Here is a 123,347-nt window from a genome sequence, read left to right as displayed (position 1 = left end):
TGATTTGCCTTGTAGTCAATACTTACTATTAGGTAAACTACTTAGTCATACTGTAAATAATGTATGTAGTTAGGTATTATGTAAATATATAATTAGCTTAATTAAGTAATTACATGTAAACTATAGCCATAGTCTATTGAATGTAATATTACATAACTATTTAAAGTCTGTATTATAGTTTTTGTACCTAAAACTACCGGCAATAGTCCATGAAATAGACATTCTGATTGAATCAAAAACGACCATTTTCAATTTCATTTCGTTTTTATTATTTTTTCAATAAACCAAAACGTGGGAACCACTATGTTTGAGCTCTCATAGTTCTATCTACCTATGTCTTAAAGTAGTACCTACTAATCTTGTATGTACGAATTTATTTTGTTGACTGCACCTCAGTTTTGTTGGCTTTACCGTCATAGAACAACGCGGACTCGGGTAACCATTCATACTTAATATGTACCGTGGACCCAAGAGGTGATACAAAAGCTATAAGTAATATGTTTGAATTTAGCCTTAGTCCACCAACCCGCACTAGGCCATGGTGGTAGACAAGGACTAAAACACCTTCTTCATTGGAAGGAGACCCGTGCCCCAGCAGTGGAGACGTGATGGGTTGTGCCTTAGTATGATTACCACAACTGTTATTATGGTAGGTAGGTACATATCCTGGATAATTATAAGAAAAAGACCAAGAGCTGAATCGAAAATAATATGGTTCATAAGCTCTCAAGTATGTAGCTCATGAACCATATTATTTAAACATTATGGGCTTTATAAAAAGAGTTATTATAATACGGTACATACCTGGATTGAAGAGAGTTCAAAAACTACATATAGTGTAATGGCGAGGAAATAATTATCAGACTGGTTGATTAAAATTTTCGGTCTTTAAATATTTCGTGTATCTTTGAAACACACTTCCGCCACTTTTTCCATACAAAAGAGTTCAACGCGTGAGTTGAAAATTCAAGTTTTATGAATATTTTCACAGTAAAGCTAAGTGTACATATAGGATAGGTACAAACAAATTAATAGGATATCACACCTTTATACCATAATAGACGTAAACCAACGTAAACATACGTTTTATTCTACGTTCTTACATAAAATTAAAGATATAAGGATGAAACTATGCAGTTGGTCAATCAATTTAAAGTAAACAATAAAATTAACTTGATGTTAGTATTTATTGTTATTTATCAATGTAATTTGACTCAAATCGATGGTAAATTATATAAAATTACCTACCATCGTAATATTTATGCGCACTTTGATGTATAGGTTACTAGTGAGCTATAGTACCTACCAAAGTTATTAAGCTCTTTTAGGTACCTACTGAGTATAGCATTTTATCATTGAAGAAACCGAACTCTGGTCAATGTATCTATATATCTATCTTATTACTTATATACTATTACACTAGTGTTACTGTTATACTCCTATTACAAAAACGACATAGTTTTTTATCATCGATCTACACTGGTAACATTATTGTCTACTGGAATCATCAAAACTATGGCTATTTTAATAATCCTCGTGGTATTATTAATTTATATAAGGTAGGTAGTACGATAGTAGGTAACGTAGGTATACCTCCTAACTATAATAATTACATTAGTGGTCCATTGTTTTGTCGACTTCCTTACTATGCATGATTTATATATTTAATGTGACTTCATACCTAGATCTCTGCTGCAGTAAACTTAATTATCAACATAAATGATATCAGTCGAGCAGTCGTACAGAGATAGTTAAAACAGTAAAAATACTTAGATATAAAGAGTACTTACTAAATTGTTTAAATTGTTTTGTTTCCTGCGAGCATAACTTATTTTGTCACGTCTTATGTAATTGCGCCCCGTGCTAGCCCTCCTGAATCCGGTAAGAAGCATATAAGTAATAATTTTAGCATCAAATATATAAGGTACCCTAAAATACCCTATTCAATTTATGAAGTCCTAACATGTAGGGACATTATAAACGTAACGAGATATTTGTATAGTCCGTCAGAGGCTTTATAAAACACAAAACCGGAACCGGAACTGTTTTCTAAACACAAATTCTTGGAAACTATACCACATACAATGTCACAGGGAATGAGAATGCATAAAAACCAGTGATTCAGTGCTAGAACGTTCGTTATTGATTTGACAAATAGTTGTGTTTGATTTTGTCATGGTGACGTACATAATACGTACAGTGAACAAAGGAGATAAGTATGCACCCCCAGCGCAAACACTTTCATTTATGATCTGCTAGCGAGTGATAGAAGCTACTTAGAATACTCAACGAGTAGACCTTAAGTACATTCTATATCGTTTAAATAAATTCTATCACTCATCTACCTATTTCATTCTGCTTGCTTGGCAGTCTTGATAATTATATTCATAATTATAAACTAAGTACTCTAAAAGTTACTAATGACGTCATTCACACGTAGAAACCTACAAAAAGGCGCAAAAAGGTCAGAACACCGACCTCGCTTACCGTTTTTTTCTCCGAAACACAGACCATTCCGAATCTGTGGTTTAATGTCTATGGAAATTAAAGCGGGAACTTACCGGAAGTAGACCAAGATGGCGGGAAACGACGCTTGTCTCATGTCTTAAATATTGTCAAGGATATAAAACTGATCTATAAATATAGTAAAGTAAAAGTAAAAATTGTTTATTTGCACATAAAACACATAATACCTAAGTAAAATTTAAATCAAATTTTACAAAACAAAAAGTATTCTTGCGCACATCTTACATTTAAAATCACAAAATGAACAGGGGCCCCCGAACTAGGCTTTGCCCGTATCTCGGGGTACCATTAAAATCAAAATCTTATTGAAAGTAACATCAGTAATATAACATAAAATGTAATTATTCTAATTTATTAATTATTAATTATTTATTAATTATTCTAATATACTTACATACTTTTGTACTTGATCGATTACTCAACAGGATTTGGATCTGTTTCCGATGAAATGGTAAATATTATGAATGTCTTGAGAATTATGTGCTAGTACAGGATCCAGGATATGTGTGACATACATGATTTTTTTGCAATATCTGGCAGTGCAAATCATTTTCATATTACGATTTTCTTATGTTAAACAGTGAACTTAGGCACCACTTCCTGCCACAAACCTAAATAGTAAAATCACTAGTACCTACATAAGTATTACCGACCGAATTTAATTTTATTTATATCACTCGATTCGATTCAACCTTCAAATCGGACCGGACACCGGTTTCCCGACCGGTGCGGCCGTGATCGCATTGAGATGTCGCTTTTACATAATACACCTATTTACCGAAGAGTACATGTACATAATCACTAGATGCGTACAATGACTCAATTTACCTTCAATTTGTAAAATGCCGTTAATTGTTCAACACAGTCATATTATGGTTCAGTGATGTGTTACGTGCAATGAACCGATAAGCATAAGGTGGCTACTCAGAACTACCGAACTGCACAGCACATACACTGCATCGTTTCATACTGTGCCATAATTTTAAACCATAATTAAATATGACTAGGGGTGAAAGTTGGTAAATCCGAAGACCACTAAAGTGCATCTTGCACCATAATTACAATATTTATAGCTAAGGGAAATCCTCGATGGGATGAATCAATGTAATATGAAGGGTATATGAAAGCACTATATTTGTAGGACAAGGATAGCTATTGCATATGGTAATTTAATACGGATTATGTATGACCAATCAATCGATCACATTTAATTTCGAGAATGTTTGAGAAGTGTTTTAAAATAAAATTTCATTTGAAGAAGTTTACGTGTAGTTTTTATAAATTTTAAAAGAGCGACTAAAATAATTTTTTTTTGGAAATTGGTGCATATTAGGTAAGTAGATCAATTTCGACCAACCTTCCAGATAAAATCTAAATGACAAAATTTCCAAACATAATTGTATTTGTGTTGTAACAACGTATAATTGATGTTCAGATAACCCAATTTCACTGCATACTACTTTCAATTTTAATAGCAGTTCTAATATATATTTTTCATGGGTAACACGCTGTAACATAAAAAGTGTTTCGAACTATCTCAAGCAAAAAGAAAAAAAACGTGAAAAGTGAACCAAAATGACAATAAGCGGTGATACAGTATGCTCCATAATCCAGGCCTTTCCTGTCCTTTTAATCCTGGCTCAGAGCCATCACAGATGTCTCCACACCCCCCTTATATACAAGCCCCCCACCCCGACCCATCCCCCTGAGTTCTACGAAGCCTACGCAACGCTGCTTGAACATCTATATGGCCATGACCATGGCAGCGATCACCACGGCCACAATCCTGGCTATGGCCACGAGCACTCTTACGGGCACGGCCATACACCAGACTACAGCTATGGCTATGGCCATGACTGCCATGACCACGCTTACGGGCACAACTATGGCCATAACTACAAGAAGATGCCTTCCCACCATCAAAACCCTTGCCATTATCACCCGGTACATAAGCCTACATACGTGGTGACTCATGGCTACCCGAATTATAAGAAGCTGAATGTCTACAACGTGACGGTAGGAAAGAAAGGCTACGCTCCCGGCCAGGCGTATGGGACTGTCAATAATAAGTACAAGATTGTGACGAAGATAAAGAAGAATAGGGGGAAGCGACCACGACCGCAGAAGATTGTAGAAGGGCAGGAGGGAATACAAGGTAAGGGTTGCGTTCCTAGTAGGTAAACTGTTCACAGTCAACCAATGTAGCGTATCGGTTTAGTATGCAACTTATTCACAGTTTGCTAGTTTTGCGCTCACTCTATACACTCGGCTAGAACGGGCTAACAGTTAGCCTACTGGAAACGCAGCCTTAAGAATAATTAAATTAGTGTTTGGAATTTATAAAATGCGTTTAGCGATATGAATTCTCAAAATCAATGAATTTGGCAATCACAATGCTATTTAAAAAATAAGTTTTCTAAAAGCATCATAGCTACTGTACCAGATTCCCTTAATATCCATAAGGTTCATAGCAATAATAAAATAATGTACATGGTTTTACCACACTACTTAACATTGTTCCGGTTTGATAATGAAAGGTTCTTCAATGGAACAAATATCTCATTATCTGAGTGCTGAGTTGCTGACAAACAAATAATCATTTCCAACATACAAGGGAATTCCTCTTTCCATGCATTAGAAATAAATCATAATTATTTGTTAGTACTTAAGTACTTATTTGTTTACAATAAACTTTACATAATAATTATTATCTAATTGGCTACAGCGAAGATATTATCAAATTACCTATAAGACAACTCAGACTTAGAATAAGGTTTGTTTTTACTTTTTGTTCATGGAACTCTGATCCTATATTTTATTACCTACCATAAAAAACTATATGTTCAGTAACGGAATCACCAACATATTTCTGAGGCTTTTTAACGTTCCTGTTGTTAATTAAATACGTAAATGAGACTCATGTACCCACCATATTAGATCGATGCATACAAGCAAAAAATATAGCTACTTACATGAGTGAATCCTAGGTAATAATAAATAAATAAATAAATAAATAAATAAATAAATTTATTTATTTCAAAGCCAAAAACATAAGAAAAGGAACAATCTTACAAAGGTTCATAAAATAAGTATAGGCTGTACAGAATATGCTTAAATCGTGTCCCCTGATTCCCAAACTAGGTAAAAACCTGTACGATGAGGATCAGCGGTCACTCACCGTGCTAACAAAGATACAACCTAAAAGTATATCAAAAGTTATGCAAGAAAGTTATGACAAACAAGGTTAAGAAATAATTAAGAGTAGGAACAATAGCTGTAGGGTACAAGTAATATATAACTAAGTGTGTGTGTGTGTGTGTGAGTGTGTGTGTGTGTGTATGTGTGTGTGTGTAAATAAATAACGCTAATTAGTAAATAAAACACACGCTCGTGTACCTATTACATCATTTATGTAATTAAGTAGTTAGGTACCTAGTACCTATATACCTATATGATTTATATTCAAAATATGCATTAGTAAAGGTATCGTACAGAGTACGTTATGTTTTCAGTTTATGTATTGGCTCCCACTATGTATCAGATAAACTTAATTGCATTAGATTCATCCGTAACCTAATAAATAGGGTAAGTAATAATTATAATATAAAATACCAATTTCAATTTGTGAATCTCTGCATCACTCGAATATTGCATGCAAGCTTAGCTTACTAAATGACGTCACCAAAAAACTGAATTATCTTCCCTTAAAGTACCGCATTGATTCACAGACGATCTTCGAATCGTATGACGATATCGACCAGATAAAGTGTACCCTCGGCTAAGGTCAGATAGTTCTTGACCGAGTGGCTGGTCAATATGACGCGTTAGCCTCGCTCGCTAAACTCATATCTTCATATACCCACCCGCGGCGTCTAGCCGGCCAGTACCTACACCACCAGCGACCAAAGAGTTTCCAACTTTTTTGACACTTCACAAAAAAAGATAACAACCTCCTTCGAAACCTGTTTGCTAATAAACAGTGTAGGAACAGTGCTGGCTGGCGAGAGACGTTTAGTTTTTTGTAACATGGCGGATTTTTGGTGTTTGTTTTTGAGTGTGTGTCTGTGTTTTAGTGTTGTGTTTTGTCAGTTCGGTGAGTGAAGTGTATTCAAGTTGTTATTAAAATATCATCATATAATGTGACTTCATCTGCTTAATAACAGTGTAGATAGTAAAACCATTCAACATAGGGAAATCCTATCTACTGAAACTCTTAAACCTGATTCGTATTAGACAGGTACTTTAGCATTTAAGCTTCTCCTCTTAACTTTTTGCCGGTTTTAGCGTTCACAGTTTACACAGCGCGACAGAGCGCTTATAATTTGTTTACACCGCTTAGGCACTTCACCAATTTTAAATTAAGTTTTAAATCTCTAGTATTTTGATTGTCCGTAAATTCAGTAAGGGTTGCGTTAGTATGCGTACATGAACGGCTTTATCACCGTGCTGAAAGAATGAACTAAGAATTGTAGACATCTCGCGGACTGCACAGATTATATTATGCTAGAATATACATGATGTCCAAGAAAATATTGGATCAAACGGATCGAGGTGATAGAGGATATATATAATTTTCAGCGATTAGATCTACTGTACGAACCTTCTTCACAAATTTTCATACACTTAATAAAATATTTTAAAGAAATCTTTAATAAAACAATCAATGCCAATAAAAATGTAAACACGAGGCAGATCTCAGTGGGTCAATGCTGGACCGCGATAACCTTACACACATTCCATTGATCCCGGCCATTCCCTAAACTAAAAACCGGAAAGTTACTAAGTAGGTAGATAAGTTACAGTACAACTATAAAGTTCTGAAAATGGAAGTGGATCCTAGCTAATTGTTAAAGACCAAATGCAATCATCTAGTATAATTATTTAAGGACAAATCCGTTAAAAATATGTTATCAATCGTTTTTTTTTAAATAATGTAAGTAAGTAACTGGCAATTATAAAAAGTCTTCGCAAAATCGCACTCATTATTGTCAGGACTTTATAGTTGGACTGCACAGGCAGCAAAAGAGATCCCTAGTGCTTCCTCTAAATATCTTTAACTCATAATTAGGCATGTACCTACTGTAAAATTTATACCTGCGAACTTCAAATTAAGCGATTGGCGTTATTGGTAGTAGGTTCATTGTTGTTGTTAGGGTGCTTCATAAAGAATCGGGTTCCCTGTATCTACCCGTACTGGTAACTACCTAATCAGGGTATGCGAAAGCGCTCACTGAGAGATTTAAAACCGGAAAATGCTCTAGCAGAAAGATAAACTGCAGGTTACCGGTACGGGGAGATACAGGGAACCCAGTCTCTCTATGTAAGCACCCTAAGACTTTTTAACTTCATGCATTCAAGTGATAAAACGGTTTCATTTTCCAAACGTTAAAATAAATTTCAAACCCACTGTGGAATTTTGAAATGAAGAATAAATGTGATTTGTGAGTACTATATTTCTTAGGGAAGGTGGTTTGGTTTGAAGAACATGTAGTTAAGCTAATAGCTGTTCGGTTCTCATCTGTACCCTATATAATATGTACTACATACGCGAGACAAAATCATCTGACGACGGGAAAAATCAGATAAAATTCCACATTTTCATAAGTAGTAAGTAACTACTCATAATATAACCTCTGGTTATAAATAATAATGGATCTGGCACATTGTGATTCTAAAATTATATTTTTAAATTACCTTTCGGTCAATGGGGCTTCCCCTTCATTAGCAATTATTTGAACGTACCTACCTAATTTCATACACGACTGCTAATAATACATCAAATATAAAAAAGGATCTGGACTGATTTTGTTGATTTGCCACTAAAAATGTAAAAAAAACATACGTTTATAGGTTTTATATAACTACTTATGAATGAGACTGCACAGTACAATAGTTGCGACCGATCTTTCAGATTTCCATCTTATTCTGAAGAACTTCATTCGTTATTTTACATTTCCTGTTACAAAATTTATTTGCTCGCAAAAAATCGCTTATGCGCAAACGCTTAGTACTTACTTATGCATGTACCTACCTATAAATGCATATAATATCTTTACAAAATATTTATAAAAGTACCTATGATTGATACTTAATTATGTTATTGAGAACTCATGTTATATTTAACAATGCAGTTTTAACTACATAACAATGATTCCATTATACATTAGTGGTACATGGTACATTATATGTTTTTTATAGATTTTGCACAAATATCATAGAAGTATGTAGTTATGCTCGTACTTACATAAAATTTTCCTCAATGTATTCACATTCTTAACAATAGCTCCATTATTGAATGTTGGCACTTATAGTATTGTGTATGGAATTTTACTGTACCTAAATGTATTTAATTTACGAATACCTCTTGAATATCGAAATACAACAAATGGTAGTTCAAAGTATCCATTCGAAATTTTTACTAACATAACTGTAGGTTGAGAAAGAAAAGCAGTAACCACCCATTTCATAATCCAAAACAAACTAAGTAATATAATAATATCTTCAAAACCAATCTAATAAGAAATTTAATATACTCTAGGATTCTTTAACCAAAGAAGAGCAGAAGACGGGAGAAGATATACGAGTAACAATGACCAGAGTGTCTCAAACTTTGTGCCGGACACAGTGAGACGACTGTCCACCATTCTACACTTAGACCAATACGAGCCAAAGAGAAGCCAATATGTATTCCCCTTCAGTAACAGAAGACCAGTGCAAGACAACCCTTATTACAACCAATACGATGCTTACGGAAGACCAAATAACAACGGATTCAACCAATACAGACCTGAATACGATCCTAACTATCAACCACCTGGAAATTATGGCTATCAAAGTAATAACCAATATGGCTACCAAAATGTTCCAAATGTACCACAGAACTATCCCAATGCAAATCCAGATGGCTATACCTATGGAATCATGCAAAACTCCCAAGAAAACAGTGGTTTTGGTAACAATAATCAATACAGACCAAACAAAGAAATAGTCGATGAAATACCAAAGTTCGAAGACAGACATGGGGAACTTATTCTTCCTAATGGCCAAACTAACACAGGACTAGCTGAGCTGACTCCAGTGCCTGATATTGCCAATTCTTTCGGTGTCTCACCAGTAACTCCTAACAACACCAACCAAATATACTCAACGACAGCTTTACCAGAACTCACACCAGTGCCTAAAGAAGATGGGGCAGTAGGGTTCCCAGCTTTCGACAAACCTGCTGAGTCACCGGCCTTTACCTTCGCTCCTCTAGCCACCAGTGGTCCCCAAGAGTTAACCCCTGTTGCGGATACCAATGCCTTCCCAACATTCAGTCCTCTGTCAACTACTCCATATATGCCAGATTTCACTCCAGATGGATTCCAATCGTTCACTGAAGCACCGAAAATCACACCTGGTCTTCAAGAACTGACACCGGTCCCTCAAGATAATGACGCGATAGGGTTCCCTGCCTTCGAACCACTACCGGGAGTCAAACCTGCGACTTCCAGGCCAAAGACCACCACTGGTCTACCGGAACTGACTCCAGCGCCAAAGAGTGCAGTGAATTTCAATCATTTCCGTAAATATTTTGAATTTGTTTTTTTTTTGTTTTTGGGCTATGGGTGTCTTTAAAACTTGCATTCATCATACATTTTAATAACTACTATAGATATATGTTTAGCTGGAATGCATGAATAACATTTCTGTAGGATCCATAATTAGACAAGTATACTTATTGTACAATCGAGAATCTACTAAGTAGGTATATGAAATGGAAAAGTTTTTTACTTACTATTAAAAGCTAACTTCTCTTATTTTATTAAAGTATCTCAGTATAATTTGTCTCTCCCAGAAAGGAAAATCAAGAGTAGTTACTTAAATAATTTAAGACGCTGCATCCCACGAATATAACCAATAATTATTTAAATTATGATTTTCTCATAGGTATACTTAGGTATATTTCACCCATGTAACACAAGTACACAACGTCAAAAAACTACTTCCACACATAAGTATGATAATAAAAAACCTGAACACATTACTGGCTTACAAGAATCTAAAATGACTTCAACTCAAGGATAAATTCGAACCTAAAAAGTGTTTACAAAGACGGCAGCGGCATTTGCAGTGCAACAAAAACACTTTATTCAGAAATTATCAATAAAACAGTTTTTACACCGTGCTTATAGGTAGGCAAATAGTTAGTAGACCCCAGACTGAATAGCATGGGAAATCGTTGATGATGATGATATTATATGGAAACAAATGTAAAAAAGCGGAATCTTCTTATTGATCAGTAAGGTGACGATGACTACGAGTATAACATTACTATTCAGATAGCGGTGTCTACTGACCTTTAACTAGAATACGTGATGGTCATCAAGGTCTTAGACCTGGACCGAACTGACTCTTGCCCTGAAAGTAATCAATATGAATTGGTTGATTAGCAAATCGGTAAAAATAGGAACTTATACACTATATAGTTACTAAGGGCGTAATCGCGTAAAGTTATCAAATTAGAATTCTTAGTTTCTACCTCTACGTTCTTACAGCTTCTAGTCACATCATCATTTAATAAACATTGATTCATGAAGTGCTAACAACTACACACATACATACTTATTAACAGAAACAACATGGTAAGTAAGTTGTATGCTTACCTTTTAAACGTAAGTACTTACTTAATGCATCTACACCATACCATAAAATAATACAATCATGTCGTCTCAGCGGGTCTAAATTTTAACAAAATGAAAAACTTAGATAAATATTTACTATGTACTTTTTTATGGCAAACACTTGCGATTTCGCTATTACTGGCTCACTTCCAGTGCATTAATGAAGAAGAAGCCGGTAGTGGCTGGACGAGGAAAGCCAGGGACAGTGTTTTATGAGGCATTTTGGGAAAAGCCTATGTAGAACATCAACTTCTATTGGCTCATGATAATGCCGTTTCAGGTAACTTAATTGCCCATTTCTAATGATTACCCGTTCTTTCCTTACAGCCGACTCGTGCACGACAGTAGACGGGGGCTTCGGGACTTGCACAGCCATCTCCAACTGCTGGCAGTACGTGTCTCTGCTGAAGGAAGCTCAGACCAACCCGGCTGCTGTACAGCTGTTAAGACGAGCCCATTGCGGCTTCCAGGGAAGCAATCCTAAGGTGGGTTGAGGAGTTTGGTTAAAATAGTAGTAAAAGCTATGTTTAAATTAATGTTGTTCAGCATAATTATGAATATCAGTGGTGAAAGTAAGCGGCACCTGGGGTAGTGCACATTTAATTTTAAGCTAAATATTAGCTTTTTTAGTAGATAGGACTCCTATTCATTACCACTTTCGCAATTAAAAATTATCAGACTTAGGAGATATATGAGTAGACAGTGTTTTTATTCAATTCAAATTGTGATGGTTAGAGCTTTACAAAAACGTTATTAACTTACCATCAATGGCTATTTGATTACATCAACAAGGTAATTAAAGCACTAAACTTGGAAAAGTCCATATAAATCTCATATTATTCTCAGTAAGGTCTATACAAACGGAAGCAGTTGACCTCTCTGAAGTTATTGACCCGAGTTAGTAGACTCGGCAGGCGCTAAACGACCTTACGTTATTTAACTGGGTTTTCCTTAGCTACCTTGCGTTCTCTCAGTGACCATAAGATGCAAATATTTTTACAAATTTTAATTAAGTACTTATTTAGTACAGTACTTTCATTATTATACTTACAAATAGATAAGTACGGTACTAACTACATGCTACTACTATCTATCAGTTTATCTCTGTTTCTTCTCTCATCAAATAATTTAAAATTAGCGTCATTATTATAATTATTATTAAATTCTTCATTGCACAAAATCTCTGGCTACCCCGCAAGGGAGTACATTAGTACAAAGTGTTTTGTTGTTTTGTTTCATTGCACAAAATTAATTTGTGACAACAAAGGCGAACTTAATGCTAGTAGCATTCTCTACCAGTTATCCTTTGCTGATGTTGAGAAAGTGATTGATAGTTCGATAGGCTATTAGAGGATTGTCTATATTGAGAAACTGAAATACTTATACCTATCTACATAACAAAATTATTAATTAATTCAGTAATATTTACATTAATGCCTACGTCTGCAGGTATGCTGTCCAGCATCAGCGATCCCCGACGCGCCGCCGTCGTCCCCCGCGCCCCCGGTGACCCCCGCGACCCCCGACACGCCCCCCGAGCCCGAGCAGCCGTTCGAAGGGTTCCCGGACCCTCCTGTCTGTGGGTCTTCTGATGCTTCTCTGGGTAGAGTGGTGGGAGGGAAACCGGCTAAACTTGGTGAGGGAAATTAAATAAATCAGTACTTATTCATGTATCATGGTCATCTGCTGCTCATAGGTCTATCCGAAACAGCATGACAGAACTCTGTCCTCGGCCTTCCTAATCCAACTTTCTAAGTAAGTACCTATCTATGTTCGCCGGTCCGATCCCAGGATAATTTTGTGGACTGGATAAAAATTGCATATTCATCATAAAATATAAGCCTAGCTTGGTATAGTAAGTAAGCAGCAGCTAATGCTGGACATCACATTGCGTAACCAAACAAATAAATGGTCAAGTTTTTGTAACCACTAAAATACTTACGACGCGTAGTGGTTTAAACATAAACCTTCACTTTAAAGTCTTTAAACATAAGTATTCATCAACAAAGTACTGTGTACTGCATTGCACAGTTGCACACTACACGCTAATTCTACATTATTACCTCCTTCAACACCTAATCTCCTGGTACACAGGTGACTTCCCCTGGATGGCGCTACTCGGGTACCGCCAGCGCCGCAGCCCGGAGCCCCGCTGGCTGTGTGGCGGCTCCCTCATCACCTCCAAGCACGTGCTGACGGCCGCCCACTGCATACATGGACGGGAGAAAGACCTGTAAGTGGGTTATGGTTGCCTGGTACTTTTTGCTTTCTTTCTCCGAGAGTGCATGTACTGACTGTGGCCTGTTGCATACTTGGCAGGGAGAAACACCTGTATGGGATATGGTAACCTGGTAATTTTAATTTTCTCTTCTTCGCAGTTACTGTGTTGAATGCGGATCACTAACTGTTGATCAGGGAGAAAGACCTGTATGTTTTATGGTAGCCTGGTAATTTAAATTTTCTCTTCTTTGCACGTCCATGAAGAAAAACCTGTATGTGGCTTATGATTGCCTGATACTTTTCATTTAGCTGTCGTTGATGATTTAACCCGAATATGTACTACCAGAAGTCGAAAAATACAAAAAAAGGCAGATGATCACCAATCTAACCAGTCATGTTAGTTAATAGTTATGCAAATACAATCTTTATGTTATCAACAAGGAACCGGTTATAGTCCGGTGATTCTACGTCACTTTTTACACTTTATTTATACGTACATAGCCTTCTGCTATACAGTTGATAACATAGCACATAGTTTATTGTATTGTTGACCATCCTCTTATGAATTTGTATCTAGTTTTTCCTGTATTACTATATGATTATAATAATTATCGAACCAGTCGGAATAAAATATGATATGCCAAAACACGAGTAACCGTTGGCTTGCGTAAATACATTTTTACATAGGACTCTCCAAAAAAGTGCCATACCCATATTACCCATATAAATAACACTTCTTCCTTGGCAATTATTTACTCATTATTCACTCAACTACATACAAATATCTCGTCTAAGGTCGCCGTTTTAGCGAGATGGAGGGCATGCATTATGCAGATTTACATACATAGATTATAGTAATACTATAATCTAGTGTGCCTATAAAGTTTTATCATAAACTATTCTACATCCGCATTAGTTCCGGGGCTGTATAATTTTACGGACATCAACGTTGTTGAAATGTCGATAATTATGAGGCATTATGGGGTTATAAAAATAGATATAATAATATAATTATGTATGATAAATACCAAAGTGTGCTTCTGATAATATACGAGTTGTGACTTTGATTTTTATAGACCAACATTATGTACTGTACACCTATAGCCTTTCACATATAAATTATGACTTAAAAGGTAGCTAATAATAATATTATGAACCGTTATTCTTCAACTTTTACATTTCCTGTTACTTTGTCATTTCGTTCTACCCAGCAGCCATTTCTGTAAATATTTTCCAAAACTGAATTTACCGGTGGTCTAAGCTGCTACTTACCACCACCGACACATTATCAATATGCGATGCAGATGCAGAATCGCCTAAAATTGTTAGTTTAAGTTGCTATTACGTTAGACGTTACGTTGACGTTAGCAGATGGACCATTAATTATTCATGAAAACCCTTCTATTATAATTATGTCAAAATTGTCTCTTCCATCCAAAGGTTGTCTGGCAGAGTTAGCTTTAACCAATAAGGCCGCTGTATTATTTTGTATTTATAGTACAATCTTTTATTCTTTTTTCTATTTAATTCTTCCAGCTACCAAGTGCGCCTCGGTGAGCTGGACCTCTCCCGAGAGGACGACGGCGCTACCCCAATAGACATCCCCATCAAGAAGCTGATCAAGCACGATGAGTACAGTCCCACTGGGTTCACCAACGACATCGGGGTTCTGCTGCTGGAGCGACAGGTCGCTTTTACACGTGAGTTGGAAGATGAACCTCATCATCATTGTTATCAGTCAACCTGCATTGCTGGCCTTTGCCATTGCCAAAACATTGCTAAAGCAGCAAGAGACGCGGCTAGTGAAGGTAAAACCTATGTTAAGCAACGATGTCGGAGGTCCAAAGGAGCTACGCATGGAGTGACAAGTGTAGAGGCCACTCCCATAGACATCCCAATCAAGAAGCTGATTAAACACGACGAGTATAGTCCTACTGGGTTCACCAACGACATAGGGGTTCTGCTGCTGGAGCGACAGGTCGCTTTTACACGTGAGTTCATCATCATCATTGTTTCTTTGACGGTGAATTCTATAAAGGAGCGCCATAATACTCTGGCCTTGATGGTATTCAAGATCCAACTACTAGCTACTTGTACGTCAGCCCGGTAGCCAGACATTTGTAGAAGTTAATTGAGTGTCGTTTGTGTTTCAGCGCTGATCAAGCCGATCTGCATCCCTACTGATAGTGAGCTGAGAGCCAGGAGCTTCGAGAACTACACGCCCATCATCGCGGGCTGGGGGGACACTGAGTTCCGTAAGTATAGCACTGTGGGGTTACCACCACCGAACATTCGTAAGCAACGTCATCGCCTGTCAAATATGACATAACTTGTATGAAATCGACAGATGTTTGACAGGCGAATGGATTGTTAATTGCCAATGTATCGGTGGTGGTACGGTAGCTGTTATACTTTGAATAACTTGATGTAAACGGTTCTGTTGTTGTTGGTATTAGTTTGAAACGAATTTCTCCCGTTGGAAACAACATGACTTTATTATGACACCACCACCACCTCATTTCTGAAATAGGAGATAATGCATGTAAATGAATCATTACAGTGATTCCAGTCAGGACAACACTGCACTGAACATTATATCGCTGCCGAACATAGAACAACGCGGACTCGGGTGTACCCTCGGGAAGCGCCTTAGCGATCTTTCTTGATACAAAAAAGTCTGCCAATTTTTGCGGGGGGAAATTTTACCGTTTACCATGATTATGTCTCATGGGACATATCATTATGAGTTTTAATTCCCAGCAATAAGGGTTACGTGAAGTGACATTTAATAATGAACACAGTGTCTTCATTTTTCTTGCCAATGGATGTAACAATTATCGATAAGTGTTATCGATGAATTCGAGAACATGGGTTAGGAATACTAATTTCAAATTTATTAGGTATAGTTAAATTTAATTAGGAATGACTAATAAACGAAGTCACCCGCTTTTCGCTGTACATTTATACTCACGTGATAGGTCGCGAGCCGTATCGCCGTTTTTGAATGAGTACCTACAATGCACTGAAGTTGTCGAGTAAGTGGGCAACCCGACGGTCAGATGCTTTCAAGCCGCCCCTTCGGGCGGCCTCTGACTGGGCTTAACGACTGCTGCCGAAGCAGCAACCGGGACCCACGGCTTAACGTCCTGTCCGAAGCACGGAAGCGTCCAGAAAAGAACCATTTGAAATCGGTAACTCATGCTGTACCTACCAATGGCTGACCGTGTCAGTTGTTGCTTAACCTCAGTGATCAGTTACGATTACTGAAGCCAATTCGACTACGGACGCTTCCCAACTATGACCTTTTTTGTCGATTAATACATATCTACATACCGGTACATCACTATTGCATTTTTTTGACATTGGTTGCTAGGAAACAGCTAATAACAATAAACCATGACCAAATCTGTGATGAAATCCGGAATCCGGATATTCTATGAATTGAAGCTGTCATTTTAGTATGTAAACAAATCATTTTCTATGAAACGAACGCTTTGCCAAGTAGATTGAGTCTAGTGAAAATTGAGACTGCAACTAGTTTTTATAAATCGGTGGGCCTTTCTGGCCTACCACCCCGCCAGAGGGGAACGTCTGCCTATTTCGTCTCCAGACCATTCATACTCAATGCGCATCACGGGCTATTGGTTCCAATTATCAATGCCATGTGTGCACGTTATGTGTTCCGCATCTATTGTTCTGTATAGTACTTACCTATATTTTGTGTTGATTTACGAGTACCTACAGTAAATGTCTATAGGAAACATCTATTCTGCCTCATCTACTTAGCACATTTTAAAAACTTTTCATAAATATTCACGTGACAACTGAATTGTGTAGTGGCTTGTGATCCTGACTGCTATGTCGAAGGTCCCGGGTTCGATTCACGGCCAGGACAGTTATTTGTTTAAAGACAGATAGATCAGTTGTCTGACATCAATAATATTACAGGCTCTGTCTCGTTTTGGGTCGGATGGCCGTGTGTGAGATGTCCCCACATATGACATATTATTATACCTTCCATTCACCCTGCAGGAGGCACATCAGCATCGCACCTCCAAGCTCTCCAACTGCCCGTGGTCAGCAACGAGTTCTGTCGCTCGGCGTACGTGAAGTACAAGGCGCAGACCATCGACGACCGCGTGCTGTGCGCCGGCTACAAGATGGGCGGGAAGGACGCGTGTCAAGGCGACAGTGGGGGGCCGCTGATGCAGCCTATTGTGAGTTTGCCCTCTTTGTATTGATGTTAGGGAGTCAACTAACACGTAGAAAGCTGAAAGCCGCACCGATCTGCTGTCGAGACAGCTTATGTACGTAAACACGAGAACAACTACAAAAATCCCATTGCCTGACTAAGCGTGGTCCAGTTCAAATCCAAACGGCGCTAGCAACCATTCTTATTTAACCGACTTCAAAAAAAGTAGGAGGTTCTCAATTCGTCGGAATCTTTTTTTTTCATGACGTTATTTGTGGTCTTTTAGTCCGAAATTAGGATAAGGATGTTTTTCTACTTCTATCTGTCAATGGAGAGCAATTTTTTCCATATAACTAAGACATTGTACTTCCTTAGACATTAGACAAGGAGCCGATAGAGGTTGTATGAGGAAGGTCAACGATGTGGTGGATGCTTGTGGGCTGATTTCCCGTTTATAAGTTACTCTATGAGGCTGATGATATAACGATTATGTTGATGCTTTAAACACCTATCTAACCCTCCTCCATCTCTTTCCAGTGGAACAAATCAACGTACAAGACGCACTTCTACCAGATCGGCGTGGTCTCCTTCGGCAAGAAGTGCGCGGAGCCCGGCTTCCCCGGGGTCTACTCGCGGGTCACACACTTCGTGCCGTGGCTGCAGAAGGTGGTTAGGGAGACTGCGTGATGATGTGGGGTTCTAGGGGGGGGGGGGGGGGAGGTTTAGGGGGCTTGATGGAATATGGAGGGTATTTTAGTGGGGGAGCTAGGAGTCTTAAGCTGCGTACAGACCGGCCCAACGAACGCCCAACGCACGCAGCTTTAGGTGGAATTTCACCAAACGCTAAACGTCTTTAGTCGCGCGTCAAACGTCTGTCAGTTAGCACAAAAGTGTTTAAATTTTTTAATTAAAATACAATTTTAAATACGTTTAGCTTTTGGTAAAAGTGACCCTTAGTTTCATTAACTTGTAATTTTGAGTTCAATAAAGAAAATGTAATCGGTACGGTTAATAACATGAGTCGTGGTTAGTTTAGTAAGCTCAGCAGTACCAGAAACTTCGTATTTCGTCAAGTTAAATTACAATAGCCCCTGACTGGAGCTTGTGTGAATGTGGTAGTGTTATGGCTGTAGTCTATGGATTAACTTATGTGAAGTTAATATTTGTACAAACAAATTCCTGCATATTTCACACGTTATAGATCCTAGAATAATCTTTTATTTGTTATATATTACTTATTACCCAGTTCTAAATGGGGAATTTGTATTTATTTAAATAATAGTTGTAAGGAGTAACAGACACAAAAAATATTAAGCAAGTACCTTTACATCCAAAAATAGGGAAAGGAAATGAAGAGAAACCTGACCCCTCTCAGTAGCACAGTCAATCCTGACAGTGGTCAGGTCTCTCTGTCCCATACTGTACTGTGTATGGTGAACAAAGTCGAGTAAGATAAATAAGTTAAGTTAATAATGAATTTAATAAAATATAATAATATGTAATTATTGTACATGACGTGAATATGCAGATAACTGTGATCTAAAATGGGCCCCGAAAGCCTATAAAGTTTTTTTTACTAAGTAATTTAATATATTTTGTGACACAAAGTTTTATTTTAAGATAAGCACTGTACTCACTTTTAATAAATTTAATTATCGTCTGCGATTTTATAATAGAGACATTTTATAAATTATATTACGGTTTTACTTCCCTATTATGTTTTCATTTTTGTAAAGCTGAAATATCGAGACCTAGAAATTACCTTCTAGGTGACTAACAGTGATAACTACAATATTCCCACATACAATATACATATGAGAGAGAAGGATAAACAAACAAACTTTAACATTTATCATATTGGATTATGCATTGATAAAGCACTATCGAAACGTTATCTATATAAAACTAAATCACCGTCAATATTTTATTGCATTCATCAAACCTTTTGACGACACATCAAATTTAATGAAAAAGTATTTTAATTAATTAGGTATCTAAGAGCTGATTTTTCAATGGCCAGATAAATGTTATCTGAGGAATAAAATTGTGGCTGTCACTGTCTAATACACACATTCAGATGCGACAACATCAGAATTAGTCCTCAGAAAACTTTTATCTGACTATTGAAAAATCAGCCCTATGTAATAAAGTATCTAATAAAACTACAAACTTTAAGTAGTATCTAATAGATAGGTATACAGCATAGGTGCTTTATAAGAGATAGATTGTCCATAGTAATAGAAATAATAAATTGATCGATATAGTTAGGATAAAATTAATCATAAGTGGATTAAATGCAGATAATTTTGTCAATTAGCTCAGTGTGCTATCTAAATTCATTGCGTGAGGTGGAAATGGACTGATAAAGGAAATAAAAAAAACATGTTGTCGCTAAAAGGAGATACAGGTAAGTTTGTAACAAATTATATATTTTTTGCTTAACTCAATGCTAATAAATACTGGCTCCCAATGAATCACAATAAAAGAAAAGCTGTAAGAGTCGTGAGTAATTCTGACTTCGTCTTCTTGTTATCGTGTCGGTGACAAACACAACACCTAGACTAGGATTTGTCACAATGATGAAAGGATTGGCCAGAATAGCGTCAGTTATTAACTAGTGATACGTCCATCGAACTCGGCTCCTTTCGTACTACCCGAAATTCAGACTTGAACTAACTACCTACTTACTTACACAGTTACAATAAGTAGTATTGCGTTATATTGTAAATGGTTATTTGTGTAAATTGTTTTTTAAGTCAATAAAGTAGTATTCTATTCTATTCTATTCTATTCTATTCTATGAGACGAAGCAGGTATCTTTTTACTCTAACCAATTTTAACATCTCTCTCTCTCTCTCTCTCTCTCTCTCTCTCTATCACTACTTCTCTAACACCTTGCAGCCTGGCAGAAGCTCCGGTCCCTCATCAGCTGGCTACTCCCGCTGCCTCGCTTCGACCTGTTCCTGCAGGGTACCCTTCTGATCCTCACTCTTTATGATGGGTTCGCGTATCTGCTGCTGAAGAGGAGTGCTGCCGCTGGGGAGGTCAGCGGGAATGTTGAGGGTAAGGCTAAATGGTTGGCTTTAGTATTCATAAGGTAGGGTAACTGCCATAGCAATCTAGTAAATCCTCAAAGTTCATTCATTTTGATATAAGTATATCAAGGAAATAAAACCTCTGTTGCCATCCTATCGTTGCTTTGGGCCATAAAACGTATTTATTTTCTACCCACGAGGAATTATTTATCCCAAATCATCAATAGTGCCTAATTTAAGATACACACACAAGTACACATCTCATATATGTATATTTTTTTATTTAATTCCTAACTCGGATGAGGACGAAGCGTTTTCTTGGAAGCGTTAGATGCACATCAGTAGACGATCATGACCTGGGTAACCTCTTCATCCTCTTCAGACCTAGTCTACATCGGCGCGGGCTGCTGCGAGCTGCTCCTAGCGCCGGTGCTGGCGTGGTGGGGCCGCCGCCGCCGCCCCGCCGCGCTGGCGGGCTGGCTCCTAGCCGCTGCCGTCTCAGGGCTCCTGGTACTCGGCTTCGAGCAGCCGGAGGTGGAGGCTGCTGGTGTGCGTGAGTTTATGGTCTTGATCATCGAAGTAGAAATAAAAGCGGAAGAAATCTCGCTAACTAAAAACTGAAGCACCCTAAGTAAGCCGACGAAGAGCCCGACAAACACACATTCACATTCACATTCAAAGTAAGTCAGTTCGCCGCCGCGCGCCAATCCCGTCGCACCTACGCACCCACACCCTCTCATATCGCCGCCATTGTTGTGCCTCAGTGTTTAGTAAGCGAGATTCCTTCCTCCTTTTTTTCTACTTCGATGCGTGATCGTATCGTATGAATCGCACTGCTGGTCTACATCGGCGCAGGCTGCGAGCTTCTCCTAGCGCTGGTGCTGGCGTGGTGGGGCCGCCGCCGCCGCCCCGCCGCGCTGGCTGGCTGGCTGCTAGCCGCCGCCGTCTCAGGGCTCCTGGTACTCAGCTTTGAGCAGCCGGAGGTGGAGGCTGCTGGTGTGCGTGAGTTTTTGGGCTTGGTTCTATTGTTTAATAGTTCAAAATAGAGAAGAAGTTAATAATATAAGCTAAAAGTAATAAATTTGATAAGGATAATGGTGCCATGAGAATATAATTATGCATAGTTACTCAGTATTTGTTGGTTGTTCTGAATATTTAAAAACAAGTATACAAGTAATTAAATAATATACTGCAGCATATGGCCTACCTCTAAGGGAGGGTTTTTACGTACTACGTACCTCCTTAGCCTTAGCTCCTTAGCGCAAAATGGAACACGAATGGTATGATGCGGCCGGCCTGAGAGACAACAGAAACTGGTCAGTTTAACCTGATTATCTTATCTTCTCTTGTCCCCAATTCCAGAGCTCTGCGGCGCACCCCCGCTGCCCTCACCCCCGCAGCAACCAGGCTCCTCCATCCGAGGCTCCCTGGTCATCATCACCGTGCTGCTCTGCACCCTCGCCAGGGTCAGCGTGTTCGCGCACGGAGTCACGTATCTGGATGATCACCATCCGACTAATGCTGCTTATTATTATGGTAAGTGCCTAGTACCTAATGCTAGCTTCATTGAAAGCAAAAAAAACCTTAGGTATTCGTGTAGCAGTACAATTTTCTACCTTGTCAAACCAACAAACTGTCAATACAAAGAATGAATAGGTGTCCATAATATAACTACGTATGAAGCATCCCTTTCATCAATAAATGGATGAGCGACGTTGGCTTTTATCCAGAGCACTCTGCCTCTATAATAATCGAGCCGTAACGTAGAGTTCTCTCTCTTATCTCTGAGTATATACCTGTGACTACACTTAAATATACTTACCATTATCAACACCCTTTATCACCAATTCCATTTCCAACTGCCTTACAAACTCTTCCCCAGGTATCCTAGTCTCAATCCGCGTATCCACCCTCATCAACGCGCGCTCCTGGTTCGCGGCGCACGCGCAGGGCCCGGACTGGTGGAAGGGGCAGCTCTCCCTGGCGATGCTGACCCTGATGTTCGGAGTGCTGTTCCTGCTGTTCCCGAGGAGGATGCCGGGCTGGGCTGTGGAGGAGACTGTGGAGGATAAGTCTAGTGGTAGGTATTAATTGAAGGGTGAGTCTGTACAAATTGTACTCCTGGTGACAGCAAAAACCAAAGATTATAGCATCACTATCACTACGACCGATGATGGACTACTTGTACTCATTCAACCGACGCAAGATTTCACTCCCATCTTCGCTTTCATCTAGGGCGACAATTTTACTGTATGCATACCTAGGTGTTTCCTATGTGCAGTAGTTTATCTGATATTGAAATTACACCCTTTTTTCAACTAGTTATCTCAATCTTCACCTAAACATCCAGGTCTCCGGAGCACTCTGGCTCGTCTGCTGCGCTCCCCCGTGTTCGTGGTGCAGACGCTGGGGCTGGCGACGCTCAACGCCGGCCTGTGGGGGTTCGTGTTCCAGGAGGAGGTGTTTGCTAGGGTAAGGCATTTTAGCTTCTAATACATAAGTGTAGGGAATATTAAAGAAAAAGGGACGACCTGATGGTCTAATGTAGGTTTATCTTAATCGATCGAGTAAAAATCTACGCTATTTTGTAGGTATGAAGCGGAGCTAGAGCAGTGGGTACCGCTACAAATTCGCGTTTACTCGATGCTACTCGACCAGAATCAGAATAAATACTCGCATTTCATACATTAAAAGCTGTTTATAGGAACTTAAGTAAATGATAAGGCCATTGTCCGGGATAGTTGGAAGACCCAGGGAGGGAGCCCTTTGACCGGCAGTGGGAACTACGGGGTTAATCACTTACGCTTTCAACGACACGGCCAGGGTCCCGATCGCTAAAGACGCGTATGAAACAGTACCTACGTCATTCGGGAAGCCTCCTAGCACCCCACCCCACTAACACAGTAGGTAATGATAACCTTGTCTCTGCACAGGCCCGTTACCACATCGCGGAGGCGCCGGGCTGGTCGGACGGGCGCACGTCGCGGCTCGTCAGCAACACGCTCCGGACCTTTGTCGTCGTGTTCTTTGTTGCGGTAAGTGCTTCGTAACCTTCTTTGTGAAATATCTGTAGGTATACCTACATGGAATGGGTGGAATGGTAGCAGGGATATGGTAAGTGAACACAGGATGTCACTACTCACTAGCAATCTGCAATAAAATACAGGACGGAAACAGAAATGAGGCAGGAATGCTAGGGGTGAATTTCCCGCGGCCAAAAATTGCGTGGCATCAATGAAATCGGTACTAAAAAACCAAGTTATAATTTTCTAATATTTTTTTCCGGTTAAGTGAAATAGTTATCTATGTGTAGCACTAAATATTTTATTAATAGGATTAATGGATATTTTTAAAAAAAATATTAAACCCCCAAATCTTTCATTGCCGTGTCTGTCCCCACGTTACCACGTTTTGTATTATTCTCCATTGATGAAAAAATATTGAGTATTGATAGTTAAACTTAGTTTCATTTGATACATTAATAGTTAAAGTAATGTCACGGAATACATTTATTGAAATATATAAAGAATATAACGAACGGTAAGTGAAAATTCATGTGTCCCAGAACTTCTGTTCATTGCCGTGTCCTAAACATGATCAAGGCTATTGTTTTACCTATGAACTTGGGTGCCCCCCTCAGTGCGCTAATCGTTTCTTACAAGTGTCGCCTAACTGCTCGACGTGGAAGGAGGTACATCGGTGCCCGCATTTTTGCGCTATAGTGAAAATCAGTAAAAATTTTGGGGACTGGACATTTTTTCTTTCATTGCCGTGGATAGATATAACTTCTATAAAATTAAGTTTGTCTTCTAGAGTAAGAATTCAAAAGAAAGCTTTTTGAAAATATTTACCTTATAAAGTGTTTATTTCTTCGAATAGTTAATACTTTTTTAGTTATTTATATTTAATGCCTTGATTTTCATCGCCATGCTTTCATTTCCGTGGCTTCCGTGGCCAATATTTGCTATGGCAATGAAAAAAAAGCCACGGCAATGAAAAAAATTTCATTGCCATGTCTTGTAAAATAATTTGTATTCATTGCCGTGGTTATGTTATTCATTTCCGTGGCCAGGTTATTCATTTCCGTGACTTATGTTTTCATCGCCGTGGTATGTATGATTAGGCAAAGTAACATATCTTTTACCTGTAATACAGGTAATACCGATCACTGACATTACCTACAGAACTAGTCAAATTACCTGTTTTTGCAGTGCGTTAAAACGGGTGCGTATCGCGATGTATAAAAACGAAATATATAATATTACATTAATAATAACAATTACAACATAATTATAATGAACGTTATGTATAAATAAGACCGAAGGTAGCTCAGTCGGGTAAGCGCCCGCTTCCCACTCCAATAATGCGGGTGCGAATTCCGGCGCTGACATGTACCAATGTATTCCTTTGAATTAAATACAATGTATACCATCGCTCTTACGGTGAAGGAAAACATCGTGAAGAACCCTGCATATCTACCTATAGATTTAGCACATCTAGATAATATGTGAACCCACCAACTCGCTGTGGACCAGCGTGGTGGGAAATGGTCCAAGCTTAGAAAGGCAGCAGCTTAGACCTTGGGGATATGCACATTGCACAAAGGTCCTATTCGAGAGAGCCAGGTGCAGGTACTTACACCTCCCACAGATAGTAGAATAGAATATAATAGAACATACATCTCTGCAGGAACTCATCTGGATGCTAAGTGGCCTTAATGCTGCTTGCAACGTGTAGACCTCCGTATGAACTTGGGCAAGACAAAAGTCATGTAGAATGTTCACATAAAACCGGAGCCGGTGATCGTTCGTGAGACAACTATCGAAGTTGTGCAATAATATGACTACCTGAGGCAGACTATTCGGCTAGGCAGAAGCAACTTCGACAAGGAGGCTGAATGAAAGGCGCATCCAACAGTCTTCAACCATTGCGCCCTGCCAGTTATGACATATGGTGCAGAGAGTTCTACCTTTTTTGGCCTAAGATTTATTTGCCTAATCTCGTATTACATAGTAACGTTTGGTCAAAGTCTCGTTTCGCCGAAAATTGTATGGCATAAATCTCGTTTAGTAAAAAGTTATTTCGCATAATCTTATTTAGCCTAATAACGGTATGGTCAAATCTCAAATAGCCTAACAATACTATGGCATAGCTTATAAAAACTACTAATATTCTTTTGGCTTTAACTTTGACGAAGCGTCTCCCTATATAGCGCAAACTGGTGCCTTGCATTAGGTATTTAATTTTCCGCTATGTGGGTAACGTTTCGCTGCGCTCCGCTTTGCTTTCGACGAACATGTGCACCTAACATGCTCCTCCTCGCTTTGCTCGTCGTCGCACCTACCTTTAGGTTTCGATCCCATGGGGTTTAATGGCGATTGTAATAATTATAATGGTAATTCACTTTCGATATTTTGATCATTCAATATCGTGATTTTCGGGATGTAGGAGAAAAATACCACAATTTGTACATTTAAAACATACTGAATATAGTATTTATTAAGATAATATTAGGAGAAACAAGATTATACCAATACGAACAATTTGAGCAAACGAGATTTAGATGTTTCAAGTTTGTGCCAAAAGAGTTTTAGACGAAACGAGTCTTATGCCACATAAGTCTTGGCAAAATGATGATTCTACCAAAAAACTTTAGACCTTACGAGTTATGCGAAATGAGTTTAGGATAATAAAGATTAGGCGAGATGAGGGGAACCCGGTACAGAGACCTGGACACTGATGGTGGGACTGGTCCACCGATTTAAAGTCACTCAGCGTGCTATGGAGAGAGCTATGCTTGGGGTTTCTCTAATGGATGGTATCAGAAAAGAAGTTATACGTCAGAGGACTAAGGTTACCAACATAGCTGTCAAAATATGCAAGTATAGGCAGGTAGCCGGTAGTGGCTGGGTTCGGAAGACCGAGGACCGAGTGTTGTGGTGCTTCTTGGGAGAGGCCTATGTCCAGCATTGGATGATTATAGGCTGATCATGACAACATGTACATTTCGTATTATTATACCAATTAAAATATACTATGATTTAGCATAAAGTTCATAAAATATTGTATCATATCACATAATGTGTGTTAAATTACACAACACCATCAAAACCTCTAGCACCACAACCTAAAGATAGGTGCGATGACGAGAAAAGCGAGGAGGAGCGGTTAAGTGCACATGTTCAGCAAAAGCGAAGCGGGGCTACATGGGGAGACGCTCTATGTTTAGGTTTTGGTGCAAGGAGTTTTGACTGAGTTATTATTATTAGCGCTATGTAGGGAGACGCTTAGCTGACCAACATGTGCACCTAACCGCACATGCCTATGTTTATATTTTGGTACTAGGTGTTTTGCCGGTGTTGTGTAATTCAGCACAGAGAATATATGCCATATTATAGTATATTTTATGAATTTTACATAAAATGAACAGTATACATATTGGGTATTATACCTTATAAAAATATAGATGTTATAGGTAAGGTTTATTATATGTTGTGAACGTTATTAGTGTGAAATGAAACATTTTGTTTTATACGTCGCAATACGGACCCCACAATGCTACTTAGAGAATTCCATACTATATTCTTATTTTTTTATACATACTGTCGTTCTTTCTTTCGTTCCAATATCTATCCAAATATTTCTGCCATACATGCCTGTCTAAGTTTGCGTTTCCCTCACAGTCTTTTTTAAAAATTGCAGTGGATTGATTCTTTCATTTCCATTTATACAGTTCTTTCATTGCCGTGGAAGTTTGTTTCATTGCCGTGGGCCTTTGTTTCATTGCCGTGGACGCTTGTTTCATTGCCGTGAACGCATGTTTCATCGCCGTGGCACGAAATTTTTAATCATCCGTATCTTGTTAAGATTTTAACTTATCTGCTACCCATTTAGTAAGAACACTAACATTAACAAAAACTTTAATAAAAGCGTTTTTCTAATATAAAAAACCTTAAGATAAAAAAGTCCACGGAAATGAAGATTTTTTAGGACTTGTTGAAATCCACCCCTAGCTATAATCTCCGTTGCCAATGCTGGCTACGGGAAAACTGTATATAGCCAGTCAATATTTTTAGATCACGGATCAATCCTATACTGATAATAGTCTTGTGTAATATTTAGCTCCAAAACTTATCTATCAATTTAGCTACAAACGATGTAAACACAAGACCAACCTTATTCCTCCCTTCAGATATTCCGCATGCGTTTTTCCGGTCGCTTCCCGGACGGTATCAAGGCGACCACCGCGTCCAAGGTGGCTGCGGTGTTAGCTCTACTCACTGCGGCTCTGTTCACCGTCATAGCCGTCCTGGACTGTGAGACCTCGGCCGTGGCTGGCCTGGAAACGGAGTATGAACAGCCTGAGTGCAGCCAGCAGTGCGAGTGAGTGAATAGCCGCGTATACACCCTGTCGCATGCCTCGCCGAGGCGTGCATCGCGAGGCGAGGCGTCACTGATCCTAACTAATATTATAAATGCGAAAGTAACTGTGTCTGTCTGTCTATCTGTTACTCTTTCGCGCCAAAAGTACCGAACGGATTTCAATGAAATTTGGTGTACATACGGTCTAGACCCTGGGAAAGAACATAGGCTACTTTTTATCCCGGTATTCCCACGGGAAAACTTTTTAAGGCGAAGCGATGCGCGCGGGAACAGCTAGTAGCTTATAAGAAGAAAAATACACAAATAATAAGTAAACAGGTTGAGGCCGGAAGATGAATAATGACTATCGAGGATAAATAACATTGTGTAGGTACCTAAAGTCAAAGTCAATTTTTTTTATTCATCGTATAAATAAAAATTCTCTGATGAACCACAATTTTTACAAACTACTCTCCGTTCGGATAACGGAGTTAGTTGGGGTTTCCTAGAGGCTTTTGTAAAGCACCTTCACACGCTTTATGACAATGATGATGTGGTTCTGTTCCAGGTGTGACTCGGGCCGGTACGGCTTCGCGCCGGTGTGTGACGTCAGCACTCAGACCACGTACTTCTCCCCGTGCCACGCCGGCTGCAGCCAAGCGGAAGACCTGAATGGGTTCTTGTGAGTGTCCTCCGCACGTAGGTTTTATTATTTTTAACCGACTTCAAAAAAAGGAGGAAGTTCTCAATTCGTCGGGATATTTTTTTTAGCTTCAAGAAGTTGATGTTGCCATTGACTTGACAATAAGAAGAAGATACAAGTTAATTCCAAGTTGATCTAATTAGTTAAAGCATACAGTAAAATTCATAGGTAAATACACATGTTTCTTAATTCGATATTGTGATGCTCAGTTTGCAGTATATAAGTACCTAACTTATGTACCTACCTACCTACCTACCTACCTATAGGTACATTAGCAGATCTCAAAAATAAGGGTCGAAGTGTCGATCGTATACAAGATAATATATGAAGACAGAGTATTGTGGCGATCCTTGGCTGCTATATCCAGCAGTGAATCATTACATACTAATGAATCTAATGGTGATGAAGCTGATTTCCTCATCTACCCCCAGACTGCTATCATCCTGCGCGTGCGGCGGCGGGCGCGCGGTGCGCGGCGCGTGCTCCCTGCGCGCCTGCGCGACCAGCTGGGCGCTCTACCAGATACTGTATGTCAATGCTGTGGCTCTAGCTGGTACGTTTGCAGTTATAATGGAGCATTTTGGTCACTTTTAACTGAAGTAGGTACCTACCTAATCAAAGATTCCTATTCCTGTATACCAGTGGCAGTGGCCTCCCATCCCGCATCGCCCATCCCACATTTCCTTCCAACAGCTAGTAGTAGGTAAGTTTACTAAGACACGAAGCGTCTCCTGTTCTAGCGACATTTCTCCTCATCAGATTCCTGCTTCTCAGCCAGCTTTTATCAAAGTCAAAGTCAAATGCTTTTATTCATCTTATAAATATTTTTAAAAAACTAATGAACTTTTTTATGTACAACCTACTTTCCATCGCACTAGGTAATAAGATCCCTCTTCGTCACGCTACTGGTACCTCCTCAAATCTCTTATCACCCTATCACTAAACCCAGACATTTCTCTTCTCCCAGCGGCCTCCCTCCTAATGCAAGGGCTAGCGACGCTCCGCGCGGTGCGACACAGCGACAAGGCGGCGGCGGTCGGCTTGTCGCTCGGCGTCGTCGGGTTTGTGACGCAGGCGCCTGCGCATGTGCTGTATATGGGGATTAGTGGTGAGTTGTGTGGGTTGTTGTATGTTGATCTGAAAGCCTAACACGGGGCGCAAGATACGCACGTCATGATGTGACAAAAGTTTTCCGTCGCACTCGCTCTCGAAGACGCGCGATGTGAGTGAGCGCGACGGAAATCTTTGGTCACGTCTTGGAGTGCGCGCCTTGAGCCCCGTGCTAGGCCTTCTGTAGTAGCTTAGCACACGATATCCAAATTTAAACCAAGTGTATTGGATTACAAACAGACTCAAAAGCCTCCTAACGTAACGTAAAAATACTTGGGTGCCAAGCCGGTAAACCTGACAGCTTTTAAATGTTGCATCATCTGAGAAGTCGGTCTGCGGCGGTTTGTGCTGCGACGTAGGGAGGCTAAGAGTTGATAGGCATGGCCTAGTGATTCTATCCTGACCCCAGCCTTCTTACTTCTCTCGATAATCGAGTAGTAGTAATGTCTATCTAAGTACAATGTTCTCCATCCCTTCAGCCAGCCAGTGCCTCTACTCCTCGGCCCCCTGCCTGCTGCACTCACAGGCACTCCCGGCGTACCTGGCAGCCTCCACGGCAGCCCTGGCGGCGCTGTCAGCGGGGCTGTGTGTGGGAGCGTGGGTGCTGCGACGGAGGGAGGCTAAGAGTTGACGGGGGAGCTTGAAGCGCATCTATTCTGATACCAGGCTGCTATTGAAGCGAATACGCGATACGAGTAGTAATAATAGCTATGTATACTTACAGCCAGTTTCAATAACTCTATCTACCAATGACTGGTAGTTACTTTCATACGATTTTGACAGGTAACTTTGTAACTTTGTGTCAAAATAGTATGAAACTACCAGTCATCGGTAGATAGTTATTGAATCTGGCAGTTAGTAAGTACCTCATTTTATCGTTTGCAAAAACGAAAAAAAAAAATCTCCTGCTATTGTATAAGTTCCTGGTAAGAGCACTGACTTATTTATAGACCATAGTACTTACATAATAAACTATTTATGTAAAGCGATTGATGGATACCTAATGAAAGTAATTAATTAATAAGGTAAGACAATATTTTATAATCTCTTTAACTTAATATGATCAAAATAAAACCATTAAAATTGAGCTAACAACTTTTATTTTTTAAATAAAAAACCTTTCCACTTAATGGCACTTAAAAAATCACTGCTTTAAAATCTTATTACAAATTCAAAACTATTCTTAATCTAATTCTTAGACCTATCCTATTATTCCATAATAAATAACATAAAATGTATAAAAATATAGAAAATAATGACCTTTTCATTGTAATTTCACATAAAATGTAGTATAAATAATTGCATAATTATTATATATGTTACTGTAAAAGCCCGAACAACGGTAAATCCTAAGATTTACGCGTAAAACCTAAGATTTACCAACTCTTAATGGTAAAAGCCCGAAAGATTTTGCGATTCGCACTTTTACCACTATTCACTTGGTAAATCTTAGGATTTACATTAAGGCACGGTAAATGTTGAAGAAGCCAGGTTATAACTTATAACCTCCGTAGTCGAACAAAGCGTCCGTAGTCGAGCGGGCTTCAGTGATCGTAACTGATCACTGAGGTTTAGCAACAACCAGCATGGTCAGCCATTGGATGGGTGACCGATTTCAAGTGGTTCTTTTCTGGATGCTTTCGTGCTTCGGACGGCACGTTAAGCCGTGGGTCCCGGTTGCTGCTTCGGCAGCAGTCGTTAAGCCTAGTCAGAGGCCTTCGGGCGGCTTGAAAACGTCTGACAGTCGGGTTGCCCACTTACCCGACAACTCGCTCAGCACAAGCTTGCTTGTGTTTTGGTCCACCAACCCGCACTAGGCCAGCGTGGTGGACTAGATCGAAACCCTTCCTTCATTGGAAGGAGACCCGTGCCCCAGCAGTGGGGACGTAATGAGTCGTGATGATGATGATAACTTATAACCAGGGGCGTATTTAAAGATTGCGCGCCCTGGGCTCCTGTAGTTTTCCGCCCCATCAACATAGAGAAAAAATTACGCCCATCAAAAAATTAAAAAAAAAATACAAAAAAAAGATTTTTTTTTTCTTTGTACAAAACTCGTAACAAACTTGTATATTAAGTGCCTACATCATAGTACTTAATCAATTTTATTAGTTAAATCAGCTTCAATGTTCAATATGATCCGGACGGAGATAGAGATAGGTATTTAGTTAGTTAGGTAGGTTTTTTGGTGTGCAATAAAGAATATTTGAATTTTATTGTATTGTATAAAACTGAACTAAAAGATAAAATTTTACAAATTCAAAGTATTCGCCTTAAGCTTAGTCTAACTAGTCAAAGATGCCGCCTCGTATCGTTCCTGGCTCGAAAGTGCCCAACAAGCCAGCCGCATTACCGCGCTGTATCGCCAACGAAATGCGCTGAACCAGGAACGACCCAGAGCGAGCATCATGACCTTTTTCCTTCAGGCGCTTGCCAAGCTCTCTGATGAAGCATAAAGCCTCTGTTCCCCAGGAACCTGCTGCTTCGACAGCTGTAAGAGGCTTTCAAATTAGAATACTTTAAATGTTTTGCCCCTGCAGCTGTCTCGGCAGCAGCTCCTCCAGCACGAATTGTGTTGCCGAGATGAGCGGCGGCATAGGTACTTACACATGTAGCGTCCCAAACCAGACATTGGCCCCTCTTCCAAGGAATTAGTGTGAGGCCATCAGGGCGCTTCTCGTCGGTCCGAAAAAAAACCAGGAGGTTCAAGGACGCACGGGATATTAGCTGACACCAAAGCTCTGCGTATTATATCGTTGAGGGCACTATGACGGGGCAACCTCCCGGCACACCTCGTGCAGCTGAGAGCATGGTGGCCGTCGTTGTATTGTACTGTAGGTACTATATAGTGTATATAGTTCCAAGACATACACCTCGAACGCTCTGCGCCACGTTAACCGGAAAAATGAATCCTATTCCGACTTCTGTTCCACTACTTCGCCGCCCCAGAGCCTGCCTATAGCAGTCAGCGTAGAGTACCTACCTAGGCTAGGCTAGGCTAGGCCTACATGGGATGGGGCAAATGTGCAAACGCACGTCGCATCCCATAACACGGACCGGCCCCTCTCCCACGGAATCAAAGTGAGACCGTCCGGGCGCTTCCCGTCACTACGGCATAAACCGCTGGAACGCCAGCCCTGACGAGAGCTCTACGGACGATGTCATTAATTGCTTGATGCCGGGAGAGCCTCCCCGCGCTGCGAACACAATGGAGGCCATGCCGGCCTAGCTTATCCACCGTCACTCCACTGTGGCTCACAAATCGCAGCCCAGGCGCAGCGCCACCGCCACGCGCAGATAATCGTCATCCAGCAACGTCCCATTTGCGGCGATGGCAATACAAACACCCGGCTCCGGCTGCGACACCGCGCCTCCGCGCCTGTAGTCTGTGCCAGAAGCGCATATACCGTGACCCGTCACATCTCCTCATCCCAATCCCGTTGGCGCTTTTCATTTTCATTCATTCATTTCATTTCATTTTCGGCACCCCTCTGGCAACACAGGTGCACCCAAAAGGGTAAAATGTGCCTCGTCCAGTTGCATAAAAGGTGGTGATAGATTTGTATAGATAATGATATCATCCTTACAAAAAAAAAACTGGATGGACGAGTACATTTTAGAACGTTTAAAAATAAACTTGTGCAGGGCGACTGAGTAAGGCAAAAAAAAATCTTTAGATTTCCATCAAAAAAATACCGAGGCGGAAAAAAATTAAACTATTCCACCGGTTCAGAAAAGAACAAAGGCCGCCTTTCATACTTCAAATCAATTTGCTTAAGACATGAAATTAACATGTGGAAATATGGCTCAGGGCAGTTCTAGGTTTACGTCCTAAAATATTGTTCTGTACTTTTTAAATCCTCCAACGAAAACCCCAAGGGCGGCCTGCCGGCCGCCCCTGGGCCGCCCTTCGCCGCCTGCCGCCCCGGGCTGTAGCCCTTTTAGCCCTAGGGTAAATACGCCCCTGCTTATAACTAACCGAACTTAAGAAATATTTATTATTGCAGTCTACTTTACTCGACGTCAACAATAATAATACGTGAAAATTATTTTACTTCCGGTTTCCGTGTTTAAATTATCGTTCAGTGAATGAGTTATGTTTTTGAGAAGACATTTTAATAGTTTTAATTTTAACTATTTAAGAAATAATTTAGAGGTGGATAATAATTACAAAATGAAAAAATATATGATTATTACACATTGTTAAAATAATTATGTTGATTTAAAGGTTTTAAAATGACTGTTCATAAAAAATAATATAAATTCTGAAAGAAAATAATTTAAGTTTTTGATTGAAATAAATGAATAGGTAATAATTAATCTTTGTTTTATTCCCAAAACCAACTTTTACTAGGTGTCAGTGGTAAAACCTAGCATTTACCAAATTCTAATGGTAAAGGCCCGAAAAAAATGACCCATTTTCACAAATCCTTACATTTACCAACTCATGTTGGTAAATCCTAAGATTTACTGGTAAATCCTAGGATTTACCGTTGTTCGGGCTTTTACAGTAACATATATATAATATATTTTTGTTTTAAAATAAATTATAAAATAATCTTTGTATGTATCTTATAAGATAATTTCAGGCTAAGTTCATGTTCATACCAATTTACATATTACAACATTGTTCTAGATTGGAACATAGTTTTATAAATTATTTATTCTTCCAAATAGCTACAATAAGACTCAGTAAACTGTGATGTGCAAAATTTCCACTCAAAGCACCTATAGCTATCTCATTTCCGTGTAAGTTAATTAAGTAATTTGACTATCCATTGCTGCTTTAATGCGAAATTCATCTTATAATTCAGTGCTTATCCATCAATGTAAATTTTCTTTCGCGTTTGTGCCGTTTTTTTTCCATTGCACTGACAACTGTTATGTATGGAGTTCCATCTAATGGTCCAAGATGCGTAGGTTCCCTGACACGATCTTGTTCTCTAGAACGGCGCCTGAAGGGATGTCTATTCTGTCTCCGTGGTTGGCTATGATGATCACGGTACCCTGGAAAAGAGTGAAAAAATATTTTAAAAACTGATTTTATATATGTCTTTTAGGGGTTTACATGTGGTAAGTAATTAAGATGTTATCATTACGAACCAAGACGTCCACTACTGGCTATAGGAAGAAGTTGGCGTATGACGTTGCTTACTCTTGAGTAAATAAATGACATTATCGGAATAGCCATTAGGTATACTTCTATGGAATCGCCTTATTCTTCAATGGCGAAATCGGGCCTCAGTGTCTTCAGAATTCATCATTCCGCTATCACTTCAAATAAGTACTTATTTAACTAAATAATATACCAAACAACGAACCTTCAAAGAAACCCCTCTTCCAAACGTGACATCTCCAGACACCGTCAAGTGATCCAACTCGATGAGATCAGGAATAGTCGCGAATCTATTCAGAAACTCCTTCACTTTCGCGAAATGATTGTCACCCAACTTCACTAGGGGTGTACTGGGAAACATCCTCTGTTCGGACATCACTAGTGACCCATGAGACAGGCTGTACAAGTTGGACATCACTAGCAACAGATCCGATGTCTTTTTCACGGGCAAGAATCTGCTTCGCGGCACATTCACTCCTATACCTCCCTCAAAACACTTCATAGCCGCTCCCACAGCTGTTTCTAACTGAATTACATTCAAACCGTCCGACAAATGCTTGTTGTTGACAATTATCTCCATATTCAGAGAGCCTTGGTTGACAACTCGTTGAATCGCATCCAGTTTGGCCCACAAATTGTTTGTGTTGAAGAACTTAAACTGACTGACTGACTTAAAGTCATCCACATGTTCTTTCGGGACCTGGGCTATTTCCAGCAATCTTAGCTTGTCTTCGTACTGGATTAGAGTCCCTCCTTTGACATCAGCCCTAGTCTTATCTGTGACTTCCATGACGAATTCTGAGACAGGTTTCTTGAGGTCAGGGTTGAGGAGAAGGCTCATGATGTTGAGGTCGACGGTGGCCCCGAGGTTGTCGATGTTGCTGATGAAGCAGTAAGTCCGCCCTTCTTTGATGAATTTGTCTAGAAGGCCGGAGTTGGTGAAGGATTCGTAGAAGTCTCCGTGGCCAGGGGGGTACCAACTGGGGGAAAAAATTACGGGTTCATTTATGAAAATACTCATATTATCAAAAAGTTCCAAACACTACAGGTTTGGTAGAAAAAGAGTGGAAAGTTAGGTGTGTACTGTGTACCTGGCTGCGGAAGCTACAGGAGTTGGACTTATTTAAATTCGTATTTTGTTGCTTTTATTTGAAAATTCATTCGTCCGTTTCGGCATTCAATAAAGATTTAGGATTGATCTTTTACTATCACATTTACTTTCATTCAAGCCGGCACGTGTGTCGCTATCTATAACAACCTCTTATTAAACTCTTCATAAAATCAATGTTTATCTTCGTTCCCATTCAATAACATTATCATTAAACTAACCGACACTAGTGCGTTTAGTTTGCTTTAAACTGTTTGTACGATTATGTACCAGATTTATGTATGTTTTTACAAACCTACCCATGTGTATGTGATGACGATATTTAGAAGAAGTAAATAAGGAAAATGAATTAAGTATTTAATCAATGCACTTAGATTTAAGCGGATATGTATTTACGTTCATGTATATTTAAAATACATCGACGACCGAATGGCGTAGTGGTTAGTGACCTTGACTACTGAGCCGATGGTCCCGGGTTCGATTCCCGGCTGGGGCAGATATTTGTTTAAACACAGATATTTGTTCTCGGGTCTTGGATGTGCCCGTAAAATGGCAATAGGCCCGCCCCCTATTACATTGGGACTAACATAACACTCTGGCGAAAAGTGGGTGCAGCAATGCACCTCTGCCTACCCCGCAAGGGAGTACATTAGTACAAGGCGTGAGTGCGTGTGTGTGTGTGTTTTAAAATAGGAAAGATATATAATTAGAACAATGTTTTTCATTATTTGTTTTATTTTCTGTTTGTTACGGCGCTACGCTACAAGGCAAGTTATTCGTAGAATCAATTTATCTATGACATCGGTACCTACAGCAGTACGGGTTTTGATAAGTTATCGTCATCATTCAACACTTATCATCGTGAGTATAAATATTGAAAATTTTAGGAACACGATAGATTTCAATCGGTTACCTAATAATCTAAGATATAAAATAAACACCTAATAACACAAAATTGTTATGAAATATTTATCATGAACGATAAAATGAACGAATGGAAATAAGGACTCCCTGTTAATCCTCGGATGGCAGGACTGTTTTAAAGATTTACGATTAGGTACACTATGGAACGAACGATTGAACTAACGATTGAATGAATGGATAGTACTCACGCCTCAATATCATCCATGACAATAGCGTCCTTAGCCACCGGCAATAAAGACTCTCTATTAGGTAATCCTATGATGGCAAACTGACCGAAGTTATTGAATCAAACATCTGAACGAACGATTGAACGAAAGGTAACAACATAGGTACTCACGCCTCAATATCATCCATAACATTAGCGTCCTTGGCCACCGGCAGTAAAGACTCCCTGTTAATCCTGGGATGACATGACTGGTTGAAGGTGTGAATCTCCAGCTTGAGGCCCTTGTACTTGCGAATGATCTTCTGGGTGTCTTCATCAGTGTTGAACGAGTTCATGAGGACTAGCGGCACGTTGCATTTGTAGGTCTTGTTGAGGTGCTGCAAATCGAGTTTAAATTTACGTTAGTTAATCATCACGACCCATCACGTCCCCACTGCTGGGGCGCGCGGGTATCCTTTCTATTAAGGAAGAGTTTATGCCTAGCTTTTGCTAATTGAATTGATCAATAATATTTTTCACGAAGATGTTAGCCTAAGTGTGAAGTCATGGTGAAACTCGAGTATTTTCAGTTCATTCATCAATCACTGCAACTTATCGTCATCCATCTTATAATTGTAACAGAACACTAATCTTATCACATCAACGGCTACCGAATACTTACTTAATAGGAGACTCCTTGTATTTGATAACCTACCGTGGCTAAAGAAATTAATATGTATTTTGTATTTGTAATAAAAAAAAAAACTCCTCACCTCAATCTGCTGCACAGTCAAATCCAAGAACGTCAGTTCATTTCGCACTTGGATCACGGACTTCGGCCCCTTACACCCCATGGAGGTGCCCAGTCCTCCGTTGAGCTTCACCACGACGAGTTTATCCAGCATGTGGTGGACATTATCAGTGGTCGGGGTGGGGAGGGTGGCGTAGTCAATGACCGCGCCCTCGGGTAAGCGCTGGATCTTGTCCCAGTCCACTGATGGACCCTCTGTGGGATGAGATTGGTTGTTAGGTTTCATGTGATGGAAGGTTAAAGTTTAGCAGTGACAGATGGATAATCAGCTCATTCATTTAAAATGTTAACACGAGGCTGCGAATCAATGGCTTGTTTTGATAATTATACGTTACACAAATTAAACAATTCATATTTTAATACGAATGATATTCAGACATCATTCACCACATCAACCGATGAGAAACAGCCTATTGTGGGTCTCAAAACAATAGTAAAGGGTAAGTAAACCCCAGTAAACTAGAGAATCAAAGCTGTGATCTGTCCTCTACACCATCTATGTAGGTATACAATGTTAGCACGCAACATAAAATAAGTATTTTCTTTCTTTCATACACTCAACAACAACATAATCAACTTCTTTGACCGTTTGTCGACGACACGATAAAAAGAGTAGAACAACAACTTACGCTCAGCCAAGAACCGGGCAAACAGATTCTTGAACCCGCGATACTCCTTCTCCACGAGTGGCCGCCTGGTGTCGGGCACCCCGGACACCAGCTTCTCCAGTTCCACCTCGAGCCGGGCGAGGGCATCCCGCTTGGTGGCTTCTTTGAAGTCGCGGGAGCCCGAGGGGGCGCGCTGGTGGCTGCGGATCTGAGGGTTAGAGGGGGATGGTTTTGAGGGGAAATTTGGAGTAGGTACCTAAGGGCCTTACGATACCACGTCACGGCGTACAACTTACTCGCTGCCTCCCATTGAATGCTTGCGAGTGGGAAGACGTTTTGAGGACGCGACGTCGTATCGTTTTTATGTGTAGGCGCCCTAATAAAACGCGGTTTACAGGATAAGAATAGGTATGGCCTAATCCGCTAGATACAATATAAATAACTGTCGAAAATGTACCTTTGTATAAACATAATATTCATGAATATAGGTACTATTTGTTTTTTAGTCTATTATTTAACTTCAGTGTTTGTTTACAAACATGCAATGTTATTGTCCAAGTTTAACAGGAAACCGTCCTATTACTGCTGTTTACCGACAACACTGGCATTGACCTTCAGTCAGCTATGTTTGACTCAGTATTGATCAAAGTTTAACTGATGATGGTGGTACAACATAGTTAATTTAATATCTACTAACAGTCATACATGTTGTAAAAAAAGTCTTTGTAGCCGAAAGAAGCTTATTCAGAGGGTTCATTCTGAACAACTGTTTTTCTACGACTATTGGAAAATTCATTAAGCTTTAATTTTTACAACACCCTTAAGGCTGTTATGTAAGTAGTGGTGTCGGAAAGCATTATTAAAAGATGAGTTATAATTTCGTGACGGTGCTAAACGAAACAGTTAATTATACCTACGAGTAGGTTTATGTGGTTTATTCTGATGCGATGCGTAGCTTCAGATTAGCAATGATTAATTTAAATAATAGGTATGAGATATACACATAAATAACAAAGTAACTCACCCAGTGTTTAACGAAATAGTCACCTCCTGACGGCATTATTACAATAGCTAGATATGTTTACACGAAAAGCACTATATTTACCAAAATAAATAAGGTATCTACATATAACACTTGATTTATGAGTTACTACGCTAGATATTTCAACAAAAAGGCTATTAAATAATCGATAAATACACGAAAACTAATGGTTTAACTTGCAGACAAGTTTTATGCGAGGTGCGAGTGTGTTGACTGAACGAATGAATCGTGACGGAAAATAAAATAATTATCGAGTTACCTACCTGCCGGCCTTATAAAAATGAATAGGTCGTATGAAGCTGCCCATTGATTTGTTTTCAATATATAATGTCATCGTATGAGCCAGTCAGTGTAGTGACTTTAGGGTCAAACTATTTGCGCTTGGATAGGGGTATAAATATATTTATTGTCGATTATACTTGTAATAATAAACTGCTAAAATTAAAGACCTATAAATTACAGACGGTCGAATCTTGTAGTGGTAAGTGAGCCTGACTGCTATGCCGAAGGTCCCGGGTTCGATTCCCGGCTGGGGCAGATATTTGTTGAAAGACAGATATTTTTTTGTACTCGGGTCTCGGGTGTTGTTGATATTTATATTTAGTATGTATACAATGTATCTACATATTTGTGTAGATATATCAACTGTCCGCCATCCGTAACACAGGTTCTGCCTAGCTTGGGGTCGGATGGCCGTATGTGAGGTGTCCCCATATATTTATTTTATTTTAATAATTATGATGATGAATATGATGATACAAGTAGTAGTATAGTCGGATGGCATTGTCTTGACAAGTTTGGAGTGCATCGTCGATGACTGACCTCGTATACCAATTAGTAGTGTACATCGGGGATAATAGTGTTGAGACATTTTTCATAACTTCGTTGATAACCGTATGTTGTGTTTGGCCGGCCAAATGTTCATCATATCGGCCAAAAATCGTCGAATGGACATAACCTGCCTAGACCTAGATATTTTCGTCTAAATCTATTTACTTTTTAAAGTCAGAAGAAACTGAGTAAAACCATTAATTTGAGCCGCAGTTTGTAGGAAAATTGCCGGAAAATCTGTCTGAATGTGGCGCTTAATTCAATAGGTATGCTTTAATTTATGACAAAGTGTACTTATAGAGGTACTATATCTAGTAAGCAGTAGCTATGTGCTGATTATGAAACCAACCGTCCAATATTCTTGACCGATAAGATACAAGACAAACACAGGCATATACCTACTTTTTGTGTATGTATACCTAATAGGTTTTAATACACGCGCTACACTTGTTGATTGGAATAAATTGACCGTCTCTGCGACACAGCTCGCCTATTCAATTCTACGTATTGTTTATGTGTTTTAAACTCGAAAAAAATGCCGACATACCTACCTATAATGTTTGAAGTCTGAAATAAGAAAATACCTGTCACGTGAGTACAAATGTGCTGCGAAAAGTGGGTGACTGGCTTGTGAGGTTGCGAGCCACCTTTGACTACCCCTTCGGGGATTACAGTCGTAGTCGTGAGTGCATATACATATACAAATTAGAACATTTTCATGGATCTTTAATCCCGTTGCAAGATCTGAACATTGTGATCAAATTCTGACACTAATAATCAAGATTGATCGATAATATAGACACACCTATCCACCTATCTATTGAATTCACATGTACCGATTACGATAAAAACAAGAATATTTTATTCTTTGCGGGGGTGTAGTGTAGTTATGTTGTTACGTAGTTAGTTGAACCTTTGTTTTATATCTCTAAGTTCTAAATTCCCTTACTAAGCTTGGAACATTTCCCACCACGCTGGTCTACTGCTTGTCCAGAATCCATAGGATAGCCTAGGTAAATCTACAGGTGAAGTTTCATAACTATTCACGAAGTCACAGCCGGGATTAGAACCCGCTTCTCTATTTATAAGAAGCGGGTGCCTTCTTAATTTTTTACTAATATTTTTGAATAAATATTGTACTATGGAACATATTACTTATTGTACTTATCTCTTTGATATTAAATAACATTGACCTATGAACCACAGTTTTTATATAAAAAATAGCGGCATTTTTGTCTACTGTATTATTTTCATCCAATGTGCAAGGACAATATTGTGTAATAATGACGATAGATAAATAAATTGCGATTATTCGTGTCCACTACGAAAACAATTAAAAACATTAAAATCTCAGTAACTATGAACTAAGTATTAAAATTTATGTAAAACAAAAACACGCTTTACCTTACTTAGCATATCCATTACAACGACCGGTTATTCACAACACTTTACCAAAGAAACTTAAAAAAAAATCACTAATTACGTGATAACAGGAGACAAAAAAAGCAATTTTTACACGACAACCCTAGCCGGTTCATTAAACGGCTAAAACTGAACCGCCATTGGCGCCTTCTATAGTTTATATCGTCTGTTTGCTGTGATAGCTTATCACATACTAGATTAAAATTATTGAGAAGCATAACAGTATCGTACAAAACTCACATAATAACATATTACTACTAGCTGTTCCCGCGAGATTCGCTTCGCATTAAAAAGTTTTCCCGTGGGAATTCCGGGATTCCTTTCCAAGGTCTAGACCATATGTATACCAAATTTCATTCAAATCCGCTCAGTAGCTTTGGCGTGAAAGAGTAACAGACAGACACAGTTACTTTCGCATTTATAATATAGTTAGGAAGGATTACTATGCATACCGCGTACCTAATTATCACTGATGGATACTGTATATGCCATGTTATTAATCGTTTTTACTTGTATATAAGTAAAGTTATTAGTTTGCGTTGCGTTGTTCAGCTAGCCTTGGCTACTATGTGATCAATGGCGACTCCTCACTTCAATTTGTCGAGTCATGTCCTCAAGGTGACCTGGCAAACGTCACATGAGATGCTAAATCTAGATGGGTTTTTTTCTAGATTTATTGCATACTAGCTGTTCCCGCGAGCTTCGCTTCGTCTTAAAAAGTTTTCCCGTGGGAATTCCGGGATAAAAAGCAGCCTATGTTCTTTCTCAGTGTCTAGAACAATATGTATCCCAAATTTCATTCAAATCCGTTCAGTAGTTTTGGCGTGAAAGAGTAACAGACAGACAGACACAGTTACTTTCTCATTTAAAATATTAAAGTTAGGATTATTGATGTTTTCTGAGTCGTCATGCATATATACAGTTTTAGGGTGCTTTTCTGACAGAGATGTGCAAAGCAGCAATGCTGAAATCTGTTTCTATCAGTGCTATGCTATGTGCACTAATGAATATGATTGGTGCACACAAACATACAGGCCTAAGTTCAATGGTGGACGCACAATGGTCTTGCGCCTTAAGGCCTGGGTCTCCTATTTACGCCGCAGCCGCAGGTCGCGTCTAGCGTCACGCCGTAGGCCGCGTCACGATGCTCACTATAGAAATGTACTGATGCGGTCTCCCTCACACGCCGACGTTGGCGCGTAGACGTAGTGAGCATCGTGACGCGGCCTACGGCATTGACACTTGACGCGACCTACGGAGTAAATAGGAGACCCGGGCCTAACTCCTCCTGCTACCGTACCACCACCGACCCATAGCAGTGTCGCTCGCCTGTCAAACATGTGACAGACCCATACAAGTTACGTCAGATTTAGAAGGTGAGCGACGCTGCCTATGGGTGGTGGTAACCCCACTGTTCACAGTTTCATCACAACTATATCTACCTATTACAAAAGCCGGATTTAACTTAACCACAGGATTCGGACCCGGTCCCTAATAGTTCATTCAAATGACCATGGGGTCATTTACATCCATTGGGGTATTAAGTAATAAAAATCGATACTCTCTTATAGGACACTGCAGTGTGGCTGTTATCAATAGTTTATCATCCATACACGACCGGACAACAAGTGATAAACACAGAAACACTATGTGTCCGAAAAATAAGTAGGTACATGCGTGCCAATCAAGAGTGAAGGTACAGCTTCAAGTTTGTAGAAACTATATGTACTTCTATTTTTATCTATTCAGATTTTTTATAAGTGATTAAAGTTTTTTAATGAATAATTTTTATGCATGAAAAACCTACTGAGACCAGTTAACAACTGTAAAGATGTAGCAATTTCATATTTTAACTGGAATTATTTGACTATAAGTATACCTAGTAGGTACCAACTTTAGCATACTGTATTGTGAAGCTGATAAAAGGAGAATGGTTGACCCGTGGCCTGCGCTCAACAGACTATTATTTGGGGGTTTCGGTTTGTTTATAAAATATATTTATGCATGAAAGATGTACTTTTTTACAATATAATAGTTACTAAGACATGTCTTTGACTTGTACACAAGTATTTTATTACAATTTATTCAGCTTTTATACTAAGACTTGCAGGAAGTCCTTTATAATCATTGCAAGCCTTGCACAGAAAACTAGTCAGTTATTATTTTACCCCATTTATCCCAAATATATTTTAAGTGATAGATAGTTTAAAAATATGCTGTTAAAAGTTTATTTTTCTCGATTTGCAAATGTAGGTTGGATAACCTACATTTTTTATATGATATAATGATGAGGAAAACCTGTAATGACATAATATATCTTATTTTTTATGATTTTCTGTAGAGAAGTAGTTTCAATAACAAGAATAGCTAGTCATGCTTACAGAAAATCCTGTATCATTATGACATTTGCAAGCCTCTAGTAAACTGTAACTTCTATGAATTTGGTGGTAGATTGATATCTAATAAGTGGAAATAATTATAAGTACTTACCTAACACTGAGTTGCATGAAGGAACTTTAAACTTTACTGCAGTCAATCTTAAATTGATTGATCAAATCATATCATATCTAGGCAGTACATCCTTATTTATAGATTCTTAGATTTAAGGTTTACTTTAGTTTAATGTTGCTTCATGCAACTCTGCATAAATATGTTAGATACAAAAGCTATGGCTCTACTTCTACAAAAGGCTATATTGCAAATATAGGTAACACCCAACTTTATTTCTAATCAGAATATTGGTTATAAATAAAATATACTTAATTGTAATTCTTAGAATTGATAAAACTTCAAAACATTATCAGATGTTACTTCACAAATAAAATTAGTAGGTATTAAACATGAACATTATTAGTTTTCTAGTGATTGACTATGAATAAGCTTACCGCTGGCTTCAGACGCTCATTTTCAGGCTGAAAATACAATATTACATTCAGGAAAGCATAGGAAGAGTGTGGAAGCTAGTGAGAGGAGCGAAGATAGCTAAACACACATTCTTGCGGGTTACAATAATAATTAGTGTAGCGGGAACAATCAAACCGGTGTCTTTTTACAATAGAAGTAGCAGGATAGTGTTTGTGCAATGCAGATTACGTTTAGCTGTTGTTTTATTTATTCCTATAGTGCCTACACATTTAATATTGCAGGCATCACGGGGTGAAACTGAGTGTTTACTACTGTTTCTGTTTACTCATCCAATTCATGATTTGGAAGAAGTTATTTTGTTATGTCATGCCAATTTATTTAAGTACATCCAGCCAAAAAGGCCCTTAAAAGGATTTTAAGCATATCCTTAATTGGTCCTTGTATTGTATTTATAAGTACAAAGTTTCTAACAACATACTCAATGAATGTGAAGTACGATCAATTACAGAAAGTACTTAATAATCCACTAAATATCATAAGTGTAACCCAGATAGGTACCCAATTATTCTGATAGCCAATGACCAGAAAGGTCATGCAAGGTCACAGTAGATAAAGACTCGTGGATAACTTGATAATACCTAAAACGTAAATAAACTATTAAACTACAGATAATGAGCGACGGTACCTTCTTATCAGTGTCGCCGATATCTGCCATTGTGTATTCAGTAGTTCTCTAGCCGCCCACGGAGAAATACACTAAAATATTGGTGTTTTTCACTAGAAAATCTTAAATTACAGGAAATTATGCCGAAACCCGAAAAAGGACATTGACATGACAATGACATTTGACAATCATATGATCGCATTGTCAGTTTGACATATTTGACTTAAAAACATTTTTTTGCAAAAATTAAACGCTGAGGCGTGTTGCGTAGGAAATTAAAACCATATTGTACGAACAATAGATGGCGCTGAACATGAAATATTATTTATTTCATAACACTGCTCGTCCGCTTCCTCTTCGTAATAGTATCGAATATTACAAGTCAACGATTGGAAGCTACTTCTATCCTTAGAGCCCCAGACCAGACAGCATAAAATTTAGTAGATAATTATATAAAGATGTTGCACTGGTGTTCTATTTAAATATAACTGTGATTATAGTTAAATAAAATGCATAATTTTATGATGATTTTTTTTATTAAATACCTATTGTGTATAAAAAATACATAATCTCTTAATTCCCTAGTTAACTAGAATAAACTTTAGACCTAACTAAGTAGGTATTTATCTTAAAATCTAAAATTAGCACTTTTATCAACCGGCTCGTTTAATATTTAATGATCTTCCTACGCCTATAAAAGGGTCTCACAGGGTCAGGGTATCGCAGGGTCTTTAACATTATTTAAGACCAAATTTATCAATATTACTTGTTACCTAAATACAGTTACTAAAAATTATAAAAATAACAGCGCCATAACCTAACTACCTAAACTTTAACCTTAAACTCACGTCCTATCTTAACGTACGTTTGTGTATCACAGTAGAGGCTATATTAATGAGAAGGGACACGGCCGCTAGACCTATACTTGTGAGGCCGATGATGAGCCCGTGGCGTGGACTCTGCAGCTGGCATCTACCGTCTGATGAGAAGGCGCAGGTCCAGGCTGGAATTAGACAAGTTATTGAGTAGCGAAATGGGAAAACAACGCTGTTTTGGGAAGGTTTGAGTCGTGGATAATAGTGATGGGCGGTGATGTTTACTTTGACTAGCAATTTAAAAAACTGGTATCGCCATCTATTAGTCACTCGTACGCAACAAAAATGAATTATACAAATTTTATTTATTATTATCTATTAGTCACTAGTTCGCAAAAAATAGGAAATTAATATAAATTTCAAAAACTAGTAGCGCCATCTACTGGGCACTCATCACAACCACAACCTAGCCGTTAGGCTTAAATTTATTTCAGTCTTTACTTTTAGCAAAAGAACTAACTATAAGTACTCAAACTTCAAATACCCACCACTGATCCCCATGAACAGCGAGTGTCCTCCCACGAAGGCGATGAGTGCGACCAGAGAGAACACCACTCCGAGGGCTATGGACTTGTCCCGAGGGTCCACCGAGCGCAGCGCCGTCGCGCCGTGCAGCACGAAGTTTGATACTGGAGATAAGAGGAAGGGGGATAAGTCACACATAGAGCCATACAGCCGTACAAAAAGTCATACAGCCTTATCACTCTGAGAGCGGTCAAGTTTCTTTGCCCCTAACTACTATTCCGTGTTCTGTAGGGTACTGCTCTTTAGGGTTATGAAATAGAATCTGGGTAGGGAAGCTGGATACATTATCGTCAGTGCAAGAAAGGAAAGGAGCCTACCCAGGTACTAATAACTACGCTGCCTGATCAGAACCCTACTACGCTGACTGGCGAATCCTTTCACTACGCGGTGGCTTACGCTAATTCAGGTTGCTAGTCAAGATACATGTTTTTAGTGTATGTAAGTAGGTAGGTAACTAGGTTATTTTTTTATGAATTAATAGCCTGGATAAGCTCCTAAACCCTAACTCACCTGCAGCAATAAGCAGCACGGTGAACATAACTTGATGCAGGTTGTATGCGCCGCGGCATCGCGCGGGGTCGCAGGGACCCAGCACGGCGCTAGATGGCGCGCATTCGCAGTCTAGGAACACTCTGAAACAGACAAAATCGATTTAGGTACCTAACTAGGTAAAATCCATCGTAGACTGAGAACATCCTGTGGAAGGCTATTATTAAATCCACTGCTGAACTTAACTTAGACTTAATCTCGACCTCCTGCCCTTTTCATTCATTAGCAGCTATTTCAAGTTTCAGTGTATTCACAATATCCGCAAGAGAGAAAGATACATTTGGCAAAAAACTGTAGTTCACTACTGAAGCTCTGCCATTATTATTCCGATAAGGCAGCATATTGATTCCTTTTGATCGAGTGATATCCCAAAGCGATCCGTGTCTACATCGCGAAGGAAGAGATAAGCTAATTTCCAGTGTACGTACCACCCGTAAGCTAAGAAAAAAAACAGAAATTTTCAGTTTAGTTAATTGATTTTAGTTTCTATATGAAATAAATTACTCACGTGACTCCATTGACGCTGGTCTGGTTGCGACAGCCGGCGTGGCACGGGGAGTAGTAGATCTTCATGTCACTCAGCGTGCAGACCGGGTTGAACTCACTGTTGGGCTGGACGGAGCAGCTGGAAGGGAGAAAATGATGGTTATAATGTTGTGAGTGGAACGCAATTGGGGTTTTCAGCGGGAGATTTTGTCGTACCAATGACGACCGGATGGCGCTAGGCATGCTTAGTAACTCTGGCTGCTGCGCCAAGGTTTCTCTAATTTGAACACCGATCAGAGCAGGTATTTGCTATCTGATGTTTTATTTTATTTTATTTTTTATTTTATGTTTATTCAGGAAACTAACAGCGCTTATAAAACATATGTGACTTAAGATAATTAATAGTATACAAGGCCAATAACAAGTTCCCACATTATTAACTAATAACAAGTTGTAAACGAAACAAAACAAAGTTATACATTTTAAATTCTGACTAACAAAGTGACAAAATACCATTCATAGTTCTACATTAATTTGATGGAAGAAAATCTCAACTAAGAATTATCTGCAAGTAGAATGAAAAGATAACTATTCGTATAATTAATGAATATGATGAGCACTTATTCAAAAAGAAAAAAATAAATTAAGTATATGAACATAATATAAATACATACATATACATACATACATACATACATACAAACATACATAGGTGTAATGTATAAACAATAAAACAATAAAAATCATATTTAGATATTAATTAGTGTTATAGACATAAATACATATTTTATATGTAAAATACATCATCACGACCCATTACGTCCCCACTGCTGGGGCACGGGTCTCCTTCCAATGAAGGAAGGGTTTAGGCCTAGTCCACCACGCTGGCCAAGTGCGGGTTGGTGGACCCCAACACAAGCAAGCTTGTGCTGAGAAAGGCTGTATTATATACATGCTTATAGGTTGTATTATATTTACGATTTGCCTTTCAAATTTGGTCAAGTAAGTATAACTTTTTTAATATTGTTTTTGAATAAAAGTTTTGAACCGCTAAAGATATCAACCTCACTGAACTTTTTATTGTACAACCTGGGAAGTCGGCTGAGGACTGCGTTTTGGGCGTAATTAGTGGAGTGTGGGGGGACGTGTAGCAGCGGGGTGTGCCGGGTGCGGCGGCGCGGCGCCGCCAGCGCGAGCCGCGCCAGCAGCTCGGGGCAGTCCAGCCGCCCGCGCAGCAAGTCATACAGGAGACTCATGTCCATTAATGAGCGTCTCTCGTCAAGAGTGAGTAGGTTGAAATGCCGGCAATTTTCAGTGTAATCGTTAAATCTTATTTTATTTCGGAAATTTAGATGTTTGAGGAATATCTTTTGAGTGCGTTCAATCTTTTGCTTGTAAGTAATATAACAGGGTGACCAAATGGGGCTTGCGTACTCTAGAATACTGCGTACATAGGCATAGTAGACCACTAGTAGACTGTTCACGTTCTTAAAGGCTTTGCATGTACGGAGCACAAATCCTAGATTCCGATAAGCTTTACTGAAAGTAATGCCCACATGATGACTCATGAGCATCTTTGAGTCTAGCCACACTCCAAGATCACGGACCAGCTCGACCCTCTGCACTGTAACGTTATTGAAATTATAATTAAATGAGATAGGTTTCTGTTTACGCGTAAAACTAATACATTGGCATTTACCAATGCTTATGGCAATATTGTTTCTGTCATAATAAGTTTGTAAGTTGGTAAGGTCATTTTGGAGTAGTATGCAATCTTCTATGGAACGGATTTTCATGTAAACTTTTTTGTCGTCAGCATATAAAAGATGATGAGAATTTTGAAAACAGCTGTTAATATCATGAATATAGACGTTATAGAACAGAGGGCCGAGGTGGGATCCTTGGGGAACACCGGATGGGATGCTGATAAAGTCCGATTTGAAGCCACCCAGTACAACAGCCTGCGACCGATTGGACAAGTAGGACTGAACCCATCTGAACAGGTTTCCTCTGATTCCGAGTGCCTGTAACTTTGCAAGGAGGATGATGTGGTCTACACGATCGAATGCTTTTTCAAAATCTGTGTAAACCACATCAACCTGTCCTCCTTTCTCCATACCGTTCAATACAAAGTCTGTAAAAGAAGTTAAATTAGATGTAGTTGAGCGATTTTTCATGAAGCCATGTTGCCGTTCTGAGATTGCTCTTGTTAGTGTAGGATAGATACTATTGTAAACCACTTTCTCTAATAATTTACTTAATATGTTTAGTTTGGAGATAGGGCGATAGTTATCTATGCAAGACTTTGAACCTTTTTTATGAACTGGTGTTATGTAAGCTTGTTTCCAAATTTGTGGACAGATACCTTGTTGTAGGCAGTCGTTGAAAATGTGTGTAATGGGAAATGCTAGAGATTCAGCACATTGAGACAAGAAGATTGAGTGTATTCCGTCACAACCTGAGCCTTTGGTTTTATCGATCGAGCTAAGAATGCCTTTGACTGTATACTCGCTTACTTGAAGGTCACATAAATTGTCTGAGGTGGTATCTTGGCTACAAGGAACATCATCTACTCTCGTGTTGGATGCCGGCGTAAACACACTCTCGAAAAAGGTATTGAATGCCGTACAAATACTATGGCCATCATTGTATGTTTTATTGTTGTATGTAAATGATGCAGGGTAATTGGAGCTATTTCTTTTAGATTTTACGTACTTCCAAAATAATTTTGATGTTGTGATGTTGTGATACCCCTAAACCGCCAGCTGATTATGCCAATGCCCCTCTAGTCTTGGATAAGACCCGTATTCCTATTAAACTATTTACGAGCTGCGAGTTGGTTGCCTTTTGTTTTTACCTACCCACAACTTCTACTGCAGCTGGGCTGGTTGTACTCCGCACTGAGACCCGTGACCGTGCGGTCGCAGCTCAGAAGGGAAGGAACCAAGATGGCGACCATGACGGCCACTGTCATGGCGATGGTCTTCTTGCTGGCCTCGAACTTGTTGAACTCCTTGGGCACTGAAGCGCGGTAGATGTAGCTGAGAACCTGGAATCAAAGGAATGGTCCGTAATTTAGGTTTTCAAACTTAAAAGTTTATCTAAATTCGAAGGATCCTCTGAAGATGATAATTTGGATTTCTAGATTTCGGCATAAACTATATACTTACTGTACCAGGCATTCATAAACGTAGTGGAGATATTCAGTTTGCTCCTATGGAGAGACTTAGGTACTTACTTAAAGATGTGATTTTAGGAGACATCTGCAGTCTGTAGATAGAAACATAGCTGTGATTTCTCCATCAAATACTAACTTACAGTGCCACAAACTTATCTGTTCCGGTGAAAGCTCACGTAAATGTCTAATATTTCTTAATTCTATAAGATTTAAAGTTTGCCCGTAGTGGTAATTTGCCCTTGAGATTTTAATAAACCCATATAATCTATATCAATATACAATGAATTAGTAAGTAATGAGATGTGTATCAATTTAGTTCGCTCTCACCGGAACAGATAAGTTTGTGGCACTATAAGCAGAACCATTGCCACAAAAACATGAAATTTAAACATCTTCAACTTCAAAAGTCACCATCTGCCAACAAAACACTCACCAAAATCATCAGAATAATCGAGAACATCTTAAAAACATCGGCGAAGTTGTTCGCCTGGCTGATGCCCAGCTTGACGTGGTACTTCTGTTCAGCTAACTCCGCGTTGTGCAGCGCGAACCCCCACACCCCCGCGGCGAGGACGGCGAGGGAGATGGTGTGCCGCATGGCCGGGCCGTTGGAGACCACGCGGCGGAGACTCTCGAAGAATCCTTGGGGATAAGAGCAATGGTGTCTTTATGGAGGTAGGAACAAAAGACACTGGCAGCTAAGAAAATTACCAGCGGCGTCGCCCAGAATTCGTCGACGTCGCGTCGGATCGAGTTAACTCAGGCTGCTTAGAATGAATTGAAAGCATTGATGATTCCGCCTTACCTAATGAATCATGGATGACGATTTAATAGGTATGAAGGCAACCCGCGATTCAATACCAAATTTCTGAAGTCTGTGCACTGTGAGCGTGGATATTAACTACTTTTCTAACAAATTTCATCACCACCAAAACCACGCGTGTTACAAGCCTCCGAACTACCACTAAACCTAACAACCTACTCCATCCTCAGCTCCCTACCTCTACCCCCCAGCTTCTCCAGCCCCAGCGGGTCAGGCAGGCGGCTCGGCACAAAGCACAGCAGGATCCCCTTCACCACCAGCGGCCCGAGGAGCGCGATGACCTGCAGCCACATGCGCGTCACCAGGTACTCCATCAGCATGGGCTTGGCGACGGAGAGGACTATCACTCGCGCTGTTATGAAGATTCCTGCGGGGGGAAAGGGTTGTGAGTTGGTAAGGCTAGTGGAAGATACATTATCTGTGAATATGTTCATTAGGTTGGTCATATTACTCTGTTGAATTGAGTACCTCGGTACTATTTAAATAGTTCTATAAATTATGGTCTAGCTCATGACCAGTTAGTGACTTTCATAGAGTGTATGGAAGATGCTCTCTCAATTGCGTTTACTGTTTCTATGGAAGGTAGGTACCTACCATGTACCTACCTATGTCCGGCAGTTTACAGTCACAAACTATACCTCAGCTTAGTGACCCTAATTTGACTAACCAACCGTTACACTTCAGTGACAAAACCTAGCTGAAGTGTTTGTAACCGAAACAACAATCAGACCCACATCTGATCCCAATTTGAAGTCAATCTACCAACCCTTCAACAGCATTTTCACTTACCAAGATCCTTAACCAAGGTCTCCGGGCGATGCTCATCCAGGATGGCGACCCCGTGGCTCCAGACGCTCAGCCGGGTCAGCACGGAGGCCACCGTCAGAGCTGTCACCGCGGCGAGGCGCAAGATGGCGGTCGGACTCGCGTATACTGCTGAGCGGGGCAGGGGGGTGGCGGTGCAGAGCGCTGTGGGCAGGTTATTTGATTAGTGTTAGGTTCTAGATGTGTGAATTGTACTTATTTAAATCGGTGATACGGCTCGCGACTCATCAAGTGAGTACAAATAATGTACAGCGAAATGCGGGTGACTCGGTTGCGAGTCACCACTGACTACGCCTTCGGGATTACAGTCGAGGAGCCGTTTCGAGTGACGTTTCGAAAGTTGATAGGTACTTGGGTAATTAAGTACCTACCTAATTTAATTAGGTATGGTGGTCTGGAAAAGATCGTTTCTATCGATTATAACTGATCGATTAGCTGAGAGCATGATATAACTTTATATCAATTGTTTTCACTGAATTCGTAATGGTGAGGTCAGATACCTACATTATTAATTTAAGTATAAGTAGGTATGTAATAAGATTATTCTTACTTACTTACCTTTGAATAATAAATAGTAACTTAAAAATGAGTAATAGTGATAAGATTTGTAGACTGAAGTCTGTCTGAACATAAAGGATGAAATCATGCAACTTACAATCTAGCATCTCAAATCTTAAACTAAGATGAATCATTTTTACACTTTTACATTCACCTTTTCAGATTCACTTACTCATAAAGATTAGAGGTAACTACTTATCATAGTTTCCTAAACATACACTGCACTGATAAGATTCGGTCAATTCCGAATTCGCTTTTTTAAAAGCTTTTTAAATTGAGTAGGTAAACCTAATTGGGTACCTAAGAAGGTATTAAGTAGGTACACCCTTTTAATTTAAATCATTCTCTTATCTTCAACATGTGAGGAAATCAGAGTCTGAAAATAAATGTTACTTCAGGATACCTACCTCTTACCCAATAACCCCTTAGCACACAAATCATCAAGAGAGCAACAGCGTTAGTAGAGAAAGCCAGAGTTTAAAAACATTTCCGGCCTAAATGGGCCTGAAAAACCTCGCTCTTTCTTGATGAAATAGGAAGACTCTATCTCTATCTCTTCAAGTACAACAGTACCCCTCTAACACTCATAATAACCCTTCAACTCACCCAAGTCCTCAGGAGCTTCAAACGTGAGGAAGAACAGCGGGAGTATCGTCAGCACGGTGAGCAGCAGCCAGGCGCGCAGCGTGGCGGGGCGGCGGCGGTAGCCCAGCCAGCACGTCACTGGCGCCAGGACCGCCTCTAGCAGGGATATGCTGAGGAAGAATATGTCTGTGGAGAGAGAGAGAGAGAGAGAAAGGAGGTATAAGATTAGAGTGGAACAAGGGATTATTCGGCTGATATAGCCGAAGAGCGGATGACTAGTTTGGTATACGGACAGGCAAAAGTATCATGAGGAGCACTCCGGTCTGCTGTCTGGAGTTATGACGACGTTAGACATGTAGTGGTTGTATGAGAAAGTCCGAGAAAAGTATTTGGTGCTTCTTTGGAGACCACTAATCATGTTAAAAACCTGCCTTTAAAATCTTCAATAAACTACAGATATTCATAAGGTAAGTATAATAACTCGTCACAATCACCACATTTTCAGGAAAAAGTATTAGAAAGAAAACTAATCAACTAATTCATAAAACCTACCTACCGTTTCCTAATGTAGGTTCTAAGAATCATTCAGGTGATTTCGCTTTAGTCTTTGTACTGATCATACACAACTAATTTCCTCCTTCCTATAAACTGCCTTTAGCTATACAACACAGAGGTTGCTACCCTCAAACCTACCATTGACGGCAGCCGGCAGCTCACCCGCATCAGCACTCATCTTCAGTATGAGCTGCACGCAGACCTCGTTCATGGACAGGCCTATGATGGACCCGAGCACCACGCCCTGAAGGGTCACGGCGCTGAAGGGACGCGGCCGGAGGCATGAGCGGAGCGCGCTGAATACTGGAAGAAAAGGTTGGAGAGATTATTATTGTGGCGTAAGGTGCTGGTTAATCGGGCTGATAACAGTTTTAAATAAGCGAATATTTAGCCTAAAATCTGGAGTACCCCAGGGCAGCTTTATTTCACCACTGCTATTCGTAATTATGCTCAACAACTTTAATGTTAAGTTATAGGTAGGTACATAGTCGGTTTAATTGGTTATTTGTAACGCTATAAGGTGCACTGTGCAGATGAATTCTGAATCTAATTGGGTATACTTTAACCATGGCGGCAAGCAATATTGCTGCGTATCTAGCACCGGCGGCAAGTCGCTCAAAACAAGACATGACTAAACGTTTTTGTGTCGCGCTCACTCACATTGCGCGGCCAACGGAAATGATTTCTAAAGTCTTTGTAGTGCGCGTACTGTGCCCCGTGGTAGGTATACAAATACATCATGGGTTTGTTTATCTGGGTAGATAAACTTAATATAACGTCTCACCAACATCGGCGTGACGGAAATCGCGATACATTTAGTGGTTAGGTAGGTATTCAGATACCATTGCATTAAAAAGTAATCAAACAAAAATTATCTTTTAGGTCAAGCTAACAGTGTGACTGGTGTCAGAAATGTCTACTTTAGGGTGCCTGCACACGATTCACAATCGGTGACCGACTTTTTGTAGGACGAAAATACAACGTATGATTGCAATAATAGTGCAACTCACACGTCCTACAAAAGGCCGGTCAGAAATAGTATATGTATGTAAGAAGAAAGAAATATCGGTCCAGATTAGCGGTCAGGCAAATAATAAGGATGTAGGAACCCTTACGAAATTATAATGAAGTGGTAAAAGTAAGATATCTAGTACAGATATCTACCTACTTACGTAGGTACACAATGTGTTTAAAGTTAAATATAATACCCCTTAGTGCCAATTTCTCCATTGTCGGTTATCTAACCGACAGGGATTGATTTATAAATTAAACGTCATCTCCATATAAAATTTATGACAGATGTGTCAAAAGTTAACCACTACTCTTAGGTTATGCTCTAACCGAGAATGAAGAAATTGGCACTTAGTTTTACTATGCTATTAGCCCTATGAGTGCTTTCATTAAACCTAAGGATAAAATATTACAAATCATGCTCTATAATAGTATAAGTAGCTACTTACAAATAACTAGGTAACTAATGAGTATCTACATAAACCCCACCCAGATTAAATTCAGTCTAACGCTGTTAAATTATGTACCTACTTATTATAAAATAGCCTAATCTGTAATTTTTACTTAGTACCTAGGCACCAACTTTAATACCAGGTACTAAAGTGTCAAGGTAGGCCAGAGCGACGGTTATGCTATAAATGGCTTTACGAATATTGTAGCTACTTAGTGCACGCAAAGTAAGTCCCCATTACCTAGGTAGTCTAGGTACCCATTAGGTACCTAATGAATAAATCTGACCATTAACTTTTCTATTAACAGGCAGAACTTCCCTTTTGGATGTGCCGTAGTCGGAAAATTCATGAAAATTTAGTGAAATACGGTATGCCTTTAAAACTGCTTAAAAGATTTTGATGAAATTACAATAAAAAAAATAAAAAAAACACGCACTCACGCCTTGTACTAATGTACTCCCTTGCGGGGTAGGCAGAGGTGCATTGCTGCACCCACTTTTCGCCAGAGTGTTATGTTAGTCCCAATGTAATAGGGGGCGGGCCTATTGCCATTTTACGGGCACATCCAAGACCCGAGAACAAATATCTGTGTTTAAACAAATATCTGCCCCAGCCGGGAATCGAACCCGGGACCATCGGCTCAGTAGTCAGGGTCACTAACCACTACGCCATTCGGTCGTCACAATTACAATATTAACTCCTAAAACTCCAATAATGTAGAGACCAAAGTTTATCACGATTTTAGGTCACACCTTTCTACGAGCATGTTCCAATTATTACAAACACCGGTTTCTAAAGTCTAACCGTCATTTTCAAATACCTACGAATTAACACATTTTAACTCTGAATCTGAACTTTCAATATTTTCATGCTGCAATGTAACCATAGAAATATAGATAGATACTTAATAAAAACTTTAATTCTCACCTTTTTCACCAATAATACACATCTTGACACTAAATTCACGATACTTAATTGCTTTTGCGGAAAGCCTATTAAGTAGACTAAGTAGATAGTTCTCGAGTTATAAGTTTAACTTATTTTTATAACAGGCACAAAAAACCGTCATAAGATATCATTTTACTAAGGTTCAAACTGTCCGTCATACGATGCTATGATGCTGTTATTAATAACACTGTAGTGTAGACATCTAGGCATTCAACCAACGTCTAACCAGTGTAAATGTTTTAAGTAAACTGAAGTTAAAACAACACTGCAATCTCAATGTGTACTAACCAAAACAGTTACGATAAGATTTTTATCTAGTTTCGTATATTTTCAGTTAATGTACTTTAGGGGTTTCCACACATTATAAGATAGGCCTGAATGATTCAAAGCCTCCTTTGTCACTATTGAGGAATTTCCATTCACACGAATAGTGTAGTAAAATATGCCTACTGTGTATACAGTAGCTAGATGAGATAAACTGATAAGTAATAATAAAGAGTCTGCAACATTGGAAAATTCGTCCTTTTTAGGGTTCCATATATACGTCAATGTATAAAATACGAAAACCTTATGGGATCACCTTGTTGTCTACAATAGAGACATTGAATTGAAGGGCCTTACCACCAAAATTTAGACACACGTAATGTTAAACGCTTTCCCAAAATTTAACAAACCCATTTTTAATCGTTGTAAGTACCTAACTACTTATATTTTTTATGGTAACACCATAGACTAAAAGTGCACTTCAGGGTACACATATCCCTTCAACACTACTCCACCACTCACCGCCCCGCTTCCTGGTCCGGCTGTCCATCATCAGCTCCTGGGTCTGTTCCGGCTCCATCTTGCACCAGCTCGCGCCGCCGGGAGTCGGGGGTGGAGTCACACTGGGGAGAGAGGTAATGGAAATGGTCAACAGATCAGTTTGATTGTGGTCGGTAGATTTGTTGTGTTGTTGTTTGTGGTAAACAGGGTGTGTAAAGGATTACCTGCTTAGGTATTTCTTAGGAAAAAGGAGATTTACATAGAAAATAATAGTTTTTTTTTTAATATTTCTTTTATTTAGAGACTTTGATCATACATGAACATGACAGTCCAACAAATAATAGTTGTGCCTACAAATAAAAAACCTAATTCTCATTTTTAGTTGGTTCCTTCCTACCGCACCGCCCGCCCTCATTTTTAACTCGTTTTGAAATAAAAAAAATATTTCTACAGTTCTTATACATAACGATAAAGTACGTAAGTATACTTACCTAAATTTTATTCAAAAAGCTTTTTCTATGTCTATCATCTTACAAGATCTTAAATAGACCTTATATTATAAGAAATGTGTAGTAGTAAATTTCTTTCAGCCTAATCGTACCTAGCGTTTTTAATATGTTGGTATCTAGTAGAAAATGCTTAATTGATTAAGACCTAAGATAAGAATCTATTAGCATAGTTTTCTGTTTCTTTATTGATTAAATTTCCTAAGAACTTAACTGCTAAAAACTAATTAGGTGCCTAAATAAAGACGCCCTGTACATTGAAAAGCTCTACACTTTAACCTATCAGTTCACTTCCGTCTTCTATTTATAAAATGTCGGCGATGACAGTTGTTATGTTACGAGTAACAAGCACCTTTGTAAACAAACAAACATATTATTCGTAATAATCGGAAGTGTTTGTCCCCCGGCTAGATAGGTCGAAGACCTGAAAACATGACTCTAGTATATAAACAAGGGACATTTCAAACTAAATGCAGAAAGCTTTGATTCGCATCCGGTGATAGATGTCGTGGTAGGAGCAATATTGGTCTGTATAAGTGATTAAAGTGTAAAGATTCCATTTCTATACCACCGATCATGGCAAAACAAGGCATACTTTTGTATGAGATTTTTTAATTCTGATTCTGACAGATAGACTAAGCGAAAGTCTGCGACTTTTTGGCAGTTTTCCAGTGCAAATAGTGGATTACTTTCGCAGATTTTTGCGATGGGACGTCGTGTCCCAAATTTTTATTGAATCCTTGTCTCGCCGGTGGTGGAAGATCGCATTATGGCCTCCGTTGTATAACTAAAACAGGCACATCTAATAATTTCCCAAACTCACACTTAATGATATTACAAAACGTACACACGTATTTTATTCCTTAACGGATTTCCACTTCCGTTATCTAGTTACTTATCTAATATCTATCGTCTTCGTACAAATTACACAATACGAAAGCCGTCTGCCCACATAACTGCTGATCCTCCAATTAAATAGGTAAAGGTTACGAATTATCTGTTCCATTTTATATTTTTATTGTTTATTTATAAGTGTCTACCAAGACTGAAGGAGAGCTGTTTGTCATTAGTCATTAATTATTACTTATGTATGTATATGTATATGGAGCGGTGGTAGCTCAGTCGGGTAAGCACCCGCTTCTCACGCCAGAGATGCGGGTTCGAATCCCGGCGCTGACATGTACCTATGAGTTCTTTTCTGAATTTAAGTACAATGTATACCATCGCTCTTACGGTGAAGGAAAACATCGTGAGGAAACCTGCATATCTAGATTTAGCACATCTAGATATGTGAACCCACCAACCCGCAGTGGACCAGCGTGGTGGGAAATGGTCCAAGCTTAGGAAGGCAGTTTAGACCTTGGGGATATGCACAAAGGTTCCATTCGAGAGAGCCAGGTGCAGGTACTGACACCCCCACAGAGAATAGAATAGAATAGAATAGAATACTTATGTATGCACTTATCGTAATAGCACTGTTTTGCAGTGAAACGTTAATTAAATCTAAGTAAACATAGGTAATTAAGTCCTTAGGTAACAGTCCTACTCATAATGTCTGGTCTAACAGTCGTAGAGTTAGTCTGTCTTTAACTGACTAAAAAAAATGGCTCAATTTTTTACTTTTTTTTAGCAAGACCATCATCGGGTACAAATTATTACTAGGTTAGGTATACCTAAATATGAAAAAAAAACCCATAGCTATGTAATTTTCTTCATGCGAGTAGTTAAGGGTTAAATAGGTAACCAACTGCAAAGATTTATGGATTAGAATAGTGTAATAGGTACTTATTATATTTAAAAAAAAGAATCCATGATCCTACCTACATGGCAACGCAGAGCACCTTATATCTTTGACTGAGGGCAGTTGGTGGCACGCCACTACTTATGTACTTGATCTACGATCAATAAATGATCGAAGCACTTGATTAATTATTTTATATGTCACATTATGGAACATATTGTGCTCAGTTTAGTACCTTAAGAATGTATATCGGTAGGTATATAGTTGATAACTTATGTTGTAGCAAAAGTGGGAAGTGGTACGTAAACGATAATTATTAATTAACAAACGAACACCAAGCCAGCCAGCAGTATGTCGTTGATGCTTGGAAGGACCTTCCTATCTCCTGCGAAAATTGGGATAAACAAAAAAACTCTATCTAAGAAACTCTTGACTCATCTAGAATTTCACTGAGTTAAAATAAATCTAACCGTAGTTTCTGACCATTTTACAATTTACTGTATGTCGCTTGTTGTCAGTAGCTAAGGCACCTAAATACCCACTTACAGTGCTACTGCCAGTTTCTATATCTCTATCTATCGATAACTGGTATAGTTACTTTCATACGATTTCGACATAATCAAAAGTAACAATCTGACAAAAACGTATGAAAGTAACTATCAGTTATAGATAGATAGAGTTATAGAAACTGGCAGTAAAAGGTATTTTCACCAGTACCTTACACTAGAAGGTTCCGACAATTCCTATTCCTAAATCCTATACAAAGTTGTAGCAAAACAGTACCTACAGCTGTAAAAAACCGTATTCAACAACATGCGTGCAACCCATTACCTTATAAATAATTTCTCATTAAAATATCACCGATAGCCTACCTAAATGAATAATTATACGATAATATAATTAATAACAAAGGTAAAGTATCAATACACATAATTTTCCATTATCTGCGAGGTAGGAGCGTGTAGGCTAGATATGGGGGTCAGAGTTGCTTATGTGCCCCCATTTTGATGCCATTTATCAATATCGGATAAAACGATATGGGTGCTACCTAGGAGAACTACCGAGGGTCGCAGTGATATTTAGATAGAAATTTAATGCAATCTGACTGCATGACTAATCCTGTCTCCGTGGTGACACACCCCTGGAGAAGAAGAAAACCTGAAACCGCATGAGGTCCATCTTTTTTGCCTTAATTTTTAGGTTTTTAAAAACTTACTTTAGCTTAGTTAATTCCATTGGCTATAACTTCACAATCATTCACTGATTGGTTCTTTACTAATTTGTCTATGTTGCCTAGCACTTAGCACTTATCTTATCACTTTTCATGATCAGTATCATTATCACATACACAGCACCAATAAAAATTAAGTGAAAACTATTTAACTGTGCAAATTCTAGTCCGATTCTATTCTACTAGGTATCGAAATTATCTAACTAATACAGTAACTGGCTAGTTAGAATCTCTGAGCTAAACTGTTAGCATGTAGGTGGATAAGTAGGTACAATAATTAGATATAAATTAATGAGATCTGTGTATCGCGATTCGCGAATGACCTTTAATTAACACGTTAGTAATAAGTGTGTTTTAAGTGAACTTAGCACACATCCGTTTTTAGCTGAAAAAGTAAATTAGGATCATTTAAGTACGTAGTTTCTACGTAAGTATTTAAAATTACTTAGGTATAATATGTATTGTATTATAGTAAAGGTATCATGTGGGTTGTAGGTACGGTTCAATAGTTCCAACGCATATACATAGGTATTATACTTACCTATACCTAGGGAGTACACTAGACTTGACTAGACTATAGGACCTAAGTAAGTGTTACACATATTACTCGTGCATATAAAATGCCCGTTGCAAAAGAGAATAAGGGTCATCCTGAACGACATATTGTTTATTGAATTTACAAAAAGGTGGATGAATTTACGAAACGATGTGGCAAACCACCTTTCGGATTAAGTATAAGTACCTACTTACTGTACTGGGAAACTAGCTTATTTTCAGGTTAGCTCATCCTTACTATCCTTACTAATCTTTATCCTTACTAATATTATAAATGCGAAAGTAACTGTGGCTGTATGTCTGTATGTCTGTATGTATGTCTGTTACTCTTTCACGCCAAAACTACTGAACGGATTTGAATGAAATATGGTATACATATGGTCTAGACCCTGAGAAAGAACATAGGCTACTTTTTATCCCGGAATTCCCACGGGAAAACTATTTAAGGCGAAGCGAAGCTCGCGGGAACAGCTAGTACTGTATAAAAATTATGTTAGGTACTTACCCAATATTATCTGGCTTCAAATATTCACAGTAACTACTGTCTTACACAAAAGTTTACCTAACTGGTATAAGTATACCTACTTAACTAATTAATTTTAATTGATAATATTATAGAAATTTACAGGTAAGGATCAATTGTACGTATAGAGGCACTTAATTAATCAAAACGTGATAAAGAACTAAATAAATAAAATTACCAAAACACTATTTTTTATTATGATCTAATCGTGAATCCACGATACGTTTTATCGAACCGCAAAGATAATACCTACCAGCCTACAATACATAGGTAGGTTGACAATACAGGTGGTGACAATGATTTGGTTTAGTTAAAACATACAGTGCTAAACTCAAAAAAGGTAGCTAGCTAGCAGCCCTAGGTAGTCACTATTTAAAACACTGTGATGATAAATCATGTACTTACCTAACTTATACACTGTGATTTATCATCAATCATCATCATCATCACAGTGTATAAGTTGTACTTACCTAATTAACAACTTTCTGTATGTAGGTATACGTAGATATACCGGATTGATATCTAAATTACATAATACTACTGAATATTATAAATTGACGATACAGAACACCTGTATAACGAATAGTGATGATTCACCTGTAACGCGACATAGTAATATTCGGGCGGAGGTGTGGTGGATTAGTTGTGAAAGCTGTTGCTTATCAAGTTATCACTGAAGGCAAAATAATACAGTCATCGCTATAAACACAGACAGTTATGTTTGCAGAGCGTGGGACGCCCTTAGGCACGCTGGACCGACGGTTTAGACAGGTGGCTGGTAGTTGCTCGAAGAAGAAGGCAAGAGTATTGCGGCACTTCTTCATTGGGTAAGGCCTACGAACAGCAGTGGGTGGTTACCGGCTGATGATGATGATGAAGACTTTTATGATGATAGATTAAATAGATTTTATTCGTGATCATGGACGCAATAATAACTGAGTCATGAATCGAATGTGGGACCTCTTCTAACAAAATAAAGATAAGACAATTATAGTTAGATATTTAGGTTGTGATAACAACCAAATGCCTACATAATTATCCTCAATAAAGGGTTATATTTTTAAACAGAAATTCATAGTGCATGACATCATTTATTCACAGTATAAATTAATAACATTTAGATATAAAAGATTCTTACAAAAAATACTCAGGCTGTTATGCAGACACGGGGTCTGATTGAAATCAATATTGAAAATGGTCATGAATCATGATAAGTTTAAGGTGATGCGTAACTGTACCTAATTAACTTTAATTTCACTTTTCAATTTGCAACAATTTCTTAATAGAAATATTGTTTACAATGACTAAGTGTGACTGTATGCACCGTTACGGTCGAATAGAAGTGACCGAGTCTAGAAATTTGTTTTAGCACACTTCACGTTCCTGTTGTTGTTGTTATTTAGGATATCAATTTCATTGACCTGTCTGCCTGCAGATAAATGATTAAAAAAGTCTGCCGTATTTTAGTAAAAGCATTATTTTTGTTGTTGTTATCAAAATAAGAAGTTATTACATTTACTTACTTTACTTCACAAGAATCATAGGATAGGCATGCCAATTTTTTCAAGGATTTTCACAGGATGACTTATCTACATAACAGCCTTATTTAGTTGGACAACATTTATTTATATAATTACACATCTATATAAATAGTTAGACAAATATTCTTGTATAGCTAATATTATATGACACCAAAACATTAACTAGACATTTATAATTTCCATAATATAGACATTATTTTATTGTGATGGAGCATTAATAGAAAACTGTGTTATAATTTATAATTGTGTTTTTTATCTTATATGAAGCAAACTTTCTCTATTTGTATGAAACCACAAAGTTACATGTTGATGCAAGAACGGTTGCACTATAGACTTCAAGTTGTAGAGGAAAGGTACAACAAAATTATAATTTAAGTTCATGGTCAGTGAATAATCGTGTACTGCTATAGGAATTGGTAAAATATCTGAACATATTGTACCACTTCAATTTCAAGATAGTAGCACCTATGAGTATTATGTAGAACATTTATAAGAGTTAATGTCTCTGAAATTATTTAAGAAACTAAATTTATCTGGTATAGAATAGATCAAGTTAGTTTTTAAGAGTTAAACTCTGAAGGCTATGTTTTGGAATAAGTATAGGCCCCATAGATTTTTCAATAAATTCGATAAGTCATTTCTGAATATACCATGTAAATTATTTTATTTAATATATTCAAATCGCAAAATTTCAAACACAGATAGACAGGTGTTATAAATAATTTTAGAAAATAATAATTTGGATAGTAACTAGGAATGTTTGACTAACATGGCTTGCAAGCAACTGGCATCTTTAAATATAGCACAGCAATATATCTTATAATAAAATAAATACTTATGATTAATCAATACAATAATTAAACATTCCTTATTGAGTTATAATGAAACAACCAAAATTCATTATCATCAATCAAATCAGTAATAAACTTAATTAAGTATAATAATAACACTTAAAAGTAACAATACTTACTAACAATAATACAAACATTATAACAATTTTAATAAATGTGTAACCATATTGGCAGAATAGAATTAGTAATGTTATTTACAAAGCAGTGTTGATTTGTGGATGGAAATTATTGAGCAAATTTAACTTTAACATATTTAGTAAATAAATGATTGTGAGAAATGAAAAGCTGTTCTTTGCATAATTATAAAGATATTTAAAAATATACTTTTTTACTTTTCTCCAGTGTTTATAACGTTAGGAGACTACAACTATCACACCAAACCATCCCTCCTAAAAATTATTCAGGGAGGCATAAGATGAAAATAATTTGCAACAGTATACATGCAAGGTACAATCCTTTATAAATATAGAGTACATTCTACTTACCGACAAATATGTCACGAAGTTACCAAGATGTAGGATAGTTATTACATCAAAAATAGACATATAAGAATAGCACAAATATTTACCAAAACTTTTCATGACTGATTTAATCGGTTATCCATTTTTATGGCGGTTTTTCATTGGATTGTTCACTGGACGTGTTGGCCGTATCTCAGCCAGATGTCCACTGGAAACAGAAAAACAAAATATTATTACCTAATGAAACATTGTTTTGTTTGGAAAGATTGAAAATACATATCAAAGATTTTTTTTGTGATAGTCTAGTTGTCAAGATGTGCCTGAATGTTTTAAGTAGGTACTTTTATAGTCCTTTATAACATCCTTACCTCCTGCCAGGATAATGTGGCAAGCAAGAAATACCTACTTTGCAAGTGTACTTTTTTTACAAAGGGGCCGTCCATTAATCACGTGAGGTCGTTTTTCTCATTTTTTGACCCCCCCCCCCCCTCCCCCCTGGTGATATTCGGTGGGGTTTGGGACCACTCCCCCCTACCCCCCCCTGGATCATGTGTATTTTTGATGTTTCGTGATGTTTTCCGTACCCCCTCCACCCCCCCTTTGAGCCTCACGTGATTAATGGACGGCCCCAAATTCTTTAAGGATATCATGTTTAATGCTGAGTTGCAGAAAGGAACTTTCAGCTATGTTAACATTAAATCTATATCTGGCTCTTTCTGTCTGTATACTGTGGAAGCAAGTAAGAAATATATTTAAAATCAACTTTGCCCATGTCAGCATTAGTCATTACAATGTAATAAGTATATGCTTTGTGGAATTCAAACGCAAAAAAACCACACAAACCTTCAAGTTAGCGCCCCCCTGCTGGGCCAGCTCTTGCTCCCTCTTCTCCATCTCCTCCTGCCGTTGCTGCGCGCGCCGCACCCGCTCCGGGTCCTTCACCCCGCGCGCGCTCTCCTGCGCGCGCCGCTTCTCCGCCGCCTCCGTCTGCTGGCGACGTCTGGTCTCCTGGTACCGAGAGTTGGGAAGTTGGTGAAATTTGTGGTTGGAAACATAGGTTTCGGTGATGATGATGAGATTTTCATGGAGTGCTTTCTTCTTGGGTGAGATTAAAGATTGGTATTGGCGTCGACGTGTGCCGACATCTGGTTTCCTAGTACCGAAAGTGGGGTAGTTGAGCAATTTGCGCTCGGAAACTTAGGTTAGGGTGATGATTACGGAGTATTTTGTTCCTGGGCGTCATTTAAGTTTAGTATTCCTGTGTGACTAGATGTGAAGTGCTTCTTTGGGGTGTCTATCGTATTTAAATGATTAGGAAGAAGTATGAGAAATGGTAAACAAAGACGAAATAAAAGTTTAAAGTTATGTTTCGATCAGTTTTCAGAGCTACAAAGCGACTTACCACGTCTGGAGTTATCACTTCGGAAGCTGAAGGCCTACAGCAAGAAGTAAATATCCCCATCTTTGATAAATCTCTTAATTTCTATTCAACTTTTCATGTATTTTTGTGTTTCCAATCTTATCAAGAAAGAACGTCAACAATTTTTTGACAGCTGCAGGCTGCAGGATTTTGTGATTAGGAAATGCGTTCCGAAACTATACATTTTTATAATATAAAATATTTAACCCTCTACTGCATGAATTATTAAGGGATTGAGATAAAAAATATTTTTTACTTGAATATCGTTTAATAAGGGATAATAACAACATTTTTAAGTAAAAAAAAAATTTAGCTACTTTATTTTAGAAAAAAAAATTAGGAGCCAGAAATGGCTTCGTATGCACTGGTACTTGGTATATCTATGCCATTTATGGCTTCCCATGCACTACATAGACAGATATCAGTTTTTGTGAAAATATTTCATATAATTAATTTTCTGATTAGACATACCAAAACTATAAACTTTTCATAATTGGATTGAAAAATGGTTAATTCTGCTTGTTTCTATCAAATTCAAACACAGCTAAAGCAGGTCCTCATCTCTACAGGTACAGTTAAACGTTTTTTTTGGGATGGTCCAGGAGATTCGTGTCTACCTGTAAGATTGTCTGTTCTGCTAGCATTTGATAACATTGAGGAGTCTCCCTTGCCATCTATCCTGGGATATGGTAGCTGGACTACTGCAGGAGGCAAATAAATACTATCACAATTCCTGAATTGCTTTATTACAGCTCTTTTTTCGGATCAGCAATTTATCAGTGACAAATTATTATTAAATAAGAACATATATGTATATTTAAATAATACAAGTAAATTTAGTTAATTAGTAAATTTTAAAATTTGTAAAATAAGTCATTAGTGAAATTACGTAAGGAGTCAACATCAGGTATTGTATTTTTTCAGGTATAAATAAGCGAAGTATTTGTTCTGAAAAGATAGGTTAAAAATCTAGTTAGTATGTACGAGTGCATAGGAAGCCATTTCTGGCATAAATATTATAGCCTCAACGCATAGGAAGCCAGAAATGGCTTTCTCAGATAATTGAGAAAATAAGATATATAAAACTAATAATAATTAATTAATTGACAAGTTCCAGAAAATATAAGGTATGCACAAAAGGAAAACATTTTTTTTACTACCAACAACGTACTTTTTATATTTTTTGCAGAATTTCAAAGTTTCAGAAAAATCACATTCACAGAAAGCAATCATTGCACCTGGGATAAGTTGCGATTATATTCGCAGATGACACATACCATGGACAGAAAAAATATGTTTATATAAACAAAGAAGTGACTAAAAGTATAGCGATATCATTTTTTAAATATTTTTTTTTGTTGGGGTAGAATAAAATATTAAATTCCAAGAGCCATTTATGGCTTCGTAAGAAGTAAAGGGTTAAAATCAGCTATTATTGATCAGTGTTTTGTGATAAACTCAAAATGTATAGAAGAAAAAGAAATGAAATGACAACATAATCTTATCTTAACTAGTGGTTTTTACCATTCTCTTCCATATTGCTTGAATATTAGCCATTTTGCACGTTTATTTGATCAAATCGACACTTTATTCAAATGCAAAACCAATATATTTGTTGATAAATAGTTCACTACTTTGATGAACCGTTGCACTAAATAACGAAAGCCAGGTGGAAAACTACTGCTCAAACTTTGCCCTGACCCGGGCGATCAATAATGCATTTTATAAATAGCCTTCGGACCTCCAGTGTGGAAGCAATAAAATAATGGATTATGAATAAGTTTTTCCCATTCATCCTATAACCTTTTTCGTTTATCAACATTTTAGCAGCTAACAGTCCCACTCCCAAACCCAAAACCCAGATTTATTTAAAAAATGGTATTCGATTCAACGTCTCGATTCGAAACAACTTGCCTCGACAAGTGATATAATCGACAATCGAGTTTTGCAGTTTTTGCACAGCTCTAGTCTAAAAGGTACTTTTTGGGAGGACTGTCGAGAAAAATAGAATTTATTTGTAAAATACGCTATAAATATGCTATCCCGCGTAGCTTTGCGTACAGGTGAGTTAAATTCATGTTGTTAAAGTTAATTAAGTATCCCGTCAGGTGTTTAAAACATAAACAAACTTAACCTTCTTGGTTGCCGAGGTTTATGTAACACTACTTTGACAAGTGATAAAAACTTACCTTTTTGCTAGTTTCCTTATTGATTTGGTTATTTTATGTTATTTATTTCATAACTGTTATCGCTAAACGGAAGCTTGTGTGTTGTAAAAAGGTATATAATCTGTATAAAAAGCTCAGAAGTATTTATTTTAAATTATAACCTAAAATCTTAGTAAGGTATCATCAGCTGATGAGAAAAATCCCTTCTAAACTCGAACCCCTAAGTTCTTTGTTTACATAAATTATTTCCGGTGTCATTTCAAGTTCTCCTCTTTAGCAATCCAATAAGTCCTACTGGTTTTCTCCAGTGAGACACCGAGTTACACTTATCTAGCCTTTGCCACCCTTGTTGTTCTACTATATGTATACGTAATCTTTGAAGGCATAGTTTGTAAAACCTACCAAGCAAGTCCTGTGTTAATGTCACTGTAATAAATAAATCCTCTTAACTTTCAATTGTATTCACAAGTAAGTAAGCTCACCTGTCTACAATGCCAACAATTCCAGTAGCGGCTCGGCAGTCCGCCTCCACTGCTCTGGTTGCCCGCGGCTCGTCCAGCGGTGCCCGCGATGAACAGAACTTCCCGCGCCCCGTGCGTGGGGAGCCTGGCAAGGTTCGCCTTGGATTCATCCCCGAGGAATGGTGGGTTTCTGCAGTTATGATTAATAGAATGAATTACCCATCATTTTAACTTTAAACCATTGATTTAATGGTAAAAATCTGTAATAGCTTTGGTTAATTAGTTAGGTTGGTGTAGCTTAGAAGAGGTGTAGATCCTTAGTAGAAGCCTAGTCTGAGCCTGGACTAGATGATAGGTTCAACCTCAATGGCATCATACCTAATTTAACTGTGTTTTGAACTATCCAGATATTCATTTAACCAACACTGTCAAATACTTTGCATCCCAAAATTTTCTTATTAATTTAAATATGTATAATTTTCCTTTACTTAAGTGTATTGTGATCACTAGCAGTAGTTCTAACCACTCTAAGCAACTCTAACCACATCATCCCTCCAGGTTCCAGCTGTTCCACTCCAAGACCGGTGTGACTGGCCCGTACACCTTCGGAGTGGGTCTGGCAACATACCTGTGCAGCAAGGAGATCTACGTCATGGAGCACGAGTTCTACTCGGGGCTTTCCATCTTCATCATGGTCTACGTGGCCGCCAAGAAGTTCGGACCCCCCCTCGCCAAGTATTTGGACAAGGAAGTTGATGTAAGGCTCTTTTTTACTATCTAAAAAATAATAATTGATAAATATATTTCTTTTGTAAGATGCTACAGTCTATGTTGAGCATCAACCTATAATATGATAATCAGCTACAGCAAATCCATACATACAGACAAGAAACTGTGCAGCTGATCAATTCACTAACAGGAATTTCTTGCTAAATTTTATAGTGACTGTTTTAAAAAATGCCACCTTAAAAGTTATTCCTATAGATCTTGCGAATAAAAAGCAGTTTAAGTTTTGTCTAAATCCATTTAGTTAGCAGTTTAGCACAGACTACATAATACACTCCCAATCTTTATTCCTTACATCATCAATCCAATCTTTTGTTTATACCCTCACCCTGACCTCACCTTCTCCACAGGCCGTAGAAAGCGAGTGGAACGAGGGCCGCCAGCAGACCATCACAACTCTAGAAGAATCCATCGCAGCGGAGAAGAAGTCCCAGTGGCAGGCGGCGGGGCAGGAGCTGCTGGTGCAGGCCAAGAAGGAAAACGTGCTGCTGCAGCTCGAGGCCGCCTACCGGGAGCGACTCATGACTGCTTACAACGAGGTATGTGGAGTCCACCAACCCGCACTGGGCCAGAGGGACTAGGCCTAAAGCCTTTCCTTCATTGGAGACTGGTGTATCCCCCCAGCAGTGGAGATGTGATGTGTTGTGATGATGATAATGATGATGTGGGGATATTTTGAAAACGATGGTCTTGTGGTTGTGTGTGACAGATGTTTGCTTGTGAAGATAGGCATGTATTTGTGAAGATTGTGATAGGTCTTAATTTTACTTTAATGTAGTGTTTGGTCGTCATACACCTATCTATACAAATCGCTAATAGACGCATTTTTCCTGAAATAAAAATGACATATTATGTATCTAGCCTATCTGAAACCTAGTTAAACATTGTGAGATATGGCGTTTCGACTTTCTCCGTGTTCGGCATCATAAGGGTCACAGTGACAGTTAAATAAAGTCAATTTTTCTCTCCACCTTTAATTTGCAAGGTGCGGGTGCCTATATAAATAGAGTGAGTCGCCCGCGCGCCTCAGTTGTAATATCACCATGCAGAAATGACTAGGTTTCAGATAGGCTAGATACATAATATGTCATTTTTATTTCAGGAAAAATGCGTCTATTATGTAGTCTGAGCCTATCTGAAACCTAGTTAAACATTGTGAGATGTGTTTATTATCGCATGGTGGAGAGAAAACCAACTGTGACCCATAAGCTACTGATGAGTATATCAGTAGATAAATATTTGAATCTATAAATTTATAATGCATAGATTTCTAGGTAATAGATATACTAAAAAGAAAGGTATAAGTATACATAAGACTTAAGTACTTCCTTATTATTCCTGACTTGTCAGAAAGTTATGGAAGGTATGTACCTATACATATAGGTAGGTATTTATACATATGGATACACACAGTGCCTCTTCGAAAGCAATACTTATAAGTAATTATTGATCAAAATCTTGTTATTGTCAAGGCAATATTTTTAACATACACTAGCCGAATGGATGGAACCAGTGAAATACTTTGCAACAATATTAAAAGCTGTAAAATGTAGAATATCGATCCAGGCCGCTGGGGCTCAGGTCAGCACATGCTGACTAGGGTATGTAATTCTGGACTGACCTCAGAAATGCAGCAGCCGACCCTGGAGCCTCGTGGACCTGCTCAGTCAGCCCTGTACGACGACACGGCCTGCAACACCTGGCGCGGCATCTAGTCCTTGGAACGAGGAGTGGTGCTTGAAGGGAAGATAATTTTACTAAATATCTCAGCCTCATCAGCTACTGGAAAATATTAGATGAAGGCTGTGACACTGGCGGATAACTAAGTATTCAGTTTTTCAAAACATGATGCAGGTCACTATATTCATATTCTAGATTGACAAGTAACACACAGTCTAATTTTGTATTCTAACTAACTCGGCGGTTAACGAGTTCCTGTGCAGTCCTACTAGGAAGGAAAGTTATTTTATAAGCCTTTGCACCCATTTTGTGGGCTACTATCATTCTGTATCATCATGTGTGAATATTATGAGCTCTGGCAGCATTCCTTGGTAGATGACATCAATTAATAAAGATTGATTAACACAACAATAACAATTATAATAGTTGATAAATGAAACCCGGCTAACATGTCTTAACTGGGTAAGTAAATGATCAGTCATGCCACCAGGATAAGTAAAATGTTCAGTACTTCATATGAAAAACATTAACAAGGTCACCTTTAGGTATGTTCGTCAACACTAAGGGCAGGTCTCGGCCAAAACCTTAAGGCTTCGCCTTGTTGCAACTTCAAAGGTACGTAGGTAGGTACCTACTTACATTGTTGTAGGTTCGATTTTGAAACCATTAAGTCAACCTAGATAAAACAAAATAAAATAGCTCGATTAAATAAACATGGTACGTAAAGATGTTAGTTGTACCTGATCAGACCTGATGCAACGACAGCCAACATAGACTCTCTAATCTGTGGAAGCAACAATCATGGTGGCGGGAACATGGACAGTTGGACGAGCCACCTCGAGCCTGACTTATCAATCAGAACTGACAGTTCGCCAACAGCGGATAGCTTGCGGCTATCTATAGGTAAACTTAGGTAGTTAGCTATACCCAAGAAAAAGTCCTTGGACATCGATATGACAGTGGAACGGCGAATAACTGTGACATTATTTAAAACAAAAAGGCTTCTTGTTGTTGTTGTCCAGTTAAGGAAGGTTACCTACTTCAGCGACCTGGTATTGCATTCTGAAAGAACTGCAAAGAGTTAATATTATGACTAATAATTATTACTTATTTAGAAAGTTTTCAGCAAACTCTAATAAATCAAGCAGCTGCCACGTCACCGCTGCCCGGTTATAACTCTGTACTAGCTTAGTAGATATATATACCAGTTCTAGCCTTCAGCTAGAGGCCAGAGAGCTCCTAAATGAGATGCGAGTACGAGCATGACACAAGTAATTTTTTACTTGGTAACTAGTTACGTAACTAACTGAAAGATCCATTGAAAAACAGTTGAGGATTACTCAAAATGGAATTGTGAAAACGGCACGTCTGCATCTTAACCAGTCAGTCTAAGTAGTTTCAGCAGATACAGTGTTGAAAAATAGTTATGAAACGTTTGCGCCAGAATCGAATTAAAAATACATTTATATTAGAGAAGCCGTTTAGGCATGAATAGGTACTTTCACACTTTGGATTGTGCTCCAAATGATGACCTTCGAAATTCATAGAAATTTAATGACGACTGCCATTGTTTATTATCTAGCTCCGTACATTGAGTAGGGCTGCGGCTACACGTGATGTGATACACAGTACACAGTACGTATATGCATGTTCCCAGAATAGTGGAAGTTATAATTTTACCAAAAGGTAGTCGTCTCGTGCAAGAGCACCGTTACTCGATTTATTCGATACACAACTATAAGACAGCTGCTGCGTAGGAGGTTCACGCATTTTTCAACAAAGAGCTCGGATACACACTCACAATCCACTGGGACATAAGGAAGACAGCTAATATGGTGCCACTCAGAAACCGCGATGACACTCCGATCATGATCACCCGACAGTAGGATCATAATAAATTCGGTAACTTGTGAAGCGGTATGGTATAGCAACAGCGACTTTCACGAAATCAGGAATTAGCTCAGTGTTTTTAGGTTGAACACTCGCCGGTGGGATTCACTTTGCTCACAGCCGAGAAAAGAAAAGACTCAAAGCTGGAATCTGCCGATGTGTCATGATACTTAAGATAGTGTCTGGGGGGTCACTTTATATGACGAAAAACGAACTTTCAGTGCACTGCGGCGCGAGCCGCTCTATCTGTTTGTATGTATTAAACGTGCCGATTGCACGACAGCTCTCGTTCGTTCGTTTCTCATCAGTATAGAGTAACGCTCCTGTACTTACCGTGCGTCACCATTCCCATGAGCCGTCCAATGATCTTTAGGCAGTTTAGAACAAAAGCTGCATTAGACAGTTTCTTCAGCAGAGACATCGAAATAAAAAATTTATTGCACAACTATCCCCAGGAGCAGTCTACAGGTCACTTTGGGCAGTTCAGAAGAAAGCTGCTTTGATAGAATACCCTACCTCAGCGGAGGCATCAAATTGAAGTGCTATAACACTTTTAGAAGCGGTGCACGTTACCCGATTTGTCGTCATCCATGCCGATGTGGCTACGGCGACTGCAGGTGGTTACTCAGGCTTCGTTGGTGTGCCCTTGTATGGCTAACATGACCAACCTTGGCAGTAAACGTTCGTCTGCATATGCCAAAATCACTGATGAATAGCGCACGTTACTCGATACCTTCTAAATAAGCTCATAATGATGGCTGATGATGATGATGACCGTGCTAGCAATAGTGCAGGCGTTTCCGCTGAGCATAAAATCTCTTCCCAGACAGGGGGCGTTTGGATCTGGCAACCAGAACAGGAGTGCCAGGTGTGCGCAGCGATGCAGGTGGGACAACACAGCCGCCAGGGCAGGAGTACATGGCTGGGTCTATGCAGCGGTGCAGGTAGCACAAACCAGTCGCCAGGGCCAGGACTGGGTGTACGCTGCGATGCAGGTGGTACAAAACGGTGGCCAGAGCCAGGACCGGGTGTACAGCCGCCAGGGCAGGAGTGCATGGCTGGGTCTATGCAGCGATGCAGGTACCACAAACCGGTGGCCAGGGCCAGGACCGGGTGTACGCTGCGATGCAGGTGGCACGAGACGGCGCCCAGCGCGGGAGCACAGGGCCGGGTGCAGGTTACACGAAACTTCAATTTCACCGAATCGGCCTGCCTACCCTCAGTGGGTAGGTACCGGCGGATCACATTACTCGCCGCACATGCCACAATGTCCCAACATACTGAAACTCGGAGCCACGTGCTTCCTGTAAAAAATCCTATGACGGTCCTGGAAAGCTCCTGTTTGTAAAGCCTTACATAAGCTATAATCAAGTGCATTATTGTAATAGCAAAGTTTTTATCAACTGTTTTCTAAAAATATTAGAAATTGAGGGTAGAAAAATATATTTTTATAATTTTTTCCTGTATAAAATTAACATATGCTTTACTTAAAGCGGTCATTAATGTAAGTATCTAGCTCAAGCGCCACTAGTAGGACCGGAATATGTGATCAATCATCACCACGACTATTGAATCGGACCCTACTGCGTGGGATAAAAACCCCAAGCGCCGGAGCATTATGACTTTATGACCAGTGGCTGAGCTTTTAAAAGCAGTAAATAATAGCATTTTACTCACGGCTTATCAACTCAAACCTTCGTTGCGAAATCCTCAGCAATCGCTGCGTGCGCAGCAGCCGGCAGGCCCCGCGCCGCCTGGTCCGCATCACGCTACAGCTCCCGGCAGCGAGGACTCCGCAAATTCAATATTATATTTTTCCCCGTCGGAGCGAAGCCGACGAGAACCGTGGCTACATTGAGCCATTTTGCCGAAGTGTTCACTTCAAAAATCAAAAACCAACTGAGGCGCGCGGGCGACTCACTCTATTTATATAGGCACCCGCACCTTGCAAATTAAAGGTGGAGAGAAAAATTGACTTTATTTAACTGTCACTGTGACCCTTATGATGCCGAACACGGAGAAAGTCGAAACGCCATATCTCACAATGTTTAACTAGGTTTCAGATAGGCTCAGACTACATAATATTATGGCAACATTTTCCTCTCTGTTGAGGATAAGCTAGCCTATACGTGGTACCCACACATAAGAAGGATTCGCATATTTTGTGTGCAACCAGCTCATGGAAAGAGTTCCATAGTCATAACATCAGCCCCTTATCGTCCACTGCTGGACAATAGGCATCTTCCAAGGAATGCCACAACACTACCCTCAACCTTTTTTCTCCAGACAAAATCCCTAACCCACATCATCATCATTATCAGACAATAATCATCCACTGCTGGACATAGGCCTCTCCCAAGGAGCGCCACAACACTCGGTCCTCAGCCTTCCTCATCCAACCACTACCAGCTACCCGCCTAAGGTCGTTGGTCCAGCGGGCAGGAGGGCGTCTCACGCTGAGTTTGCCTGTTCATGGTCTCCACTCGAGAACTCCTCTACCCCAACGGTTATCAGTTCTTCGGCAGATATGACCCTCATTATAACCTCAACAATTTCCCCTCCCCAGGTGAAACGCCGTCTGGACTACCAGCTCCAGAAGGCGACGCTGGAGCGCAACCTCTCCCAGAAGCACATGGTCGACTGGATCGTGAGCAACGTCAACAAGTCCATCACCCCAGACCAGGAGAAGGCTACACTGGACCGCTGCATTGCTGACTTGTCCGCTATGGCTGCCCGGCAGAAGTGAAGCGCTGAATACTTGTATATTTAACGTTGTGAAGCAATCAGATTTGGGTTTTGTGCTGTTGGAACTGGTTTAAAGGAAGGATAGCAATGTTTGTGGTTCCATAAAAGTAAGAGTGATGTTTGGGTTTTTACAGCGCTAAGTTCGAATTTGGTTGTTTCAGAATAGCTACCATTGTAAAGTGAATTAAATCGATTGTATAGAGGTTCTTGACGTGTTTTTTTATGGCAGATAAATGGTTAATGATAGCCTCTGAATTCGAAATAATAATATAATTTATGAGGAATAGTTGAAAATATAGAATATAAAAGTACTTTTTGTATTTTCCGGTGTTGCCATCCTATAGCTTCTAATTAATCGAGGAATTAAAATAAAACAGATTACATACATGTTACAAATATCAATATAATATTTTATAATACAAGTTATAATTATTAATTATTATAAATTAGCGGACAACATTTACAATTCGTTCCTACAACTATTTTTATATTAATGTTTCGTTGACATCGATTACGTTACGTCACAAAAACGTTAATACCACATACATTGTTTACGACTCCAATACTCGAGTATATAATAATTATGTATTTACCCATACCGTGTATGTAAAAGTTACATATTTTACATACTTACATGCCCTATTAGCATATTACTGGGACAAAACATTAAACATGAACTAACGTTAAATGGAGAAAGTAATTCTCTCTTCCTACCCTTGGGATTATACATATTTATTTTCTTATTCATAACGAGGTGCAGAGTCGCCACCTAGCGGTGCGAGCGCTGCACTACCTCCTAGCCATATAAATTCGCGTCACTCTCTTATACTCCTTCGGTGTTAAAAACTCACACTAAGCTCCCTGGAGTCACGGGAGCGTGAGAAATAAAATTCAACTGATAGAATTTTACTGATAAAACTACATCATTATTACACTTCTACAAATAAGCATTGGACATTGAGTAAAATGTGAATCAAATTCACATGACATGACCGAAAATAATTATCATACCCTAATGGAGTCGGACTACAACACATAATATTAGTGGTTAAACATAAGACATTGATCTCAAATTATTCGTTAAAGCCATTAATTTACTGGATTACATAACATAATATACCTCCTACGTTTAGTGCCAATTTCTCCATTCTCGGTTAGGGCATAACCAGGGAGTAGTGGTTAACTTTTGACACATTTGTCATGAATTTTATATAGAGATGACGTTTAATTTATGAATCAATCCCTGTCGGTTAGATAACCGACAATGGAGAGATTGGCACTTAGGCATCTTGAATGCGGGGCACAGAAAACTTTCATTGCTGAAATAAATGCCTTAAATATATAGATATGATATTATATAGAGATAGGTGTACACTTTGTACAGAGTAAAATGTATACAAGTTTAAATATTTTAAATCATACACGGGTTATTACAGAAAGACACATCCTTATTTCAAAAGCAAATAAGGTGATTTCTGAAAGCGACAAATACCACAGTAAAGCGAATAATGTCATCAAAATATATTTCCAAATTTCTGTAAATATACTATAAAAAGTTATCCAGAAAATTTGTGCTATTATAAACTTGCAAAAATGCATAAAACTCAGTACACTTACTACGATATAAAAATATATATTCTCTTCACTTAAACTAATATACAAATTGCCTACGTGAATATATATGTCCAAAAACCGCTACTTTTGATATAATGTATATTGTACCTATAAATATTTTTAGCACAGAAATTAAATTACCTACTCCCCTTATAGTATTTTTGGATATTATACGTATAGGTAAATTAACTTCTTCATACACATTTTATAACACGCTAATTGATTAATTATTAATTAAACCTAAGTATATCTAACATTAATTTCGCATCAAAAATAACAAAATAGTACACAATTAGTATTTGGTTTCTAGACTTAGCAAAAAGCTTCAAAAACATTTTAGTACCTCATATATCTTCCTATCCTTATTACTCGGTAAGTATTTTATTCATTACATTCAAATAATTCATTAGACACATAATAATATTCTATTATGATTTGATTACATTATTACAAATAATTTTGTGTTATAAATTTTTCGCCATAGTTATAGATATTGGAAGACACATCAATTTAAATTCAATAGCCCTTTTATATTATGTGCTCCGTAAGTGCTAAATGTTTACATTGATGCCTCTTCTATACAAAGAGTACTAGCTTAATAGGGATTATATCCCCAATAGATTAATGTAGGTATAACTTAGTACTTATTGATTATAGTAAACATACAGAACACATCAGCAGTAAGCTAAACTGACAAATGATAATGATAAGAAGCACAATCCTTACCCTATTCAGATATATCCTAGCACCTCTGGTAGAAAAATTATGCGTTTATCAACTGAGACTCATTTTGAAGGCACAACACAAACCAGAAATTTTATTACTACCCATTTTGGTAAAATCAAATATAAATACGTATATTGGTTGTGCCTTCATAATTTATCTTTGACTTATTCAAAGTTTAAGTTAATTTAAAGCTCATAGTAATTCTTTCGTGAGTGTTAATTAACTCAAATATGATAATGAACGTTAGACAAACGAGCAAGTACTAAAAATAAAAAAAAACAGTATTGAGTCTAAAATCTGATCTTTGAGATCAAATTTATATAATAAGTGATGCTAAGTAGTATGGCACCAAAGTTGATTATTTTCTTCTAAAATAGTAAGTGTAAAAATACTGTAACAAATAAAAGTAAAAATATAAAAAAAGTGCTAACCATGAATCAGGGTGCAAATAAAAAATTAAAAGCACAAATTTTTCATTAAGAATTAGCGGTTAGGTACATTTTAAGAAGCCTAGGGTTATGGCAGTACAACCATTGAAGTTAAAAATATTAAATTAATTTACAACCTCTGCGGAATATAGACAAAATTGTTTATTCATTGCGTTCAGAGGGTGAACATAATTGTACTAGGTCGTCTCCAAATTTCAATTTTTACAATATTTTGGAGTACTTACAAAAAGCTTTTGACATAGTACAACATGTTTTGTAAATCCGACATATTGAACTATTAAAAGTGTCTTTTTCAGTTGTGTTATTAATGTTTGTAGGGTACAGCATGCCTTCAAGTCGTTCAATGATAAAACAATACCTATTTACCTATAGAGAGGCAAATTAACAATACAGAATAAGCATTTAGCGAGCGGTGAAAATAGTTGGAACAAGATAAAAAAAAACATTCTAACGCATAGACAAACAATCTCGTACAAACAAAGCGTTTTATAACATTTTCCATAATTATCGAACAAACTTGACCCATATACAGGGCGTTCCAAAATGGTTATGCTAAGCCGAAACGGGAGGACTCGAGGGTTATTCTGAACAACTTTTGTTTTAAGAGTTTTGAGAATTTGCGAAAATAAAACTTCATCCACTACTATTGAGAGATTTTTTTCGCGGATTTCCAAAAGTCGTAGAACAAAAGTTGTTTAGTATGATCCCCTGAGTCATCTTATTTACGTCTTACTATACCTATATACCACTTTTGCAACAATCGTGGGTAAAATTCTCTAATCGCCCCATAGATGGCGTTGTAAGTGCAGCGATCACAAGATTTTAGAACCTCCGTTAACGTTGCGTATCCTATCAACTGTCACTGTCAAAATGTAAGGCAAATTTGTTAGTTCCAAAAGTTACCACGTTGGCGCTGTTCTTTTTCTATGTATCGTACAATGGTAGGGGCTTATCATCCGCTGCACTTCTGCGAAAGCGATTGTGAGTCTATGCGTAATTTCCGAGTGCATGTAATACTTTGTCTACAGTGTGCGAATCACGAATATTGTCGACTCCAGTCGTTAGGTAATTCTACAGGAGTTTGTATGCGTTTTATTAGTTTCTAACGTTACCGACAGGGGCGCTGATCAAGTCCTATCGACTAATAAACTCTGTTTTGTTATCTCAGATAGATTCTGACCGGTTTATCGACTGTCGATTGTCCCGCGATTAAGTGACGTATCGTTCTATTGGCGGGACAATCGACCTTTGATGAACCATTCAGAATCTGTCAATTAAGTATCTGAGATTAAGCCCCAGTTTCACCATACTCTGTTAAATCATAACAATGGATTAGCTGTTGACTTTTGACACATCTGTCAAGAATTAAATATTGCGATTACGTATACATTGATGACATTACAATGTAACAGGGGTGTTAATGATCTAACAGACTATGATGGAACTAGGCCTAAAAACAGACTTTACAGTGGAAAATATTCATGAACGTCACACTTCACAAGGACTAACAAGGCTACGTACAGGTTAAAGCTCGCGACAGGTTGTGTCTCCCCACTGCGTTACAGTATGGCGCAGCGCTTCTTCTTGCGCCCGCTGTCGGAGTTCTTCACGTGGATCCGCTCGGCTTCTTGGAACTTACGCACTAGCCTGGAATGAAGAGGTAAATAATTAGTAGAAGCCAACCAGCTCCTTAGTACAGTAGTACAAGTTTTTATACTTTACGAAAACTATGACAGCAAATTGAAGTGGAAGTGGCCAAGCATAAATGCCGAAGAACCGATAACCGGGGTAAAGGAGTGCTCTAGTGCAGACCACGAAACTTAGACAGGTAGCTATCGTCTGTTGTTGCATTTATCGAGAGAATCCTATGTCTAGCAGTGAACGATTACGGTTTGATTATGACAGTTACCAATAGCCTTGGAGGAAATCCATGTCTTGCAGTGGCAGTAAAAATGTCTTTACTTGTGGCTACTGACAGCAATTCATTTGGAATCTGGCAATTGCAGTTTGCTTGTATGCAATTTGGCGTTGGAATGCTGCTAGTCTGTCTAGAGAATACGTGGGAATAAGGACTATATCCCCTCAGTACTGACCTGACGAGCTCATGGAAGGCCTGGTCCACGTTCATCCTGGCCTTGGCGCTGCACTCGATGTACGGCACCTTCAGCTGCCGCGACAGCGCCTGCGCCTCTTCTAGCGTCACCTGGAGGGGGGTGGGGAGGGGTGAGGAGTGATACAGACGCGAGCAATGAAAAGGTTGAACATGTCATTGACGTTGCATGGCACTAGAACTTTTTCATTGCAAGAGTAAATTAAAAAACGCAAGAATAAAATTGAGAATTAACTCTAAAGCACGCCTTCCGACTCCCGCCTTCTTACTTGTCTTGCCATTGCATCGAAAGAAGAGAGAAGTAAGAACGCGGGAGTCTTCAAAGATCAACAATATCACTTTCATAGACTTCTTATCACGGGTTGTTTAGATTCTTTGAACAAAAGTTGTTCAGAATGACCGTTTGGTTCACCCACTTTTGGCTTACAATGCCATTGGAGAAATAAGTAATTTAAAGAATATATAAAAGTTTACGAGTAAGTACACACTTATTTTTGAAAGCGCTGTTTTTACAGTTGACTCATGTGCATGCGATAAGATAGTTTCTTTCTGAGCATGATCTACAGGTTGGGATGATAACTATGATGGTATTCATTATGCGAATGATTACATTTCTCTACATATTTATGATGGTTGCTGAATACCTACTGGTAATTTATTAAGTGCAATCATGCAAATCATACACATCGTTACGTATTTATCGGATTGGACTACAGTTATTGTTTCAATCTTGATCGAATCAAATAGCTTTTGTACAGGTATTAACGGTGGCAGGTCAGTCACACTAGTCGCCCTGCTACAGCCGCCATTACATGCACAATTACTGCCATACTCAGCAGAGGCATTAAAAAAATATTTATTTAAGCTAATGAATGATCTGCCGTATTCAGAGTCGCGTAACTCTGAATACGGCAGGTACGCTAATTTTCAGAAAGGAACTTTAAGGTATAATTGCCTTTAAAAATATTGTAGACTTGTATTAACAGTATACGGACAGAAAGAGACGACATTATCTTAAAGTTCCTTTCAGCTACTCAGTCTTCAAACTCACCGCCCGCTGCGTCTCCAAATCCGCCTTATTCCCCACCATCAGCATAGGGAACTCATCTCTATCCTTCACCCTGAGTATCTGGCGGTGGAACTTGTACAGCTCGTCGAAGCTGGCGCGGTCGCACACGGAGAACACGAGCAGGAAGCCCTCGCCCGAGCGCATGTACTGCTCGCGCATCGCGCTGAACTCCTCCTGCCCCGCCGTGTCCAGGACTGCGGGGGGAGGGGGTCAGAGGATACTAATACGGACACATGAATATAGCATCACACATACTATAGCGACTCTAGCTACTTGGTCAGCGGATACTATGAATATGTTAGGAAGCGCTGCTTAATTCTTGAAAAGGGGGTATTCTAGGTCCGTAAGTGGCTGCGCCTAGCTGCAATTTTGACCCATCTATCGTGATTGCATACTCGGAACCGTCTGCGTTGGGGGTCAGAGGATACTCAAGTGATTTTGCTCTTACCGTTAAGTGAGAAAAACTTCTTGAGTCTAGATGTGTACCCCGATCTCAAACTCACATGCTGCTCAAGCACATTCACATAAAAAATGCTACACAGAACACGTCCCCGGATTTAGCTGAACAGATGTAGCTGGACCCTTCATCATCAGGGATCGCTATTTTAAAAACTCCGCCTGTATACTTTTAGGCGCAGGCGACCGTACTTACATTGTACCCATTCAAAAACGGCGATACGGCTCGCGACCTATAACGTAAGTACAGCGAAAAGCTGACCTCTGACTCTCACATCGGGAATTACGGGAGTGTGTATAATATTAATTTAATATTATAATATTATGATGTATGTACCTATGTACATATTGTAAGAAGTAGTCTATTAACCATGGATATAGCCGCTAACGCGCCAAGGTGCAGTAAACCAAGGAACACTGTACTAACTAAATAAAGGTTGCGATTTAGGTCTCGTTACTTCGGTTTTGGTAAAACTAGTACCGTCTGCAATACGGCGACACGAGCTTCGACAAAATTTTGACACTCGAATTTGACAAGGTTCTAGTGCATTATCAATTTTCGGAACATTGTAGATAACATGGAGAGCTTTACATAGAATCATACTCGTAGAACAACGAGGTCTACAACCACAGAAATATTGATTTATCTTGGGACCTCATTCAGTGTACTTTAAAAACATTACGAATATTTCAAGTAAGTATGTAAGTTGAGTAAGCTATGTCCTTCATACTGCCCAGCGAGAACAATTTCCAAGTAATGTACTGGAGAGGAAACCCAAATACGAAATTAATTAAAACTTAGTTTTATATGGCAAATGTTTTCCGAGAACAATACGCATGCTTTCGTCGAAAATGGGCAAACCTTGACCCAGTTACCTAAAGGCCGAAACACAGAATCGCCAACGCAAATAAACACATAGCATTAGGTACTGGTGAGTGAGCACACATGTGTGAACTATGTTGGGAAATAGAACCTTTTCTGTCGGCCCTTATGTATAGATAAGTTTCTTGCCTCGATTCAATGACACCATAGTTTAGGCAGTAGCAAACCCACTTCTGTTGCATGGGCCGTGGGTTTGAATCCCACCCAGGGCGTATAATCTGTGTGGTGAGCTCTTTTGTATGTCTGGATGTTCTAATATGTATGATGGATCTGATCTAATAAATAAGTTTCCACTGGCAAGGCGAGATGGGGTTTTCGTCTAATTAGTCTTTAATGGTTTGATTTTTTCAGGGTTTTTTTTCGATACACACAGAGATAAGCCATTTTTTATTTTAAAAATACAAACAATTAGCTATTCTGAATTATACTTCTAAATGGTGTAACCCACATATTGAATACTCTAAACAAATTATGTAAGTATTCGTTTTTTATGTACTAATACACCTACTCTAATCCCACTATAGCCTACACTTACAAAGTACTTACAAAAACAACAGATGGCCTTTTTACTTATACATTTTAAGATAAAGAGTACTGAACATGAGAGGTGGTAGCTCAGTTGGGTAATCGGCCACTTCTCTCACCAGCAGATTCAAATCCCATCTCTGACATGTAAATACCAATGAGTTGTTTGAATTTAAGTACAATATAGAAGTATACCGTTACTCTTACAGTGAAGGAAAAACATCATGAGAAAACTTGCATATCTAGATTTAGCACATCTAGATATTATTATGTGAACCCACCAACCCGCAGTGGACGAGTGAAGGCAGAATAGACCTGTTGCAGATATGCCCAAAGGTTCAATTACAGTGAATGAGGTGTAGGTACTAATATATCCCCACAGAATAGAATAGAGTATGTAGTAAACTTGTTTTTCATTATGAGATTAAAATTTCAAATTTTATTAACTATACCTTGTTTCACGGGGAAAGACATCAGATACAAACAAAAACTACCCTTATCCGAATGTAATAAGGGTCCTCTCAGATGTCTTTCCTCGTAAAAAAAGGTATTGGTAGTAAGTAAATGTTTTTTGATTAATATTATGTCTTTACTAACTTCTTCTTGTGTGATGATGATTCATCTTGTGGATGTCTTTTATGTGTGATGATGAATAACAACAAGTTATTTGCAATCACCAAGTACAGTAACTAGGCCTAACAACTCTTGTTTCTGAGCATCTACTTGAGGCTAACAAATAGAGTACTTACTGTCCAATTTAGCGGGCACATCATCGATGACACACTGTTTTGTGTAACTGTCCTCAATGGTCGGGTCATAATCTGTCACGAAGTAGCTCTGGAACATAAAACAGTGGTCTATCAGTCATATACGGGCCAGTGGGCGGCAAAGCATCTGCCCAAACCTTGACATACAACCAAACACCTATTTGAACATCAAATGGCAAAGCTGCAGCTAACAGATGGTATTTTAAGCGGTAGGCGGATATATTAAAAGGTTTTTTTTATAGGTAAAAGAGTAAGAATAAACCAGCATATGATTCGTAGGCGTACCAATAACCTAATAAGGTGTAAACTTACCTGAATGAACTGTATTGTGATCGCACTTTTCCCTACACCGCCGCCGCCGACCACTACTAATTTATATGTCTGCGCTTGGTTTGGTCTCTCTCCTCCTCTGGACATGATGAATTTGTTGATAAAACTTGATTAAATAGCAATTTTAATATAAAAATAGTCCAATTTCTATGGGTTGGATGACACAGCGACGGAAAATAATTTCACGCTCCGTTTCGCACGGTTTTGTTGAATCGTATAGCGTAGCGTAGTAGGATGTCAAAAACTATCGCTTAATTAAGTAGGATTAATTTTAGATCAGTAGGTAAAAGGTATAAAAAACACAGAATTTGTTTGTTTAAGAAAATTTCAGGTCATAATAATTATTATCTTCGGAAAAAATAACGATTTAAATTTGAAGGGAACTTTAATTTTTTGTATACCGGAACGATCATTTTAATAAAGTTGCCATATATAAAAAAACTACCATACAATAGGGAGTTTTAGCTGTCTATATTTAAAGAGTACTTAACTAAATACAGTGCAGTTGATACCTAAACTTTCTCTCATACCACCGCCGCCACCGCTCACCGTCTTTTTACCCGACTACAGTGAAGCGAAAAGGAGGGTTATGATTTTTCTAGCTTCTATTTATAAATTTAAGTCCCTTTTTGGTCCCTTCAGCAGGACACAGGCATGTTTTACTGTTTACCCGGCTATATCAATTTAGAATACTAGCAATATTATTAAAAACCTAAAATGTCAATGTCAAATAGTGTAGTAGTGTGTAGTTGTCAATGTCAATGTCAAACACTGTCAAAGTTAGGGAACGGTTGTTGTGTGGGGTTTGTTTATTTTTTGTAATTTAATTTTAGTCGTTAAAACATAGACCATGTTTTCTACGAGTTCACAACGAAAAGCGTGGACATTCAGTGACGAGGGCGAGCTGGCTCGTCTGCGGGAGAAGCACAACTTGGAATACATCTCGCGTCATGGCACGCAGGTCGACGAGTTCCAGAGGTACAACTACTTCCTGTCTCCAGACGAGGAGAGACTCTTGCTGCGGCAGTACGAGCTCCATCTCAAGGAGTTCTGCAAGAGATTCAGCCCCCCCATGCCGAAGGGAGTCGTCGGGACCGCCTTCCATTACTTCAAACGCTTCTATCTGTACAACTCATCAATGGACTACCACCCTAAAGAGATATTAGCCACGTGCGTGTACCTGGCGTGTAAAGTCGAAGAGTTTAACGTGTCTATCGGCCAATTTGTAGCCAACATCAAAGGCGACAGAGAAAAGGCCTCAGATATCATCCTAAATAATGAACTGCTGCTAATGCAGCAACTGAACTATCACTTGACAATCCACAACCCGTTCAGGCCTGTTGAAGGCTTCCTCATTGACATCAAGACGAGATGTTCTCTTGCCAATCCAGAAAGACTGAGGGGAGGCATAGATGAGTTCTTAGAAAAAGTGTTCTTGACTGATGGATGCCTGTTGTATGCTCCGTCTCAAATTGCATTGGCAGCGGTTCTTCATGCTGCCAGCAAGGAGCAGGAGAACTTGGACCGTTACGTCACGGACATGCTGTTCCATGAGGCTGGACCAGACAAGCTAGCCGTGCTGATCGAGGCTGTCCGTAAAATACGCTCCATGGTGAAAATGGTAGAGAGCCCAGCCAGGGAGCGAGTACGACTTATAGAGAAGAAACTAGACAGATGCCGCAATCAAGAGAATAATCCAGACAGTGAGATATACAAGAGACGTATGAGAGAGGCTCTAGATGATGATGACTTGCCTCGGGGCTCCAGCCGAATGTCTCTGGACACCAGCGGGGTCACAGCGGTCCTATCTCCATCTGCGTCATAGCATAAAGTACAGTTGTTGATTTGATTTTGACCAAACATTGACTTAAAATGCAAATTGATAACTTATTCTTATTAACCAGATGATAAAACTATGTATAACTAGGTGATAAAAAATAAAGACTATTTTACTGCATAAGTATGTTTTTTATTAAAATACTTAACATGGTTATAATATACTTACAAACTATTCATATAAATGAACCCGATTGATATTCATACTAATAATGTAATAATAGGTAGATAGTTAAGATTAAATAAGCCACATGAAATGCCATTTTAATTATTAAAGAACACTTATTTGGTAGGATAGTTAAGCATGTACCTATAATACCTACAATGTTTTACACTTTATTTTTACAAAAGTATTCCATAACACGTATAATTCTTACTGCACTAGCCGTAACAAGCTTATCTATGAGTTTTCCTAAATGCCATATGAAATGATTTAATTTATTTGTGATGCGGTTGTCAAAGACGCGTAGTTTCGTGCTTTCATGATTTCTGGCATAGAAGAAGTCTCTCTGCTTCTTTCTGAAAAATAAAACCATATTGTACCACATTTGTCGAAAAACCGGTACAAGGAGCAGTAGACCAACCACGAGTTGACTATGTAAAAAGGATAAAAATAGATCGTTTGGTAGGACCTATTGTTATTATAAAACGTTAAGCACGCCGTAACACCTATATAATTATGATGTAAGGATTGTATGAATCATCATCATGGCCCATGACGTGACGTCCTGAATGGTTTAGGCCTAGTCCACCAGTAAAATTAACGTGGTGTGGGACACCCTCTAACCGAGTCTCCCGCTGCCGCTGGACCATAGAGATTGATAGCCGGCAGTGATTATAAGATAAATACTGAGAACAGAGTATTGTGGCGCCTTGGGACTAGATTTCCAACGATGGATAATAAATTACGGCATAGTTATTATGATTACGATTAACTGTATAACATTATAATTCATTCTATGGTAAGTACTCACCTGAATCAATCTATAAATGGCGGCCATTGCGTTTTCATTATTTCTGCAACCGTTGAAAGGAGTGGTATTACTTCCGGTTCCGGATCTTTTCCCGCCTCCCCAACTTGACGTAAACGTCAGTTGCGCCTCACTGACGATCACCAAACAAGCCAGTAGCACGAAGAGGAAACTTATTTTGTGCATTTTGAGAATAGAAACTTTTTACTTGGTCTGAAACTTTTTGTTAGCTCAATTAACTGGCTGACTAGAAGAGTTTGATGCTTGTTTTAATGGTGCAAGGCTTTTATACATCCGTGAAGAGGGAAATTACTTGCGTCAGAAGTAAATGAAATGAAGCCATATCGTCCAAGTTTTTATTAAATAGCGTGTCCTAGATGTCCCTTTGTTAATGAAATAAAATAGTTAACATATCTATAAATAAGTGCCTCTCTATCTAAATGTATAAAAATAGAAACGCCTAACTACATCCTAACTATGCATAATATATGAAGAGGCTCACTTGAACTATACAAAATTTCCAAGGTGGATTCTGATAGCCAGGTAGTATTTCCTATACTACTGAACTACTTAGGTTAGATAACCTAAGTAGTTAAGTACCTACATCAAGTCTCTAACTCCCTCGATCTTATTGTATAGTTATATGTACCTATACCTACTCTTAGGTTTACCATTAAAATGGGTGTGTCTAAATTATATTTCCATGATTTAAAAAAATATATAGGTATATATTTCCATGTTTGGTTAAGTTAGGGATGGACAACTAATGTCCGAAAAGTTAAATGATCCATGCTGTCGGATGGGCATGTAGTTAAGTACTTACTTAAAGCAGTTGGTTCTGCGCCTAGCTCTCTTCATCTTCAGTGCATTTTCATTAGTGTCGGGCATCCGATCTATTTTGTAACGATTTGTCAAAACAGTAGAAATCATTTCTTCGGGCCATTATATATCCTGTTGTCTCTATCATAAGGGGATGAGAGACAACAGGATATCGTCATCATAATAATAAAGGTACAAAAGTGTATAGCTACTTATGAAGCTGACTGTACTTGTACATAGGTAGGTAGATACTGGGGAAGAAAAAAGCTCGACACGAGTAGACTTGGCTGTTTATTTTTCCCGCGTTGTTCAAAGGTTTCTTATGATTGTCCAGAAACCATGCAAGGCGGGAAGATAATTAATGACGTATTTCTCGCAATATAAAAGGATCCCCCGCCTTCGCTGTGTCATCATTCCCGTTTCTTTCTCTGTTGAGAGTGTAGTGAAAATTAAAGACCTAGTAGAAAATGTTTCGCGCCTTTTTCGTGTTTTTCTGCGTGGCGGCCATGTTGGTGTTGGCAGACGCGCAGCTGACGTTTACCCCAAATTGGGGAAAACGGTCGCTAAATGTTGGCGGTCCCGGAAACGACATGTGCAACCCTGGCGAGACTCTCATTGCGATTTACAAACTCATTGAAGTAAGTTTAATTTACTTTAACCCCTAAACGTCCTATAACTTTTCTATGAATAAGGAGGTTAGTATTTTTTTGTACTAAGTTTAATAAGGCGCCTCGCCCACTGCTAGAGTCGAGGCGACGTCGCGGTGGCGTCGCATCAGCTTTAAGTTAAGGCACAGGGAATGAAGTTCTCGCCTCGCCTGCACCTCGCCTGCGACGCTATTCCGCCTTGGCTTCTTCAGTAAGCGTCGACCTGGGCTCGCATACAAAAAATATAAGTACCTACCTACTTAGGGAAGACGCGCCTCTTTGTTGCCTTTACTCTTGTGCAGTGAGCGGAGGCCCTAAAACATTCAATATCGACTACTCTTAGCTCTATGTCTATAGTCTATTATCTATAGCTATGTACCTAAGTAGGGCCTAAACCAGAGGCGCGAGCATAGGATTCGATACTATATTCGAATACACACGAAGGGTCGCTTTTACCAAACGCTAAACGTATTTAAATCGAATTCTTAATACATTTTGTACTAACTGACAGACGTATGACAGGCTACTAAATACGTTTAGCGTTTGGTGAAATTCCACCTAACATGGAAAAAACAAATGCCACTTTTGGAACTAACAAATTTGCCTTACATTTTGACAGTGACATTTGACGATACGCAACGTAAACGGGGGTTTCGAATCCTGTGCTCGGGCAACAGAGTGCTCCTATAGTTTATAGTAAAGAGTGACGTAGTGTACCATAATGAAATGAAATGAAATATTTATTTAAGTATACAGGATAAGTTATTCAAAAAATATCACTAGCCCTACACTAGGATACCCTGTGTTGTGGGGGGTAAGTAATACGAGGTATAAAAACGAATGGTATAACATTCACAAGGTATACGCCCATATGATATAAATTTATTAAGTATAACGATCACTGTGCATAACAAACGAAAGGCATAATTACTAAATACATAATTTCGTAAAGAATAACGTTCAAAAAGTATAATTTCAATTGATATAACGATTAAAATGCATAACGTTTATAATATATAACGTTTATAACATATATTCTACAACGGATATAATTATCATTATGTATAATGCACAAAAAGTATAGAAGATTGTCGTATCGTATTTTCATTATCATTGATGTTATGTGGGGGGAACGCTCCGCTCCGCTTCGCTGCGCTCTGCTTTGGTTTCGACGAACATGTGCACCTAACACGCTCCTCCTCGCTTTGCTCGTCGTCGCACCTATCTTTAGGTTTTGGTACTAGGGGTTTTGACATTATTATTATTATTGACGCTGTGTGGGGAGACGCTCCGCTCCGCTTCGCTGCGCTCCGCTTTGGTTTCGACGAACATGTGCACCTAACACGCTCCTCCTCGCTTTGCTCGTCGTCGCACCTATCTTTAGGTTTTGGTGCTAAGGGGTTTGACGGTGTTTGGTAATTAAACACAGATTATGTTATTGTATGTTAGTATGTTTTATGAACTGTATACTAAATGATAGTATATATTTTAAACGGTATACGTAATGTATGTTATACGAATTGATATTAGTCCTCGTAAGTATTATATATTTTGATATTATATAAAATGTACGTTTTACCAATTGAATCTTATACCTTATGAAAATATAGATTTTGTTGTTATACGTAACGTTCATTATATGTTGTGAACGTTATTAATGTGAAATTATACATTTCGTTTTTATACGTCGCAATACGCACCCGTTGTGGGTACTAGTCTCTTCCGATATTGTGCAATATAACTACTTACTTATAACTAAATCCAGCAATCATTAAAAATCGTGAATTACTAATTAACTCAGCGAATAGGAAGTTAATATTACATTGTTAATAAAACGTCCGATACACCTTTGGCAGTGGACTGAAAAATTATCTGACTTTTCACCACGGTAACCCAATAGGCGGTGATAGCTCAGATGGGTACCTACCGGCGGTGATTGGCATCTCACAACCCAGGGGGATCACTCTATATGACATAGGAAAAATAAATACATGCTTTTCCACATTAGAAAAAGCAACACAAATTTAGGGCAATTTTCTCCACTAAACAGGATGTGTAGATCTTTTAATACAGTCACCAAAGAAACGGATATCTGCATATCTCAGAGGCTTCCAGTTTTCAAAAAGGAACTGATGCGGTTGTTATAGTCACATGTTGGAAGCTACATATTATTTTAAATGTTCAAATATTTATTTTATTTTATCAATTAATTATTTTTAATCAATCTATCAATTTCAATGTAAATTCAAATTATTTATTGCCAATTAATGTTATTTTAATAGTGTTTCAATGCAATTATACTTTTTTATAATTTAAATGTAAATTATTAAGGCTCTAATTTATACTTAATTTATATTTGATTTGTACTTTTTTATAATTTAAATGTAAATTATTAAGGCTTTAACTTTAAAAATCTAATTTAATTATTACTTATAATGCATGCTGTATTCGCCTGTTATTGAAGATGCATTTATCATTTAACTACTGTATTTTTATTAAGCATGAATTTAATGTAATCTTTGTTGGCGAATCATATATAAATAAATAAATAAATATGACGAAAAACTAAGTTTCGGTGCGCTGCTGCGTAGGCCACGACTATCTCGTTGTATTACATACATACACTCACGCCTTGTACTAATATACTCCCTTGCGGGGTAGGCAGAGGTGCATTGCTGCACCCACTTTTCGCCAGAGCGTTATGTTAGTCCCAATGTAATAGGGGGCGGGCCTATTGCCATTTTGCGGGCACACCCAAGACCCGAGAACAAATATCTGTATTTAAACAAATATCTGCCCCAGCCGGGAATCGAACCCGGGACCATCGGCTCAGTAGTCAGGGTCACTAACCACTACGCCATTCGGTCGTATCTCGTTGTATTAAATATGCCAATTGCACAGCAGCTCTCGTTCGTTCGTTTTTCGTCAGTATAGAGAAGCCCTCCTGATGCGGGTCCGAAATAGTCCGAATTCCAATATGTGTGCGAGTGTGTGTATCTTCAGTATTTAACGTAGGTAAGTACCTACGTTAAATGTCTTAATGTCTCTCTAATGTCTGTCTAATGGCCAAGTGGCCTACCTCTGCCATACTTAAGTAATATTAACCTAGGAGGATAAACATGTAGGTAGCATATTAAGTATACTATGTATATTTATTATGTGTATTATGTTCTGTGGGGTTACTACCACGTTACTACAGACAACGAACGAACGAACGAGAGCTGTCATGTATGATAGGTATGTAGAGTTGATAGCGTGTACAGTGCCACAAACTTAATTGTTCCGGTGACAGCTCACGTAAATGTGTAATATTTCTTCATTCTATAAGATTTTAAGTTTGCCAGTAGTCGTAATTCGCTCTTGTGGTTTCAATAAACCCATCTAATCTATATCAATATATAATTCATTAGTAAATAATGAGATATGGATCAATTTAGTTTGCTCTCAACGGAACAGATAAGTTTGTCGCACTATAACTAGCTCTCCGAAGTTTAGAAGAAAAGAAACTCGGGAGCCAAGACACTGATGTCGATTTTGAAGCGATGTCAAACTATGTTTTGACAGTGGATAATGAGATTTACGAAAACAGAATTTAAAGAGTGTGTGCTCTGAATCGACATCACTGTCTCGTTGCATTAAACATTTCGACCCCCCTGGTAGAATTTTCCAATTGTTACAACTTATTTATAATAACTGATACTTACCTGTCTATAACTGATACTTACCTGTCTACTTCTAAAAAGTCTATTAATTTACTTTCAGACCGAAGCTGAGAAGATGCTAGCCTGCCAGCAGAAGTGAAGACACGGACCACGGCTCTAGGACAAGATTAGGTGCACCCGATTGATATTATTACAAATAAAACGGAATAAAACAATTCATGATAGATGAGTATACATTTATTAACCATTCCATCCGTGATGCCCATTGCTTCTTGGAACAGTAGGTAGTGTCCATTGATGCTTGTAGATAACCGAAGTCCAAGTCCAAGGAAACCCGATTTGTCCGATTCCGTATGTAGCTCGTCGCTTAAATTTAGGTTTTATACGTATTTTAATCATACCTACATCTACCTACTTATAATAACTGTACTCCACATACGGTGTAGCAAATTGGGTATAGAAAGTGTTAGACAGAAATGCCATTGCACACAAATAATTGTAATTTAATTTAAAATACCTAGGTAGGCAGATGGTCAAAGATTAAATTCGTTTTTGTCCTGTATAGGTACCTAAATCGAAATCCAGTTGACTTTATCCTTATCCCCTTGTAATTTAAACATCATATCGTAAGTCATTAACTCATTACATATACTTAATATTTATAAAACAATACTTTTAAAGAACATATTTTATCTAATAGGTATAGATGTATAGGAAGGTACCTATTCAAAATTATTAGGTTAAAATTATTGTATTTTACATAAATGATTATTTATTTATTATTTATTTAATAAAAATTCTTTCGCTTTCTCGTCAATGGTTTGTGGCAAACAATGTTACTTTTATAAAAGGTGAATCCGATCCGATATGTTTGTTTTATGTCCATTTTCAACAGGTAACTCTAGCAGCCGAGGACTAGGTAAATAGGTAATCGACTTTAATTTTTCATTTAATAGTGGATCTTGTCATATTTTGTTTGTTGGTATAGATTTAGGTGATAATTGAACCAATTATTGCTTTTTATGCATCACCAACGAAAACTGCCTGGCGCCAGCTAAATACCCACTTAAAGTTTAAAGTGCTTAACTATTTCAATTTTTGGATAGAGCAAATGGATGTCTATAAGTAGTAATGATAAACCTATGACCATTCTCATACCACCTAGGTTTATTTTAAGATACGCAACCTCACATAATGACAATGATGTGCCAGTAGGTTGTCGTGCTTTTTATGTTAAATTGTTACTCTAAAAAGTAACGATCGTCATCACAGCCCAATAATTCCACTAAGAAGGTTCTAGGTATGCGAAATGATAAAGAGGTGAGTTTATTATTATGATCACAAGAAAAAAAATACTTATTATGATTAATACTCGTTCCGTGATACCTACAAATTTATTTAAGTTTTATTTAAATTAAAAATTAAATAATAAGTATAATTTAAGTACTTATCTAATTTCTGAACGAAACCCACATTACTTAAAAATACGGCGACGGAAACGGAAGGTTTTGCCTTGACACAAGATGGCTGCCCAAAAGGTAGTCTAGTATTATAATTTTCGAACACAGCGTTAGTGATAGGTATTACTTATTTAATCAGTTAAATGGTGAGTCTTCGGTAAGTATTCCACTAATAATCACAAATCATCAAAGTAAATTTATCACTGGGTATTCCACTTTTAATTCGCTTGAATACTCTTGAACTTAACCTAGGTAGCCATATTTAAACAACAAATACATATTTTAGATGGTGTTCTATGCAATAATAACATTGATGAGGGGTGGTAAGACAATTTGGCAAATAATTAAGGAATGAATGAATAGTGCTTTATTACTAGTGTGCTAGTAGTAGTGCCAGCAGCTCAAATATTTGTGTGTGTGACACTGTTGTAGATTGTATAAATCTTTACCCCCTTATTCATAGAAAAGTTACAATACGTTTTAACTAATAAACTGTTTTGTCCCTCTCTGTCAAAGAACAAATTGTTCTTTGTTGGAGAGGGACAAAACAGTTTATTAGTTAAAACGTTTTGTAACTTCTCTATGAATAAGGGGGTAAGGGTGTAACTTATTTGTAGAATTTGTAAATTTCATACCATGTAAATAATATGCCAGCAGTTAAACTTCTCACTCAGACATGATTGTGAAGTAAGTAGCTCATAACACCCATCAAATACATAACAAATACAGAATAGATATACTTATATAACGTAAACATCTCCATGGAATCTCTATAATATATTTTATATTACTGGACAAATAGATAAATAATAAATCCTTCATAAACAATCTATGTAAACAGTAGATAATAAAAACAATTGAAGGAGGTTAACTTGATCTGATGATGATTGTAACAGTAAGTTACGCATAAAGTACTTATTTACAATGATGATAAAAGTATATAGAATATCGAAATTCGTGAAATAATTTCTTCTAAAGTACATAAAACTGTACATGAGCGTCGCAGGTGTCATGTTGTTTTATAGATAGGCCGAGTATTTACACATTTTTAATTACAATAATCTAAACAAATTGTGTGGGTATCTATGTGCATGCTTTGAATTTTAACTACTTCTACATACAATGGGCCAAAGGGTTGTGTGAAAGGACTATCGCTGACATTCTGTTTTTATCGCTCTAATTTGGTAGACTCACAAAAATTTTCATATTCTTATAATAATATAATAATGTCTGTCATATCTTGGTGTTTTACCTCTCAGCCCTTTGACTCAATGTTTAGCAAGTGGGACTAAAAGTTTGTGCTCGTTTCTTATTTAATCGTAGAAGAAACGAGATACTTTTATAATTCCTACTATGCTATTTAAATTTACTGTTACCTATTAGACAGTGATTAAACAGTATAGATTAATAAATTCCTTTTGTCTTATAGACGAATGATTTAATGATATATCTAATATTTTTTACGAATGACTAGATAGTATATTTGATGAATCTTTTAAAATAAATACGTATACCTACATAACAAAGACGACATATTTAGGTGGAATTTCACCAAACGCTAAATGTATTTAGTGGACTGTCAAACGTCTGTCAGTTAGTGCAAAATGTATTTAAAATTTGATTTAAATACAATTTTAAATACGTTTAGCGTTTGGTAAAAGTGACCCTTAAACTTTAAGTGAAAGTGTCATAAATTAAGGCAAGTAACAGTTTATTTCCTATGATAGTTGGAAAAGTGGATCCTCTTTTAAGGTTTTATATAAAAAGATGCGGTTTCTGTAATTAGAAGATACCTATTTACTTAACTAAGTTATAATAAGTCTATAACAGTAGACAATTACATACACCAACCGTCACAAAACCCACAAATGTGTCCATAACTTTAGCCCGCGATCCTCCGTTCATTTTATTCTACTGTCTAAATATACTAAAACTAATAATTTCGACAGCTGAGTACAGCTACCGTCCCGTACCCGTGTTACTACTTATACTTACATTTATTACTTACACTTAGATTTCCTATTTCATAATAATTTACTTCACTGCTGACAGCCTGTTGTCTTTTTCATATTTTTGTATCGTCTAGGTGCAATGGTTTTGAACCCGCTTCGAATCGTACTTAAACATATTAAGAATCTACTATTTCGCTTATCATTCGGGTAGTTTAAAATCTACTTATCACTATATATTGTAGTGTTCATAAGCAACATTGAATTTGGATATATAATTAACTTGAGGGGTAACCCAGCAATGTAAAGTCAATCGAACTGTAAGGCTGCATCTACTTCAAGAACTGAACTAATCCACTAGGCTGGAATCCACTACCGACGTATGGCATAATAATGTCTATTGCCAAAGAAATGTTGGTTGCGCAATGTAGGTAGTGCACCGAGGAGGGCGCGGAGAGCCTGTGTTAGTGCCAGGAGTTGCTGGTGGGAGAACTGTCGTGCGTGAGCCCCGGGCAGCAGCCCCTACCCTTGTTTCTGAGGAACAGGAAGTACGCTATACAGAAGAAGGCGTAAGGCCACAGGATCGCGAGCGGGAGCTGCCACTGCCAGTGGAACGATGCTGATGCAGTCTCGATTGTGAATCAGTTCTCTTCGTCCTCATCTCGGAATAGGTACGTCGACCTGCGAGAGAACGGGATATCATGTTAGCGACAGTACAGGGAATAGAGAGAAGAAAAGAACTAGTGATCGCGACGCATTAGTAACAGTGGCTACTGTCAGTTAGTGGGTATTGCTGCAGTTTCCCGAAGAAACTTCCAGTAGAGCAATATTAGACACTTCGGAAGCTCAGCGGATGTAGAAAAGTAATGAAACTAAAGACATTATAGTATGAACACAAAATGCGAGTACAAAGATTTTAGAAAGATTTTGAAATGGAAAAATTTCTAATTCCGCATGAACTCTTTGAAAAATCTACCGATAAAGCCTTATAGGAAAGCACCGAAGAGTCTATTATTGCAATTGAGATAGCTGAAACAATTTTGTTACTTTAAATAAAAATACACCAAACACCAATCAAGGGATTCCGCTAGATCTGCCAACGCCCACTCGCTCACATTATTCTACTTGCCACTGCTAATAAGGCCTTTTTACAGCTTGAAAGTAATAGCTATAATATTCAACTCATAATGACGCAATAGGCGAATATAGTAAACGTGCATATTCTAAAGATGGTTGAAACTAAGAAATCGGAATGATTCTCGAAAGGCTAGTAAGTAATATTGAACACTACTTACTGCGCCTAAGATAACATCTCTTGAAAGGAGAGCATCTCTGACTTATTCTCTTTAGTGTCCTAACCTAGAAAGAAAAATGCTGATTTTCTAAACTGTGAGTCAGGTTTTAGAAAGAAAATCTAGCATCTCCTCTTCGTCCAACCTTAATCCCTGCATCCTTATTATCTTTAAATCTGAAATCATTAACTGCACAAAAAGACAAGACACACATGCATCGTAAGTATAAATGGGAAACCCTCACCAATAAGCCAAGTTGAAGAGAGCGAAGACGAGTGGGAAGGTGATTCTGGAGATGACGTCTATTCGCTTAGAGCGCGTTGGAAACTTGGACATCCAGAGGCGACAACAGTTCTTCCTCGGAGGAGCCATGTGCACCTCGCACTGTCGCATCTTGGAGTCCAGCACAGCGCCGCGCATCAGAGGTTTCTGTTAGTTGCAGACCAGTCAGGGGTGACGAGGACACGGCATGTACCATTCCTTATAATCTATCCTAAGGCTATCGTCACAGTAGGTCTAATACTATGATTGGACTTTCAACTAAGGGTATTTAAAGATATAATTGGGGTGTAAGGACTTATGGGGACTTATACTTTATGGGGAGACTCGGTGAAATAAAAAACTCTGGTTTGTAAGTTTGTTGTTTGTATAGATTGATTTTCGAAAGATAAGTTATCTGTAAACTTTTCAGAATTTGATAATTTACTACCATAGTTTCTTATTTCACCTTCTTTGAGTCTTTCCAGAAAGCATAGTTATTATTAAAATAAATAGTATATGGGATTATCTTATGTTACCAATAATATTTCACAAACAAGAAGAAGAACACAATTAAGTCATCAAAGTATAAAATTAATAACATCACTGGAAACAAATGTAAATTTACGAATAAATAATGTTGTAGTACTCCATCATAAATTCATAAGCAAATAGAGTATAAGAAATAAGTCTTTTTTGTGTTATAATACGTTTCTAAACACATCTAAACAACGAAAAGTAAGAAGCGGTATTTGATGGAACTCTTTGTCTAAATCGAAGCAACAAAAGATCAAATGCGATCTCACCATCGCGAAGGTGGCATTGCTGTCAGTGTCCAGCAGGTCTGACGCTGCATCCATGCTTGCAGCCGCCTCCATCTCCCGTCGCGTCTTCTTCATATTCTCCCTATGCATGTCAGACCGCGATGCATAGTTCACGAGGGCAAACTCTAGTAGCGCCCCGAATACGAATGTTAAACAAACGCCAGTCCATACGTCTATGGCCTTTGTGTATGATACTGGCGGGAGTGATGCGTTGATGCCTGATGATTGAGTGGCCATTGTGAGCAGGGTTGTCACACCTGGAATATAGGATAATAATTACAGATTAGATAGAAGGGCAATATTAAAATATTATAAAAAAATTTGGAGGAGTCATAATATTTGAGCAAAATAATACATCATCTGTGGGGTTTGACAAGGACTTAGTATCATGTTTTTGCTTACCAAGAGACACCCGCGCCGGCACAGCGCCCTGATCCAGCCAGAAGGAGACCCAAGAAACGATCACCAACATGCAGCAAGGAATATAGATCTGGATCAGGTAGTACGAGAACTCTCGCTTGAACAGCAAGTCTACTTTCAGACAACTGTATTCACCTGGAAATAATGTTAATTTTTGAGTAAGAACTTTAAGAAACAGGATGCTCTATAGTATCAGTATTACCTATGCGTGAGATATAAATCTACTTAGTTGAATATGAAACTATTTCAAATTATGACTACTAACCTTAACTAAAATTAACATTAGTATTATATAGTTTCTTAACTAATGATTAATTTTTATAGGTAGGTATCATACTATTACTGTTAGCCTGCATTACTCACAGCGACATTTTATTTACCTACCAATCAATACCTCAAACAATCAGTTTGAAGTGAGATGTTTGGATTCATACCAATCTTTATTCTTTACATAAACGGTTACCTGTGTTAGTTTTGCTGTTGCAATAGTCAGTCAAGAATTTTTCTAATGTGAATCGGGGTAAGTGTAGATTTTTCACAACCTGTACTGGGTCGCCTTCCTTCCAGAGGAACACAAGATCGTCAGTCGTCCAACCATCTGGAATATTTACACACCATTAAAATTATCCTGCAATCAATAAAATTGAAAGGCAGACCAAACCACTACTCTGCGATATATTCTTAATTATAACTACTTACTCTTGTCAAACAAGAAAATCATTTTAAAACTAAGTTTAACCATGCCTAAAAAAACTACGCTAAGGGCTAAGGAAAGCCATGATAAAAATCATGTGATTATATCTAAGCCGGTTGATACTCTAAAACATGCATTATCTAAATGTTTTCATAAATCTATAGGTTATGAAATACTGGTTTAAAGCGTCACTCTTTCAACCAACTTACTTCCATTATGAGTTAATTATGTACCGTTACAAGTATTTTTATCATCGATATGACACGGAGCACGCCATTGCATGACGTGTATAAACTCTGGCATACCTTCATGAAAATCTAAATGTGGGGTGCAAATTCAAAACTGGTATTCCCTTAAAAGGGTATGCCTTAAGCAGATACATTGCTGTGTCTGTTTCACAAGTCTTTTACTTTAAAGATGTTAATGTCAAACAGTCAAAAATCGCAGTGCTCTTAAAACCTGTTAGTCCTCAGGAATAAATGAGGTGTGTTGGTTAGAGATTGAAAAATAGCAAACAAAAAGTACTTACAACTGGCCATCCTCAGGGAGCAAGTCTGTTTATCCAACGGATACAACTTGAGGTTCATGGGGCAGGAGAGAGTGAGGGAGATCCTGATGCTGTAGAGCACGTTGCCGTTGGGGAAGATGCGGATGTACACGTTGGGCATGATGATGTTGTGGAAGTGGCCCTCCTTCTCGTTGCTGAAGAACAGGTCCGGCATCCACACTCGGTTGGCCTCAGTCAGCGTCAGGTACTTGAGCCGGCCTGGGGAACAAGACAGTCGCGTTTGATTAGGAAGCAAAATTAGCTTTATTGTTTACAGCACATGCTGAGCTGGCGCCTTTTTGACACTCTGGACAGAATTTTGTGTTTATTTATTTATTTCATATGTAAATCGGTGTTGTGTAATTTTTTTTCATATACAAATTAACACCTAATTACCTAATATTATAATTATGTTGAAGTCAGTGTCAGTGTGTCCAATAAATGTTTCGTTCTTTCAATACGTATTTATCCAGAACACACAGAAACAGCTCATAGAATAATTTAAACAAAAGAGCTTGTGCAACTTACCGCCCAAGTTATTAAATTTCAGTCTTTCGTCAAGCCATTGTTCTCTGAAAGTCAGCTGGACAGAGTATTCCTGAAATCATCACAGCTCATGAAAAAGTTCCTTTACTGTCTTTATTTTTTGAAAGTTTATGTCCTAATTGTTTTCAGGCAAATGCAATCTTAATTTGTGTATGTTTGGCATTAAGACACAAACTTTACTGTAATAATCTAAGTAGGTAAAAATAAACAAAATAGATAATAATCAATTGTTTTTTTATCTATGAAAGTGTTATTAATAATGAGGGATCATACGGACATTAGAAATAAGTTTTTCTTAGGTAATAGATAAACAGTGCAGAAATGTTGTAACTCTAGGCATAATTGGGACTAATTATGCAAGAATTTCCCTCATCATTAATATTTATAAATTAAAACTTACATTTTATCACACCCCTAATTAGGGGTTTTAGTAATTACTAAATTTTGTGTCAATAAAATTGAGTGCATTTTCTAGATGATTTTATGCACTAGGCAACTAAAATCGGTTAAGTGAGCGAAATTTAATTTGCCCGCCAATTGTGTTTCTTTATTAACACAAATTGTAACATTTGTTTCAGTTATTGCAATTCACAATTACCGTATGACTGTTTATACTAAACATTTTATGACTAAGTTAAAATTTACGCTTTTGTAATCTCATTATTAAGTTACTTTTTTATTATTATTTTTGTAAAACCTAGTTATTTTAGTTTAGGTTTTGCATTACATTTTTAATTTGGATTTATGAATTGCAAGAACTGTTACAGTTAGGAATAGAATTAAAATTTTAGTAAGGTGATGTCGAGTGTTAATGCAAGATGCATTAAAGGTATTAAAAGGTATTTTTGAAATATAAATTTATATTTAATATTGCAATGAGTACACTCGACATCCCGTGGGCAAGTCAAATGAAATCTTCTACTTCCAGAGAAAGCTTGCAAGTACGACGACTAACCTAGAATAAGTGTCTACAAAATAATTATATTTACGACTGACATCGATTTTACTTACAATTGACAGGCATGCAAGATGACGGAGTTTGCTTTTGGAATTAAATGAGTATTGACAAAATGTTTCTAATCGTAGGATTGTGGAGAGTCACTCCAACTTTAGAACAAATGGACGAACGGAACCTTATGGCTCTCATGCATTGGATAGCAACTAGATAGAGTCGAGGTTAACGTTTCGAAATTTGTCCTTCGTAACTAGAGAGTGACCCCCCTCAACATATTTATCATGACAACTAAATATTTTAAAAAGTTACCGTTGCGTAGTGATAGTTTGATGACTTAGTTATATTCTTATTTGTTTCATGCTAAAGCTAGAAAGTATTCTAATCTTAGGCAATAAAATCAATGCTTATGAAAATGATGTATCAAGATGATTAAGGTGATCAATGAGGACTGAAGATTACATTACTGTAATGTATTTTCAGCATCAAATTGGACAAAAATTGACAAAATATAATCTTTTGGCGCCCAACGTGGTGCTCTATTTCCCGATCCCATGATGGGCGCCAATTCTATATAAAAATATGAATAACTTTTTGTTAAAACTCTCAACTGTGTTGGTAATTGTAGTACTGAAATGTCCACTTTCCTTTCTTTTCTCTTTCATTTCTATCCTAACAAAGGCTCAATCAATAGCCATCTATGTTCTCAAACTCCAAAAATATTGTTAATAAATAGAATGTGTATGGTTAATCCTACTCCATTAGAAATTATGTGCCAGCATTAACAGTTCCCATCATATTCCCTAATACAAATACCGGGTATATTTATCACCCCCTTTATACGGGGAAGCGATAGCATCGGCCATCAGACATTGATAAATTGGCGGGAACATCATTAGGAACGCATGTGGTTTGTTCGGCTTTGGCGGAGTGCCACAATGTGCGGTATGATGCCCGCCTGATATCAGACTAGAGAGCTAGAGCTGAAATGTTTTGCACCTGCCTTGGATAACAAATATGAACAAGATGGTGGCCATGTCACATACAAACACAAAGCAAAAACTGTCCCCATTTTGTTTACTGTTAAACTTTTATAAGTTTAACCTATATAATGACCAATCTTTGTGCCAATGAATAAAGTACGAGCTTAGTGGTAGAAGTGTTATTTGTAGAGACGTTTCTTTTGCACTGACACTCCATCTAGTTCGAATCAAAATATCGTTGGCTCCTGCCATTATATCGTATATTACAAACATGTTTAACCTGAGTGAACATCAAAAGGGTTTCAAAATGAAAGGCCTGACATGGTTCCGTTATTGAAAAGTAAGCGCCAATGAGGCATTAGGCAAGTGTTAGAATAAAATCTTAAGAGTTAGAATTATTCTAAGAATTAAATCTACAAAGCAGTACGCCTACTGATTGATTTTTCAATAGCATAATACACGACCTACTAAATTATTATTTATAGTGTATTGGGTTACCAACTACCTATTTGTCATCTATAAATTATTCTTAAGAAATCTACATAATACGCAAGTATTAAAATGTATAAGTAAGTAATAAGGGTATCATTTATAGAGTCTGGCTACCCAATGCGTGTCCTGAAGAAATCACAGATAATTCAAAAAAATTATATGTGGTATCACTGTCTATTGAAGGTAGGTGTAGTATAAAAATGATTTGATACTTGAGTATTTTTTACACTACGACTGTCCATTTGACAATGATTTACTCTTACCTAATAGTTTTGAGAGAGCCATAATTAATAGCCATTTATTCTTACTTACTACACATAAAAGAGGATATATATCTGGTTTTAACTTCCTCTGTGGTCTAGTGGTAGAAGCTTCGCTTCACGACCCAGAGGTCCCGGGTTCGATTCCCGGGTGGAACCATCAATTTGTGTTTCTAAATTGTGGTTCCAAGTTTGGTTAGGACATAGAAGGCTGATCACCTGATGTCCGAAACAGTGAAACGATCCATGCTGTCGGATGGGCATGTAAAGCAGTCGGTCCTGCGCCTAGCTCTCTCCAGTCGTGTCGGTCAATCCGTCCCATTGGGTTATGAGAGTGATGGAACAGAGAGTGCTCCTGTGTACTGCGCACACACTTGGGCACTATAATCTACTCCTGCGTAGATGGCTGATCTCAATTGAGATTGGCCGCCGTGGTCGAAATTCGGCTAGGAGGACTTTTTATATCTGGGTTTGATTCGATGTTGTTACGTAAGCATCTATTTATGAAACCTGTAAGTAGTTTGTTGGTTGAACTGTTTTCTTCCACGTTTTGCAACCATAGAGGAGGGCGCTCGTTACGCACGGGTTGAACAGATGGGTCTTAGTTTGGAGAGTAAATACGGAATTATTTACTAATCATTTTGAAAATCCAAATCTTTATTTTTATCAAATCAAATAATGAAAATTTAATTTTGTTGATTCTTTTAATGTTTCCAAGATTATCTATTAACATAAAAAAAATAATAAATAACTACGTCGAATCGAATAATAATCCTTCAAAGATCAAGATTACACATTTACACAGTATTTCTCTCTAACTATACCTATAATATCTGAGATCGCCTGTAAACATTGTTGTTTTTCTTTGTATTAAACTTCTTTTTCTTTAAACTTGCTTATCATAATATGTAGCAGCTTTCGAAAGTTACTTCTTGTTCTTCTATCCATATTTTACGGTGTTAATAAACTATTATTGTTGAAGAATTTATTTGTTTACAAAATACTGACATTGGCTATCATAGACTATGACAGCTAATTAGTCTATGATAATGTGGCCATAAAAAATTAAAAACAAAACGCTCAAGTCGGAGATATCCTGGTTCTAGTCTATCTATAAAATTGACTAAATATGAAAACAAATTATTAGAAAATCACAAAGTAAGTTTCCAAAAGCGAACTTCGAACATGCACTCATGCCACGAACGACAACAATCAAAACAAACGAAAGCGAAGCTCCCCAAACTTACCGTAGACATGTAGAGCATTCGTCGATGGAATGCTTGCTCTCATGCAACCTTCCTACTCTACGCTACGACGGTTGTGGCTGTCAGTAACCACTTCGTTCAAATATCCAAAGCCTTAAGTGCGGGCGAGCGATCCCCTCCCTCCCTCCACCCAACCCAAGGAACGCTCTTTACACAACACAGAGATCCAACAAACAAGACAATACCAAATACGGAACGTACAAAATAACACGACCAAAATAGTTTTTAATTGTTTCTCGTCAAAAGGAATGCATTTGTGACAGAAAAAAGCTGATGGAAGTAAAAAAATGAGGGTAAAATGAAAATGATGGTATTGATGATGGTGTTGGGTGCGGGCCGCGGTTTTTCGTATTTTTTTCTTTGTGTCTTCTGCTTTCTACAAGCGTGTTTTTACACGATCTTTTCTCTTTCCTATGTGTTCAGTTATTTGTGTTAAATAGTGCTAATGGTGAGGATATTTTTTTCATAAATCCTTTATTTTAACATGATTGGTGCTCTATACAGAGTTTGGTGCCAACTGTATGCGAGATGACGGCATCAGTAAGTAGATCTTAATTAATTTGCATTGATTCTGTGCTTATATCGACTCATTAATTACCTTCGCCTAAAATATCAATTTAAAACATCTACATAAGAATTTGATTTATAAACAAAACAAAATAAAAATTCTACTTACTTTTAAGATTGTTGCACACAATAAAAAACCTATACTTAAACAAATATGTGCAGCTCCGCACCTTAAAATATTGTTTTCTGGGTCAGTTACTCAATCACACATTGAAGGGTTAAAATAAAAAGAAAAACTGTGCAAAACACAAAACATCGAAACCAAAATAAAATAACACAACTGAAAGGAAACCACATACACATATTCGAATACGATACGATACAGCTTGAAATTTATCAGCGAGGTGCAGTTATTGCCATATATTATGCCACCTTGTTGAATGTCCAATTTTATTACAAAGAAAGCCTTTTCCCTCTTTAAACTACAAATCACCGATCTAAGAATATCTATCGAGAAACGAAAATAAACAAAATTTAATAGAACATTGAAGAAGTTATGAAAGTTCGTAAATTTGAATATGACTGAAAAGAAACTTTAACGATGTCATCAGCGGTTGTTGGTCAAAGACTTTCGACTATAATAAAAATGTCATTGGTTAGTCAACTTGTCTGATTCAATGCTCAACTCACCATTTTATAATCATCTATTTTGCTGATTGATCGCAGGTACAGGTTTACCCGCACCAACGTGGGAGCGTCCCCTTTGTGACAAAACAACTGGGTAAGTCTCAAGTGTTTGCCAAGATATATCACCTAACATTCAGTGTAACACCAGTTATAAATGTTATCATAAATATGAGTAAGATGTTTGATGCTAAAACGGAAGCGAATGCCATAAAGTAAGAACAAAAAATTGTAACACCCCCAAAAATGTCCTGCTAAAAGTCAGAGATTTGAAGCGGTCAACATAAACTTGTAGAAGGCCTTGAAGATTGTATAAAGATGAGAGGTTCAACTGAAAATATTTCAACAAAATTACCAGCTTCGGAATTTCTAAGAATGAGACATTCAATTTTGTTGTGAAGTTAAAAACGATTTTGGTCGAAGAACACCAATTGAGAGTAATTTTAGGAAAACAAAAAAAAATATAAAAATCAAAACATTACACAAAACTTTGGGGAAATCTCTCAAAGTGTATGCCCGAGAGATATCCCATTTCATTTGACTTGACGTATTACTTCACGTGCGCCTTCCTTCTTTAGATTATCTTAGGCTAATGCATTTAAGTAAGTATACCCATTCCGACCTAACAACTTACCATAGTGACGTCATCAATCTTTGATATACTTCTGACAAATATATTGACGCTGACTACAGCCGGGCCATCTAAGTACCAAGCAAAATATATAAGGTTGGTAAATTGAGGAAAATAATCAAACTAAACCCTAAGGGAACAACACAAATCTTATTTTTGCAGCCAGCTGGATTATTTATAACTCACCTTTTACCTGGAATTGCTAATATAAGTACTTATTTATAAACACATGTGTAGGAACATATCGATTATGTTGGCGCTTCAACTAAAATAAAAGTAACACAACTAAACTTCACGTTGAAAACAAAAGCATACCTAAGTACAAGAGAAAATAAAAATGTAAATATTCCAAAGCAAGGAGAAAGAAAAAACGTGTAAGGTAGTGTTTTTGAAGCGAGGTTTTAATCAGAATTTCAATTAAAAGTTGATAGAGAATGTTCGAGGAACGTTTCTGTTGTAAATAATGAAAAACAGAGTAGAATTAAACGCTTCCGAACAAGTCCAGAGTGATTGCTTTTATTTCAAAGCATTTCAAGTGCTACAGTTTGCGACCACTACAGAAGTGTGGATGGAGAACATTGTAGCACATCTCTATGATGTCGTCCAGATAGACCAGACTTCGGCTGGGACAAAACTAAAACATATTTCCACATAAAAAGAAAGTGTCACAATAACTGTTTAGTGCAAAACTAAAATAAAATCTACCAATAAAGAAGAAAATTATAATACACTGGGAAACAAGGAATCAAAACTGACATCCAAAATGTGTGCGAAGAAATTCAAACATTGTAAACAGATAGTTTCTTATTAAATACCTACATATTAATTTTGAAAAACACACGCCCGCACTCAATGCGGATGATAAAATCATGGAAACAATAATAGATACATATTCGTAGACTGCCGCAAAACAAAATATAAAAGTACTCAGAAATAAATGCCGTGGTTGCTACCTAGCCACCCAGAGAAATACACTTCAACCTTCAAGATGAAATCCAATTTATTAAAAGAAAATATTTTTGACGATATTTTTAAATTCCACCATCTTGAAAGTCGCAATTTTTTTAACCCAACGCAGGCAACGATAATACACATCGAGACTCACAGTTTTTTTTTAATTCTATGACATAGACTAAGACAACGATCTCTGCAGCCAATCCATCAAGTTGGGTACTCCGTACTAACCATATTTTGGTCGCTAATGGCAGCGATACTGCGCACGAACGTGTTAACATTAACTATGGCGGGCCCATCTGTCGAAACGGCGTAAAAAATCAAACAGTATGACGTCTTTAAAAAGTTACGCCTTGGACCCATCAGGATTTGAAGAAGAAAATGATAAAAAAATCCTCCCTCAAATATTTATAAAATTAACATACAGAAAAAAGTGACGATTGAATTTGATTATCTTACATTAATTGTACCTACAATTTTCCAAGATATAAATTATTATTTTTTTAAAACTATCAACAGCCCATGAGCAATTTTTTTAAATAAAAATTCAATAGAATATGCACAATATACAGTTTGATGCTTGATAATTCATTACACGTCTCTCACAGATGTGGTGGTTAAAACCTAAATGCTTCAGATTTTTACACCTAGAACATAGCTATTGTAAGTATTTTGACTACCTGATGAAAGACACTTCTCACTAACTGACTTCTCTCTAATTCAGTTTTATACGTAGCATAAACCTCCGCATGATAATAAAATCATTTACAAACAAATATTATTAAGACAAAGACAAAAAACTTAGGTAAAAAATTCACCGCCAAAAATTTATACTTTTTTATGTCGCCTAGCCAAACAGCCTGTCAGTTTGTTTTTTTAATTAATTTGGCAAAGGACCTACCAGTGCCGTTGATGCCCGAGGGCCGGATCCTGGCGTCGTAGCGGCCAGGGCCCAGGATCTGGTCCAGAATCTGCTTCTCCTTCTCTCTGAAGTTGATCTTTGCGTTCACGCATCTGGCGGGAAAAAGTTTGCGTCATTAATATTGTCTATGGTTTGTTTTTCTTTGAAGAGGAAAGAGGTTTGACTTTGAATCTTCTTTTGGTAAAGAGGGTAAACAATGGTAAATTATGATAGAATGAAACTGTACTATGGTAGATAGGTACATTTAGCTTTTCTCCCGATATTTCAATTAACTAAAATACAAACTTTTCACTTTTGTCTAAAGAAACAAAGACTCAAGAAAAGATTGAAAGCATAACATGACGTAATTTTTACGTTGAGTAAAAAATAGAATCTCGCGCCTATTTTTCAGCGTAATTTGTTTTCATTACCGTCTCGTTTCATAATAACGCGCCGACAAACGAAAGACTGTGATGAGTAAACAGTGAAAACGTTATATTTATGTTCGTAGTAAGAAACGTCGTAAAAAATAATAGATGAATGATAAACGAGGATGGGGAAAAAATATGGAAGCTGCATGGTGTTGGTGTAGTACTAGGTACCTTGCAATACTTAACTATTAGCTATTGAATAAGTATTATTATATTTAGTTGTATGTGTAGTTGTTATATTGTGTTCGTCTTATACCACGCAGGAATGTGAAGCATACTATTAATCTTTCCTACTATTACATAAGTACCTATTTACAGTTAGATTTATCACTGTCATGCATTTTTGGATTCAAGAATGTACCTAGGTAATTTTTATAAACATTAAAATTCAAATATTTCGTCATAGTCATCCCAAAGTGATATTAATTTTTCTCAAAACGTGAAACGAATGGGCTCATTAATCATTAAACATTCTTACGAACCGCATTTTTGCTCGCATTTTATTATTTGCTAACTTTAAGATTTTTTTATGTGGCATAATAGGGGTGGCGTAACTTTTTGGTCATCTTGTCACCAAGTCAGGTTGAGAGCCACTGTTCTTGGCATCCCATTCAAGATGAACACAAATTATATAAATATTAATAGGTATCAAATTAATAATCATAATTATAAATACTAAGAAACTCTGCACTGACGACGACATTCGTCATAGGCTAGACATTATAATGTCACTTCTTCAAAGAGGTCCTGAATGCCTAGCACGGTGCGCAAGACACCAATACGTGACAAAGGTTTTGCGTCGTGCTCACTCACATTGCTACGTGAGCCAGTGCGACGGTTATCTTTTGTGACGTCTTGACGTGCGCGTCTTGCGCCCCGTACTAGGCTAGCTGAACAATCTGAACATCGTTCAATGGATGATGATGATGATGACTTACTCTGTGAGGTGCGCGCAGTACAGCAGGAACAGTACGAAGAGGGCACATGACGGCCGCAGGACGTCCATTCTCCAACTGAAACAATCATGAATATGCTTTATGTTATCATCAGGTCATATCTGCCGAAGAACCCGTAGGTATAAGCCATCGTAAATGTTCGAGAACGAAGGACTTATTCCGCTTCCAGAAAGAAGCATAAATAATATGCCCATGCAGAAGTGGCTTCTGATGAGTGGTTATTGATACAGCAAAAAAAGTATATCAAAGTCTTCTTCGAGGTTTCATTTTATTTTATTTTACAAAAAATTCATTGCCATGAAAATAAATTATGCAAATCATGTGACATTATTCTCTAATCTGTCTGCATTTCTGTTCAATACACGTTAATACGAAGACTAATTCGACGGAGCGTGGCTGACACAGCTTGGCACAGCTATAACGATACAATTATAATTATTACTAAATCACTGTGACAAGTGAATCGGCGGTTTGAGAACCGTCTGAAAGCCTGAACGTTTAAATTCATAAGTTGAAAGAAAGTAATTGTAATAAAATTGTTGCAAATTGCATAATTATTCACTCTAATTTAAGGTAAGTAAGTAGTGATTCTTATATTGATCGATTACTTGTATGTTATTTTGCTTTATCAAACGGGGTTAAAGTAGGTAATATGAGTTACTCATGAGTCAACAATATTTTTTTTTCTTTTTTAACATTAGTACCTAACAAGATATTCCTACGATTCATACCAACTTTCAATATTCTAACTCAAAAATTAAGCGAGTAACAGCCAAATGAGGGTAAGTAATACGAGGTATAAAAACGAATGGTATAACATTCACAAGGTATACGCCCATCCTAATCCTAACTAATATTATAAATACGAAAGTAACTGTGTCTGTCTGTCTGTCTGTCTGTCTGTCTGTCTGTCTGTCTGTCTGTCTGTCTGTTACTCTTTCACGCCAAACCTACTGAACGGATTTGAATGAAATTTGGTATACATACGGTCTAGACCCTGGGAAAGAACATAGGCTACTTTTTATCCCGGAATTCCCACGGGAAAACTTTTTAAGGCGAAGCGGAGCGCGCGGGAACAGCTAGTATGATATAAATTTATTAAGTATAACGATCACTGTGCATAACAAACGAAAGGCATAATTACTAAATACATAATTTCGTAAAGAATAACGTTCAAAAAGTATAATTTCAATTGATATAACGTTTAAAATGCATAACGTTTATAATATATAACGTTTATAACATATATTCTACAACGGATATAATTATCATAATGTATAATGCACAAAAAGTATAAAAGATTGTCGTATCGTATTTTCATTATTATTGATGTTATGTGGGGGGAACGCTCCGCTCCGCTTCGCTGCGCTCCGCTTTGGTTTCGACGAACATGTGCACCTAACACGCTCCTCCTCGCTTTGCTCGTCGTCGCACCTATCTTTTGGTTTTGGTACTAGGGGTTTTGGCATTATTATTATTATTGACGCTATGTGGGGAGACGCTCCGCTCCGCTTCGCTGCGCTCCGCTTTGGTTTCGACGAACATGTGCACCTAACACGCTCCTCCTCGCTTTGCTCGTCGTCGCACCTATCTTTAGGTTTTGGTACTAGGGGTTTTGACATTATTATTATTATTGACGCTATGTGGGGAGACGCTCCACTCCGCTTCGCTGCGCTCCGCTTTGGTTTCGACGAACATGTGCACCTAACACGCTCCTCCTCGCTTTGCTCGTCGTCGCACCTATCTTTAGGTTTTGGTGCTAAGGCGTTTTGACATTATTATTATTATTGACGCTATGTGGGGAGACGCTCCGCTCCGCTTCGCTGCGCTCCGCTTTGGTTTCGACGAACATGTGCACCTTACACGCTCCTCCTCGCTTTGCTCGTCGTCGCACCTATCTTTAGGTTTTAGTACTAGGGGTTTTGACATTATTATTATTATTGACGCTATGTGGGGAGACGCTCCGCTTTGGTTTCGACGAACATGTGCACCTAACACGCTCCTCCTCGCTTTGCTCGTCGTCACACCTATCTTTAGGTTTTGTTGCTAAGGGGTTTGACGGTGTTGGGTAATTAAACACAGATTATGTTATTATAATTATGTTAGTATGTTTTATGAACTTTATACTAAATGATAGTATATATTTTAAACGATATACGTAATGTATGTTATACGAATTGATATTAGTCCTCGTAAGTATTATATATTTTGATATTATATAAAATGTACGTTATACCAATTGAATCTTATACCTTATGAAAATATAGATTTTGTTGTTATACGTAACGTTCATTATAAGGTAACGGGTCCATATATCGCGGTATTCAAAATGGCGTCCTTATTTCGAGTTATATTTATTTTCATGATTATTACTCATTTTAATAGGTTTGGATACTCTAAAATTACATTTAATCGTTCATTATCTTTAACTGAAACTACTTGATGTAGTAAATATGTTTAAAATTGCCTAAAATTACTAAAAACTCATGTAATGTGCCGTGAGGGCGACGCCGCCATGTTTTTCATACAAACGCGACACGGCGTACGTAAGGCCAGCCATATTTAATAATTGTGTTTTTTAATATTTATACGACGTTCAACTTTGTAAATAGTTTATATTTAGTTTATTATATTCTTATACTTACATTAAATTTAAATTTTAACTCTTTTTAAACTAATTTAACCCCTTTAAACTCAAAAACAAAATACCTCGGTATAAGGGCCTGATTTTTATACGTTGTTCCTAACTCCGAGTTACCCTCGGTATAAGGAAAAATACTATGTCATGATTTTTAGCTTATAACTTTACAAATAATAACATTTGAAGTATATGCTTGATTACATAATAATAATGATGAACGTGACAAGCTTATAACCTAATTCGGCGGTACAAAATATCCTCTAGGAATCTTAATATGACACGATAATTGTTGACCCAAAAATCATGGTTACATAGAAAACCTTAACTTAGTATGTATATTTGAAATGATAAAAAACAGTGTTATTTCATCGCTATTAACGTAAGTGATACATAATTTTACCAATATTTTATGTATGATTTGAGTAACAAATCTATGTTGTTTCTAAATCGATAATTTGATAACTCGGAATATGGATTATTAAAATACTTGCTGAACCCCTAATATGGAGTATGACATTTTACATAGGTAGGTACCTCGGAAATCGGAATATGACTACATCACACCTTCGCAGTGTCATCCGATGCCGTCATCAAACCATAAAATCAAGATGAATTAGCGACTTTCTTCCTAAATATAAAAGGGGTGTGGATAGATATGCCTGACTTTACGAAACTACTACTAGATACTACCTACTTATTACTCTTTATAAAAGAAGAAAGAAAGAAATTTGTAGACGTAAAACTTTATTTGGGTGAATAAAATAACACACACGACCGTGGAGTTTTTATAACACTTATATACACAATTGCCTAATTTCATTTCTGTATTTTATTTCCATTATCCTTCTACTTCGAGGTCTGATGGCCGTTGTAATATTGTTATCCCAGAATTCCCAGATAAATGAATGTCCTGTATACTGCATTTCATGTTTGGTTTAGGGGTCTGGTTGATTTTTTCATTTTCTTGTTGTTGTCACTGAAAAATAAAGTAAGTAGGTAAATTGTATGGATAGTTGACAGAATTAAGCTTATCCTTATAAGTTGGTACCCATTTTCACAAAACTTAGTGAGTTTAGAAACGAAAACGCTAGAACAAAAACCTAGGTTAGTAACTAAACTGATGCCAAATTACTGATAAAAACATAAAAATATTTCCATTTTACGTAATTTCCTAAAATAATTCGCACACAAGCTTACCTTATCGATTTTCCAATTGCATATTGCAAATACAAACATAATAATTTAATAAAAGATGTTTGTTTTCTAATGTAAAGACTTAACAAAAATACTTTCAAAGAATAGCGGCAAACTTTTCGGCGGAAAATTGAACATGGCGCCGGCGCGCCTCCAGTCCAGCGCGCATGCGCCATAGAGATGTACCTAGTGCAATGTTCCTTGCTTCCGACCTATGCTTGAATGAAAAAATAATCGATGCTGGATCGATTCCTGGGTAGATACTTTTATTATAATCATATTCGTTTATGGTAAATACATTAGGTACTCATCGGAAATTAGTACTGATAAGGTATTTGGCTTTTGTAAGTATTCGATACTTTTCCTCATCCCTTACACATCTACTTTTATTACGTATCATCAACTTTTAAACATTTAAGTAAGAACATAAAATATCGTGGAAAAATTTTAGACCTTACTTAGATAAAAACTACTTATAGTAAAAAATGTTTAAATCATTCGAGTTCAATAATCGATTATATTCGATTACTGTCACTATTTCATCAATTTACCCCATCTCTACTCTATTTTTTAGGGTTCCGTAGCCAAAATGGCAAAAACGGAACCCTTATAGTTTCGTCATGTCCGTTTGTCCGTCTGTCCGTCTGTCACAGCCGATTTACTCGGAAACTATAAGTACTACAGTGATGAAATTTGATGGGAATATGTGTTGTATGAACCGCTACAAAAATATGACACTAAATAGTAAAAAAAAGAATTGGGGGTGGGGCCCCCCATACATGTAACTGAGGGATGAAATTTTTTTTTTCGATGTACATACCCGTGTGGGGTATCAATAGAAAGGTCTTTTAAAATGATATAAAGTTTTTTAAAAAACATTTTTCTTAAAGTGAACGGTTTTTGAGATATCAGCTCTCAAAGTCGTAAAAAGTATGTCCCCCCCCCTCTATTTTTATAACTACGGGGTATAAAATTCTAAAAAAATAGAGGTGATGCATGCTAATTAACTCTTTCAACGATTTTTGGTTTGATCAAAGTATCTCTTATAGTTTTTGAGATAGGTTGATTTAACTGTAATGACATAATAAGTTTATTATATTTGCTGCTACGGAACCCTTTGTGCGCGAGCCCGACTCGCACTTGGCCGGTTTTTTTTAATCGCTTGGAAAAGTCCATAGAACATCATAGAAGCATTATGAATATTTTTTCTAGCCAATGTTACCAGTTGCAATAATGAATTATGAAAATGTTACATAAATAATAGAAATTATCACGAAAACCAATATAAATGGAGAGTATTTAATTCTTTTCATTATTTTCAACTACTATTTAGAATAATTAAATTTATTTGGAGTACTTTAGGGTTAAAAAAGTATATCGATATTTTCGATTGTAATTTCCTTATGTTCATGGCCACACTCATGGAGCCACTGACAGGACTAACTCGGAATATGGAACAGGCTACCTCGGTATATGGAAGAAACCATAATCCTACCTCGGTATAAGGGCAAATCGACATGTGTAATAAATTATATTTTTTTAAGTATAATTAATGTGTTATCAATGAATCTGTGTTAAGAAATATAAAATTTAACGTATATTCTTACAGAAGACAATATTTCACATCAATATTGATGGTTACAAATGCTTATTTTTCTTACTTACTTTCAAATGTTGTTATTTACCTCGGAATATGGACCCGTTACCTTATGTTGTGAATGTTATTAATGTGAAATTATACATTTCGTTTTTATACGTCGCAATACGCACCCGCCAAATGATTTGTAAAAAATCCGTCGGGTGTCCATTACTGGTGCCGTTACGTTACTTATAGATTTCATGTAAAATTTTATTTTCTTTTAGCTTTTCAAATTCAAATTGTGTTCCATAACACGCTTACAAATCTAGCTTCAATTATAAATGTGCTAAATCTAGACCAGAGCACAGAATAGATGAGTGCCACCCACGGCTCTACACGGTCTACTGAAATGCTAAAGGTTTGTGAAATTTATTGCCTATAACCGTCTGAAAAATTGATACTTACTAGCAATTGGCCAGAACCGGCAATAATTGTCCACTATCACATAGCTTAAGTGGGTGGAAACGACGGGTCTTTGCTCTCCGAAGTTTTAGAGCCGCTGAAATTTTCAGCATTGACAGTAGAGCATAGATTTCACCAACGGTTAACAGGTAGAGATTGCTACTAGCATTAAGTTCATCTTTGTACAAATTTACATTGTGCAGTAAAGAATTGAATAATAAGATAACCTAAAATAAAGAGCTTTTGAGCTTTCAAAACCATTCAAGGTTTAATATATTCTTATTTAAGTTTGATGTGTTCACTTTCTAAGCAATATGTAGTATAATTGTATGGGAGCTGTACACACACACACATCAAACTTATAACAACCATCTGTTTTGTACTCGGTATTACTAGTGGAAGGAATGTGGAAGACTGGGTTACATACATATTTTCGTCTGACCATTTTATAATATTTTACAGGTGATTTTCACTTGGCTTCAGCCCAGAATTTCTCAGATTCGATTCATTACACTGTGATAGTGATAAAGTACTGTGGGTACTACGTAGGTATATTACAGGACACAGCAGTTACCATCTTTCCCTTTCAGATTTGTTACAATACTTATACAATAATTGATATACAGTATATTTATTTATTTATACTTACTTATAAAAACAACATTTTAGAATTAAAATAATTAGATACCTGATATAAGTGCTTTATCGTAATTATAATATTGAAAAAAAAAACAAAGAAAAAATATTGGAAAACTATTTAATAAGTGCGCGAGTCCGACTCACATTCTTGGTGAAATAATAAATATTATTTTATTTTTACATAACATAATACAATCAATTTCACGAATAAAACTGTAACTATGCTACCATCAGCATAGTAGCCCGTCCCCCTGCCGCGAACTAACTTCCTAAATGTTACTTCGTTTTGCCTTCGCGATAACCCCACTGTTTACTCAAAAGCTTTCACAACTTGCTATTGAATATAGTATCCTACCTAATCCATCTGCCATTGCCATAACGTTGTTGTTGAAATGCCAATTTAATTAGCCATCTTTCTTGGCAACTTGGCGTACCAGGCGACTTTATCTCAGGTGTAAATGATTTATCATTATATGGTTTATGAGAAAATTTTGTGAAGTCGAAAATTTTAAATGTTTGGTAGGCAGAAAGTGGGTTGATAGGGCCAAATTAATATTATGGTATAAATCGTATACTTATGATTTGTTTTTGGCCATTTCCAGCCACATTCTAGGTACCAAATATTTAAAATTTCTGACTTAGGGGCCGTCCATTAATCACGTGAGGCTCAAAGGGGGGGGAGGGGGTACTGAAAACCTCACGAAACATCACGAGGGGGGAGGGGGGGTTCTCGTTAGACATCACGTGTATTATTTTTTTTGTCAAAAATTAGGTATTTCTGAACCGATATTTTGGACGGCGCAAAAATTTTAATGATTTGTAGTATGACCTATATTTTTTCTAGTCAAAATTTGCCTTTACATAGACTTCCAAAAAAATACACGTGATCCAGGGGGGGGGGGAGGGGGGGTTGGTCCCAAACCTCACCAAATATCACCAGGGGGGAGGGGGGGGTAAAAAAATGAGAAAAACGTGATTAATGGACGGCCCCTTACCAAAAATTAAAAATACCTTCTATTCTTGTGTGAGTACATTATTTTGTTTTGCCGGCACATTATTTTTATACGTACCACAAACAATAGTTTGTACAATGTTTGCGCAATAGTTATTTGGCGCTGATTCAATGTCCAACCATGTGATTAACCGACAAACTTTTATCGGCTCTTTTTTATCCTTTGCCTTTCCACATCTGAAGGCACAAGACGTGACAAAAGTTTTTCGTCAAAATAAGGAACTAGGTATCTATTATCAGTCCGTTTGCATTGTTATTCTTTCCCACTTCGTGTGTAGAAATGCTTAGGAAAACTTTGCCAAGTTTTCAGTTCAAATTGCTACTAATTATGGCGTATAAATTCAGGTGAAATTATGTGTTTTCGTAAAAAAAACTCGCTAGTGTTTTGGTTGTGTGATTGATTGTAATAAGTAGGCAGTTGTTTTAGTTACCTCCTTATTCATCAACACCATACTGCCGAAATAAAATAATACGAGTAGATATACAACTTTGAACTTTGGATAACTCTCAAGTCTACTTGCTTATGTGTGTTATCACTATCAGAGAAAAATCATCCAGCTTTCCTCATCCAGCCACTATCGACTACCTACCTATCCAAGGTCTTTGGTAGAGCGGCATCCAGCCCATTTATATATGTTTAGAAAGATTAACTAGGCATGTACTGACCATTGAAATGATATTAACCATACAAAACGCACGGCAAATGTATTCCATGCACCAAAATGATGCATTCATTAATTTAATTTCGGTCAATTAATTGCAATTGAAAATAATTGGTGGCGGCTCCGCCGTATTGGACAATTAAATAACTGTTTGCGTCAGTAATTCAGTATTTCAGTTGTAATTTCGGTAACATTTTGATATATTATGTAACTTGAACAAATAATGGCTATTCCCCCTTTCAGTTCTCTTTCTCTCTTCCACGTTTAATATTGTTGACCCATCCAATGGGTTACCATGGCATGTGTTGCTTAAATTCAATGATCAGTTACTATCACTGAAGCTAGCCCGACTACGGACGCTTCTGAATTTATTTACTTACTGAAAACAATAGGTATCGGAGAATTATAATTATACAAGACCTCCTAAATCTCCCCCTATTTCATGGATGTTCAATAAAATACTTTACTCTACAATATTAGACTCATTATTCAAGCCGTGTGTACCTAGTACCTAATGGACAAATTGGTTTCAGATGAAATACGAAGAAACAATTAACTTTCTTATTTTAGTTTTGACAGGAAAGTATGGATTAAAACTAGCAATCATTCAGATTCGAGTTAAACATATCCCGAAATGTACGATCGCTAAACTGCTCAATTAGTCCCTTGAGCCGAAAGAGCACGCGAAAATTGAATCAACGGCCGCCATGTTACCGGAAATGGGTCGCCGGAAGTTGCTACATTAGCGCCGCGCGGGAAACTAGCGAGTTTACAGAGATGGCTACGGGCTGAGCATTACAACTTGTTTCTTTTTTCGAGCGAAAAGATAGGTTGTTTTGCAGTTGAAATGGATGGATAGCTAATAATTTCTAATAAGTACCTTTTTATGTGAGAGAGAATTTTATAAAAATTATTATTAATTATTTGCGAAGTAATTCATAAAACCTTTGCGAAACGAACCTTGTAAGCTTCGTTTCGTTTTTTTATGTATATAGGTAGAAGGTATGGTTTTCCCGAAGGAAAAGCTAGACAAGGCACAAAGAACAGACTACACTGAGAGGTGTTTACGAGGAACGCTAGTAAACAACACAAGCTTTTAGTTTGAATCAATATCGCCGTAATGGAACTTAAAATCATGACGGAGCGATCTGATACGAATCTTGTTCTTGTTCATAACTTCTCCATTGTTGTTTAGTGGAATAATGCATCGATGGAGCGCGAAGTCATCAATCATCACAATCCATCACGTCCCCACTACTAGGGCTCGGGTATCCTTCCAATGAAGGAAGGGTTTATGTTTATGCCTAGTCCACCACGCTGGTCTAGTGCGGGTTGGCGGAGCTCAACACAAGCAAGCTTGAGCTGAGAGAGTTGCCGGGTAAGTGGTAAACCCGACTACTGTAAGAATGTTTTCAAGCTGCCCGAAAGCCTCTGACTGGGGTGGTCTATATTGCCGGTTATTTCAATCGGTTTCCCTAGAAAATTCACCCTAGGATGGATTCTAAGAAACGTATGTCTATAATGTCCGAGAATTAACCCTATGATGCTACTACAGTTAACTAGCAAGTACCTACTAGGTATTGTATGCAAATAACATTAACTGTAATAGAATGTAGTATATTAGTCAGGAAGCCATTGTGGTATATTAGGAGGTAGCCGCATTGGATCGGGATGAGTGGAAAATTAAAGGGGAGGTCTTTGCCCAGCAGAGGGAAAACACATAGACTAATAAAAAAATAAAAAAAATATATAATATATTAGCCAAAAGTTGAACCTCATCTACTCGACAAACTTAGTTTCGTCAGTAGCAGCGGGGCCTAATACTTTTTCTGGATTTCCGCCAACTTTTCTGCCAGGTAATTAACAGAAGTCTTCGGCAAAAGTTTTGACAGTTGTTGACGTACAAGTGACAGTTGAACTATTTTCAGATCATTTGTTTTGTCTGTCGGTGGGTTAGATAATCTTTAATGATTGGTAGTAACTTAGAGTGGTAGTAAGAAGTGATTTGTTTTTCATGATTCTATAATCAGATGACAGAAGCTGGTGTAGATTTTTTTTCTGTAAAAACTATCTCTTTCAGAAAACTATAAAACTATAGTCTAAAAGTGAAAATATTTTCAAAATACGCTTACCTTCAAGGAGGTGCAATCACAAAAACAAACTCTTTTCAGTAGTTTCAAAAACTGCACTCCGAAACTAATTTTAAAAATAGCCAGCATGCACTCGCGCACTTGCCAAAAAGCATTCACGGAAATAGCTCACCACTTTTTAATAATACATTTTTCTTTCTAAAGTTTTCAGTAGTTGAAGCACTTTATGAATGCACTTTTGCTTTGGAGTTTTATTTTGAGACCCGTGTGTTCGCGGCGGCGAGTAGCCAGCTACTGCCGATAGAGCACAGCGCAATATTCCTTGTGTTGAGGCCATAGGCTGATTGCGTTGAAACTCTTTGCCGCGGTCAACGTCAATAGAAGCGAAAATGTCAAAGCGTAGTCTACGTGCGCGGGAAATGCAAGTGAAAATTAAATGGCATTTTTCATTTTTCCTATCTTTCAGTACCAATACCGCACCGCTCTACCTGTGTTGGTTTTTTTTATTCCATTCGATCTTTTCAATAGCTTCCGTACAGGAATATAAGAATATTATCTTCCAATTGGGTAACTTATATTCTCGCGCACTTCACCAATCATTAGGTACTTTGGATCAACATAAACTTTGTAGGTAGCAGCGATTTGCGTTGAAAAGGTAAGTGACCCCCAGCCTCTGGCGCCGCTTACAATGGCCGCTTTAGTTACTAGGTATTGTTAGCCGCGAGTAGGGGTGAATGAAACTTGATGAAAAACCTATGACCGTTGAAGTGGCTCGTTGTAGAGAAAAGAGTAAAGGATATCAGTAAAACCACCACATTAAAGGTAACCCGTGTTCCTTAAAGGTACACACTGGGCAGTCAGCGACTGAAACTTATCTAACTGGCCAATCTGCCCACGATCATAGATCCTTAGTCTAGTGTTGGTCCGTAAAGCGCCCCAAGTACATTGAACTAATATTAGTAGTAATATTACAAGTGCCTAGGTATTATATACCCAAATTATCCAAGTGGAAAATGATAGTTATCTTAACTTTACCTTTACTGCCGTTATAATATAGGTATATAATATTATTATGTTTTAATTACATTAGCCGGTGTTTTGTGTGCCTATTTCACTTCGTTGTATATAAGGGCGTGGTTGTCTACTGCAGCAATAAGTAAATAGCTCAGAACTCTATAGGAAATACATTACTATGAAAATTATTACATGTCCTTTCAGAGAATCAATATTTTTAATAACTAGCTGTAGTGTTAGGCAGGTGTTGGTTTTAGTACCCATAGACATGCTTAATACCGAGTACTAAAAGTTGACGTGTTGGGTACATACCTACCTACCTATTGCACCAAGCAGTGCATATCTAAATATGTAGGGGCACTTTATAAATAGGGGCAATTACACAAAAAACAATACATATTTTGACTCTAAAATATAGTTGGAAATATTAGAATAGTACCTACCTATTGGTTAATCAGTATACTCACGAACGCATTAAAAGAATCCTATGGTCGCTAAATTACACCTTATTTTTAATAAAGTATTCTATACAGGCTTTAAAGTGATAATGGTGAAAATAATGAAGTTCACTTCTATCTGCTCCTCCATTGGAGCTCATGTAACCTGATTCCACCCACCATAACAAGGTGCTAGTTATCTAAAAGTAGGTACATACCAGTAGTATCATCCTAGTAAAGGAAACATAACAGCAGACAAATACCAGTTCAATCAATCATACAAACTAGTGACCCCTTTCAGGCCATTGCCTGTCCATTAGGGCTCGATCTAAAAATAACATCTAAAGAAATTAATAACTCCACTCACCTCAGCAAACCATATTCGAGCAAGGAGGCTCCACGTACTGCTTTCGAAAACCAAAACCTTCGCAGACCAAACGTCCGCGCACGTTCTTAATTTAAAAAAGAGGTTTGATATAAAATGAGGTTTAAAGGCGGTATAAAATGTTTTTTTTAGTAAAATTCGGTGCGTTACGGGCGCGGTACTGTGCCCTGGAGCCGGGGGGTGGCGGGGCGGGGAGGGGTATCTGTATCGATCTGCGCAGCCTCCGCCGGTCCGGCTACAGGCCGACCAAGTGCCTCCGCCGTGCAAGGAGTTTGGAACCTCAATAGTGATGCAAACTTTTTTCAGCGTCAATGTGAGTTTTAGCGCCACCAAACCAAGATGGCGACTCTGCCGCATGCGGGCGGGCGCTTCAGGTGAAATTCAAAATGAGTGTTTTGATTGAGAGTCCCGATATAAAGTATAAGTAGCTATGAGATGAGATGTGTCGTATCGAGATTCTGATGGATCGCGGATGCTAAAAATAGAACGGTTTAATGTCGTGTTTTACGCACGGTCGCTCGCGTAATTTTACGACGGTAAAGTTAATTATTAACATGTCACTAACATTAACATTATTGATAATTTTTTCAGATTTTTCAGATGTACCTACATTGCACTAATATTTGCAGGTAAAATGAGAAAAACAAAATTTAAGTACTTTATATGTACTTATTTTAAAAGAAATGACGTACCTTTACTTTCTTACTTATTTCGAATTTGTTTATTTATTATTCAGACCCAATTTCGTTTCTATTTATTATATCCACTTCAGCGCACCCTCGAGCCCTAAAGTTTATGAAACAAATAAATATGTAGCATTTTTCATATTTGCCTGAATCCGCTGTTTAGACTTCATCAGTTTTCTGCCTTAGGATAGGAAAATTGCAACGTGGCTTGCCTGAATAATTCACGAAAATGTCAAAAACTGGGAGAGGTCCTAACTGATCAGAATTATGCTTATCGATTATCAATAAAATCTATCATAATATCTATGTAAATGTGAGATACCTAAGGGTCACATTACAGGGGCCTATCGCGATGTCAAAACGAAATAACATTTACGAAGTAAGAGTAGTGTAGTGTTAAATTCAATACATTCTGAATACGGAAATAGTTGCCAAAATAAGTTCGCGATAAATACACTGACTAATGAGTATGGATCACAAAGCCATTGTGGTATGGATGCACATATATGACGAAAATGGAAAGGCATAACGTACTGACAGTCAGAAAGTCGGTCATAACACTCATAACTGATCCAATAAGGTTTCCGTTTTTTCTCTTGGAAAGTTTTAACCAAACACTTACAGAATGGAAAAAT

General features: G+C 37.9%; 9 protein-coding genes across 21 annotated transcripts; 4 read left to right on the top strand and 5 right to left on the bottom strand.

Annotated features, from left to right (window-relative positions):
- Nucleotides 1-6,317: 6,317 nt before the first annotated feature.
- On the top strand, nucleotides 6,318-18,308 carry LOC105395144 (serine proteinase stubble). The gene is made up of 9 exons (XM_048622148.1): nucleotides 6,318-6,619; nucleotides 9,065-10,090; nucleotides 11,517-11,674; nucleotides 12,639-12,825; nucleotides 13,284-13,422; nucleotides 14,946-15,109; nucleotides 15,563-15,664; nucleotides 17,442-17,626; nucleotides 18,139-18,308. Exons 1-9 carry the CDS (start codon nucleotides 6,553-6,555, stop codon nucleotides 18,286-18,288), a joined length of 2,178 nt encoding a protein of 725 aa, XP_048478105.1. The 5' UTR covers nucleotides 6,318-6,552; the 3' UTR covers nucleotides 18,289-18,308.
- Nucleotides 18,309-19,820: 1,512 nt separating this feature from the next.
- LOC105395151 (solute carrier organic anion transporter family member 2A1) lies at nucleotides 19,821-30,898 on the top strand. The gene is made up of 14 exons (XM_048622304.1): nucleotides 19,821-20,008; nucleotides 20,503-20,664; nucleotides 21,019-21,189; nucleotides 21,492-21,638; nucleotides 21,999-22,172; nucleotides 22,519-22,720; nucleotides 22,872-22,900; nucleotides 22,987-23,108; nucleotides 23,570-23,671; nucleotides 27,829-28,019; nucleotides 28,567-28,680; nucleotides 29,133-29,254; nucleotides 29,669-29,809; nucleotides 30,291-30,898. The coding sequence occupies exons 1-14, from the start codon at nucleotides 19,984-19,986 to the stop codon at nucleotides 30,440-30,442; spliced, it is 1,854 nt and encodes a 617-aa protein (XP_048478261.1). The 5' UTR covers nucleotides 19,821-19,983; the 3' UTR covers nucleotides 30,443-30,898.
- Nucleotides 30,899-34,406: 3,508 nt separating this feature from the next.
- Nucleotides 34,407-45,522, bottom strand: LOC105386392 (UTP--glucose-1-phosphate uridylyltransferase). 4 transcript variants are annotated; one of them, XM_038106755.2, is made up of 7 exons: nucleotides 45,369-45,516; nucleotides 44,704-44,730; nucleotides 38,545-38,731; nucleotides 37,878-38,110; nucleotides 37,297-37,502; nucleotides 35,133-35,907; nucleotides 34,407-34,818 (listed from the first exon to the last, which is right to left on the bottom strand). In XM_038106755.2, exons 1-7 carry the CDS (start codon nucleotides 45,396-45,398, stop codon nucleotides 34,711-34,713), a joined length of 1,566 nt encoding a protein of 521 aa, XP_037962683.1. In that variant the 5' UTR covers nucleotides 45,399-45,516; the 3' UTR covers nucleotides 34,407-34,710. The 4 variants fall into 4 exon arrangements, with proteins under 4 accessions (XP_037962683.1, XP_037962685.1, XP_037962686.1 ...); XM_038106757.2 differs by lacking the exon at nucleotides 44,704-44,730 and having other exon boundaries at nucleotides 45,369-45,522; XM_038106758.2 differs by lacking the exons at nucleotides 44,704-44,730; nucleotides 45,369-45,516 and adding an exon at nucleotides 41,801-42,003.
- A 342-nt stretch (nucleotides 45,523-45,864) lies between these two features.
- Nucleotides 45,865-62,160, bottom strand: LOC105386390 (solute carrier organic anion transporter family member 1C1). 3 transcript variants are annotated; one of them, XM_048621969.1, is made up of 12 exons: nucleotides 62,021-62,160; nucleotides 57,504-57,604; nucleotides 54,445-54,609; nucleotides 53,773-53,937; nucleotides 52,573-52,752; nucleotides 51,962-52,150; nucleotides 51,394-51,602; nucleotides 50,644-50,831; nucleotides 47,805-47,921; nucleotides 47,258-47,379; nucleotides 46,711-46,851; nucleotides 45,865-46,350 (listed from the first exon to the last, which is right to left on the bottom strand). In XM_048621969.1, the coding sequence occupies exons 2-12, from the start codon at nucleotides 57,559-57,561 to the stop codon at nucleotides 46,199-46,201; spliced, it is 1,686 nt and encodes a 561-aa protein (XP_048477926.1). In that variant the 5' UTR covers nucleotides 57,562-57,604; nucleotides 62,021-62,160; the 3' UTR covers nucleotides 45,865-46,198. The 3 variants fall into 3 exon arrangements, with proteins under 3 accessions (XP_048477926.1, XP_048477925.1, XP_037963024.2); XM_048621968.1 differs by lacking the exon at nucleotides 62,021-62,160 and adding an exon at nucleotides 60,946-60,980; XM_038107096.2 differs by lacking the exons at nucleotides 57,504-57,604; nucleotides 62,021-62,160 and adding an exon at nucleotides 56,697-56,831.
- A 949-nt stretch (nucleotides 62,161-63,109) lies between these two features.
- LOC105395145 (small VCP/p97-interacting protein) lies at nucleotides 63,110-68,027 on the bottom strand. 2 transcript variants are annotated; one of them, XM_038106675.2, is made up of 3 exons: nucleotides 67,836-68,027; nucleotides 65,735-65,899; nucleotides 63,110-65,099 (listed from the first exon to the last, which is right to left on the bottom strand). In XM_038106675.2, the coding sequence occupies exons 1-3, from the start codon at nucleotides 67,866-67,868 to the stop codon at nucleotides 65,085-65,087; spliced, it is 213 nt and encodes a 70-aa protein (XP_037962603.1). In that variant the 5' UTR covers nucleotides 67,869-68,027; the 3' UTR covers nucleotides 63,110-65,084. The 2 variants fall into 2 exon arrangements, with proteins under 2 accessions (XP_037962603.1, XP_037962601.1); XM_038106673.2 differs by lacking the exon at nucleotides 67,836-68,027 and adding an exon at nucleotides 66,294-66,452.
- A 189-nt stretch (nucleotides 68,028-68,216) lies between these two features.
- On the top strand, nucleotides 68,217-76,247 carry LOC105395146 (ATP synthase subunit b, mitochondrial). Its single transcript, XM_011567082.3, has 5 exons — nucleotides 68,217-68,374; nucleotides 68,987-69,122; nucleotides 69,499-69,697; nucleotides 70,077-70,265; nucleotides 75,863-76,247. The coding sequence occupies exons 1-5, from the start codon at nucleotides 68,347-68,349 to the stop codon at nucleotides 76,040-76,042; spliced, it is 732 nt and encodes a 243-aa protein (XP_011565384.2). The 5' UTR covers nucleotides 68,217-68,346; the 3' UTR covers nucleotides 76,043-76,247.
- A 3,974-nt stretch (nucleotides 76,248-80,221) lies between these two features.
- Nucleotides 80,222-85,154, bottom strand: LOC105395147 (ras-like protein 2). The gene is made up of 5 exons (XM_048622245.1): nucleotides 84,953-85,154; nucleotides 84,623-84,710; nucleotides 81,992-82,203; nucleotides 80,924-81,033; nucleotides 80,222-80,477 (listed from the first exon to the last, which is right to left on the bottom strand). Exons 1-5 carry the CDS (start codon nucleotides 85,055-85,057, stop codon nucleotides 80,390-80,392), a joined length of 603 nt encoding a protein of 200 aa, XP_048478202.1. The 5' UTR covers nucleotides 85,058-85,154; the 3' UTR covers nucleotides 80,222-80,389.
- Nucleotides 85,155-85,726: 572 nt separating this feature from the next.
- LOC105386385 (cyclin-H) lies at nucleotides 85,727-86,930 on the top strand. The gene has a single exon (XM_011556936.3). The coding sequence runs from the start codon at nucleotides 85,821-85,823 to the stop codon at nucleotides 86,793-86,795; it is 975 nt and encodes a 324-aa protein (XP_011555238.1). The 5' UTR covers nucleotides 85,727-85,820; the 3' UTR covers nucleotides 86,796-86,930.
- Nucleotides 86,931-96,365: 9,435 nt separating this feature from the next.
- On the bottom strand, nucleotides 96,366-122,200 carry Glucl (glutamate-gated chloride channel). 7 transcript variants are annotated; one of them, XR_005253705.2, is made up of 12 exons: nucleotides 120,233-120,546; nucleotides 109,894-109,968; nucleotides 108,525-108,637; nucleotides 106,045-106,115; nucleotides 100,878-100,947; nucleotides 100,332-100,568; nucleotides 99,572-99,706; nucleotides 99,091-99,243; nucleotides 98,671-98,945; nucleotides 97,851-98,035; nucleotides 97,610-97,673; nucleotides 96,366-96,995 (listed from the first exon to the last, which is right to left on the bottom strand). XR_005253705.2 is itself a non-coding variant. In XM_011556931.3 (11 exons), exons 2-11 carry the CDS (start codon nucleotides 109,959-109,961, stop codon nucleotides 96,956-96,958), a joined length of 1,344 nt encoding a protein of 447 aa, XP_011555233.1. In that variant the 5' UTR covers nucleotides 109,962-109,968; nucleotides 122,009-122,200; the 3' UTR covers nucleotides 96,366-96,955.
- Nucleotides 122,201-123,347: the final 1,147 nt, after the last annotated feature.

The sequence above is a fragment of the Plutella xylostella genome, chromosome 7, assembly GCF_932276165.1.
Source record: "Plutella xylostella chromosome 7, ilPluXylo3.1, whole genome shotgun sequence".
Classification (NCBI taxonomy): Eukaryota; Metazoa; Arthropoda; class Insecta; order Lepidoptera; family Plutellidae; genus Plutella; species Plutella xylostella.
The sequence above is the reverse complement of the archived record's forward strand: the minus strand, read 5'-3'. Positions and strand labels throughout refer to the sequence as shown.

Bases quoted from the DNA above. Each gene is read 5' to 3' on its own strand.
- LOC105395145 (XM_038106673.2), bottom strand. From the start codon at position 66,353: ATGGGGATATTTACTTCTTGCTGTAGGCCTTCAGCTTCCGAAGTGATA. The intron at 65,900-66,293 runs GTAAGTCGCTTT...TCTCGGTACCAG, and splicing joins AAGTGATAACTCCAGACGTG to GAGACCAGACGTCGCCAGCA.
- LOC105395147 (XM_048622245.1), bottom strand. From the start codon at position 85,057: ATGTCCAGAGGAGGAGAGAGACCAAACCAAGCGCAGACATATAAATTA. The intron at 84,711-84,952 runs GTAAGTTTACAC...TTTATGTTCCAG, and splicing joins TCACAATACAGTTCATTCAG to AGCTACTTCGTGACAGATTA. The intron at 82,204-84,622 runs GTAAGTACTCTA...CTCCCCCCGCAG, and splicing joins TGTGCCCGCTAAATTGGACA to TCCTGGACACGGCGGGGCAG.
- LOC105395151 (XM_048622304.1), top strand. From the start codon at position 19,984: ATGTTGTCGCTAAAAGGAGATACAG. The intron at 21,190-21,491 runs GTGAGTTTATGG...ACATCGGCGCAG, and splicing joins GGTGGAGGCTGCTGGTGTGC to GCTGCGAGCTTCTCCTAGCG. The intron at 29,255-29,668 runs GTACGTTTGCAG...CTCTTCTCCCAG, and splicing joins CAATGCTGTGGCTCTAGCTG to CGGCCTCCCTCCTAATGCAA.
- Glucl (XM_011556928.3), bottom strand. From the start codon at position 109,961: ATGGACGTCCTGCGGCCGTCATGTGCCCTCTTCGTACTGTTCCTGCTG. The intron at 100,948-106,044 runs GTGAGTTGAGCA...TGATGATTTCAG, and splicing joins AAATAGATGATTATAAAATG to GAATACTCTGTCCAGCTGAC. The intron at 98,946-99,090 runs GTAAGCAAAAAC...CCTATATTCCAG, and splicing joins GCCGGCGCGGGTGTCTCTTG to GTGTGACAACCCTGCTCACA.
- LOC105386392 (XM_038106755.2), bottom strand. From the start codon at position 45,398: ATGGCAGATATCGGCGACACTGATAAGAAG. The intron at 37,503-37,877 runs GTGAGGAGTTTT...CTCGATTTGCAG, and splicing joins TGACTGTGCAGCAGATTGAG to CACCTCAACAAGACCTACAA. The intron at 34,819-35,132 runs GTTCGTTGTTTG...ACTCTTTTCCAG, and splicing joins GAAGAGGGGTTTCTTTGAAG to GGTACCGTGATCATCATAGC.
- LOC105386390 (XM_048621968.1), bottom strand. From the start codon at position 60,965: ATGGAATTAACTAAGCTAAA. The intron at 54,610-57,503 runs GTGAGTGGTGGA...CTTTTCTTCCAG, and splicing joins CCGGACCAGGAAGCGGGGCG to TATTCAGCGCGCTCCGCTCA. The intron at 46,351-46,710 runs GTGGGTATTTGA...GTCTAATTCCAG, and splicing joins GCTGTTCATGGGGATCAGTG to CCTGGACCTGCGCCTTCTCA.
- LOC105395144 (XM_048622148.1), top strand. From the start codon at position 6,553: ATGGCGGATTTTTGGTGTTTGTTTTTGAGTGTGTGTCTGTGTTTTAGT. The intron at 12,826-13,283 runs GTGAGGGAAATT...CCTGGTACACAG, and splicing joins AGGGAAACCGGCTAAACTTG to GTGACTTCCCCTGGATGGCG. The intron at 15,110-15,562 runs GTGAGTTGGAAG...TTTGTGTTTCAG, and splicing joins GCGACAGGTCGCTTTTACAC to CGCTGATCAAGCCGATCTGC.
- LOC105395146 (XM_011567082.3), top strand. From the start codon at position 68,347: ATGCTATCCCGCGTAGCTTTGCGTACAG. The intron at 68,375-68,986 runs GTGAGTTAAATT...CAACAATTCCAG, and splicing joins CCGCGTAGCTTTGCGTACAG to TAGCGGCTCGGCAGTCCGCC. The intron at 70,266-75,862 runs GTATGTGGAGTC...TCCCCTCCCCAG, and splicing joins TCATGACTGCTTACAACGAG to GTGAAACGCCGTCTGGACTA.
- LOC105386385 (XM_011556936.3), top strand. From the start codon at position 85,821: ATGTTTTCTACGAGTTCACAACGAAAAGCGTGGACATTCAGTGACGAG.